This window comes from Pleurodeles waltl, chromosome 12 (assembly GCF_031143425.1).
Source record: "Pleurodeles waltl isolate 20211129_DDA chromosome 12, aPleWal1.hap1.20221129, whole genome shotgun sequence".
Taxonomy (NCBI): Eukaryota; Metazoa; Chordata; class Amphibia; order Caudata; family Salamandridae; genus Pleurodeles; species Pleurodeles waltl.
Window position 1 is genome coordinate 631,760,400 of NC_090451.1, and position 144,179 is coordinate 631,904,578.

The window sequence follows — 144,179 nt, forward strand, 5'->3', positions numbered from 1 at the left end:
AGAACCCATGTCTAGACCGCCTCACAGACCATTTTCCAAGCTCGGTCTTAGAAAGTTTGTGTGAACTCAACATGCACTATGCATTCACCCATAGTTAGCTCCTATTGCTAACCTTATGTGCCGTCATCAATCGCCCCTAAATGCGCAAGTCACAACTTTGTCTCTCAATTAACCGTGCACTCCAGAAATCTCCTGGTGTTTTTAATTTCTCTTGGTGCAGAGAGATATCCCTTGTTGCGTCTGCAAAAGCCTTGCCCTTGTGGATTGTAAGAGGCGGGGAAAAGGAGTCGCTAGGGAGGGGGAGGCGGCCACTTACTTCACCAAGTTCCAACGTTGCCTTTAGAACTACTCGTTACCCTCCGACGATATCGGAGATAACGACACAAAGGCTTTTTAAATCTTAAGGCACATAATTCTATTCATCACATGTTGGCATATGCGCGTCCCCTCAGCCCATCTGTTGCTAGCTTTGTCAGCCATCTTGGTTGTACTTAATATTGCTACAGATTGCCCTCCAACATGGTTGCTAAAATACTTTAAAACCAAAAATATCACTCCCTTTGTTTTTGTATTTTCACATTCTTGCCCATTACAACGTGAGTCTGAAATAAAATGTCTATTTGGTAAATGTATTTACATGTGCATATTTGTTGTGCTGTTATTCTAACAACCTGCATAAAGGCTCATTCGGAAACACTAGACCTTCAACTAAGGTCACACCAAGTCTTATTAAACTCTCCATTCTTAAGTTGTCACATTATTCCCCAGTGTGACATGATTCTAAGGCAATTTATCTGCCCCATCAACATTTTTACACAAACCTGCTTTTTGTTTATAATCATTCCAACAACCTGCTTAAAGGACAATACCAGAGCACTTATCCTTCAGCTGAGGTGCAACAACACCTTTTTCCTCCTTAATTTCTTAGGGAAGAGCTCAACAATATCTTATGTGTTTTGAATACTTATTCATTTTTAAAAAACAATTAAGTGATGTAGGTCCATGCATATTATCCATTCTCCTTAGGACTGGCTCACTAGTGAATGCAGTTAAGATAGTGCCAGGGCATTGCATCATTCAAATCTCTTTCACTGCTGTTTAATCTGTGTACCCATCTTTGTTCACGCTTGATCAAAGAAGTCTTCACATTCTTCACTGTATTACGAATAAATGAATTCTCTATAACCACCCATTTAAGATCCTTCTCTGAATGATTCATTTCAAGAAAGTGTGAAGTAATTTTCATTAGTGTCTTTTTGCATCTCTCATCGCTCACATGCTCTATTATTCTGATTTTAACTTGCCTTGTGGTTATGCACACATATAAATAATTACAGGTGTAATGATCAGATATATTAGGTTTTCCGAGTTGCAAGAAGTATGGCTAGTAAGTTGCTTTGGATACTTAAATCCTAGATCTACAGATTTCATATTACTGGTCAGCTGACAAGCCTTGCAAAACCCACAAGCATAATGGCCAGTCATTGGGGGTAAACCCCCATATATTTGGTTCTACTGTGGTCTTAATCATTCTTGGTCTTGTGTGTACCTGGAACACTCTAATACTTGTACTCTTTTTGAAAGAGAACAGTGGTGTTTGCAAGTTTAATATGTTTGAGTTCAGTATACACCAATTCTTAATTATTATTTTCTTCACACAATTAGAAGCGGTACTGAATGTTGTCACACAGATATTTCTGTCTATTTTAGGTCTGTCATGGCTCTCTAGGAAAGACTCCCTATTGTTATTTCTAGCTCTTTTCCAAGCTTTTCTGATAACATGTTCTGGGTACTTTTGCTCTTGTAGTCTATCACTCCATTTTTCAGCTTCCTTTTCAAAATTACTGACTTCTGAGCAATTCCTACATAAGTGCAGAAACTGTCCCTGTGGCAGATTCTCGCCAGGGACATAGAATGGAAACTTTGAAAAGAAAGCAAATAATTTTTGCCCATTGGTTTGTGATACAGTTCACTCACCAACCTCCCTTCTGATGGTTTAATGACCAGGTCCAGAAAAGGCAGTGCCGTTGAGGTAACTGTGGAAGTGAAAAAGAAGTATGCATTTCTACTATTTAGCCATCTGAGAAACTCATCCACTGATTCCGTCACCATGCCAAATCAAGAGCACGTCGTCTATATAAGAAAGCCAAATCTTGATAGATTCAGAAAAGGGGTTTGAGGCAGAGTAAACTCATTCTTTCTAAAAAAAATAATTCTAGACATACAAGCATGCCACGCTTGATGGAAAGGAACTCCCTATGAAAGTTCCATGTGATTGAAGATATAACGTGTCTTCAAACTAAAAAAAGTTCTTAGTGAGTGCCAATTCTGCTACGCTTAAGATAAAAGATCTGGGAGTTTGAAATTCCCATGCTTCAAATACTTTCTATAACCCTGAGAGGGTTTTTAGACACACTCGGGTGCTGACCCAGAGATCAGCTTTTTTCCCAGGCTCTCTGAGCAAAGTGAGCCTGGTGTCTATCAGGTGCTGCTACAGTTCTGTAAAACAATTACTTAGAATGTGCTCCGTCTTAACCAGATTGTACAGCCCATCATTATCATTTACTTGGCCACCCAGTGCCAAGAAGAATCCACAGATGACTGGTGTGGCTATTTCTGGGTATCTCTGAATGTCAGACAATACTTCTCTGGAGTCGGACCAGTTCTATGAGGATGTGGACTCTTTTATCTCTCCTAAGTACTTCACAGTCACCGACACTACTTCACCAAGTTCAGAGGTCCCCCTGGACTTCAAGTCCACCTCAATCTTGCCCATCTTCTAGAATTTCTTTCTTCCAAAGCCAGGATTAACTTCTCCTCCAGTCCCAATGTTTCTGATGCTGCTGCTTTCTTATCCTCTTCCTACAGGGCCACCCTTTTCTCCTCCAAGGACCAATTGGTAACCAATTGTAACATCAAGACCCTTTCTGTCTGTCTTCTAGCTTTGATGAGGAGAAACGGTGGGAGGACACACTGATCCTTGCCCTGGATAATCCATGTGAGGCTGCTTGCGGCTTCACATTCCCGACAAGGGAGCCTCCTCAGTTTCATTTTCAACTTCTTCCTCTATCCTCTCCTTATCGTCTGGTGCCTGTGGTATTCATTGCAACAGATATACATCCTCTGTTGGACTCTTTGTCCAGCCTTAGACCTCTTTCCTTCTACACCTTCTACATCTTCCTGAGTTATGCCCTGCTGAGGATGTTCATGTTGGTCAGGTCTACTTCCATGCCTGCAAAAATCAGGGGTACAAAAATCTGAAAACAGTAATGGATTTAGAAAAAATCAAACATGACCAAATAAAAAATTAAAAGCTAAGGGATTTTTAATACCAACTTCAGTTACCAAGTGGCATTGGAAAACACATGTCCTGGATCGCACCAATGCAAGAAATGATATTATTATTTGGGCTGTGTAGATACCAAACTCATAGAATAATCACATTCCCTGTCAGGGTGAACCACTAGAGTCAGTAAAAATACCTGAGCTCAACCCCCCAGTAGCAATGGCACAGAGGAGGCAGATTTATCCTATATGCAAAGTGTGAAGTATTTATGTAATATCAAAACAGTATTAAAGTCAAATTGCAAAACAATAAAAATCCCAAACTGAATTAGAAAAATAGAATATATTTAATAAACAAAATGACACACAAAATAAACAAAATCCTGCAAGGGGAACCGAAGATGTGAATTTTTAACATTTTAAGTTTAGTGCTGACCACAATGGAGCACAGGTCATATACATCAACCTGGTTCTTCCTGGTGAAAGATTTTACCTTCTGGCTTAAATACTTTAAGTCCCAGTCCACCAGAGGAGTACTCTTCTGAATCTTCCCCAGGACCTCAGAGAGGGCACTTAGAGATTCACAGTGTATCATGCAGAGGCCAACATCATGGTCTAGTTCAGGTCCATTTGTAACTTGAAAGGTCTCTTGTAGTTAGTTGTATCCCTGTAGGTTGAACAGTAGTTCAGCATAGGACCGTTGGAGACCATTTCTTTATCTTGAGGACAAGAATGAACAGGTCTAGTTATTCTCAGATCACAGGCAGCAGTTTCAGACCTCTCCTGATCCTCCTCGGGTATAAGAGTATTCTGAAGGAAGTAGATTCCAAATTTATGCCGGTCGCAGACTAATAGGTGGGAATAGCTCATGCATGAGCATGCCCTAACCAATATGGCATATGCTCCTTTGGCCAATTTGGTGGTTTTCAAGAAGGCAAAAGTCTTCAGCCACACTAAGCCACTTGTATTTGCCTACATCTAACATTAACCCCTTTGCTGCCAGGCCTTTTCCCTCTCAGGTGCCAGGCCTTTTTTTGGCTATTTGGCACTTAGGCCCTCATAATGTTTTGTCACATAGGCTACCCACGTCACATTTGTGTCCTTTTTTCCAACATCCTAGGGATTCTAGAGGTACTCAGAGTTTGTGGGTTCCCCTGAAGGAGACCAAGAAATTAGCCAAAGTACAGGAAAAAAAACGTTTTTTTAAAGCAAAATGGGGAAAAAGGGCTGCAGAAGAAGGCTGATGGTGTTTTCCCTGACAATGGCATCAACAAAGGGTTTGCGCTGCTAAAATCACCAGCATCCCAGCTTTCAGGAACAGGCAGACCTGAATCAGAAAACCCAATTTTTCAACACAATTTTGGCATTTTACTGGGACAGACTCCATTTTTACTATTTTTGTGCATTTTTGTAAATTTTCCAAAACACAAATGGACACATCACATTTTACCAAAGAAAACAGAGCTGTTTTTTTTTTGCAAAGTGCTTAGCTGTGGATTTTGGCCTCAAGCTCAGCCGGCACCTAGGGAATCCTACCAAACCTGTGCATTTTTCAAAACTAGACACCTAGGGGAATCCAGGATGGGGTGACTTGTGGGGCTCCCGCCAGGTTCTGTTGCCCAGAATCTTTTGCAAACCTCAAAATTTGGCTAAAAAAATATGTTTTCCTTACATTTCGCTGACAGAAAGTTCTGGAATCAGGGAGAAGCCACAAATTTCCTTCCAACCAGCGTTCCCCCAAGTCTCCTGATAAAAATGGTACCTCACTTCTGTGGGTAGGCCTAGTGCTCACAACAGTAAATTTCCCAAAACATAAATGGACACATCACATTTTCCCAAAGAAAACAGAGCTGTTTTTTTTTTTTTGCAAAGTGCCTAGCTGTGGATTTTGGCCTCTAGCTCAGCCGGCACCTAGGGAATCCTACCAAACCTGTGCATTTTACAAAACTAGACATCTAGGGGAATCCAGGATGGGGTGACTTGTGGGGCTCCCACCTGGTTCTGTTACACAGAATCCTTTGCAAACCTCAAAATTTGGCTAAAAGAACATGTTTTCCTTACATTTCGGTGACAGAAAGTTCTGGAATGTGAGAGGAGCCACAAATTTCCTCCCACCCAGCGTTCCCCCATGTCTCCCGATATAAATGGTACTTCACTTCTGTGGGTAGGCCTAGTGCTCGCGACAGGAAATGCTCCAAAACACAACATGGACACATCACATTTTCCCAAAGAAAACAGAGCTGTTTTTTGCAAAGTGCCTAGCTGTGGATTTTGGCCTCTAGCTCAGCCGGCACCTAGAGGAACCTACCAAACTTGTTCATTTTTGAAAAGTAGACACCTAGGGGAATCAAAGATGGGGTGACTTGTGGGGCTCTCACCAGGGCCTGTTACCCAGAATCCATTGCAAACCTCAAAATGTGGCTAAAAAAACACCTTTTCCTTACATTTCGGTAACAGAAAGTTCTGGAACCTGAGAGGAGCCACAAATTTCCTCCACCCAGCGTTCCCTCAGGTCTTCCGATAAAAAATGGTACCTCACTTGTGTGGGTAGGCCTAGTGCCTGCGAAAGGAAATTGCCCCAAAAGACTATGTGGACACATCAAAATGATCAAGTACAAAACAAACAATTTTTTTTGAGTGGGGGGGGGTGGCACCTGCATTTTTGGTCCTGGGCTCAGCAGCCATATAGGACAACCTACCAAACCCAAACATTTCCGAAAAGTAGACACCCAAGGGAGTCCAGTGAGGTGTGACTTGCGTTGATCCCTCAGTGTTTTCTGACCCAGAATCCATTGCAAACCAAAACATTTGGATAAAAAAACACTTTTTCCTCACATTTCAGTTCTGGAACCTAAGAGGAGCCACAGATTTCCTTCCACCCTGTATTCCCCTAAGTCTCCCGATAAAAATGATACCTCACTTGTGTGGGAGTGCAGGTGCGTGCAACAGAAAAAGGCCAAAAACCTGTAGAAATTGAGGGGATAGCACAGCGAGTTGATAAGCACATATTTTTCTTTTATACATCTTTAGGTTGACTCTGCTTTGGGGACCCACACAAGTGAGGTATCATTTTACTTATAAGACTGAGGGGAAACCTGGGGAGTAGGAAATTTGTGCTGAAGCGGTAATCCTACAAAGAAAAGTGAGGAAAATATGCTTTTTTTAAGCACATTTTTGCAGAGGATTCTGGGTAAGAAATGTTGGGGGATCCACGCAAGCCACAACTCCCTGGAATCCTTGGGGTGTCTAGTTTTTAAAATTGTCTGGGTTTGGTAGGTTTCCCTAGATGAAGGCCACACCCGGGACCGAAAACATAGGTGCCCCCTGCCCCGCAAACACAGGTAGTTTTGTAATAGATCATTTTGATGTGTCCACGTACTTCTGTGATGTTCCAAACACAAAAATTGTGAAAAGTAACACACTTAGGTTATGTTAAAAAGGCCCCTCACCCCCCAACCAAGTTGGTGGCATGCTTCATCATCTGGGTCTCACCAGAGACACCTAGCGTGTCACGGGTGTGCTGCGACGCCTGATTACAGCGGGGCAGGTTTTGTAATTTTTACCACACATACTGGTTAGATGTGGCACGAGGGTGAGTGATGTTTCAGTAGATCAAATTTTATTAACAAGAGATTTCACAAAAATTAAATGCACTGTTTATAACTGAAAGGCGAAAAAACTGAACCAATGACACAGCTCGTGAGCTGTAAAGCCACGTCAATGCACAAAACCAGGGGGAACCCTATAACTCTACCCTGCCACGTCAAGGCACCAACCGCTCTACAGTCCATTCACACACCTTTCATACATGACATGCACAAGACCATTCACGCTGCCAGCCAGGGGCCCAGCACATTACAACACTCGCATCAACAGACACGCCACTCAAGGGCCCTTCACTTACATACGCCCACATGCCTGATACAGCAATCACACTAGCTGATGGGAGTGTGTGGACTGACATTTGGCTGGCACCGCCAGCTAAGCGCCACTCCACAGACCGCCAGCCAAGCACCACCCAACGCACACCGCCAGCCAAGCGCCACCCCATGCACACCGCCAGCCAAGTACCACTCCACGGACACTGCCAGCCAAGCACCACTCCACATACACCCTGCCAGCCAAGCACCACTCCACGCACACTGCCAGCAGTTGTTTTTTGGTTTATAAACAACAAAGAAACCACTAACTAATTATAAAATAAGTACAAAACTACAAACACAAAAGCTCTAACTGAAAACATGACAGAAATGTGAAACTGAACATCTGAAAACATAAAACAAGAAGTTTATGCTCACGGTATTCCCCCCAAATATTTTTGGGTGTGGTAACCCCTGAAACAGCCGGCCACACACAGCCCAGGCCTTGAAGGGCAATCGGGGCAGTACATCCGGCTCTCCCCCCGGATACCTCTTCGGGCACAGACTCTACATTTCTTAGTGGGCAAGTCTTTTTTGGGAGTGGGAAGAATGTGATCAGGAAAATGGCGATCTTTCAATCTAGCCACATCCTCCACCACTGCTACTCTAGGAACTCTTGCCTGTTTCACCACAATAAGGTTCTCTGTCACTGACTCCTGAAATTTAACAAATTTCATCCTTGACTCAGGTGAGGAATCCTTGAACACAATAAAATCATTAAAAGTTGCCAAATGAAATAAAGGTATGGCCAACTTTTTATACCACACGTAAGACTTACGAAGAGCAGTGTAAGGTTCCAACCTCTGATCTACTCTATCAACACCACCCATGTGCTTATTGTAGTCCAAAATGCATGCAGGTTTGCGCACTTTGTCAACCTGACCCCAAAAAGTTACAGGGGAAGTACTCTCATCATGGATGGTAGTTAGCATGCACACATCCCTTCTGTCTGAAAATGTCAGAGCTAGCAGCTCATTATTCTGCAAGACACTGCACTGTCCCCTCTCACGTTTTTTACAGACAAGCTCCCTTAGATAGTCTTTCCGGTTAGAACGGATTGTGCCACAAGCAACATTGTCCACTCTGAACAACTCCTCAAACAACTGTACTCCAATGTAGAAATTATCTACGTACAAATGGTGACCTTTAGTAAACAGTCGTCAACCAAGTTCCCACACAATTTTCTCGCTAACTCCAAAAGTGGGCAGACAACCAGGGGAGGTCACTACTGGAATCCCTACCAGTGTAGACCCGGAAATTATACAAGTATCCTGTACTACTTTCTGACAGCATATACAATTTAATTCCGTACTGTGCCCTCATGCTAAGAATGTACTGGTTAAAAACCAGACACCCATTGAACTGGACCAAAGTCTCGTCCACACTTATCTCTTTGCCTGGAACATACACCTCTGAAAACCGATCTACAAAATGATCAAGGACAGGCCTAACCATAAAAAGACGGTCACAATCAGGGTGATCTCGTGGCAAGGCTAAAGCATTGTCAACAAAATGCAGCATCCGAAGAAGAAGCAAATAGTGATTACGAGCCAAGTTTGCAGGAAATATAGCCGTTGCCGTCAAGGGACTAGTAGACCAGTAAGAAGCCGGTGACTGCTTCCTTATCAACCCCATCAAAAAACTGCCACAGTTAGGGTACACAGTGTAGGCCGAAAGCTGTTTTTGCACTGCCAGTGAAGTAGATGGCACTGCAAGTGTAGCTGTCTACTGGTGACATCTAACGTCCAGACCCTCAGTGTATCTTGTACGGGGATGGCGCGCTGACCCCCTTGTTATTACATATACTAGGATTTATAAAGAATATGTAAATTCAACCATGTTTAAAGGGGAGCATAGGGACTTTACTACTGGTTAGCAGGGTTAAAGTGCACTGTGTTCTAACCCCATCAAAATGTAGGGGCCAGCAAGAGGTGGAAAATATGGGCTGACCATACAGAAGAGGTGTATTTCCTACACCCTGCAAAAGAAGATACACTTGGTTCTTCAGGGAAGATTCTTGGCATCTCTAGTCCTGAAAACTTCATATCTCTATGCCTTAATAATCCAGAGCACAAGGGGTTCCCCAATTCCCTTTCCAGTTACATGTGCATCTTTTGGATTAAAATTAGCTCCCATTGCATTGACCAAGATGATAATATTGCTGGTGGCCCATCTTCAAGATGATGGTGTACCCATGCCCAGTTGACTGGCTTTTCCTGTGGCAAGACAGAGGGGGCAACGAACATGGTGTTGAAAACTAGGACTTTGTTTTAGTTTCACAGAAATAGCAAGAAGTTGCATCATGCCCCTTGTTAGGATCTGCATTTTACAGAGACTTGTTTCAGGACTCACCTTAGCATGGTGATGCTACACAGCTGTTAGAAATGGGGTCTCTATTTGGCAGAGGTATTCACCTTTGGCCACCTCCCCGGTGCTACAGCAAATAAATATAAGGAGGGGGTGCATGGACCGCCCTGGGGACCACCACCTCCCTGGGTCCTGGGGACCTTCACTTCCCGGGGCAACATACTAAATCTTTTTGAGGGGGATCAGACTACACAGGTCCACCTCCCAGGGGCAGCAGAGGTAGAACAGTAGGGGAGCTGCATGTGCCCCAGGACAACGACCTCCCCTGGCCCATTTTAATGTTTTGAAATGGGAATGTGGCCACACGGCCCCATCCCTAGGCCGATTTCCGCCCTGGGGAGTCGATACCCTGGGGCTGGCCACATCATCCTGGATGCTGTGGCCCCACCCAGGGCACCCAGTAGTGTTTCATGGGGACCAGGGGAGCCTCATGGTCCCAGTGGTCTCACACACAATCATTGCTCCTGCACACAGGGAGTTGCTCCAGATAGCAGCTCCCTGCATGCAAGGGCAATAATTTCATCTCTTTCAGCAAGCTGGAGCATTTGTAAAGCTGCTTTCTGAAAGCGGACTGTTTGCTCTTGCCTGGCGTGAGCTGGTATAGTTCCTGGCAAGCAAGCAGCTACCTCCAGAGGGTGGGCACCTCGGAGTTAGCAGGAACTGGCTCCGGCTAGTTGCGGTCCCCAGGGCCATATATGGCTCCAGGAACGGGGCGCGCTGATCCCCCTCGTTATTTGATATTGTAGCCCCGTGGAGGTGGAGGTTTGCGGGGCTCAGGGGAGGTCTGTGCGGCCCACACCCCAACAAAGTTTTTGCATTTGGCCCTGGGGAGGTTAGCGCAGGCCCCCCACCCCAGTATACTACAATGTTATAGCCCCAGGGAGCTGAGGTCCCTGGGGAGTCCACGGCCCCCTTCCCTAGTCATTTTCTCTTTCTTGACTCAGGGATGTGGTGGTCCCCGGAGCCTGGGGTTCTTCAGGGCCCCTCTAATCGTTTTCTATTTCTTACACTTGTAGGTGGTGCTCCCCGGAGCCGGTTCTTATATCTTGACCTAATTATCGTTCACAAAAAAACTGTCACATTTGTGTAGAATATGTTATTCGCACCATAGATACTTGTATAGACAATATTGAGGACACAGTTTTTACGTTGGACAGTATTCAAACAGTATAATTCTGGTACCACACGTTTTACAGACTGAAATACAGTTTATAATACAGAACTTAAGGGTCTTTTTGTTGCCGCCTTTTAACTAAACCTTTCATAGTAGCTGGCGACCTTTTCTGACAAGACCTTCCACAATTCCATAACAGAACTTTTTTGCATCAATATGTACAATATTTACTTCCTTACATTAATAATTAAAAATTATAAAACTTTTCATCTTCCAAGCTTCATATTTCCTATGGCTTTGTTCAGTGCATCTGATTGATTGTGCACTCTATAGGTGGTTGCTGATTATGCAAAATTTCCATTTTAAATCAGCACCTCTTATGCCATTCAAGTCTAGCCACTCGTGCTGAATGTACCATGTGACTTCCCATGCCTCTTTCCTAATCACGGACAGGTTAATTCTCCTCTTAATATACTGCCCTCGATGCTCCTTGTCAAGAACATACTGAAGGATCGCCTCCTAATCCAGCATATATTTCTTGAAATATAATACTTTGGTATGACTATCTTCGCACTATACTTACTCGTCTCAGATGACCACTCTTAGAACCTTAGAGTTATAATCCTTTGTTCGTTCTGCTAGAAATATATATTTGTGCAGTCTTGTTTTTCTTATCACGCCATTATCAGAATTCGTTTCTCCTTATGCCTCTTTCGACATACTTTATATAACATGTTTAACTTTATGGTTTCTATTACTTTCTGCAAGAGGTTGTGTTTTATTTGTGATGCTTTATTTGTACAGCACATTAAGGTTGCAACATTTCCCAAAGAAAATATCCCCTTTTCATAGTTTAGATTGTGAAAAGTCCAACTACTGGTACTTAAATAAAAGCGTGTAAATACTTGACAGCCTTTCTATATATATAATAATAATAATTTATGAATGGTTTAGACACTTGGAGTGAATGCTCCATGTGCTTGATATTTTACGTTTACATTTAAAAACGAAAAGAATGGTGTTTGCTGATCTTCACATTTTATTTATTTTTACCTGTGGTAAAATGTTAATGGCAACAGCACTCTGCTCCTTTTCCTTGGGCCTTCTTCCTGCTTTTTAACTCAAGAATTAAATAATATTGAAAATAAATAAGGGCCTCGTGCATTAAGCATATTTGTGGTTGCAAAGATTATGATTCACCCTGAGGAAGAATTGGAATGGTCTGCCACGACTACATGCAGAGTGAGTGCTGAAGGGTGTGCTCGGATTTCAGTTTGGGATGACAATAATATGTTGAGCACTGGACACCAGTGGTAAACGACCTCAGTTTTCACAGCCTTGATGCTCATAATCACCTCAGTTTTCACAGCCTTGATGCTCATAATCAATCACTGGATGCCCGTTGGACAACGAAACTAATCTTCACCCGGCCCCGTCCCTTGATGTAACAAATGCGTCTTTAAAAATGCGAATGCGGGGAAACGCAAATATTAATGAGGTAGGAGTGTTTGTGATTGATCTCCTATGAATGAATATTTTGCACATTGATTGAGGCGTACATCAGACACAGCACAAAATGAAGGTTAGGTCGCAAATCAGTCTGGTACCTGTGTCAGAAACAGCAATTATATTGCAACCAATACAGAGACGTTTCATCTAGTTAGCCAATGATTTATAATTTTTACAATACCTGCTCTTGAAACCCTGCTGCAGGGGTGTCGTAAAGCCGCGCTATAGACATGCTTCAGTCAATCATTATTCGCAGAACACCTACGTGGACGTGCTGGATGGAAGCATGTCTTACAGGCTGGCTGCGAGCCCTTCTTTTCTTCTGGCCCAGTAGAATGGGGTGGGCTGTAGGTCCTGTCTTTGATGTCTCTCCAGCAGATAATTACAATGCTATTTGCTGAATATTCATCACCTGATAATTTCCATGTTTGTTCGTTGCTACTAAGAGCTTTTCACTTGGGTCTGATGAAAGGGAACATTTTGCTTCTTCTGGGCCGTCCTCAAATTTGCATGAATTACCGAAGATCCCTTTAAAGTGAATTCTATGTATTTTGGCTATTTGATTGTTTCCATCCACTTTCGTGTTGTGAGTTTGTGAAATATGTTTTTTCGTTTAAAACCCCAAATGCGTACCAAACTCATTACGGAATAATGTTTCTGAAAATGATGCTCAGTGAGAGCCCTGAACAAGTGTTATGATCTGAAAGACCCCAATTCGCTGTCACTGCATGCTTTTGACTTAAAAGATCTTGCATGGCTCCCCAGCTACTCTGCGTGTTGAATGGATATCAACTTACATCATCAGTGGCTTACACCCGCTGTTCTGTTGAACTCTCCAGGCAAACAGGTTCTTCACTAGGGCTTTATTTAAACCTCGAAGAAAGATGGGCAAACCCAGTTCCATTGACAGGGTGTCTTGGTGCAGGAGGGCCCACACCGCCCCATGCTATTTTTGTTGTGAAGAAGCCAGTTCTAAGCTAGCAATAAAAGTACTGGGCAAGGGACCGGGATTCAAGGTCTAGATCAAGATGGATTAGCGAGATGGAAGGACACGCTAGGAGATACACTTAAGATGAGAGTGGCCAACTTGATGACGGAACAGTAGAAGACAGTGCTGAGTAAGGATATCATTTTGGCTGTCCCTCTAAAAAAACATCAAAAGGTCATCCCCTGTCCCATAGGCAGTGGTGAGGCAAGATGGTATTTCAGAATGAATGGTTGGAAGACAGAGAGGGTGTAGCTGAAGGAGGGGACAGAAAAGGGAAAAAAAGAAAAAGACAATCATTGTCAAAGTCAATAGAATTAACCTTCTCTATTGGCTTTGGCAACGCTTTTTTGGCGATCAGCATAATTAAACAAACATAAATAAAATGAAAAACAAGCACAATGAGAAGTACCTGTGCAAAATAATGAGGTATGCATGTGCATGCCTCACCATTCATGCGTGTGTATATGGCATGACTGGGTTGCCATTTTTTTTATTTTATTTACTCATCCATTACAAGAAGATGAAAAATGTTTTTTTAAAGGATCATGAGGGAAAGGATGAGAGTGACAAATGAGTGGGTGGGAAAAAGTTAATGGGTATGTGGGCAAAGGCTAGTGGGCAGTGGAGCAACTGATACATTTGAAGCAAGGGCAAAACCAAAAAATCAAAAATAGAAAAAAAATCAAGGGATTGTGTGGGAAGCAAGAGACAAGCAGTGAGGGAGGAAGCAACGTGAAGCAAACCTTGGGACAGGGCTGTGTATTTGTGGTGGAAACAGTACACAAGGAAGCATGCAAAAAACACATGCACTACCAAGTAGTAATGAAATAAAAAGAAAAAAACTAGTTTCCTGATGAGAAGAGTGGAAGGATACAAGTCAGCCAGTTAAAGGATGGTAAAGAAGTTATGCTGCAGGGGACTAGCACAAGAAGAGGAACGAAAGCCAGTGAATAAGAAGTGAACAAATGAGAGTGACAAGAGAATTGTCCATTGATAAACAGATTGCTGGCCCAAGCCAACTGTAAGTTTTGGTATGTCAACAATATGACTTTTCGACAGATGGCAGCCAAATGTTGTCTGCAAGAGAGACTTGAAGAGATACTTTGTGTACTGTTGACAAAGTGGTGTATGAGAACTCAAACATGAAGATGATATTCTATCGGTGGTGACATACAGAAGGAAGTAGATGGGATCCAAAACTGAGATTTGGGTTCGCTCACTGCCACGGAGGTGATTAAGGATCTGGATGGGCACGAGGGCATTGCCAAGAAATGGTCAAAATTGTAGGAGGTAACGAACAAAACTGTAAGTACGATGCCCAGTTTTTAAGACTTAGATATGAGGGTACATCAGTTAAAAACCTGACGAACCTACACAGAGAGTGGACCATTGAAGCCTTGTTTGACCAAGGAGCATCATGTTTTAGGATGCATGTCCCACAAACGCCAATAGTGGTATGTTTCATCATTGAACAGGTAGTATGCCTGGATGAATGGACTCCTGATAGACGGGGCATTTGTGGAGATCTTTTCAATTAAAATCTGGGATCCAACAACTATGTACAGCTACAAGTATCTTGCAGTCTACTGAAGAAACTTTATTAGGGATGCCACAAATGAGGCTAAAATTTCAAGGATTGAGGGATGAGTCAGGGGGCCCGCTGTCACCCCTCTTTTTTTGCATTGATAGTAAAACTTCTAGCCATCCGAATCAGACAGGATCAGAAAATTACTGGCTCTCCCTTTGCTGGAAAAAAACACACAAGATGTATCTGTTTGCAGATGATGTTCTCCTCACCGTCACAAATCGTAATGACTCTCTCGTAGCTTTAACCACCTTCCTGCAGGAGTCTGAAAGAGTATTATGATTCAGGGTTGACCTGGCCAAATCCAGTATTCACGATCTCACTGTCACCTCTGCTGATCTCCCAACCCTCCAAGAAGTGACCCCCTATCAAGGGTCCCGGAAAACAATAAAATACTTGGGATTTACCATTACTCCATGATAGAAGGAATGGTTGAATGCAAACTGAAAGCACCTTTGCAAAAACATACTTAAAGATTTCCGATGATGGTGCCCACTGTTCCTGTCCTGGCTAAAATGAATATCCTCCCTAGAGTCATATATTTCTTTCAAACACTACCAACCCCTATCCAGACTATGGACATTCTGCAGCTCCAATACAAGATCCATACTTTTGTCCAGGCGTATCTCCAACAAAATCCTGATGCTCCAGAGGAACTTCGGGAGGATTGGCTTGCTCCAACCTGCTGGAATACTGCTGGGACGCCCACCCCCGATATGTCTTGAATTAGATGGTTGGGAAAGTGAGAAGCACTGGCTGCATATGGACTGGGCAGTGGTCTGTCGACCACTCTGGGATGTGGCATGGCTTCGGAAGATCGTGAAATTGAGATGCGCATACATTGCTACTCCCAAACCGACGATGCTTGACATTTGGGCCCTGATTGCAGACAGAAAAGTTCTAACGACCTTCTTGTCCCTAAATACGCCGATCGCTAGGAATCCTGACATCACCCGCCCTCCACCCTGCTACTTTCAAAGAATGGGATTGGAGAGACTGTCAACTCATAAACAACCTTTACACTGAGGACACAATCAAATTATTCAACAATGTAAGTGGAAATTCCAGTTGGCGTGGAGGTTCAGGCTCCAGTACTGCCAGCTTCGCAACTTGGTCTCCACCTATTAAGCAGAATAATGGCCACATGAGAATGGACCCCTTTTGAAACACCGGTCAGGGGGTTTATGGGCACCAAGGGACTCATATCCAAAACCTACCATACCCTTTAAGACTGTAAGCCATATAGTCCACATAACTACCAGATGAGGTTGATGATGGACCTTGGAAGGGACATACTTACTAAATACTGCTGTAGGCGACAATACCGAAATCCCTGTGCAATATCCCCTGTCAGGAGTTGTCATACAAGCCGACGATCCAATGGTACCTCACCCTTGCCAGGCCACAGCAGATGTACTCTGTGGCCTCCAACCTTTGATGGAGGTGCACCAGAGAAACTGGCTCATTTAAGCAAGAGTGGTGGAACTGTGCGCTCATTTAGACTTTCTGGAAGGAAATCCTAGGCTACATCAAAGGTACTCTGGGCTACCTCCTCCCCACAAACCCAGCCACCATACTTCTAGGGATTCAGTTAGCCGGGATGACGGGAACAGATTGAACACTAGTACAACATATGGCAGGGGCAGGCAAACAACTTTTCGCCTTATACTGGAAGCGCAAAGTACCACCACCCATGTCCCTGTGGTTCCATAGAAAGTGGCAAACACTTGCTATGGAGCATATCATTCACAGCTTACAGTACAGTGACAAGAAATTCATCCGATTAAGACAGCCTTTTATCAACTATATGTCCTGGCTAGATTTCTGCAGCCTCACTTTATGTCCAGGCTAGAATTCTGCAGCTTGACGCTGCCTTGAGGACTTTGATATAGGGTAACTTAAGGCTGTGCACTACTTCGTTGAGAGGAGGATCTTACAGTGGCTCACCCGTCCTCCATGCCCCTTGCTGCTCTCTCGCCCTCTTCTTCCCCCTTCTTCCCTTACTGGGTTATCTTCCCCCTCCTCCTCTTTATGGTTTTCTTCCCCAGTTATTGCACTTCTATTGTCATGGCTTAGTGCAACAAGTTGTGTTTTGTGTTATGGTACAAAACTAATAAAAATATTTATTATTTCCCACATCTTTTGTTCAACAAGTATCAGCAGAAGCCCAAACTTGTCAGTGGTATTCTTTAGCACCGTAGGATGCCCAGCAGTGTCCCTAACCTATGTGTAATGTTTATTATGTATGTAGGTGTAGGGTGTGAAAAATAGTGCACACACTGATGGGGTAATATTGGGGGTTCAGTTAGGGCAGTGTCAAAAAATTATGTAGTTTCAAAATAAAGTTAGAAGTTAGGAATATTGGGGGTCATTATGACCCTGGCGGTCACTAGACCGCCAGGGTCGCTGTCGGACCGCCACCCAAAGCGGAGCCGCCACAGTCCAACCGCCAACCACGCCAGGCTGCCGCCAGCCTTCAGCCTGGCGGTCCCAGTGTCGCGTGGGCTCTCATTATCCTAAATGAGACTACTGGATTTCTAGGCAGCAGGATCGATAACGGTGTGGGGGACTGAGTCTGACCCACGTGTAAGGAACTCTGTCACCCTAAATCCGGTTGTTGCTCCGGCTAACTAGCAGTGCCTCATTTCTCCCACGGGGAAGAAATGATTGGGCAGCCGAGCGCATGACATCTTTGGAACTTCTCAGGGAAGTCGTGGTCACTCAGATCCAATCCAACTCTCTCATTCACAATATGGTCTCATATACAAATGACAAAGACAGTATAAGTTTTATATAATGTTTTAATAAAACAACTGTATTTTAGATATTAAGGCGTGAGCCGCAATAACCAGAACAATACAACATAGTAGGATTGATATAGTAAACAGGAGAGTAAAACATAGAAATAAAGCTATCATAATTCCTAACCGTTTCTACTCTCCCTCTGCTTGTTCTATTTAGAGCACAGCATGTTAAGCTTTCAGCTTGCCTTTCTGTATCACTAGGGAGACGGACACACTCATACCTGAGCAAAGGCCTGTGATCTGGTTCAGCATCTGCAACGAGGCAGTCAGCGTCTAGTTGTGGTTCCCTGGTCGGAATCTCCCTCTTGCATGTATTGGGACAAGGAAGTGATTTTATAACTAACATGTCATCGTGATCACAAAATGTTCCTACGCAGGAATGGCAAGTCTAGACTCCTACCACGTCTATCGGCAATGTACCAGACTGTATCCTTGACTAAAGCACAGAGTGAATATGTTATGAAGAACTCCAGTGCTGAAGTAGGCAAAACAGTGTGATATGAATAAAAAACAACACCGTAGAACTGGCTATTCTGTAAAATAACAGTACGAAGCCTAATAGAAAGCATTTAGAGCAAAGTGCACAGAGGCTCTAAGCTGTTAGCAAATGAATAAAATATATTTAGGGCAAAGTGCACAGAGGCATAAGGCCTGAAGCTAATGTGCAAAATATACGTAAAACTGACCACACTACACCCTCCCCTTGTCGGTAGCAAGTGGTTCCAACAACATAAAAAAAAAACATGACCTAAATTTAAACCCAACATTTCGACAAGATGAGAAGACAACAAAGTCATAAATTTAGGAAACATGTGACGATAGAGCGAATTGCAATATAGTGTCAATTTAGTCGGGAGAGAGAGAAAAAAAAATCAAATTGTCAAACAGAAGCAATAGAACGTAGAAGCTCCTCCACTTCGAGATATGTCAATATCGGAAGATCCACGCCACAAAGTACCATGGAGCAGGTGTGTTCCAAAGCCCCAAAACCATTCCGGGCGGCACCCCGTGTAGTGCCACGGAAAGAGACAAAACCATCTTCCTCCAGGAAGGGAATCTCATAATCCGCTTCACGAAGCAAACGCAACCGTAGTGCACAAGTCTGGGAATGAGCCCTAATCGGGAACATCAACAGAACAAGATCAACCACTGGAGAGCGCTGCAGTGAGAGACAGAAAGCCAGTGCATGTTCAAACGAGCACCAAAGGCATCGAAACACGGGTTGCACACAATCCAAAACCGGTCGGAACGACAAAGACCAGTCACACTCCAAATGAGCCAGGAGTGTTGCTCCAAAACGCTGCATCATGCGTTCACGACACAGCTGCGCTGACGGGAGCAGCAATACAGGATCTCGTTGCGGCGGGACAGCCATTGCGAAAAAATAGCAACAATAGCAAAACTCCAGCCAATAAAGCCAAAGTAATTGGGAAACCCCCAAAAATGCTTCCGAAAATAGAGTGTATAGCCGAAGGTATCAAACCGAATACGGAAGAGAAGGTGTGAACGAAACCAACACCAATGGCTTTGAAAAAATGAGCAATACCAGCAGTGCTAGATGCATTAAATATACGTCCCACAAGTTCACCGAAGTGACTCGGAAAGTTAGTATTCAAAAGGGACTGTATCTCCGCCGATGACCTTGCCACTTGAAGTGCGTAGGTCTCGCTAGCAGATGTAAGGGCCACATGCTTTTGAAACAATAAAGCTTTCAGCCGACTCAACTTGTCGAAATCAACCTTGGAAGTAGCAATATGAGGCCAGATGTCCGCTACCTCCCTAAATTCAGTAGGGGGAAACAACACATTCCCGCAGCACGTAACGGCCTTGTTGACGACAACGACGTAAACTATTCTGGCACGCATGCCACAGCAGCGTTCGCTGTTAAGAACAATGTAACTGCCGTTAGAAAGCACCTGGAAAGTGTTTTTAATTACCGGGACTGGAACTCCCTTCAGATAACAAGCTAAGTTAGCAATCGAAGCATTACACGCTCCGTGCAAGGACAGCTGTTTACAAACCATGGAATGGCTAACAGAAGCTTCGCATTCGCTACCGCTAAGAAAAACTTCCCGCAAACCATTAACACATCTGTACTGAAAAGGAAGCTCCCACACCTCGTGTATGTAACTGTCACCCAATAGTTCATATCTACCCACCGGAATGTGCTTCAAACAAGAAGTAAATTGCAGAGTGGAGATAGGCAAATTAATAACCCCATGAATCAACCACTCAGCTGACGGAATCTCAGCCACCGTAAAAGGCAGTTTCTCCAACTTTTCAATATTTAACATAACATACGTTGCTTCCTTCTTAGCCATCAATTGTTGTTGACGAGTTAAATTAAAGGAGATAAAGATCTCTCTGGCACGAATGTGCTGCCATGGAACGCGACCCGCCTTCAAGGTCTGAAGAGTCCAACCCAGCTGCATGATAGATCGTGTCTGACTCTGCCCATGATATAAAGAAGACATGTCTGATTTTATAATGTCAATAGCAGAAGAGACAATGCTGTCAATCGTGTAAACACGGTCAGAAAGGGTATGCATGCCATTATCAACAACAGACAAAGTCTGCAGCAGATTTTCTTGATCAATCTGTCTTAACCGGGCTGCAGCCTCCTGCTGGGAAAGTTTCCAAAACTCATTATACACTTCGTATAAGAACCTTTTTCTCCGGGGCACCTTGGGACCTGACAAGAAATCTTGTAAATCAGTACCATTAGACATTGTTGACAAAGTTTCCCCACACTGTATGTAGTTATTATATCTGCATGTTCTGGTGAAATGTAACGAGGGTCTGCCCTACTAGTCCTGAACCCCCCAGAAGAGGTAACAAAACGTTGATGACACTGATTAGTGTCTACAGGCCACAATAACCACCCGCCCGGATGTAACGATGAAGCGTTAAGCGTACCATTCTGGACCCAATGCGTAAATTCACTAAAAGTAGCATTCACATAGTGCTGCCAGTTATTTAATTTAGAAGGGACAGGTATTCTAGGCAAAGTCAATTCTCTAATCGACGCCAAGCCCAAACAACTAGTCTGTTGTACTGTGTCATTGAGGAAAATCAGTTGCACAGGGATAATGCATGCTCGAAATAATGTATCTCTGCCTTGCATCTGCCAATTTTTCGTACCCCAAACACTTTTCAAGTCAACAGTCTTCAACCAGTATTCATATCCTTCGACCGAAAGTTTAGATACAAACGGATTAGAATACAGTAATTTAGTATCGGTCAACAAAATTTGCTTATTAGAATACGGTGTCACTTTAAAATAGTAAGACTTAGCGTTTCGCTGATCATGCCCAGAAAAATATGCAAATTTATCATTATACGTTTTCGAACTCCCTTGTGGAGGAGTCGAGCAATGTTCCCATTGTACATAATTAAAGATGGACTTAGGGCTACTCGATTTGTGAATAAAGTGGTGTCCATAATAGGTGTAGCAAAACATATCACCATGATTATCTTTAAATTGGCAAGCATCTTCATCGTCATAGACAGTATAATATTGCAAATCTTTTAGCATAGCATCTACTGTCTTCACATCCCAATCATCAGAAACAATGCCTGGAATAACAATATCATTCATTGATAACTTAAGAACATACGGTATTTGAATCAATTCAGTGGGACCATATATATCAAACATTACTTTATCCCACACAATTCCATCCGGAATTGGTATTGCAGAAATGTTCACATTGTATAAGTCTCTTCGAACCATATGAGACGAAAAATGTGGTCTCAACACAGTCTCCACGTGCTCAATGTCTGATCGATCAGGAAGAAAATGACCATGTATTACCAGAAAAAAGGTAACCACAAATCCCAACCATAAAAAAATAGTCAGTAAAGCCATAAAAAGCCACAAATAGTTCCAAGGAACAACAAAATATGTACGTTTAAGCCAATTTAGTAGCTTACGTGGACCTCGGATTGAAGACAGCGAAGACGAAGAGCTGGATACAGCCGCATCCGCGTCGTTGAAGCAGCCAGAGGCAGTTCTCGCAAAAGGTGCAACAGTGAACAAGGAAGCTGATGGAGGTTCTCTCCTAGGTACGCTATAAATCACATGTTCAGAAACATCAGTAGAACGTACAGCAACTTGAGAAAAAGAATCGATATCAATCGTCGACTGTGGAACAATCGCAAGATCATCTTCCACCCTCCCCAAGCTCGGAGAGGAAACATGGTCGGTGCTAATCACCTGCAGCGGGACTTCTTCCCCAGTAGTGAGAGGGATGCTGGAACTACTGGGTGTCCCTCTTGGTCTGCTGTGCAGAATCGGCCACATGTTGTAACTTGACATTATCAATGGAAACAAAACGATTTCCTTTGGCCCCTTGCAGCGGCGGCAAAATCACAGTTCTCATGCCGCTCACCCCCAACACCGGGACAGGTGCTCGATAAGAAGGACCAAATTCTTTCTTTACTGCGACCTTTTCACGCACTAGATCCCCAATCCTGGGTATCCAACCAGTAGGTGTTACTGGCTCATCCTTAATTCCAGAGGAGGCAGCACTTGCAGAAGAGTTATCTTCACGGAATTGTTGTAAATCCTGCAAAACAGTGACACGATCATTTATGTCAAAGGGCGTTTCTGCCGCCTCCACACCAGGACCATCTAGATCAGGAACATACATTTGTGTTCCGAACAGGCACTCATATGAAGTACGACCCCCCAGTGACCTTCTAGGCAAGTTATTAAGTGCTCTCTGTACTCCATACAGGTGGGCTAGCCAACTACGACCCGTACCTATAACCCTGGCTGTTAAGGATTGCTTTAAATCACGATTTAAACGCTCCACGACAGAATTTCCCTCGGGATGAAATGGAGACGAGAATTGGAGTTGGACCCCCAACGAAGCCATGGTGTCCCTGAATGCCTTAGAGGCAAAAGCAGGGCCCTGGTACGAATGAAAAGCCGCAACTGCAAATGTATCGACAAAGATACGCAAATCTTTAATAACAGTCCGAGCGTCAGCCGAGCGCTGTGGCCAGACCCACACAAATCTGGAGCACGAATCTACAGCAACCAATATGTATTTGTATGCACTATCTGGTGTCAGTGGACCACAATGGTCCAAGTACACACACTGTAATGGTCTATTTGATATCAGAAGAGGAGTCTGCTGCGGGCGTCTAGCCGACGATGCTTTAATTTGTTGACAGACGTCACAACAAAGGACATACTGCTTTGTCTCCTTATAGAGACCAGGCCACCAATAACGGGCCTGTAAAAGCGAAATCGTGGCAGCCACACCAGCATGCGCAGATGCCACCCCTTCATGCGCTGCAGAAATTAATCGAGGTCTCTCAATCTTATTCGGTAACTCACGTACACCAACGCCTGGAATATTAACAACAGCATTTAGTGCACCACTCAAGCAGTAACTATATTTAGAAGGGAATCCTTTAGGAAGTGGCGTGCCATCAGCCGTAGCTTTTATGGCAGCCGAAATCTCTATGTCTGGTTTTGAACTCGAACGAGTTACCGCGGCTACAGTGGCGATAGCCACTGCCGACTTTGCAGCCTCATCAGCCAAAGTATTCCCAGCAACGTGTATTCCAACGCGCTGGTGTCCAAGTGTATGTACAACATGGACTTCAGGAAGCGTCTCTTTCAGACCCGCAACCTTACCCCACAACAATTTATGTTTAATGGTGTTGCCTTTAGAATCTCTGAACCAATTCATTTTCCAATAATGCAGATATTCATTGAAGGATTGCACACAGTAGTAGGAGTCACAGACTAGCAAGGTCAATATCGCCGGCTCTGCATGCTCCAACGCTAACAAAAGAGCTTTGAGCTCAGCCAGCTGCGCCGTGCAATCTCCCAAGGTTTTAGTATAAGTATGTCGGGGGCAGAAGACTCCCCCCTCCATAGTCCCGCTCACCACCGCACATGCAGCAGAATACTGTTGTTTAGTCCCAACCGCCGGTTGCGCAGAGCCATCGGTATACATGACCACTTCATATTGGTCAATAGGCAATGTGCCAGCAGGAACCGGGTACTCTATTTCATATTGAAGAAATTCTTGAGTCTGCAGCTTAGGGTCAAATATGTAATCCACATCAGTGGCCGCCAAAGACGTAGCCCATTGTATCCACCGCGGGTGTAAAGCTTTCGAATTAGGAACACTCGTTTTTGTAACAGCCTCCAAGGCCGGAATTGGGGAAACGACAATAATGCGTTGGCCCTGGGCTAGCGGTCTTTCTTTGATCACAGCCATCTGTACTGCAGTGAGAATTTTCTCAGTCTGTGCAAAACGTTGTTCTGCAGCAGAATACAAGTGGGACTTGTATGCTATCGGGACTGTCTCCCCTTCATGAAAGGTGACATACGTAAATCCAACAGCCCCAGGAATCACCCTGATGACCAAATGAGTTTTATTGTCCCGTGTGTGTAAATGTTTAACCGCTAAGAGATCATTCTGCAGCTCTCGCAGTATGTGTGTATGCTCAATCGTCCAAAATCTACTTGAAAAATTCGGGCAAATCAGTTCATATAAGGGTTTTATACGTGTAGCATAATCAGGAATGTAAGTTCTGCCAAAATTCAGAAACCCCAACAAAGACTGGAGCTTCCGAACCGTATTAGGAGGCTGCAGTAAAGCACATTTCTCCAAAAAATGTGGCGCCAGGCTCTTGCCCTCACTCAATAACTCATATCCCAGGAAAATAACACTGAGGAAGGCAATCTTCGATTTCTTAAAATTAAACTTATAACCAATATCAGCAAAACCCACAACAATGCGCGATACGCGACTGAGATGTTGTAGAATCTCATCGTCCGTCAAATAAATGTCATCAACATATGATAACGCCTCAGGGTCCAACTCGTGCAGAAGTTCAGTCACACGAGCCGAAAACAGTCCTGGGCTATTCTTATACCCCTGAGGTAAACGACAAAACTTTTTCTAAGAGCCAAACGCACTGAAACTGGTATAGTCCCGACTTTCGGGTGCTATATTCTGGCAGAAAAATCCATTCGAGATATCCAAGGTTGTTTTGTATTTTTTACGCACTATATTATTCATAAGCGCAGCGCTATGTGAATTCTGTATTGCATATGTGCGTGTATGACTATTCAAATGTCTGTAATCCACCACTATCCTATAGTAATGGTCCGGTTTAGCAACCGGAAATAAGGGATTATTCATCGGCGAGACACAAGGCTCAATCACACCTTGGTACTCCAATTGTGTAAGAATTTTCCGAACCGATGCCCTTGCTTCAAATTTAATAGGATATTGCGGCTGTGGCTGAGGTTCTCCTTAAATGGGAATGACATGATAAGGTGATTGTTTATCCCACCCCACATTATTTCTATATAGGGCGGGGGCTTGTGCTAGAGCTCATGATTTACCATATGACTCCGCTAGTTCTCTCGGAACAAGTGGTGAAAAGGAAGGCGCAATAACTTCCTCCCCAACTGGAAAGTCGCGAACAAAGTCAGGTGGCCAATCTTGTTCGGCCAACAGGACATCATATGATTTCACCATATGGTCCCAAAAGATGGCGTGTACAACGCGGTCAATGTCCCCTTCTAATCGTAGAGTCACAAGATATACTTGATCAGGATCAGAGACTCTCATATCCGCCGTCTCGACTTGTATGAAGTCATCAGTTGCTTTCGCCTCCAGATGCTCTAGAAGACTCCGGCGAACTATTGTGACCTCTGCCGCGCTGTCTAACAGCGCTAACGTCCATGTCTTGTTCGTCAAGAGAACTCTCATCTTGAGCGGCATGTCTAACTGAGACTGCTGCCACTTTCTTCTTTTTAAACTGCTGTTTTTGTTGCAGCGGTTTCTCTTCTTGTTTAATAGAAACCTCCACTGAGCGTTGTGAATCCTGTCTCGGTTTCACGTACTCCGTCCTCCGCTCTGACCGCCCACCTCTCTCACTTCTTTTCTCCGAGGAGTCCTGAAAGGAACGAGATTGGCGCGTATCAGTATATTGATATCTATCAGGCGTCTTCAAAGTATCCCTATTCCTGAGATTATACTTATTTTGTGGGGTCTCCGGTTGCGGAGACTGCCCACCATCTTTCTTAGGTGTTTGCTGCTTCTTATCCCAGCGCTTTTTCGCACCCTCAGGTTGCTGTTGCTTAGAATTATCCTTATTATTTTTACCCTGCAATTGTGGCTTCTGCGGTCGAGCCCCTAGGCTATCACGACCAATACTAGAAAATGTTTCAGCTATTATTCTCGGAAGTTCCCGCTCCTGATTAATCTGCGGAACGTCCCGAAGACGCATTCGCACTGCTAGTGCTACAGCCTCCCCCTTGAGATTACTCAAAATAATAGAAGAAACCGCGTCAAAATTACCCATCAATTGCATGCCTAAATCCAAGGCAGGGGCAGCCCCATATTCATCCTGAATTTGTTTAAGCACCTCCGGCAAATTAGCCAAAGTCGGTGTACCGTGTGCTGTAGTATAGAGAGCGGCAAACACCGTGCCCCAAGTATTACAAAGATCCACCGTAGGAACCATCCCATACGGCAAACACATCGTCAAAATTCTATGCTTATCCTGAGGTCCCGTATGGGGAAATACTGCTTCCAGCGTATTAATTTTTTGCGCCAGCCAAAATGGAGTCTCCTCACGTTTAGCCGGTACTTTGCCCATTACAGAGTGTACAGTGGCCGGATTTATTCCCGGCACCACCGCATGTGGGTGAGCTGGAGCAGCACGCGCTGCATTAGTATTTAATGTCTGCATCACAAACTGAACTAATCGTCTGTACGTTGCAGTTAATTCCACATATAAACGACGCACTTCAGCCACTGCCACATTTGCCACTCCAGGATATGGTGTATATGTAGCCAATAAAGGCCAGGTCGGACCATCATTACTCAACGGACCTAACCTTACTGGTGTTACTGAATGTGGGAGGGCGCCATCAAGCCAATTATGGTGTTCTTGATAAGATAAAGGTATTTCTAAGTATGCATAAGCCCTGTATTGTCCAGGGACATTCGCAACAGTATATTCGTGAAAAGTATTTGTACCCCCATCAGCTGCTGGAAATATGACCCAAGAATAAAAAAGTTCTGTTCTATAGGCTGCATGGGCGTCCACCACAAAAGTGACCGGACCCCCCTGGACCGTCAGTCCATGTGCTATCAGATGACCCGTGAGCGGCAATCGCATATTAAGCGGTATATTTATTACAACTGGATTCGCCATTAGTATAACAATAATGGCTCTAGGACAGAGAAGGCACACCAATATCGGGGTATCTCCTTTCAAAGTTCAAGCTTGAACAACCAACAACTCAGTAATAGGATGTACCCAACCTGTGGTGGCGGAAACCCTCAGCCCCACGGACGTCTCCGCATACGGAACCGAGGAGTCAAAATATATACGAGACCGAGAGAGTCAGTCGGACCCAAACATTAGAGCCAGACCAAACGTTGGCGGCGCCATGTCGCGTGGGCTCTCATTATCCTAAATGAGACTACTGGATTTCTAGGCAGCAGGATCGATAACGGTGTGGGGGACTGAGTCTGACCCACGTGTAAGGAACTCTGTCACCCTAAATCCGGTTGTTGCTCCGGCTAACTAGCAGTGCCTCATTTCTCCCACGGGGAAGAAATGATTGGGCAGCCGAGCGCATGACATCTTTGGAACTTCTCAGGGAAGTCGTGGTCACTCAGATCCAATCCAACTCTCTCATTCACAATATGGTCTCATATACAAATGACAAAGACAGTATAAGTTTTATATAATGTTTTAATAAAACGACTGTATTTTAGATATTAAGGCGTGAGCCGCAATAACCAGAACAATACAACATAGTAGGATTGAAATAGTAACCAGGAGAGTAAAACATAGAAATAAAGCTATCATAATTCCTAACCGTTTCTACTCTCCCTCTGCTTGTTCTATTTAGAGCACAGCATGTTAAGCTTTCAGCTTGCCTTTCTGTATCACTAGGGAGACGGACACACTCTTACCTGAGCAAAGGCCTGTGATCTGGTTCAGCATCTGCAACGAGGCAGTCAGCGTCTAGTTGTGGTTCCCTGGTCGGAATCTCCCTCTTGCATGTATTGGGACAAGGAAGTGATTTTATAACTAACATGTCATCGTGATCACAAAATGTTCCTACGCAGGAATGGCAAGTCTAGACTCCTACCACGTCTATCGGCAATGTACCAGACTGTATCCTTGACTAAAGCACAGAGTGAATATGTTATGAAGAACTCCAGTGCTGAAGTAGGCAAAACAGTGTGATATGAATAAAAAACAACACCGTAGAACTGGCTATTCTGTAAAATAACAGTACGAAGCCTAATAGAAAGCATTTAGAGCAAAGTGCACAGAGGCTCTAAGCTGTTAGCAAATGAATAAAATATATTTAGGGCAAAGTGCACAGAGGCCTAAGGCTAATGCGCAAAATATACGTAAAACTGACCACACTACACCAGCAGTTGTAATCCGCCAAGGCAGCGCTGCAAGCAGCGCTTCCCTGGGGATTACGAGTCCCCATCTGCCAGCATGTCCATGGTGGTAAACACTGCCATGGAAAGGCTGGCAGAATGGGAGACTCAGGGTCACCTGGGGGGCCCTGCACCGCCCATTGTAGGAGGCTGGCCTGGTTTGTAGTGGCTACCTTAGGTACTTACACCTTGTACCAGGTCCAGTTATCCCTTATTAGTGAAATGCAGTAGTGTTCTAGCAGCTTAGGCTGATAGAAGTAGCTGTAGCAGAGCAGCTTAGGCTGAACTAGGAGACATGCAAAGCTCCTGCAAAACCACTATAGTTACACAGTACTTATACAAAATAAAATACAATACTCAGTGTTAGTAAAAATAAAGGTAATTTATTTTAGTGACACACGGCCAAAAATATCTTAGAGGTAATACTCCTTCTGGAGGTAAGTATTATACACAATATATACACTAGAGACCAAAATCAGGCAAGTAAATAGTCACAGAATAGTGCAAACAGTAGAAAATACCATAGAATGCAATAGGAAGAAATAGGTCCTAGGGGCAACACAAACCATATACTAAGAAAGTGGAATGTGAATCACAAATTCCCCCTTAGGCAAGTATAGTGTGTAGAGGGGCGCTGGGAGTGTAAGAAAACCACAAAGGTGAGTTAAATACCCCACCCCAGAGCCCAGGAATGTAGGAGTAAAGTACTGCAAGTTTCCTCAGGACACACTACAAATTGTGATAAGAGTTATTACAAGAACCAGGCAAGACTGCAAGCATCAAATGTTGGATTCGTGGACCTGAAGACCGGTCAAGGGAGGAGCCCAAGTCCAGAAGTCGCAGAAGATTTTAGGAAAGACAGGAGCCCCTGCTAACCTAGAAGATGGTGCAAAAGAGGATTTTCCTGTTGGAAGAAGTCTGCAGAAGAGCACCAAAGAAGATGGCTGCGGGTTCTTGCATGATGCAAAGGATGTCCCACGTCAAGATGTTGGATGCAGGCGAGTTGCAGTGCTGGATTCGTCCAACAAGCCTTGGTTCAAGCAATGTCGCGGATTGCATCAAAATGGCACTGCCTGGACCCAGGAGGGACCTGGGTGCCTCAACTCGGACTGAGGAGGCAGAGGGGGCTCCCAAAACTGGAGGGAACCCACAGATGACCAGGCAGCACCCACAGAGGTCCCAGGACACAGGGACAAAGAAGGTGCAAATTGCGGTTGCTGCAGCACTACAAAAGACGGTCCCACGCCGCCGGAGAGCAATTCAGCGAGTTGAGCTTCGCAGGATAGAGTGCTGGGGACCTGGGCCAGGCTGTGCACGAATGATTCTTGCAAATAGTGCACAGAGGCCTCAGGAGGTAGAGATGATGTGGTGCACAGGGGTACTGTCGCAAACGGGGAAGGCAAGTTCTTACCTCTGCCAAATTTGGACAGCTGGACCTTAGGACAGTCTGTGTCAAAGGGGTCCTCCACCTGTGTTCCAGGGAGCACGCTCGTCGCCAGGAGATGAGTCCCAGAGAACCGGTCGTGGTCTTAGAAGGTGCCTGCTGGAGCAGAGAAGTGACTCCGTGCAGGGTGAAGACAGGGAGTCCTCAGAACGTGCACACCTTGGAAACTGTTTGAGTTGCTGGCTGGAGCTGAAGTTGCAGAGTCACATTAGCCTTCTTGGATACTTTGTTGCAGTTACAGCGGTTCCTGGAGCAGTCTCCGGTTGATCTGACGGTCAAAGGATGAAGCAGGAGTTGCAGAGGATTCCTGGTGGAAACTTGCAAGCTGAATCTGAAGAGGAACCCACAAGAGAGACCCTAAATAGACCTGCGAGGGGGATTGGCTACCTAACCAGGCATGCACCTATCAGGAGGGGTCTCTGACGTCACCTGCTGGCACTGGCCACTCATAAATCTCCTGAGTGTCCCCACACCTTGGAAAACAAGATGGCTAACGCCAGGGACACACTGGGGGAGCTCTGGGCACCACCCCTGGGGTGGTGATGGACAGGGAAGTGGTCACTCCCCTTTCCTATGTTCAGTTTCGCACCAGAGCAGGAACTGGGGGTCCCTGAACCGGTGTAGACTGACATATGCAAGGAGGGCACCATTTGTGCCCTTCAAAGTATTTCCAGAGGCTCCGGGAGGCTACCCCTCCCAAGCCTGTAACACCTATTTCCAAAGGGAGAGGGTGTAACACCCTCCTCCCAAAGGAAATGCTTTGTTGTGCCTCCCTGGAACTGAGCTGCTCAGACCCCAGGAGGGCAGAATCCTGTCTGTGAGGTGGCAGCAGCTGTTGTCGCGGTTCTCAACGGTCTTACCCTCGCAGCGGAGAGGCGTAGGGGAACGGTCCTTGTTCCGACGGGTTCTGCTCTGGCCGAGGTAGGGGCGACCCCTTCCGGTAGCCACGGTGCTGTTTGGTATGAGCGAACCACTACAGTCCGTGCCCTCCAGAAGGAGTCCCAGAGGAAAAACCCCAGTAGGGTAAAAAACCTCCACAGGAACTCCCTGAAACGAAAAGGAGGACACCAGGGTATTAGGACCGCAGTTCAGGAAGGCAGGAAAACAAAGCAATCAGGAACAGACAGGATTCGCAGAAGGATATCAAATAGGAGCGTGACTATCACCAAGGAGTGTTGCAACGCAATGAACAGGCAGTTGGAATCCCCTTAAATACCCCTGGACAGGAAACAGGAAACAGGAAGTAGAACACCGCCATCTTGGATTGTGGAAAAGAAAACAGTAATGAATTAGGTATGTGTGTTAAACAATGCATGCTGGGTAGAGAGGAAGTGGTAAGCATGCTGGGAAGAGAAAAAAGGCAAGTATAAAGAACCCCCAGTGTAAGGGTTCGGTTTGTCCTAGGAACATCGGTAAGTGGTGGTGGGCAGGTGAATACATGCAAGAAAAATAAATGTTAAGCGCATAATGCGCTGTGTGCGGCCATGCCTGAAACCCCCTCGGGGTTTCAGGCTCTGCCGCGTCTGCCTTTAAGGCAGAACTTGAAAAAGGGGGAGCGGCGAGCGCCGTGACCCCCAGACCGGCTCCCTGGAGCCTTCATGGCCCTCGCCGGAGCCGCGGCGACCCCCGCGACCTGGGTGTCTGCCTCGGCGTCTACCGCGGCCCGGGCGTCGGCCGCGGCAAAATTAACGTGCCGCGCCGCGGCAACCTGAGCCCGTGGCCGCGGCGAGCGCCGCGGTGTAACATTATGCCCCCTCCCCGAGGCCCCGGGTTTGTGAGGGAAGAGCCGAAAAAAGCGGCGGATTAAAAGAGGAGCATGGACTGAAGAGGCATCCTCCCAGGAACACTCACTCAAAGGGTATCCCTTCCAATGAATAAGGTATTGGAGGCGCCCATGGAAAAATCGAGAGTCACAGACCTCCTGCACTTCGTATTCAGGCACATTGTCAACCAACAAAGGAGGGGGACAGGGCAACTGCCTATGAAAGAGATCAGGACGGTAAGGTTTCAGTTGCGAGACATGGAATACTGGGTGGATCTTCCATGTCCGAGGTAGGCGAAGACGCATGGACACTGGGTTGATCTTCTTGAGAATGAGAAAGGGACCATAAAAGCGGGGCTTGAATTTGTTTTGGGTGAGTCGGAGAGGTAGGAATCTAGAGGAGAGCCAGACCTTATCATGGACTTGATATAGAGGAGCCGCACAGCGTCTCCTATCTGCTATTGTCTTCATGCGGGACTTGGCGGACACAAGGTTAGAATGGATAATTCGCTGTATACCCCGTAGCTGTCGAACGAAAGAGGAGATGGCGGGAAGGTTGGAGTTGTCTCTCAGGGGAGTTGGGAAGGCCCTGGGATGGAAACCATAGGAGCCATAGAAAGGAGAGACTTTAGAGGCACTGTGTAGAGAGTTATTATAGGAGAATTCGGCAAGCGGTAAGTAGGGAGCCCAATTACTTTGTGTAGCGTTACAGAAGCTACGTAAGTACTGCTCGAGACCCTGATTGAGTCGTTCTGTTTGTCCATTGGTTTGAGGGTGGAACCCGGATGACAAGGCCACCTGGATCCCCAAGATCTTGCAGAATTGGTTCCAGAAACGGGAGATATATTGGGGACCTCTGTCTGATATAATAACTTGGGGTAGCCCATGTAGCCTGAAAATTTCTTGAGTAAAGACCTGACTTAACTCCTTTGCCGTGGGTAACTTTCTCAAGGCCGTGAAGTGGGCCATCTTGGTGAAGGAGTCCACAGTTACCATTATGACGTGGTTTCCCATTGAGGAAGGTAAGGCGCACATAAAATCGGTGGATATGGTAAGCCATGGGCCTGGGGGAACAGGTAATGGGCGGAGTAAGCCCACAGGTCTGGTTCGGGGTGTCTTGGCTTGAGCACATGTAGGACAGGATAACACATATGCCTCAGTGTCAGCCTTGAGAGTTGGCCACCAGAAAGAGCGAAGCAAAAGATCTTGAGTCGCTTTCACTCCTCGATGACCCGCAATAGGAGAATCATGGCACATGTGTAAGGCTTCGATTTGCACTGTTTTAGTGGGTAAAAACAGGGCCTTATCATGATAATAGTAGTCATGATCTATGTGCAGCTGTGGACGTAACCTCTTTAGTTCTGTTTCGTGTAGACGGGCATATTCAGACTTAACTTGATCTAAAAAGGTCTGTGCTACCCCTATGATTTTATTGTTGTCGAATAAGTTTTGAACCGCGGAATCACCGCACCCAGGATAACGTCGGGACAGGGCATCCGCCAGGATGTTCTGAGAACCAGGGATGTAGGTGATATAGAAATCATACTGGCTGAAGAAGAAGGCCCATCGAGCTTGCCGGCTATTTTGGCACTGGAAATTTCTTAAACACTGTAGATTTCTATGATCGGTCCGGGCTTCGAAGGGCTCCTTTGATCCCATCAAAAAGTGTCTCCATTCAGTGCACGCGACCTTTAAGGCGAGTAATTCGCGTTCTAGCACGGAATAGTTTCGCTCAGAATCAGATAGAATGTGGGATAGATAGAATACAGGGTGTTCTAGGTCATCATCGTCTTGTCTTTGTAACAAGGCAGCCCCAATGGCTCTTTCTGAGGCGTCTGTGACAACAATGAATTGTTTGCTAGTGTCTGGGTGTCGAAGAATAGGGGCTTGACTAAAGGCTTTCTTTAAGTCCTGAAAAGCTGACTCAGCGCCTGGTGTCCAACAAAAACCTTTCTTTAGGTGTTCCTTTTTGAGGGTTTGAGTAATGAAGCTGGTTCTCTGGGCAAAGTCTGCTATGAACTGCCGGTAGAAGTTGGCTAGTCCCAGAAAACATTGAGTCTCCTTGATGGAAGAAGGAGATGGCCAGTTCAATATAGCCTGTACTTTGTCTGAGTCCATGGCAATTCCGGTTTGGTCTATACAGTATCCCAAATATTTCACTTCTATCTGATCAAATTCGCATTTTTCAGGCTTACAGAACAAATGATGTTGTCGGAGTCTTTCTAAGACTTGGCGGACGTGTTTGGAATGTTCCTCTGGATGAACCGAATAAATTAGGATATCGTCAAGATACACTACCACTGTTTGTTGCAAAAGATCAGAAAAGATAGAATCCATGAATCTTTGAAAGATGGACGGGGCATTAGTGAGTCCGAAGGGCATTACTCTATATTCGTAGTGACCAAAAGGTGTTCTAAAGGCGGTCTTCCACTCATCACCTTCTCTGAGTCTTAGCAGATGATAGGCTCCTCGGAGATCCAGCTTAGTGAACCTCTTGGCTCCTCTGACTGCTTCTAAGATGTCTTTGATGAGGGGTAGCGGATACCGGTCTTTGATAGTGATCCTGTTTAACCCTCTGAAGTCGATACAGGGACGCAGGTCTTTGGTTTTCTTTGGTACAAAGAAAAGAGGAGCCCCGGCGGGTGAAGAGGAGGGAGTTATTAACCCACTTTGTAGATTCTCATCTAAGTACTCCTTCAGAATTTGTTTCTCTGGTTCGGTGAGGGAGTACATCCGCCCAAAAGGAACTACAGTGTCTGGCTCTAAAGAAATGGCACAGTCGTATTCTCTGTGGGGTGGCAATTCAGGTCTTTCTGGCTTCTGGAATACATCGATATAGTCCTGATACTGTCTGGGAACTCCCTGTAGAACATTAATGGATCCTCCCACCTGGGCAGGTGCTGTTGAGAGACTTTTTGGGGACCAATAATCCCCGGCCGGATAGCAATGGTGTTGACAAAAATGGGAGGATAACGAAATGGTTTTTGTTTCCCAGTTGATGTAAGGATTGTGCCGTGTAAGCCATGGAATTCCCAGGATCATGACATGGTGTGGTGATGAGATTAAGTCAAACGAGAGAATTTCCTGATGTTTACCGAACTGTAAACAGAAAGTAGGGGTGGTGTATTGTACCGGTCCAGAGGCCAAGCGTGACCCATCAACAGTATGTACCTGTTCTGGTATTTCTTTGGGTATTTGTGTTATTTGTTGTTCTTTGGCCCAGGTTTCATCTAAATATAGGCCACTGGCTCCGCAATCCAATAAAGCCAAAGTTCTTGCTTCACGGCCATCAGTTAAATGGAGGGTAACTGGTAAGAGAAAAAGAGCAGTTCCTTCCTCCCTGGAAGAGCAAATAGAAGGTATATCACGATATCCCGTCCTCACCCTTCTTACTGGGGACGGGAGTTGGCGTTTCCCAAGGGCTTGGTTGGACGAATGGGGCAGGCGCGAATTAGGTGACCAGCTGCACCACAATATAGGCAAAGCCCCTTCCTTCGTCTATGTTCCCTTTCGCTGGCGGATAGAGGTCCGCGAGCTGTGTCAATCTGCATGGGCTCTTCCTCGGTATTCCCTTTGGATTCAGGGCGGGCTTCCTCGGAACGATGGGCGAAGGGACGAGATGGTACTGAGTGAAAAGGCAAACGACTCTTCTTTTTCTCCATTCGTCGTTCATTTAACCGATACTCTATAGTTAGTGCTTGGTCCATCAACCCTTTGAGGTTTTCTATCCTGGCAGAATGTACTAGTTCATCTTTGATGTCCTCTCTTAGACCTCTACGGAAGAGTGTCACCAAGGTACGTTCCACCCAGGTTGTTTCTGCAGCTAATTGTCTGAAACGGGTGATGTATTGTAATACATCCTGACTCCCTTGTTGGACTTCGCAAAGAGCCTCTTCTGCTGACGCCTCGAGTCCAGGGCGTTCAAACATCTGTTTAAAAGTAGTGATAAAGGTGGAATAATTAGATAGACAGGGATCGTTTCTGGTTACTAGAGGTGTGGCCCAGGCCAAGGCTGGTCCTGATAAGGCACTAATCAAATACCCCACCTTGGTCTTATCTTGTACAAATTGCGAGGGGCGAAAGGCAAAGTACACCGTTAAGGCATCCAGGAATTCTTTTAATGTGGTGGGATCCCCGGAAAATCGAGGTGTAGAGGCGGCTACTGCAGGGACATCTGTGGTCCTGGAGGCAAAGGCTTGTCGATAAACAGTATTCTCAGTACGTAATTGCTGGAGTTCTTGAGCCTGTTGTTGTATCGTCGCCAGTAGGTCCTGGTTAGTAGGTTCCGTGTTTACCACTGGGTTATCCATAGTTCCGGACTGCAACAGGAATTGTGGGCGTTGCAATCTGTCGCGGTTCTCAACGGTCTTACCCTCGCAGCGGAGAGGCGTAGGGGAACGGTCCTTGTTCCGACGGGTTCTGCTCTGGCCGAGGTAGGGGCGACCCCTTCCGGTAGCCACGGTGCTGTTTGGTATGAGCGAACCACTACAGTCCGTGCCCTCCAGAAGGAGTCCCAGAGGAAAAACCCCAGTAGGGTAAAAAACCTCCACAGGAACTCCCTGAAACGAAAAGGAGGACACCAGGGTATTAGGACCGCAGTTCAGGAAGGCAGGAAAACAAAGCAATCAGGAACAGACAGGATTCGCAGAAGGATATCAAATAGGAGCGTGACTATCACCAAGGAGTGTTGCAACGCAATGAACAGGCAGTTGGAATCCCCTTAAATACCCCTGGACAGGAAACAGGAAACAGGAAGTAGAACACCGCCATCTTGGATTGGGGAAAAGAAAACAGTAATGAATTAGGTATGTGTGTTAAACAATGCATGCTGGGTAGAGAGGAAGTGGTAAGCATGCTGGGAAGAGAAAAAAGGCAAGTATAAAGAACCCCCAGTGTAAGGGTTCGGTTTGTCCTAGGAACATCGGTAAGTGGTGGTGGGCAGGTGAATACATGCAAGAAAAATAAATGTTAAGCGCATAATGCGCTGTGTGCGGCCATGCCTGAAACCCCCTCGGGGTTTCAGGCTCTGCCGCGTCTGCCTTTAAGGCAGAACTTGAAAAAGGGGGAGCGGCGAGCGCCGTGACCCCCAGACCGGCTCCCTGGAGCCTTCATGGCCCTCGCCGGAGCCGCGGCGACCCCCGCGACCTGGGTGTCTGCCTCGGCGTCTACCGCGACCCGGGCGTCGGCCGCGGCAAAATTAACGTGCCGCGCCGCGGCAACCTGAGCCCGCGGCCGCGGCGAGCGCCGCGGTGTAACAGCTGTAGCTGCAGTGCAAGCCTCAAGAGAGGTGGTTTGGCAGTACTGGGGGTCAATGGTGGAGCCCCCAGGATGCATGGGATTGGACCCTCAATACCAGATTTGGAATGGGGGGACAGTTCCATGATCTTAGACACCTTACATGGCCATATTCTGAGTTAACATTGTGAAGCTACATATAGGTATTGACCTATATGTAGTGCACGCATGTAATGGTATCCCCGCACTCATGAAGTAAGGGGAATTGGCCCTGGACAACATGGGGGCACCTTTGCTAGTGCAAGGGTGCCCTCACACTTAGTAACTTTGCACCTATCCTTCAGTAAATGAAGGTTAGACATATAAGTGACTTATAAGTATAAGTTACTTAAGTGCAGTGAAAATGGCTGTGAAATAGTGTGTGCGCTATTTCATGTAGGCTGCAGTGGCAGTCCTGTGAAAGGGGTTGTCCGAGCACACACATTAGGCCACAAACTATTAGCACTGGGGTCCTGACCAGCAGGATCCCAGTGAGACAGGCAAAACATACTGACAAACAGTTTTGAAATTGGGGGTAACATGCCAAGAAAGATGGTACTTTCCTACACCCATGCACTTGACATGGGCAGTACAGGGGCCCACATTCACAGCTCCATTATGAACAGGCTGCAATGTTAAGGCTCTGTAGCCCGCTGGGCCGGCAGGGAGAAACACTGTTTCCACCCAACAGCCCAGCGGGAAGCCATAATAGGGTCGGCAAGGTTGAGGCTGCACAGGCTGCCTGATGGTGGTATGGCATTGGTGAGGTCCATTGTGTCAAATGCTTCCATGAAGGAAACGTATTAATCGTGATAGAACACATATCTGTTTTTTCTCTTCGTCTGCATAGTAGGTGATCTGCCCCTGGAAACATTATAAAAAGTTGTCATCTTTTCATCACTTTTTGCCGTAGATGTTGAAGAAATAAATGCAGAGCAGTAAGTTTTGTAAAAAAATTTATAGTCACTAAGCCTGCATTGGTTTTGGCCTTTGATGTCATATGGGTGACACTGTCGTTCAAATACAGAGGGGTGGCCTTGTGTAGATAATCTCTTTATAGGACAATGTAAGGAAAGCAGATTAAAAATATGGTTGCAATGCCCAAAAGTAAACATGAAATATACTTTTCTGTTGAGGATCACTATATTTGATTAAATCTAAGGATGTGCTGTGTTCCGCTGAATTTATTGAGGCGGGGGGAGGGGGGTGTTATGGGTAGTGGAAATACTAGACTGCTAGGATAATGATAACCAGATGTAGTATTTTTTTCATATGTCTACCCATTAGTCATTAGCAGGAAATAATCTACTGACCCGGTTAGTCTGGGAACAAATGCTGTTTATGAGTAAAAAAGTAGGGACCTTTTAACAAATATATATAACATTTTCACATACAGTTAAGTGAAACGCTGCATGTGTGAAATGCACATGGGTAGATGTGATGAAGTGTGAGTAAGGTTCAACAATACATGGTTGTAAAACCAGATATAGTTATTAAATCATCTGTGGTTAGTCATCAAATAATGTGTGGTGCTGAGGTATGTACAATGACTATACAATGACTAAGATCTGGACACATATTAAACAAAAATTTCAGAGTTCCAGCAGGGAAAGAGAGTCACATCTACCTTCTCCATAGTTAAATTATCAGGAGCAGGGCGGCACATAACGAGAGTTACAAAGCTCAAGCTAAAAAGTTGAAGTGTGAAATGCAGAACCCCAGACCTAAATGTGCATCATGGGCTAGCTACTGTGTTCAAATATGGGCAGTATCATGTGGTTTCGAGTTGTCACCATGCTATATCATCATTCAGTACATTGATATAAGTTTGAAGTTGATAAACCCACCTCTGTTAGTTTTCCAATAGCCTCTTATTAGGATTGATATGCCTGTCCTCTAGTCCATGTTTGTCGAGGGTGGCCCATTCACTGTCATGTTCATTATGTCTTTTTTCCTAAAAAAATGGTTTGTTGTATGTGTAGAATTGTGCTTGCATCTTATGTTGGTTCTTTGCTCACTGAGCCTTATGCAAATTATTCAGATTTTCATGTCATGCCTAAGGCCACGAGGACAAGGGATCAAGTATATGAAATTGACTGAATAGCATTTGATATGCTTAATGAGTCCCCATTTAGTATTAGTCCATATTATGTGACTTTCATGGCCTTCGTAAGTGGAAGAACACTGCATTTCAAAAATGACAAGTGAACACTGAAGTTATTGGTTGTTAGCTGTTTGAATGGGGGTAAGTTTGCAGCAGGGCCTTGCGGTTGCGTTCTTTTTTCATTTTTGCTCTTTGTGTAATCTTTTTGGGTTATTGTCAGTTTTTGTGTTTCTTTGAAAGGTGGTTATTCTGTTTTTCAAAATCTGATTTCAGTACAGCTGGGTCTTAGTCTGAGAAACTGACGAAAAGCAGATTTTCTTTGAGAGCCCATGGATTGAAACTGTCAAAATGCAGAAGAGTGTTTTTGTCAGATGGTTTATAGAAGACATGTTTAGTGTTTAGTTGTGCATCTTTTGGAGTGACTCTGAGATCCAGGAAGGGTAGTTAACTGTTGCTGATAGTATTAGTGAATTTTAGTTAACAGCCTGATGGTTTAACAACTCCACATGCTCAATGACCTGATCTCTACTCCCATTCCAGATGATAACAATATCATCTATGTATCTATGCAACATGTGTAGGTGTATCCTGAGGCGATTGTCACTGGTGTGGATATTTTCTTTCTATCATTGGTGGGCATGGGGACATTCTAAACTGGAAGTGTATGTACTACCCATGGAAATGCTGTGGATTTAGTGGTATATTGCATCTTCAAATTCAAAGTCATTCACTTTGAGCGCCAAACATAGGTGCTAGTAGTAGGGGTGCAGGGTGCTGCAGCATACTCGTTATAAACATGCTGGATTTCAGAAGCTGAGTGAGCAATGAAGATGCCTTTAAATTTTGTTTTAATCTTGTCACATTTGCTACGGGTCAAAGACAGAGGTCCAATGTCAGGCATGTTCCTTTAACTTCTAGAATGCTCTTCCCATCCTTTAGAGTTAGAGGATTTTGTAAAGTGAACTATCTGGCTGACGATCTTTCTTGGGTACAGGGGTGTGAGAGGAAAGGATGTAGGATGTACGTTTTATTTCTAACACATGTAAATGAAATGAACAAATATTTCAAAACATAGCAATGAAGAAAGCACACACAAAGCACAGTTTTTGTAATTCTGTAACAAATATTATAATAGTATTAAAACAAATAAAGACACTTTACTTGGTGAGGAGCAAATGATAAGTATTTGCTAAAACTTAATTTCCACACATTAATGTGTGTGCATTATATAGTTTTATCTGTAAATGTACATGTCATTACGAATTTTGTGGCCACTTCAATGGACAATGTGTGTTGTCTGAAATTGACTTCACGCTACTACCCCATGGTTTAGTAATATGTTTGCAGCAGTGTGTTCTAAAATGCACAACTAGCTACATTCCACAACCTTACCACTCTCTCTTCTGCTGAATTGACATGGCTCATTTGCTGTCTATACTTGTTTTTTGTGTGACACTAGGATTTGTTACAGTCGACATGAGTTCGGTGATTTAACATTGATGGTAGCACCACACCTGGAAAATTGTTCTAGCACCAATGGTGCCAAATTCATACAGTCCATAGCAAATCGTTTTGGTGTGATATACTTCCACTAGGTATTCATGAAGACATTTTCAGCAACCCTTAAGGTTTAGTCCTAAGGAATTCCGGCATACAGCCATTCAATGCCTAAACACAGCATCCATTTTTGTGAGTCAGATGGTAGATTCTCCAGTATGTTCAGTATGTCTTTTGCCCCCTTTAGGTAGGAGGATACTTTGAAAACCAAGGTTTTGGGGGACCAGTAACAGAATTTTGACGGTTATTTAAGGACAGATCCAATACCAGCTACTGTGGAGCATTGAGGTGGGGAGCAAACATGCTTATGAATTTTAGACACTAGATAGAAATAGGACATTCTAGGATATTTTGCTACCAGAAGAGCTCCCTCATTTTTAGTGATGCAGTCGTCCGTCTCTGCCTTTTCGACTATAATCTTGATTTCAATTAGTATGTTATTTATAGGATTAAAACTACTCATCCACTAATTAGAAATGTCCTCAATTAGCCTGAGGCATTTTTGCCAGTAAGAGGATACTGAGCAACAAAAGAGACATACTTGGGCTCGTTTAAATGTATTACAGTTTCCCCAGATTGGTATATGTTACTACAAATATTTTACATAAATAGACAAGGGGCACACCTCTATAGTTTACTTTTCTAGTTGATTCATGTGTTTCGTGAAGTTTTCGCTCCCTGAGGGCAACATAATGTTATATTGCATACACTAAAACAAAAATATAAAACAGACCAGTAAATAAACTCCTGTAAGTGAAATTCTTTCTGCTTGTGGAAAACATGACACAGTACCTTGATTTGCATTCCATTGTCATGCATTCGGAACCATAAAGGTTAACCACGTACGCAAACATTTAGGAATCATATATTTATAAAATGCATTTCATGTACACATAAATTTGACTATTTCATAATAGTTAGGTAAGATAAGTATTTCTTCAGCTTTCAGTGGCTCCTAATTTGGAAATTATTGCTTAGTTGATAATTCATTTTGTTATAAACACTGAAGCACACAATTTCCTATTGCTTTTACATCTTTCTTAAGTTTAGCGATGAAAATCGTATAAAAAAATCCCCCAAACCACTATACCATTAGGTGCATCTTCATATCCCCTTTACTATTATTTGCGGTTTTCCATATTCCAAATGTCTGCTTGTCCAAATTCATTAATTTGTATCTAATCCAACCGTTCAGTTGAATCGCTCACGTTTTAAGCTTTAACTCACAATTAAGCTATATCTCCCTGAAACAAAATCATAATTCCTATATTCTCTGAATCTCATTCAAATCTTTCAGTAAGTCTGACATTTAATCACACTCATAAACTTATCATTTAGTCCTAGTGATCCTTGATGGCTTGGGATTAGATACAGATAAAGGTTAAGCCAATGTAGTGATGTTGAATGTCTTAACTGCATTTGTTTTCTCATGGCTCCTTTTAGACCAACAGAAAGTAGCAAGAATAACAAGCTTAGCCTGGAATTGGTTTTCCTTTTTTTCTCAAGGATCTCTCTCTTTGCTGTCAACCCTTCCCCTTTCACAACCTCAATAATCCCTCTAAAATGTGAGGTCCACTGTGGATCTGCTTTATCTCCTCACCTCTTTAATATCTATATCGGCCCTTTGGTTAATTATCTTCTGGCTAGGATTAATAATATACACATGTATGCTGGTGACACACAATTATTAGTGCATCTGGATAATAAATAGGACTTTTGAACCCACTTCCAAGAGACTGATATTCATCTGAGAATCTCTTACTGTACTTATCATTTTAAACTGCTTAGGAATGTTACTCCATTTCTTAATGCTGATGCAAAAAATAGGCTGTTGCTGCCATTGTTGGCTCTAGACTGAATTGTGCAAATTCACTTTACCTAGGACTCATTGACCACTTAATACAATGTTACAATGTACACAAAAGATCCAGAACGATGCTCCATGCCTGGCAAATGGTATGGCAGTAGTGCATACTTTCTTCATTCACTTCTATACAGACTCTAACAACAAATCTGATTCACCATTAATTGTTATTCTTATTTGACATTTGTATACTGCACTGCTGAGGTCGAGCTACTCGCCAAGTGGACAAAGAACAGGTGTTCTGTACAGTCAGAAACTGAATTAGCAATTAAGATGCCTTTAAATCTTATTCTTGTCACATTTGCTCAGTGTTCAGAGACAGAGGTCAAAAGTCAGTTTGTCTTCTTGCAATGCAAATACTTTTCCTTGTGACTGCAGAGTTCTAGGATTTTCTAAGGTGAACTGTCTGCACTATGTGAAATGAAAGGCTGTTGGTATCAGGTTTTTCCTAACACATTTATATAACTAAGTCAACTTTATAAACATTTCAGTATATATTTCAGTAGCTGTGAAAGACCATTTTTTGTATTTCTGTGTGATGAAAAAAATATTTTATTAGGATGAAAAAAAAAGTCAGTTTACTTGGTGATGTGCAAATGATACATTTTTTCTGAAACCCAATTTTCCCAGATTATTGTTAATACACTATATCGTTTTATCAGTAAAGCTGCAAGTTAATGGGAAACTTTTTGGACATTTCTTGGAAATGTACTGTCCGTAAATGACAGTGCACTACCACATCATGCGTTAGTAGAATATTTATTAAAAGTGAGTGTTTAAACATAAACTGAGAAACAGTCCTGCCCTGACGGCAAAGCTATTAGTAAACTAAGAGGCAAGTCATGCATGGATCATGTGTTCCCTATATGTGGGCTAGATTTATTCTACACGGAACAAATGTTTAGTGTATTTAATCAAACAAATGTGGATTTTTTTTTACAGCAGAAATGCTGAACTCACATATTTGAAGGTGCAATCATATGTGAGAATGAAGAAAAAGGCGACTGTAAAATACAATATTTGCCTAGGAGCACACAATTTGAGACCTGTTTTCCGGTCAAGTACATTACAGTTAGGTCGAGTAGATTATTCAAGCTGCTCGTCCTGCAGGTCTAGTAACATTCTTGTGATTTTTTTAAGGCCTGCTCATAAATATTGAAGAACATGCTTTTAACACTGGACCGAAAGGGTTGACCTGTACATTCTTAAAGAGTCATAATATGTGCACACATACGCCACTGTCCTGGGGCATGGCATCAAAATGTATTTAAACTGTTTTGTGTCTTGAAGAATATTCCCTTTTGCTAGACATCTTTGCGGGGATCCTCTGCCATGTGCTAGTGCTGCTGAGTTGGCGAAGCCGTCTTGCTAAGTGGCACTCAACTAGCAGTGCTTTCCTAGGAAATGAAGAATTCAAGGGGAACCTCTTAAATGAAGTAAAAAAAAGCTGCCCCTGGTTGTTAAATGAAATGTGACAGTGTGGAAGGGTTCTGTCTGTCAGTGCATGTGAAGTGAATGGTGACTCACGCCTGGGTTCCCCGAGCGCTCATGCACTTGGCCGGATGTTTTCCTTGCAAACATCAATACTGTTGAGGGATGGCAGTTTGTGACTGCAGATTATACTAGGTCCCAGCACAAACAGTGTACTAATTGTCATTTGAAACATAGTCTGCACTCTTGTGTCATGGTACCACTACCTCTATTCTGTGCCATGCTCAGAGAAGGAAAAATCCCTACCTAATGTGGTGGAAAGCAGCTGTTATCCATTCAAATAAAGGAGGAATGTGACACCCCCAGTAACCAATAGTACAGCGCTGAGAAAGCCTCATCATTTAAGGGGACATGTGCTTTAATGAAGGGAGGGGATATCTCAGATCGACCTCGGGAGACGCCATAATGAAACAAGCAGAAAGTACAAAAGAACAATTACATGACTGCAAAGAAATGCTCTTGTGAGAAACAAAATCTTAAAAACAAACCATAAAGCAACTATAAATAAAAAATGAACGGTTTCATGAGCTGGGTTTGAGTCTCAGCGTCTGCTCACAAGCATGCTTGAAATGCGAAGTAACAGAAAAAAATTAAATCAAAGGGTGAAACAAAAAAACATGCCGACGACAAGCATGCTTCAAATGCGTGCTGGCAGTGAGGGAATAGGTAACAGTACAAACAAAGATGTTCCACACCATACTGGATGAAAACAGTACTTAAGACACAGGATACTGATAAGAGTAAACACACGAGGAACAAGCATTGGCAAATGCAGCAAATAGTGCTGCAGCCAATCAAAACAGAAGAAAAGTAAGTGGCAAGCACGGAAACCATTAAAAAGCAAGGAAAGTAAGGGTGTGGGATGTAAGTCCCTTTTAAGATTTATATTAAATACAATAGATTTCAAAAGACCAGCGCAGGCTCTGTGCAGGTGAAACCTAAAAAAGGGTAAGATACTAGGTGAAGATGCTATTCTAGCTTTTGCTGCAGTATGTGCTGTATCTCTAGGTAAGAACCTAGTCCGTTTTTGGAGTCCAGTTTTCACACACATATGGTGATATAAGCAATGAGGTGAAACACACAAGCTGCGAACGAAAAGCAGCATAATCATTTAGTTTTACCTTTCCTGACCTCTGACCTCCGACTTTTACAAAATTGAGGAATTATTGGATACAGGCAAGCAATGTAGACTCTTGTTTGGGCAATAGCTGTTTACATTGCAGAGCAGGGTGAATGTAGTCCTCAGAAACGCATTTAGAATAGAATTCTGATTTTTTTTTGAAAATATTTACTCTGTTGAACGGGTGGGAGGAATGAAGAGGAGAACCAAGGGCCAGATGTATGAAAACTGGGGTCAGTGAAATCAAAATGCGATTATTAAGAAATCGCTATTTCCGAGTTGCAAATGGCCATGTAACAAAATTGCGATTCAGAATTAGTGATTTCTTAAAAATCGCAATTTGTGGTTTGCGAGGCCCATATGCCGACTCGCAATTTGCATTCTCGCAATTTGTGATTTTTTTGCGATTCAGTAAAAAATCGCAAAATGCGAGAAAGTTCGAGAATGCACACCTGGAGGAGCCTGATGACATTACCAGCAGGAAATGAGTCATCCCAGGCAGTTTCAGGTGCCACACCCAAACCAGCATCCTGACTGAGAGCAGCCCAGCCACATTGAGCAGCACTCTGAAGGAGCAGCATCACCTGAGCCACAATGGAGCCCCAAGGTACATCACAGGAGAAGCAGGAGAGGAAGCGCAAACTCAAGTTCAGTGAACAGGAGCTGGAGGTACTAACAGAAGAGGTTGTGAGGAGCCATGACCGCCTCTTTGGTAAATCATCACTCCAGGTGCCTGAGAGCGAGAAGAGAATGTTATGGCTTGAGATCCAAGGTAAAATCTGCACCATTGGAGTGGCACAGTGCTCCATTGAGGAGATCAAGAAATGCTGGTACGACCTGCGGTCCCGAGCAAAGGAGAGGGTGGCAAGGAGACTTGCAGAGGCCAGGGGCACAGGAGGAGGACCACCAACCGAGCCACCTGCCACACCACTGGAGGACCTGGTGGAATCGACACTCCTCCCGGAAACAGTGACAGGGTTCACAGATATAGACACCTCCGCTCAACCGAGTACCAGCCAAGGTAAGTGCAATGTTGTCGTGTGAACCCAATATGTGCATGCATAAAAGCCCCTTAGGAATTAGCATGTAATGTGAAGTAGTGTGTGAAGTAGTCCAGTCCACATCTTAGAAGCATCACAACAATGCATTATGGGAGTTGTGGTTCACAAACTAGTACAGACAGTAGCATGACAATGTAAGGAAGCATAGTGGCACCAAAGGTAACACAACACACACTACACCATGTAGAGCATTTCCTGTAGCTTTATTGCCATTTCTGGACAGAGAATGTAACATACAGAACTGACATGCTGCATATTGTTGTTGTAAGTGGGCCTGGCCCAGCAGCCACAGAAATTCCGTGTGTAGGGGAGACGGACACACAGCAGCCCTCTGACTCCAACACCAGTGGGTCCGTCAACGTCTCCACTTTGCGCCGCAGGCCCAGGCCATTGCCACTGCCAGACCTCAGTGGTGACTCTGATGTGCAGCAGGAGGGGCCAAGCACACCATCTGCACCAGATAGGCGCAGCCAGATACCGGAGGACAGGGGTCATGCAGCACATCGCAGAAGTTCCACAGTGTCCCAGCAGCAACCGCAGGAGGCAGCTGAGGGTTCATCCTTGTTCGGGGGACTTGAGGCTGCTATGTTGCAGCAACAGCGCCTGCAAAACAGGAGAATTTTGAGTCTGGACAGGAACCTGAGAGTCCACAACAGACATATGATTTGCCTGCATCGGCGAATTGACACCCTGAACGACAATATCACCCAGCTGCGTGAGGGACAGGTGCAGGCCTTTCAGGAAACTAGGGAGCTTACCAGTGCAGTGCGTGACCTGTGTGAGGAGCTGCGCCACGAAAGGGTGAATCGACGCAGACATGAACACCGCTTCCGAACCATGTTTGCTAACTACTGCAGGTCATCAAACAGGATGGCAAACTCAACCGCACTCATCGCCCATCGTGCTGTGGCGGCCCAAGTGGAGGCTGCACACACCAGCAGGGATGTGGTCCAGGGCCTTGTCCAAATCACTAATGTGATTGAACTAGTCATGGGACAGAGATCGGCCACTCCCAGTGAGGTAGCCTTGGGGGACACTGAGGACAGTTCGTGCCTTAGTAGTCTGGCAGTACCTGCATCAGACACCAGATGGCGCAGTGCCAGGCGCACCACTGCCACTGAGGGTGACATTCAGGGTGCCAGTGAGTCAACTGGGCACCCCAGTGGTGTGCGTGGGAGGAGGAAGTGACTGTTGCCGCATTGACATTGGTGTTCCCACTATGATGTAATAGTGTGGGACTCAGTTCTTTTGTTTTTTTTCGTTTTTCTTATTCACCTGTTTACTTCATTTTTCACCATTCATTACCTGACGTAAGGTAATAAATTTCTATCACTACAGGTACAGTTGTCAGTGGATTTTTTTCATTCATACTCACGTCTGAAATGGTTGTGTGTGATGTCAGCACGCCTTTGCCTTCCCTCTGCTGCACTGGTCCTGTCTGCTGGCTGTAGAGGTGGTATGGGATCGTCATCCTCATCTGATTCAGTGTCACTGATTTCTATAGGTATGCCCCTGGTTGTACCTATATTGTGCAAGATTGCACAAGTAGCCACTATTCTACATGTGGTCTCTGGACTGTACTGTAGTGCCCCTCCACTTTTGTGGAGGCACCAGAAGCGACTCTTCAGCAGTCCAAATGTGCGCTCTACCACGTTGCGGGTTGCCCTGTGTGCTGCATTGTATCTCCGTTCTGCTGGTGATGTAGGTGTGCACTGCGTAGGCACTGTCTCCTGGAAGGGACAGAAGTTGTGATGAGTAACTGAGCCATCTGACATGTGTTCGCCATCTATGCACCAGTGTACAGAGTGACATTACCTAGTAGATATCCTTCTCCAAACTCCCCAGCTAGCAGTCTTGTGTGAATGCCGCTGTGGCGAAAGATGTACGAATCATGTGTGCTCCCTGGGTACCTCGCCACGAGATCAGTTATGATATAGGAGGCATTGCATATCACCTGAATATTCATTGAATGTTGGTATTTACGGTTTCGGTAAACATACTCTGTGGCTGATGGTGGACAGATTGCCACATGTGTGCCATCTATGGCACCTAGGACTTGGGGGAACTGTGCTATCTGGTAAAACTCTATTTTTGTCTGCTGTATTTCCTGTGGGGTGTGGGGGAATCTGATGTACTGTTGGAGTTTGCTTAGCATGGCGTAGATAAATGCATTGAAATATCTGGAGAGGGTACTCTGTGAAACCCCTCCAGCTGCTGCTATGACCCCTTGATAGCTCCCTGAGGCAAGTAGGTGTAGGGAGCATAATACCTGCACATGGGTGGGTATGCTGTGAGACCTTAGTGTTCTGCGCTGCAGTATGGGTTGTAGCTCAGCTATCAGATCAAGTATCATGGCTGAGTTCAACCTATACCTCTCAAATATTTCCTCCTCTGTCTGGTCAAATAGTGTAATGTGCACTCTGAAAATGTGCTCCTGTCTCCTCCTCCCTCTCCTCAAACCTGCCAAGATCCTCATCCTCCTTGCCATGACGTAGAGTGCAGCATTTGTGGAAAGGAGTTTGAGGCATTCTGGGCCTCTTTATATAGGTTGCACCTGGTTACCACCTGGTTTCACTTAGTGGTATTTTGCATGTGCAAAATGCCATTCTGCGAAAAACCGCAAATTGCGAATTTTTGATGCATCTATTTGCGACTTGGAATTTGCGAATCGCATTTTGCGCCTTGCAATTTCCTACTGGAAATACCGAATCGCAAAATGTGACTCGCAAAACCAGGTCGCAACGCAGAAAATCGCAGTTTTTGCGATTTCTTATTTTTGGTCTGTGAATGCCTTTCATGCATCGCAGACCACGTTTTTGCACTCGCAAACGGCCGATTTTTGCGATTCGCACCGTTTGCGAGTGAAAAAACTTTTCATACATCTGGCCCCAAGTCTTTTGATTAATTAGGCTCCCTAAAGCAAAAATTGTTTTTTGCCTATCAGCTAGTAAACTAAAGCATGGTTTGTCATGTTCTCATGGTAATCCATAAGGTAAGTATGTTGCTTGAGATCTGCTTGAGAAGCCAAAGCTTTTTAATTAATTTGATTGAGGCCAGATATTCAGACTCGTTCTGCAGTATTGAGCCCAGTGAATGCGGCATTTGAATTTGATGCCAGTGCCTAGAACCAGATAGAATACAAAGAATTGTATTAGTACTTATGACACAGTGGCAACTAGAGTCAATGTAGCTTTGTTTTCAATGCCTGACAATAGTAGATCTGTAGTTTTCCCCCAAAGGCCAGATAGTCAGTAATTTTCCAGTTCCACAGAGGTACTAAGGTCCATAGTTTGTACCTAAAATCAGAACCTACTAAATGGGGTTTGCAATAGTTAGTATTAGCAATTTGGTGCATAGCTGTTGGCTTGAGGCTCCATCTGGCTCGACACTTACAAAATGTGTTCAGGAGAAAGAAATCCTTAGTGCTAATGATGATCCTGTATGTGATGTACGGCGGCCTATTATAAAAGTCTTCCAGCCACTGTGAACCTGTAAAGTGGTTCTAAAGCTGGCGTGGCGTTGCTTCATAGCATTATAGGCAGCAGCAGTCTTGGTGCAGTGTCTGCATCCAGTGGGGCCTTTGCAAGTAGGTAATCAGATGGCCCCAGATAAACCTAGTTAGTTAAGTGTAGATAACACAAGTGGCATGGTTGCCTCTACTAGTTGCAATCCAAGAAAAGGGATCTTTCAAAGGAGTCTATGCATGTGGATAGAGGATTGAACTATTGAAATGACCTTAGGTTCCAAGGTGAGGTTGGGGTTGAGAGGAATTCTGACACTGCTGGCATGTATGGGTGGTTTTCCTAATTGCATCTGGATGGCTGATTTGAAGACTAAGGCCCTCATTATGAACTTTTCGGGAAATCCCGCCGAGTTCAGTGCTGGCGGTCGAAATAACGACCGCCGGCATGTTGAAGACCCCGCCGGCCAAATAAACAACATTCCGCTGTGCTGGCGGGCGGAAATAGTGTTTCCGCCTGTACATTGCCTTGTCGGCAGTGCAGCGGATGCAGCAGCACCCGTTGCGCATATCACTGCCTGTAAATCGGACAGTGACATGCGCGACGGGGCTGTGCACAGGGGCCCCCATTCCCCCAGCCTTTCCGCCAGGCATGGCTGTCCGGACCGCTATGTTCATAATGAGGGCCTAATTCCTGAAAGTGAGTTTCAGCTTTTGTGGCAATAAGTTTAAATTAATTCAAATTTCAGTTGCCTGCAGACATAAACCCCAGGCTCAGTGATTCATGTCAGGGGCTTATGGTGACTTGTGCCTTGTTGACCTAGCTGAAGCACATAACACCCTACTAATGAATTCATTTAGGTTTATGCTTCCAATGAGCTTATCCATTAGAATTACGTTGGTTCTGTAAAATACCCCTGGCTGAGAAGTCTCTCAAAAATCAAAATAAAACAGGTAATGGCATCACACCTTACAGAGAATAATGCTGTCAGAAGCCCTGTTGTCCCAGAGGCATCACAGAATCTGGTAGTTATGTTTTTCTGTTTTGTTGGAAAGGATCATCTGATACTATATATGGCCTACTTTACAATTTGAATGTCATAATGAGGTGGATTTGTTGGCTAAATTTAAAATGTAGTACATCCACTTTATAATTAACACTTTTCTGGAGATAAGGAATGCATTTTAAATTATTGACAAGCAGGTTCTCTAGTCAATTGTTGCCCTCCCAACCAGTAGGCCAGCTGATTTTAATAAGTGTACTTCCTATGCCAGTAAGAAGACTTAGAAAGACAAGTCACAGTTTGGGCCTTATTGCGACCTTGAAGGAGGGGTTTCCTCCATCACAAATGTGGCGGATAGCCTGCCATATTATGATCCCATTATATTCAATGGAGATCGTAATACGGCGGACAGAATATCCGCCACATTTGTGATGGAAGAAACCCCTCTGTCAATGCCGTAATAAGACCCCTTGTGTCTATTTGTGCTTCAGACTCATACATTAATGAGAAGTTGTGCATGTTTCAAGAGATGCCATGTAAGAGTGAAGGACGTTGATAGGACTTGTTCGATGATGATGTTGGGGACTTATGAAGGCAAAATTGATCCTTCAATCTCCATGGCCATCCCAGCTAAAGGACCAGGTAAATATTACTCATCAGCTTAGGATCATGGTGGAAACAACTTGGACATTCTGATATGTCCTTGAGAGAAACATCACCAATGTCATTGCTCTCACTCCTATTTGACATCAAGGTGTTTGATATTGAGAGTCTCATTTGTGACCTGTTTGACGCTGAAGCACCATCAGGTGTCCCTTGATGTGAATGTGTTCTTCACCGTCAGTGTTGAGGTATCTCTCCACCTTAAGAACTGTTTCCCTTTTGAAATCTAGCCCAATGATGTCAGGGAGGGCAAATAAAAGTAAAAAGGAAACAACGTTCCCGTCATTTGCAGGAAAGGAACCACCTTCCGAGTTACCAGATTCCCTACAATGTCCTCAACATCACTATGACTTTTCACGACATCTTAGAACCCGCAGCCAGCAGTGGTGCTCCTACTACAAATGCAGTGTCTTCAGTACAATAACGACCTGTGGTACAGGTTCCACATTGCTAAGAAAGAGGACCTCTTAGTTTTATGTAGCCAAATCCCATCATCATTAAAAGCATCACATTTAGTCAAGAAAAAGATGGTTCTACAAGTATGTGGTGCCAAATCAGAATTCAAAAAGAGAGCAACAAAACCCTGGCCAATTTTGAGGACAGCGCAGAAAATGTACCACTGGCTTATGGTGAGGGACCTCCAGATAACTGCAGTTCACCTACCTGGCCATAACAAATAAAGATTTTGCATCTATTTCCCAAGGACTAAACTCCAGTAGACTGTTCAGGGGCATACCTGTAAGATTTTCTGGCACATTTACTACTAAGTATTCATGCCAGTGGCAGTACCAAAACCTTCTTACCTTTAATCAAGAGACACTCAGCAGACTTGCATGCAGCAAGAACTTCTTTCCAGGGTGTTAGACAATATATTTCACCCTATCATCTTCAGGGATTATCATCATAACCCTCTGACAACTCTATCTCCATGTCTTGGGACTCCAGTCTATCCCTGCTGACCTCTTTAGTGTTGGGTCCGACGGTTCAGTCTTAGGCACACTCCTGTTCCCTCTCAATACTGTCTCAGTGATATTATCTACACTTTTTGGCTTTTACTGCTATCTGTATGCTGATGACAAACCAATCTGCTTTTTCACCTACCTTACCGCATCCTGTCGTGCACCTGTTTTTGCATTACTATCAATCAACACTAGAAGCCAGATGTATCTCTTATGCTGACCGATTCAAAAACAGAAGCCCTTTACTTACCTGTTGCTCATGCACCCATCTCCACACCCAGTTCCACTTAGCCCTTGTCCCCAACACCTTTACATTCTTTCTGATAGCTAGAATCTTGAAGTGCTCTTCAGCTCTTTGATGTGTATGGAATTGTAGTTACTGCTACATCATATTGGTATCAAGTGATTTACTTACTGAAAATATGCACATCTCTTCCATTTCCTATTGCCAAAACATGAATTAATTCACTAGTGCTCTGTATACTGGACTATTGTAACAACCTGTTTGTGGGTCTCCATCAGTACTCCTACCTCGAGTTAAGAAGCTTCTTGATGTTACTATTCGAACTGTATTCAATCTTCTAAACAGTTGCCCACTACGTCCTTTTGACACAAAACTGGATGACTGTCAAGAAAAAGGACAGTAGACATTGTATTGCCACTTGTATTTAAAGTAATGTCCAGAACCACGCCTTGCAACCTGGCTGACTTTTTGACTTGGTATGCCCCCACCAAAAATCTTTGATCTTCCAGTTTGTTTCTCCTAACTACACCCCAAAGCTCCTTGTGTAACAATCCCGCCTCTTAACATTTAGGCATGCCCCTCACTGACAGAGTTTAAAATGGGCCCTAACATGTACCTCGTGAGTTCTGAAAACAACAATTACATATTAAACTCTTGTACTGATATTTTTAAATGTCATTTTACATTTCCGTCTAATGTTTTGTCATTTCGATCTCCTCCTCACAATACATCTCCTTTGTAGAACATATCTATGATCCATTCCGATTTATGTTACCCATTTTATTGAGTGCCATCCTACCTACCGAATTTGATCTTTTGTACAATGTTTCTGATAAAAATTAAATAAATAATAAATAAAATCCTTCCATTGTTAACTTGAAAGCATGAATCATAAGCACCTCAATATAAACAATCAGATTTTTACTTCTACTGCATAAACATTCTGATGGAGTGAATACGCCATCCACGATTATACACACCAGTTTAGCATCCCCAAAAATAATCCACAGATTAATTGCTAGTATTCTGCGCAACCACTTTATAAAGTCATCAGACAGTTTGCAAGTGGAATACAGGCTCTTTTCACAGGAGTCAAAGTAGCCACTGGAGCTGCAGGGGAAATGCCCTCATATCTGATGTCTACAAAGCAGCAGCATGGAATAACACATTGCCTTTTACTGCAAAGTTGACACCTTAGTAAGCCAGGCCTATTTGCACAACTGGTTTCATGACTCTAGTCATATCTTTGTCTTTATTTTTTGGGGCTTTTGTCGCCGGTGGCGTGGTAGCATTAGCCTGCTGCTGTATTTGAAAATGTATAAATATGAAGATCCTATGAAGGACTTACTTGTAATTCTTTGAATTACTAAGCAACCCTCCTTGGTCACTAACAAACTAGGAATATAGTTGGACATCATTTTGATGTAATGCTTACTCTGACATTCTTGTCAAAATGTCCGTCCCAAAAGATATTGGAGTGCATTCTGGGACTGTGAAGTACGTGAATTCCTTAAAGGAGTAGTGACACCATTTTTGTACTCCATGGGTAATTTCTGTGTGCTTTTGGTGCCAAAAAGTTGTTTAATTGCTCCTACGTTAAAAAAGACAATAAATTAAAGTGTAGTCATTTAAATTTGTTTTGGGATTTTGCATGTAGGCAGAGCTATTCTATTGTTGATGACTCCGGCAACATTTCCTATGATGGAGAACAGGAGTACAAGTATGTTTTCCTGAACACTTTTCAAAACCCTATTTAGATGTCAACTTCAGTATATTTATTTTCTAGGATATTGGTAAGGTAATTTCACAATTCAAGTTTAGTTTAGTCATGTATACTTTTATTTACAAAATAAATTCATATAATTTACAAAACGTTACAAGACGAATTGATCTTAATCTCAAGACAACAGAGAAAACAGTTGTGAATTCTACTTTAACTTATCAATGCTCCCCCCTCGCCAGTTCTCTAGCACGAACTCTAGCCACACCCTGCCCATTCCAAACGAAAAGAACATGGTGAAAGGAAACAGCTATCTTCTGAAATAGAAAAGTGGCGCTGAACATGTTTTAAACTTTGTATTGCTTTATATTGTGTAGTTGTATTTTGGTTACGGATTGTATACACGTTCCTGTTCACAGTTGATTAATAGCAGCATGGAAAAGTACTGACCCAATGAAGTATCAGAACAAACACTCTGCATTAGTGGGCAGTTTTGGTATGAACACATACCCCACTGTTGTGGGAGTGAGTGTATATGTTTCGCTATATAGCTGACATGCTTACTTCTAGGTGCTTGGCAAGACCAGTGGACATGTTAAATTACTGCTCCCAGAGCGGAGTCTTACGGGCATCTCTGATGTAGTGTCAATATCATTAACGACACAGAGCAGTGGCAAACCAGAAGCAAAAAGTGACCATGGATGCTGTTGTGGGTTTCAGTTTATATTCAGTAAATTAGAAATATTTAATATACTCCTAGACCTATACCTGCTGCATTGTCACGCCTGAAAATTGATCTCCAGCTTTCAACTTCACTTCCTACTTCATAGCCCTGAGTGAAGCTGGCTTGTCAGTTTATGAATGGGATGTGAAATGGCATTTCTAGTTTTGGCTGTATAGTCTCCAGGGAGCCTTCTTATCAGTTGAGCAACCTATGTCATATTAAAAATTTACTTTTCTCCATCTGCCTTACTTCCACTTGTCTGCCAAAACTAGATGTAATTAGGGCCAGAAGGACACACAGTTGGAAACAAAAGAAATTTGCTCCTGTGGGATTACTTCTGTATTTGAAGTAAAATTTGTAGTGGTAAAGGAAATCTATGATATCCATAGATTTCCATATATTCTGAAATGTGTTAGCATTATGTACAAGAGTAATTGTAGCGTGTTCCAATAGCATGCGTAACTTGAACCCAAATTCACATTTAAACATTTTATTTTGAGTAGATGTTTCCTCAGCATCCCATCCTGCAAATGCACTTAGTCCTGCCTTTCCGAATAGGAAACCTGCAGTTGTTTCTACATCCTCCTACCATCTAGCCTCATTACCTCCTTCCCACTCTTGAGAAGAACTTGGGCTTGATTCTGGGTTATGGATAGAAGGACAAAGGACATTTCTAATTTGTCATTCTTAGCGAATCAAAACATACCCACATTAGTAATCATCATGACATTCAGCACCTTTATGAGATCATTCTCTGTCTCACTATAGTTGAAGGAAAATATTACTTGTTACATGGTTAAAAGTACTCCACTTACATATATGAAATTGACATTCAGTAATTCAAACCATCTATTACATTCATATAGAATGTAAATACAAAGAGCATTTCCTATTTACAAAAAAACACTAGTTAAAAATCTGACAGAAATGTAACAGATGTATTATTGTAAATAGGGAATGATCTTAGTATTTTATCCGCTGAAGAATGTTTCCTTAATCAAAATAAGCACAAAAGAGAAATGTATTGTTTCTTGTTATCATGAATAACCCTGTCTCTTTTTGGCAGATAAGGATGACTCTCCTTTTGTTGGTGTGACCAATATGGTTTTAAACCTCAGATTAAGGAGCCTCCCGTGTGCATGGTAGTGACATATTTGGGCCCACTAACTATGCACTCTACCTTGGCTGGCCTACAGTTAGGTATCCCCAATGGGCATTTTTGCTCATGTTGCAATATTTTATTAACCCACTATCAAATTGTGCTTCCTCATTTAGATGGTGTTGAGACATAGCTGAACCAAGTAAAAATAAAGTTATCTAACATATTTCGTCTCCTAATCAGTTTAAGAAGTGCAGCACATTATTCTTTTTTAGGTTGAGTTTACCTATCAGATAACAAATAGCAATTGAAATACATTTAATCACAGTTTTAGATTTTTTGTGACAATCTTTAAAATATTCTCAGCGTTTTAATATTTTTTTTTTTTACCACAAACATAGTATAGATATGCCTATGCAAGTACAGGGAACATGGAAGTAAGACGGACATAAACGTTCATTTACAAGATACGGGATTAGATTTTTCATGAAGTGTTTCAGCATTTTAGCGTGTACCACGATAGTGCTCAACAATGAAACGCCAAAAATCCTCTAATGGTTTGTGATGAGCATCTGCTTGAAGGTATGAGCAGTTCAAAATGTGACAGAATACCACTTGATCATGTACCATGATATGGCTGCTCCATGATGGATCATGAACACTTCCATGAAGTGCATGAACAAATAAAGATGAGACACAGTGTTACCGAATGAAGACACAAAGGGGCTGCTTGATAAGGAGTCATGATGCAACTACAGGTTTGTCTTTGCTATGTTGTGGTTAGGCTCAGGGGCCATTGTCCTAGGGTGGTAGAATAGAACTGAGCATGAGTTCACAGTCACCTAGCACAATATCTCGCCGCAGATTAGCCCCCTTGTTAATCACTTTGACTTTGATGCTCCGAGAGTTCAACTCCTCCTCAAAGACACCTTCAAAGAAAAAGTCCTCATTAAAAATAGGGTTCTTGCTGTTTTTAATGATTGTGCTTCTCTGTTTCTGCACTTTGCCTGGCAGAAGATGAAGACTCACACAGCAGTTCACGTTCTTTGGTTCGTAGTGCGACTGGTAAAGGTCTTCTATGCTGATGAGTCGGATCCGCAGCCGGGCAATCTCTTTCATGTACTCAGCAGATAGCCGCAGACAGCCCCCTTTGCTTAGGTTGACAGTGTTTTCTTTGGTCACCCTTTCATGGCAGCAGATAAAATCCAGGTGAAAAATTGGTGGAGGAGCCAGAGATGTGAGGGTGGGTCTCAACCCACTACCCTCACTATCCTTTCTTGTGTTGTTAGGGCTGTCATCTGTGGAACTTGTCTCCTCTGTAGAGATGGAGCTGGCACGAGCTAAATTTTTTGCGTTCAGTGTTCTGCAGAAGAGCCTCTGCTTTGAGTATGCCTGACAAACCAGGGTGCCAGCCAAGGACCGGCTTAATAATGGTGAACTGAACGGTGAAGACTCTGTAGAGGATGTGGTGTCACTGTCAAAATTGGCTGAAAAGTATGGAGGAGAGTTAGGGTGGCAAGGAGGCCTCAAGTCCGGTGAGGAGATTCTCAAATTTGAAGATGAGCTGAGATCCATAGAAGAAACATTATTTTTCATTTCCTGCCACGATGTCTCACAGGGGCCAGAAGCAGGGCATTTCACATGAAACAAGGACTCTCTCCTGCGTGTATGCGGACTCTCTGGTAGGCAGCCAAAGTTCACTGACCCGGCAAGGTGTGGCATTGAGCAAGCACCATTAAGCCTTTGACCACTGTCCTCTTCGCACAGCATGCCCTCATCCATATTTTCAATCTGAATGATGTGTCGATTTGCTGACTTGATTAAAGCCATGTAACTGGACGTAATCCCTGTTGTGCTCTTGCCCAGTAGCCCACTGTTTTGCAAAGTTGGAAACCTGCTTGAGGCCCCTCCATGCTTTGCTGCAAGTTTAGGTGGGATGAAAAACTTAGGTATACGATCTGGAGTGAGTACATTGGGACATGGAGATGGTGGCTTGTGTTGGCTGCTGCACATCTTCCAATTAGGGCAGAACATCTTTGACAATAGTCCTCCGTCAGTGTAACTGGAGTTCTCTGTGACAAGGCTTCGAAAAGATTGTCCTGTTTTCTCTAGAAACCACATACAGGTCCCTTTCTCAGTACTAAGGCCTTCCTAAAACATACAAAGAAAGAGATTGTGAGCTTTGATGATCTGGATCACAAGCATACATGATTTATGGAATAAAACAGAAATTCATTCTGGGACCTCAACCCACAAAATGATGGCTTTAGAGGTGATATTTTAACTAATAAACAATATCTCTTTTTACTGCACCATGAGCACAAACCGCAGGCATTAAGAAAGAAAATGAAAATTAAGTGAAAATGCGAGTGATCCATTACCTAACCTGGTTACTGCTTGAAGCTATACAGTGAACTATGAATTTTCCTTAGGGCTTGAGTTCAGCCCTCATTTAACCGAGTTTTTCCAGAAATATCTAATACCTGGAGTGATGCTATTACGACCTAACCTACCTTATTACCCACCTCAGTACTTGACACATCATGGCCTATCCTAGAGCAACTGTTCTGGAGCAAGATATAGACATTTTTGAGGAAGGCAGCAGCCTGCTGGGTGTTGTTTTTTTAATTTTGGAGATTTTTACGTATATATTCAGAAAACAAATTGTGTTTTTTGCCGACTTGTTCGAGTGGGGTGGGCACTTAATGAAGTGTGATGAAAGAGACTGAACCATTGGGCCACATTCTGTGACTGACCCGTGTATACTTTGAACCCAGTCATCCCTATTGTTCTACAGCTGAATGCAATTGTTAATAGTTGCTTTATTTTCTACACCAAAGTACAGGTCTCCTGACCGTGAGTACAGCCATGATAGAGAAAGTTCTACATTGCTCCATATGCGAGGCCCATGAACAGCAGGTAAAGGAGCCAGCAGCTTCACTATTGATGTGTGTGGGAACGAGAGAGCATATCTCACCACCGGAAATGATCCTCTGAATAACTCAAACCAAATGTGTGCTTTTAGACCCAATACCTTCTTTACAAAGGTATTGAATGTATAGCTCCTTAATGTCCATGAGACATGCAGAAACTCCCTCACCATGGAGACATGCCCACACTTAGCACCGACAACCTTATTATCTAGAGGGAGAATCAGTAAAGGTTGTTCCACCTCTATTTTTCCCAATGCTTTCTTAGTTGTTTCTTGCAATGGAGGATGAGGTGCCGGCTTCAGTGTTCGAATATGTGGATGGAGTCTAATCTGCGCCCTGATGAAGCCACAGTGGCATGCTGCAGGTCACGTTAAATATGGCACACTTCTCATCTCATCAATATTCTGTGTCCTGGTGGCGAAACCCTGAGTTACAAAGAGGATGTTGCTTTACTTCTTGACAGTAAAAGGTGGATAGTTCCTAATGGTGGGACTGTCACACGGAAGGATGAAAAGTCTGTAAATAGAATGAAGGGTGCGTGTGCCAGGAACAGATATGACTCACGGATTGGTTGAATGTATATTGCGGCAAGGATGTATGCAAGTGGAACTAGATGTGGCATAACTTACATGAAAGGCAGGCTTTCACAGGGCAGGAACAGGACACGTCAAACACTGAAGAATGGCTTATTCACAGACGATGCCCCAGGATAAATCTCCACAAACGTTGTCACAGCTGAGATTTCCTGCTCCACACGCCAGTAAATGTTCAGGGGTTGCACAAAACATATGCCTGATGCAGTGCATTATGCGAAATGTCATTTTGCCACACTCGCCTCTATTAATAAATCCAGATTTTATGTTTTAAAGGGTAATGTGGTGCCTCTCTGATGGTATCCACACGTGACCTCCCCGCAAGGAAACCCCTGATGCTCAGACCGATCCTCTAATACTTCTATGTTTAGCTGTAGGATCGGGTCAGCTCAGCCTGTGCTTGTTCTTAAGCTGTAGCATTAAAACACAAACCAACGGGCCAGACTGCCCAAATAGTCAAGTAAGTTACCCGTGAAAGTTTCTAAAATCACACCACATGAACTGCAGTCACTGTCTCCTGTCTTGCACCTTTGAGGTTATATAATGTGTTCTCGTCTGAAAATCTAATGACATTCCTCATGTCTTAGAAGAACAGAGTGTCATCCCATTTCAGATGTATTTCTTCAGACCCTAGCTATTTTATTTCCCGTCCAGGGGCGTAGATACGGGGGGTATTTGGGATGTTACTGCCCCCCTAATAAATTTATTTTATTTTCAATAGTTGGTTACAGCTGCTCTCAGTCGGGTATGGTGAGTTATCTACATTTCACAAGGCATTCGTCCATACACAGACAAAAAAAGTACACACAGACTCCCTCTCTCTGTGCTTTGAAAGTATTTACAAATGTCGGTTATTTTATCAAATATTGTATTTTCTCTCACTTAGTATCCCCACCAATTCGTAATCTTCTCCTTTCCACTGTCCCTAAAGCCCTCCCATTCGCCCTTCTTAACAAGATATGCCAGAGTGATTGTTGGGAAATATGAAGCTCACACCCCCCCCAATCTTAGTGACCAAGCTACGCCCTTGTTCCCCTTCCTAGTATTTCACGTTCTATTTCATTTCTATCAGGACACCGTCGCCCACATACCACACTTTCCCGATGCCATCCACATTAATTCCAGCCACATCATTACCACTGACAGCTGCACTATTTCCTGTCTCCCACCCATATCACTGTCCACTAAGGACACAACAATCCCTTTTTTAAGGGTTTCCTGCACACACACTTGCACGCGGCTTAGGACCAGCCCCTTAGTTATCTAAAGGTAACCATTGGCTTAGTCCAATATCCAGTGCTTAATTTGTAAATAAAAAGGTGCCAGTACCCATATCCCTCCTCTTAAACATGCGGCTGCTGCAATTAAATGTGTGAACACGGAATATTGAGGCAGTGTAATCCTGAACCCATCTCAGGCCTCTTCAATCCATATAAAGGCACACCCTGCCCCTTCAGCTCACTCTTGCAACTTTCTGTTTTCTCCCTTTGTGACACTTTCTCGTTTTTCCCTTCCTCCGTCTTTCCCATATGTATCTTTTGCTGGCAGCAAATGCTTGAGGCAGAAGAGCAAGCCCCAGCCCTAAAAAATAAGTGCTGGTGCTCAGCACCGGAAACAGCAAGCACAAATTAAGCACTGCCAGTGTCGCTCTAATTTACGTGCTTCTGATTGGCCAGCACACCTTATCCATGCCATCCTGCTTCATTTCCTGTTGTCTTCGTGTTCTTTGCCGTCAGGTAGGCTGTGGACCAAGTACTCCTTCCAGTCATTTCTCATTGGACACTAGCCAGTGTCCTTCCTTGGTGGCACCAGGCTGAAGGTACTTTTTTGTTTTTTTGCTTCGTGCTCCATGGCGGTATGTTGTTTGGGCATGTGGTTTCTCTTGACTGTTTTTCTTTGCTTTGTGTGTGCCCATCGACTTTAACATATTGGAGCGCTTTACATAAGCGCTGGTTTATTTATTCACTGATTAAATCGGTTTTGCATTATTATTTTTTTTAGATGTTTTTCATCTGCTCTGGGCTTGCCCCTTGTGTACGAGTGGAGCTCAGTGCATTCTACACTCAAGTGTAGCATGTAAATTTTAATACAGTTGTAGCTTGTCCTTGGTGACTAGGTTGTCGCCTGTAGACAGCACCCATGCTGAAGTATGTAAATGTTTCTCGAGTTTAGCACACCCGTGGTGCCCTGGTTGTGCCATGTAAAGTGTATACAAGGCAAAGAGAGCTCATAAACAAGGTGTTTCAGCTGCAAGGATTTGATGGGAGCTCATCCGGTAATTGGTTTATTAACGCCATCAATACGGTCTCACTTTTGTATTAATTTGCCTATTGATGGTTAAACTTCTAACATATCTCTACAGGGGGTCCTATTGAAATCTAGAGGGTCAGGTCGTTTGTGGGCTGATACATGCTGCCCCGAGGCCCTTATAGGCACAGTAATTCGTCCCATGTGCAGGCACTTCAGACAAGTGATGCATTAGAGAGGCAGGACATTGATGAGCTCAGACGGGCCAATCAAAAGCTCCACTTGGAGGGAATTGAGCTCCCGTGGTTTATCATAGTCGGCCTTTCTAAGAGCCAGGCTCCTACCCAGTTTTACACCATTACAATATCCTTCACTCCCTCCATCCTGCAGAAGCAGAAAGGACATCATGGGGGTCATTCTGACCCTGGCGGTCATGGACCGCCAGGGCCAACGACCGCGGAAGCACCGCCAACAGGCTGGCGGTGCTTCCGGGGGCATTCTGACCGCCGTGGTCAGAAAAGGGAAGCCGGCGGTTTCCCGCCGGCTTCCCGCTGCCCCAGGGAATCCTCCACGGCGGCGCTGCGGATTCCGACCCCCTTCCCGCCAGCCTGGTTCTGGCGGTTTTCACTGCCAGAACCTGGCTGGCGGGAATGGGTGTCGTGGGGCCCCCTAACAGGGCCCCACATACATTTTCAGTGTCTGCGTGGCAGACACTGAAAATCGCGACGGGTGCAACTGCACCCGTCGCACCCCTTCCACTCCGCCGGCTCCATTCGGAGCCGGCATCCTCGTGGAAGGGGGTTTCCCGCTGGGCGGGCGGGCGGCCTTCTGGCGGTCGCCCGCCAGCCCAGCGGGAAACTCAGAATGACCGCTGCGGTCTTTTGACCGCGGTACGGTCTTCTGGCGGTTCCCGCCAGGCCAGCGGCATCCTCCGCCGGCGGGGGTCAGAATGACCCCCCATGTGTCTTCCCTTCGTCCCTGCCAGTGATCTGCTCCTAATGGTGATCAGCGCCATCTTTAGGACTGTGCAACTGGTGTGGCTGAACTGGCTGCTGATCTGGGGAGGGGGCGCTATATTTAGCACTAACTTACAATTTAAAAACACCTGCTGCAGAGTTCCTAGTGCGTCCAGCTTTCAGGGAGCAATAAAAATATCAAGATTGCTCTTGTGATTAATGTTCCTTCAGGAGAGAGCGATGGAGTTTTGTCTAGTGGCAGTTTTGACTCGCCATAAAGGAGCACAGAGGGTTAATATGCTTGCTGCAAAGAAACTCGTACCCTGCAGGTCACAGATCTTTATTTTATGTGGATAGCGGAGTGGATTACTTGTTTTGTCACTGAGATTCTTTTGTTACTGTAATGAGACATTCCTAATATAGAATAGTGACTGTTACAAACTCACATCAAAGAGCAGCAGGCAAACTGCATAAATAGGTTAGGACGTTATGTTTTTCCCCCTAGTCTTTCATTATCTATTCCTAATATGCTAAAAAGGGTTCCTTTGGTGAGAATCCAACATATGCACCCACACCCGTTTGTCTGCCGAGACCCTGGCCTGATCTGTTTTAGGATAGATATTCATTCTCTCTCATTCTCTATATCTCATCTCTTTCTCCTCTCTCCTCTATACCGCATCTGTGAAATCTTTCTGAACGAAACAAAGTCGAAACCTATGGGCTTTGCGAATGCTTGTTTAGGAGGATACCAAATAACATAAATCATAGGAATACCAGAAGAATAATTTACAATTACATAAATACAAGATAGATGTCATCTAACAGTCATATACATGTGTGCCATACACTGTCCAGTATAATCAAGACTCCAAAAGAGAGAAAGTCCCATTTTTTCGGCAGAAGAAATCTGGGGTAATACCCGGATTAAGGGAGACCATCCTATCAGTAGTAGGGTCCCACATTATCCTGAGTTTTTCCCGACGAGGACTACTTTGGATAATAGAAATTTCCAGGCCATATAAATACACAGATTCCCGCCGCCATGGCCTATAATTCGGCGGGTCCTTACAATGCCACGCACTTGCAATTCCAAGCCGAGCTACTATGACTGCAAAGAATGCAACCCCCTCCAAAGGACAGGGAACCGGACTTGAATAGCACAGTATTATAGTTTTACTATCACAGCAAACCCGAGCGTCCAATAACTGGCCAATTGGTAGAATATCCGAGACCAGTGATATACAGTGCTGGGATATTAGGCAGCAATATGGATGGAATCTATTATAGAGTTATTACAACGCAGGTACTTAGATGAGTCTGTAAGACCCACTTAAACAGTCCATAAGGACTGTAATAAAGATCGTTAAATGTTTTAAAATAAGGAACTTTAGGTCAAGACACATTACGATTTAATTGTGGGGGCTCAACGCAATGGCTTGATTTCATTCTGCGAGATAGCTAAACCCATATTGCTAGTCCATTTAGCAGCCGAATTATCCAAATTTGTTATTTTTGATTAATAAAGAACTGATAGGGCATGCCAATAGCCTTCTGTCTAGAAGCTCCACTAACAAAAAACAAAAAATGAATTGCTTATCAAATGAATCTCTTTCTGTGCAAAGTGCTGTAAAAAGTCCCGCAGTTGCAAATATCTAAAAAACACCCTTCACGCGAGATTGCATAAACACTTTCAGTGCTCGAACGATTATTAGACACTTTCTCTAGCTAGCTGTTCCAGCATTTTAAGTCTAAATCACGCCAACTCCTTAAATAGCTCTCATGTACAGATGTGGGGACATTTGGGTTCTAACCAAGACGGGTAAGGTGGTAGGGAACTTAAATATTGTACATACACCTTTGTTGTCTGTCATACCTTATATATAACCCCAGTCTTTTAAACTTGGTATGTACAAAATAGCCTGTACTGACCAAACCTTTCAACAGCGGGATAACTAGCTCATACATTTTATAAACATGAAACAGGCCCAACATGGGCAGTTGAGACAGACCCTTAACTGCTGTTAAGCAATGAATAAAAGAGAACAGAAAAAATAGCCAGAGATTTAGAAGAGGCGCACTGCCCAAAGAATTAAGTAATTGTTCACCATGAATGGCATATCATTCCCAATTCCAGATACATCACTCCCAGTTTCAGACAATTGATTTCCTACTCCACACATATTGCTCCTTATTGAGGGCATATCGCTTCCAGTCCCAGACACTTCACTTCCAACAAAATACACTTTACTACAAGTTTCATCCATTTCACTCCGTCTCACAGACAAGTATCCCAATTCCAGGCACATCACTCCATACCCATTACCTCACTCCAAATCTCAGACATGTTACTCCCAGTCTGAGACACTTCACTGCCATTCACAGACACTTCAATGACTGTCAATTTCAGCAATTCCTGACATATGGTTCCAAACACCAGGGTTGAGGAAAGAGGAGACAGGTTTTCCTTATAAGTGCCAAGAACACTTCTGATACATTGGGCTGTAAATGACTGACTGCAGCTGCTATTAAGTAGTTGGCAGAGGCGTTTTAAGGTATGGACAAAGTAAGCTCTGGCCCAGGGCCCCAGCATTTTAGGGGGGTTCCCTGATTGGTCCAGCTCTGTTCTTCACACAGCAGTCCTCATGACCTAGAGTGATTCATAAAAATATATTGCTTTAAGTAGTATTTACCTTTAATTTATTTTTAAGGTGATGTGTGGGAGTCTCTAACATACACTTTGCCTAGAAATGTTGTGTTTAAGGCTTTCAACACCATGCAATATCCATTTAAAAAAAAGTTAATTCTAGATCGAAACAGGACTTCGACTATGAAAAATGGCAGTGGGCGTCAGATATTATTTCCAATAATATTTGTGAACTGCTGCTATATCACAATACTGAAAAAACACATCACTACCCCTGAGTATTAGATGGAAAAAGGTTTAGAATATAGACCAGTGGGCTTGTGCAGTGTCAGCTACCTGGCCAAATCAAATCATTAACATTTATAAAGAGGGCATGAAAAAGCTAAGTTTGGATCATAAATTCAAAGCTGTTCTGAACATTGGCCCTTAAAACATGTTTGGCCCAGGGCCCCCAAAATCCTTAAGATGTCCTTGTGGCAGGGGAATGTGTGGTTGAGGCCTGAAGTATTTGTTTTTCAGGAAAGGAGTCAGTTGAAGGGACGCAGATTCTTTGGACACAGATTCTGTCTCTATTCCTGATCTCTTTGAGGAGGGGGTGAAATAGCTAGATTCATCCTGCTCTCACCTCTTTGTACTTCAGTGGTGGGCACTCCACCTGGAGACTGTCCTGCTGGACAGAACATCCTTACAGATGTAGGCCAAGCCTTGAGGGTTGCCTGGCCAGGACACATAAAAGGAAATCAACGCAAACCAGCTCCAAGAAACCGGACCTGGAATACACATCCTCCATCTGTAAATACAGTTTAAAGATGAGAGCTGAAGACCCATTGTTGTTCTCTTTCATGGTCTCCTTTAAGGAGGGGTTGGGGGGTACTCTGCAGAGTACTCAGGGACTACTACGGAGCCATGTGTTGGTGTTGCACTGACAGCCAACTCCCCAAACGTGAGGGAACATTGCCTGGAGTCTGTCCTGAAGGAGGAATAACTGAACTGTTCTAGGTATCAATGTGACTTGCCTTTCAGTGAGGGAAGGAAGGAAACCACAACCCTGCATTAAGAGTGGACCTTGGAAGGGACTACAGTAATTGACCCTGTCATAGGCTCTGTCAGACAGAGATCAGCCAAACCCAATGCACCAAAGGACTTGCGGTACTGCTGTATCCAGCAGTGAGACCATCATCATTTATCTCTGTGGTAGCAGCCAAGCGTCTGGAGCTGTGTTCCATTGTGTAGGCCCAACTGAAGCCGGGATGTGCACCTCCTGGTCGTCCATGTGCTTCAGAAGTAGGCAGTGTGACCAAGCTAAAGTATTGTCATCTACGCGATTGTGGCAGTCACTTCCAAGAAGTGCAAACTATTCACCAGAGTATCAGAGTAAGCCACACTGTAATACTAGTACACCCCCAGAGTTCAGGAGTGAGCTGCAATCTGCAGCCTACTGCCTGGAAGAGCGCCCCTCCCAGAAGCCTCCGCTCCTGCTGCACCCCATCAAGTGACATACTGCATGGCCGGCTGCTGTGCAGTACCTGAGAACGCTGCTACATGCCACTTGGAGGCCTCCTTATGCCAGTGCAGAACTGCTGTCACATGAAGGCCGATGCTGCAGGGCTCTGCTGCTATGAACTTGGTGAAACACTGAATGGGCCTGGGCCCATGAGACTGAATGCTAATGCTAGATCAAAAGGGGGGGGGGATGAGCTGCACCCACAGATCTATCCTAAATCCTGAACCTGAGGGTGGTAGTCCAGAGCCAGGGTGACCCAGCAGGGGAGATGGAGGAATAGTTGGCAGAAGCTCCTAGTTCACAAAAGCTCACACCTGTGAACCAGGTGTTGGTGCATTATTCATTGTATAGGAGAATTCTGCATTTTCTGTGTAATAAAAATTCCTGGGCTGGATACTGATCTTAGTGTGCTGCTAGTGGTGGGGGGTGACTCTTGAGGCTGAGTAACCCCCACAGTAACCTCCTGGAGAAAGCCAGTGACTGCTCACCCTCGTTACTATTGAGAGTGATGTGCTTAAAGTGTTGTTCTTCTCCCATATAGAGAAGGCCCCAGGACAGCAGTGGTAAAAGTCCTAAGCCCCCACAGTAGTGGTTTAGTAATCCCTGCTGTCCTCCAGGGTCTCCTGAATGGCGTCTGAACACCCTTTCCCTACAGACTGTTTTTAAGAACCTAAGCCCTCATTAGAGTTTGTCAGTCTGAGTATTCAACCACAAATGTGGCAGAGTACCCAGCCCACCAAACTGACCGTTGTTGTGCTCTGTTTGGTGTCGTATGGACCATCATGTTTTTGCCAGGGGTGGCCCTGCCGGCTTAACCAATGGAAATCTTAGACCGATGAGCCCTCGGTATAAGTACCTCAGACATAATGCCCTGTTTAGAGTGGATAGCTGATATTTTTTTCTGTTCGGGAGTGCCTGGGAAAGGTTGGCGATCCTAAACAGAAAAACTAAACAATGACTTCACACCCTAAGGATAAACTCTCAGGGTCATTATTTTTTGTTTTACAAAAGAACATTCCCACTTTAAGAGTTTGTTTCTGTAAAGCAAAAAAAGTTTGCTGAACAGCTGCATAAAACATTACTGCTGCTCAGCAAACCTTTAGTGCCTTTAGAGGAGCTGGCATGGCTGTGGCTCTTCTGAATGCATAGACCCCTCCTTAAAGCAGGCATTAGTCTGTGATGGCAACATAGATTTTTACCTCAGCCTCCATCGCCTAGCGTGGGCTGCCCACCAATCCCTAAATGAAACAATATGTGGTCAGTAGTTTCTTTACCTTATAAACCAGAGGGTGTAGATTGACCCATTGGTGACATAGTCAATAAATATAACATATCAAAGCAGGAATTTCATGCTGACTAAAAGTGTTGTTTGAGTCAAAGCATGCTTGTCTCTTGCTCAGTTTGCCAATCAGTACAATAAAGCAAAAGCTGTTTTGACCTAAATAATTGATATCTGCAATTTAGAACTATAAACAGACATATTTAATTCTGATTTCACACAGTATTTCTACAGAAAACACAGACTTTCCCATGAATCTAGAATATATAGCATTCTAAGTTTAGAATTATAGTTGTGTTGATCAGGCTCTTAATGCCCTCTAATGAGGCTAATACAGACTTCAGAGCCAATAGCAATGTTAAACAATTGGCCTCAGTGCTGTGGCGAGTTGCCATATATTCCAAACAGGACTTATCCAGACCCAACAACAAACTGAAAGGCCTAATTCTAAAAGAATTTGACATTGAGGTGTTGATTGTTAAAAGTCCAGTAGCTTGTAAGACAAGTGATTACTTATGTTTCCTATATGGTGATAATGAGTAAATTGTCTCAGTTAAACATTTGCATGCACTTTAAAGCTCTTTGATGGTCAATGGAATTGAAGCAATCAACGTGTGATCATCTGCATAAGACGAACCAATTATTTTCAGTACCCCCAGTTTTGTAGAAATGGGCTGTATATATATGCAGACGGGCTTGTAATGGTATATATTCCAATAAAGAGCAGGAGAAAACAAAGTAATGGAACGTACAAAAAAAAAGACACATTTAGGCAACACAAACCAGTGCAGACAAGGATGGAAACAGTAACTTGACAAATACACTGAGTTACCACTAGGGTTGTACACAGGCAAAGATTATTAGATCAAAGCCTACCTTCTCTGTCTGGTATGCAAAGACTTTGTGGAGACATTACTAAAATTTCCTTGGGAATGCATTCCAGCCATACATTACCTTTGGCTTAGTATTTAGTAACTCACAGTTGTTTGCTTTCTATTTTCTGGATTATTTGTTTTAGGCTGTCCTGAATGTCTTTGTAACTTCTCTGGAGCATGGCCTGTTCACCATGGCTCCTTGTATTCTCCTACACATGCTCACTTTCTGTAAACAGGCCTTTACATTTTGTACTTATCTTGTCACATTTGCTGTGCATTCAAAGACAAAGATCAAATGTCGGGCTCTGTGTCCTGAAGAAACGTGCTATTTATTTTTCTTTCTCTGACTTCAAAGAAAGAGGATTTATGTGACAACCATGCTGGATATTGAGGGTGTGCTGTAGGAAGGTAGTTCGATATTATTGTTTACTTGCACACAACAAAATGTCAATGTCTAAATGAACTGTGTAAATATTTCAGAATATATCAGAATTAAGAAATCACTAATGAAACCCTTTTTTATAATTCTGAAGTGTGGTGGAAACAAATATTTTATTACTATCAACACAAATCAATTCACTAAGTCATGACATATTTGCACATTATTGTTTGTGAACTGTATAGTTTTATCAGTAAAACTTAATGTCTGTGCAAATATAATCAACATTTCAGTTGAAACAATGCACTGCGCTACCACACTCTCTACCCCATGCCGCTCTACTCCCCTCTACACTGTGCCACTCCAGTCTACGACATTACACCTCTGCACAACCCTCTACTTCACTCTGCACCACTGTACTCCATGCCAGTCTATCACTCTACTCCACTCTGCACCAAACCACTGCATTCTGGGCCTTTCCACTCTATGCCACTCCACTCTACAACATTCTACTCACCTCTATGCCACTGTACCCCACTGTGCGCCACTCTGTGGTACTTCACCTTAGGCCACTCCACTCTACTCCACGATACTCCACTCTGACACTTTACTCCATTTCACTCTATTCTGCTCTACATCACTCAATGCTATGACCCTCTACTCCAATCTGCACTACTCTACACCCATCCACTCCATGCCAATTCACTCTAGGCCACTCTACTCCACTCTACGCCACTCCATCCTATGACACTGTACTCTGTCCCACTGTACGCCACTCTGCCACTCTACACCCCTCTGCTGTATGACACTTTACTCCACTTCACTCTATCACACTTTACCCCACTCCCCTCTACACTAAGCCACTCCACTCTGTGGCATCCACTTCCACTCTTTGGCACTCCAGTCTGAGACACTTTACTCCACTCTATGGCACTTTACTGTGTGCTACGCCATCCACTCTATGGCATGACACTCCACTCCGTTCCACTTTACTCCACTCCACTCTGTGGCACTCAGCTCCACTCTATGCCATTCCACAACACTGCACCCTATGACCCTCCACAACATTACCCTCCATCTATGCTACTCCACTCTATTCCACTCCACGGCACTCTACTACACTCTGCGACACTCCACTCTGTGACACTGCACGACTCTCCATGATACTCCATTGTGACACTCTAGTCCATTTCGCTTTGTGACACTACTCCACTCTACGCCACTCCACTGTAAGACACTACTACACTCACCATCACTCTACACCACTCCATTTGACACCACTCTACGCCACTTCACTCTGGACAACTCTACTCCTCTCCATACTTCAACACTCCACCCTACACCACTCTACAACACTCTGCCACTCTAAGCAGCTCCACTGTACGACTCTCTACACCACTTTAATGCAATCTAAGCTACTCCATGTTACGGCACGCTACTCTACTCTATGACACTTTACTCCACGCTAACCAACTCCACTCTACGACACTGCACTCCAATGTACAGCACTTCACTTTACTCCACTCTCCGACACTTTATTTCACTCTTCGCTATGCCACTCCACTCCACTGACTCCCCTGTACGACACTTTACTCCACTTTGTGCCACCCTACATCACTTCACTCTATGGATCTCTGCTCCACTCCACAGAGACTATACACTCTACTCCCCTCCATTCTAAGACCCTCCTATCTATGCCGTCCACTCTTTGCCGCCCAATTCTAGGCCTCTTCACTCTACTCCAATTGATAACACTCTACTCCACTCCATGACGCTCTACTTCTCAGTATGCCACTCAAGTCTACACTTGTGTATTTCACCTTACGCCACTCTACTATACTTTACGACCCTCCATGACAGTCTACAACACCCCACAACACTTCACTCTATGCCGATTCACTCTGTGAAACTCCACTCGACAACACTCAACTACACTCTGACACTGCTCCACTCTACCACACTCTACTCTACAACCCTCCCCGGAATGACACTTTGCTCTATGACACTCCACTCTACGATACCCTACTCTATTCTATGCCACTCCATGCTACTCCACTCTACGCCATTACACTCTGACACACTATTCCACTCCATTCCAAAGCCATTCTGCTCTATGCCATTCTCCTCTACTCTACAACCCTCCACTATACCACACTTTATGACACTCCACTCAATGCCACTACACTTTATGCCACTCATTTCTAAATCACTCCATGCTGCGCCACTTCTCTCTGCTCTGTGACACTCTACAATACTCTACGCCACTCTGTGCCACTACTCTCGATTCTAACCTGTCTCTTCACTATACGCCTCGCCACTCCACTCAACCCCACTCTACTCCATTACCCAACAGTCTATAACACTCTGCGACACTCCACTGTACAATACTCTACCCACTCTATGACACTCCATTCTACTGCACTACTCCACTACCCTTCATGCCACTCTCCTCTACACCACAAACTTTTAGCTATGCTGAACAGCAGCCACGCTGGTGTAAAAATTGGCTAAAACACATTGACAAAGCCAATAGTTCTTGCATAGACGAGGCCTAATGGCTTTGCCATGCTTGCGCTTAAAGATCATAGCTTTGCCTAAAACCTGGAAGTGTGCCAGCAGAAGTGAATCTACAACTGTACCCTAGGGAGCAAACAAGGATTGTACTTACATGCACAAAACAACCCCATATATGTCCAGCAGGAAACAGTGGAGATTGCTTAGGAAATAGAAACATCATACTTAAATCACCTAAGACCACATGTATTGAAAGACAGAGAATGATGAAGCGGTTACGTTGTGTAATACAGAAGCAAATGACTATTGAAAAGGAATATGGTTAGACACAGGCGAGGACAAAATAGTACATTTACCAAAGATTGAGGGGCATATTTATGGAAAAGACACACAGTGCAGTGCAGCAAGTCACCTTGCTGTGCTGCAGTGTGTGACAAGGAAAGGGCAAGAATGCGCCATATTTAAGCCAATACGGTACATTCCCGCCTTTTTCCCTGCACTTGCACCCTTTTGGCTGCCTAGTACCAACGCAGTCACCCTTGCTCCATTATATGGAGGATTGTTTCTTAATGCAGGAAGGAGCACATTCCTGCACAAAAGCAATGCCTTAAGTGAAGCATATTCCTCTAGCTATGTGTGCTGCAGAATGCAGCACACATAGAAAGAGGGAGTATTGAGGAAAAATAAAGATATTTCTCCGTGTTACACCTCCCCTGGGAAGGTTTAGCATTTTGGCACATTCTCAGGTTTACCAGTTCTGGTAAATTTGGGAATGTGTAAAATTCCATGGAAGGTGCGTTGGAACACCCATGCACCACCTATGGAACGCCTTACCAGGGCACAGTACGGCAAGGCAGCGATTTGCGCTGCCTTGCTTCAACCCAGATTTATGAAGCCGCATAGGACCATGCAAAGTGGCCTTGCGCGGCATCATAAATCACATTTGGGGCTTTCTTCACTCATGTACCAGGTTGTGTGGTGCAGGCGTGACATAAACCCCCTCATAAATATGTCCCTGAGAGTCCAATGAGAATACCAGGAGTGCAAATCGGAGAGGATTGCTCAAAGTTACGAAGCACATGAAAGACAAAAGACACAGGAATGCAAACATGTCTTGCGTGACAGAATTCAAAGTAGGAGGCTGAAAAGAGCAGTGGAGGCTTTAGGAATCTATAATTGTAGCAAACAAGCAGGAATAAGTAGTTGAGGAAAACCCAGAGTTCAAGCTCGGTAGCACAAGCACAAGACTACTAGGCTCTCTACAAGGAGGGCAGAGCAAACCTGGAGCCTAAATACAGCAGGACAACCTTAAGGAGTCTATAAACTGTACCATTCAAGAGACATGGACAACAGGGTAAACTAGAGACTGCCAAAGGGGGCACACAAGTAATAGGCAGAAACAACAAGGTGTGAAATTAGAAGACGGGCAGATACTGAATCCAAAGTTGGGAATACAGTGAGTAAGCAGAACTCACAAAATGATGGGAGACCCAGGTAAGAGGAGAAGCAACTGGCAATGGAAACAGGCAAATAGAGAACAAACTAGGAATCAAAAGGCAGAGGGAGCTGCTAAGGACCTGCAACTTAACTGCAGGTAAATACAGAAAATAGACGCACATGCAATATCCAACTGCAAGAAATCTGTACCCGGCTGCACTGGAACAACAGACAGTTATTGGTAGCAGCAAAGCAAACCAACACCAGTGTCAGGAGCTCAGGAGGTTATCAAGCAATGTATGAATGAGTGGCTTCAGCGTCTGGCATCATACAAGCAGTTCTGTTCTGTAGCAACCCCGGGAAGAATCTGGGGTGCTCAAGGTTAGTCACAGATGTATGTTATTCCATTCTCTCACAGGTCCTGGAAGACAGACTCTGATGCTGAGGTACAGCATGTTTAGTACTACTCAAGGCATTGCAAAGAGGTTGCTGGTTTTTTGTGAATACTTTCCAGTGCATTATGGGAAACAAGTGTAGGTTGTCAACTGTATCCATGATAAAAGTGACAAAGAGGTTGAAGTCAAACAAGGATTTAGGATGGGTTCTGGAGATGATTCCCAGGCTACAGCTTGCCCATGCACACCACCTTCAAGAGACAGAGTGATGAATTTGTAACAGATCTGAAATATCTTGACCTTACAGAGCTTCTTGGATGTGTTATGGCCAAGTGGGCTGCAAGCAGACACACTAATGGGTGTTATTAGGGTGAAAGGGCTTCAGCCCCCCACTATCATGTTTCATAGCCCAGGCTGAAGCTGTGCTTGTGTCTGTCCCAAGAAGCCTGGGGGAAGTAGGGCTGTAGGAGAGAGTGTCAAAATAAACATTTCTCCAGTATTGGGGTATCTTTCATAGATTCACATGCTTGAATCATTCCCCGTCGTCGAAGTGGGAGTCCCACGGTACAGAGAAAGCAGTAAAAAAGAAATTCTTGTTTCTCTCTCTTTTTTTTTACATTGTAGTCAATGGCAAAAATACATCCACTTTCCTAGCTTATTAGCTTCATTAGGAAAGGCCCAAAGTTCAGCCAATCAGGCGAGACCACCCCTTTAGAACCCTCAGCACAGAGGCTAAGTCTCTCAGATTTTCTACCGCACATCGTGTGTAAGGGAGTCTCCCTGAGCTCTGCTCAGTTTATTTTCTCTTCAGGAGATATTATTCAGCTTTTCATTCGTAGCTTGGCTGTAGTTTTTTCTCCATCGTGTCTGCAGCTAAAAAACGTTTATTTAGACCTGGTGGTCCCCGTGGGAAATTAAGGCTTCATTGTGAAGACCCTCACAAGGACTGTATCTACTGTCTCCATCCTGAACATAAAGTGAAGGATTGCAAGATTTGCAGAACATTTCCCAGTAAGACTCTCAGAGATAGAGAAGCTGGGCTCCTGCTTTGGCTACAAAAGCGGAAGTCAAGAGAGTCTTTGTCTGAGGAGGAGGACAGTGATGCTTCAGTGGCCTCAAGAAAAAGGAAGAGGTCTGTGGAGAGCTCCTCCCTCAAAACCAGTAAGTCAGCCAAGAGGCTGCATGTGTTCATGGAGAGAGCTGAGGAACATCGCTCAACTTCCAGGGAACATGGTGGTAAGGTTCGTTCTGAGCCATCTACTCTGGCTACCACATCAAAGAAGTTGAAAAAATCTTCAAGTTCCATACCAACATCGACATCCAAGATTTCCACACCGTTGACGGCACCGTCGACGGCTGCATCGTCGACTACAGGCTTTGCTTCATCGACGAATACAGCGACGGCCACATTTACAGCTCTGTTGTCGCCAATGATTATGACTTCTTCGCCGTTGTCAGCTTCTACCATAACGTCAGTGAGTTTAAAGTACAGTCCCTCACCTGCTCAGACCATCAAGATTTCAAAGAGACTGCCGACAGGGAAGAAGGTGAAGTCTCTATTGTCGACGCCCACACCGTCGACATCAACGAATAAGCTGCAGAGTTAATCGTCGATGATTCCACTGACAGCTGCATCGACGACGGCACGAAGATCTACTTTGCCGTCGACGGCATCTCTGATGACGCCAGCTCCGTCAGTGGCCGCACCATTGACGACAACACCATTGATGACCTCAAATTTCTGAGTCTTCAACCAAGCAATATGGAGGATCTCCTTTCTTGCCTCTAAGGACTTTGCCAATAAAAAGTAAATCTACTCACCTTTTGCATTCTCATACATCACCTAGTAAGGTGTCGCCAGCACCTCCACAACATCTGTTTGCTGATGATGAGGAAGTGGACGATATATATTCAGATGACGGGCTTTTCCCGGTGGCACATAGCCCTTCAGACTTGCGCATTAAATGTCAGGAGGAAGATGATGAGGAGGAGAGTGAACAATTGTACTTAGGACAACAGAGGCAGAGTCACACAGAACCTCAGGAGTTACAACAGGAACAAACTATTCAGATGCCTGTCTCCTTGATTGCCAACCTTCAGCACATGATGCAAGATTATTACGTTAGATTTCCTCCACCTGGCTCGACTACTCCGGTGCAACCTCTGCCCACACCGATGAGCACTCCCAATCAGCCATCGGATTCTATGGGACCCATCCCAGTCCTGTCATCACGCCAGGATATTGATCCACCTTCGTCGGATGACGAACAAGAGGAAGGTGAAATACAAGACTCGGAGTGGCTGATCCAGGAATGGGATGAATATCAGATTCAGACGCCATCCCCTTCTACGCCACCAATGGTCGACTCTCCACCGCAAGACATTGGTGGTTTCCACAGTGTAATGGAGAGAGCAGCAAAAAGATTTCAACTGCCAATAACATCTAAGCAGTCAGACTGTTTCCTCTATGATTTCAAGGAGGGCACTAGAAAGTCAGTGAGAGCAATACCTATTGTTGACTTTATTTGGGAAGAAGGGCTTAAGGTCATGCAGACCCCGTCTTCAATACCAGCAGTGCTACCAAGGCTGGAAAAGAAATACAAGGCACCAGATAACTCACCAGCCTGATTGGTTAGTCACCCTAAGCTGGACTCGGTATTATCCCAGGTAGCTCAGCGAAGGTCCAGGAATCTGTCTTCACCTTTTACTGCGCCCCCAGATAGGGAGGGACAGCGGTTAGATTCAATTGGGAAGACATTTTCAACTATGGCGGCCACCACGGTCAGAGCAGCGAATTCCGTAGCAATCCTGGGAAGATACAACCATCAAATGTGGTCAGAGATATCACAGTTTATAGACCTACTGCCTGAGGATATTAGAGCGGAGGTGTGCAAGATATTACAGGAGGGTGAGAAGATCTCGGCTGAGATTATAGATTGTGCCATCGATGTCTCGTCTACGGGTTTCTGCCAGTTAGCCGGGGCTGCTGTACTCAGACATCAGGGGTGGCTGAAGGCTACATCGCTTCACCCACAGGTGCAGTTAAAGATCTTAGACATGCCTTATGATGGTGAACTATTATTCGGTAAGCATGTTGATGATGCTTTGCTGTCCATTAAAACAGACACCGAAACAGCCAGATCCCTGGGAACATTACAGTTTAGAAGACAGCCCTTTCGAGGAGCGAGAGAAAGATGGCTCTATTCTTACAGTCGGCTCACACCAGTACTGTCAATATTCATCCTACCAAGGCCAATTTAGTTCCACCATTGGTTAACAGGAGCCGCATACTTATCGACAACCACCATCTACGCACTTCCGGCAAACCTCAAGAGGAAAATCTTCTTACAAGGCCAATGAAGCAGCAAGAAAACACTGACCTTCATCAGTTGCCTGCACCCAAACCCTAGCCCAACACTCTGATAGGGGGCAGAATTTCCAATTTCCTTCACCAGTGGTCCCAGATTACATCAGACAAATGGGTCCTCGATATTGTCAGCAAGGGACACACACTAGAATTCAATCAACCTCCCCCACAAGTACCACCAAAAGGACCCCCACCTGCCCATCTAAAGGAACTCATAGCGCAGATTGCCATCTTGATAGACAAAGGATCAATAGAGATCGTACCAAGGAATCAGAGGGGAGCAGGTTTCTACTCTCGCTTCTTCCTTATACAGAAAAAGACTGGAGACCTATTTTAGACCTTCGCTCTCTGGACAAATTCCTGAAAAAGCAATCATTTCACATGATCTCCGTTCAAGAAGTCCTACGCTTACTCAACCAAGGAGATCTCCAGGACGCATATTTCCACATCCCCATTCACCCCAGTCACAGGAAATTCTTACGGTTCAAGGTTGCAGGCACCCATTATCAGTTCAGAGTGTTACCCTTTGGTCTCAGATCGGCCCCAAGAGTTTTCGCCAAGGTCTTGGCACCAGTTGCAGCCTACCTCAGGCAGCGAGGGATTCAGGTGTTCCCCTACTTAGACGAATGGTTAATAAAAGCGGGATCAGCGTTAAAAACGGCCAGGAACACAAGGACATGCTTATCTCTATTCAAGACATTGGGTTTAACAGTCAATTACCCAAAGTCTCGCCTAGACTCTTAGCAGAAGACCCTCACAAGGAAGTGGACGATATATATTCAGATGACGGGCTTTTCCCGGTGGCACATAGCCCTTCAGACTTGCGCATTAAATGTCAGGAGGAAGATGATGAGGAGGAGAGTGAACAATTGTACTTAGGACAACAGAGGCAGAGTCACACAGAACCTCAGGAGTTACAACAGGAACAAACTATTCAGATGCCTGTCTCCTTGATTGCCAACCTTCAGCACATGATGCAAGATTATTACGTTAGATTTCCTCCACCTGGCTCGACTACTCCGGTGCAACCTCCGCCCACACCGATGAGCACTCCCAATCAGCCATCGGATTCTATGGGACCCATCCCAGTCCTGTCATCACGCCAGGATATTGATCCACCTTCGTCGGATGACGAACAAGAGGAAGGTGAAATACAAGACTCGGAGTGGCTGATCCAGGAATGGGATGAATATCAGATTCAGACGCCATCCCCTTCTACGCCACCAATGGTCGACTCTCCACCGCAAGACATTGGTGGTTTCCACAGTGTAATGGAGAGAGCAGCAAAAAGATTTCAACTGCCAATAACATCTAAGCAGTCAGACTGTTTCCTCTATGATTTCAAGGAGGGCACTAGAAAGTCAGTGAGAGCAATACCTATTGTTGACTTTATTTGGGAAGAAGGGCTTAAGGTCATGCAGACCCCGTCTTCAATACCAGCAGTGCTACCAAGGCTGGAAAAGAAATACAAGGCACCAGATAACTCACCAGCCTGATTGGTTAGTCACCCTAAGCTGGACTCGGTATTATCCCAGGTAGCTCAGCGAAGGTCCAGGAATCTGTCTTCACCTTTTACTGCGCCCCCAGATAGGGAGGGACAGCGGTTAGATTCAATTGGGAAGACATTTTCAACTATGGCGGCCACCACGGTCAGAGCAGCGAATTCCGTAGCAATCCTGGGAAGATACAACCATCAAATGTGGTCAGAGATATCACAGTTTATAGACCTACTGCCTGAGGATAGTAGAGCGGAGGTGTGCAAGATATTACAGGAGGGTGAGAAGATCTCGGCTGAGATTATAGATTGTGCCATCGATGTCTCGTCTACGGGTTTCTGCCAGTTAGCCGGGGCTGCTGTACTCAGACATCAGGGGTGGCTGAAGGCTACATCGCTTCACCCACAGGTGCAGTTAAAGATCTTAGACATGCCTTATGATGGTGAACTATTATTCGGTAAGCATGTTGATGATGCTTTGCTGTCCATTAAAACAGACACCGAAACAGCCAGATCCCTGGGAACATTACAGTTTAGAAGACAGCCCTTTCGAGGAGCGAGAGAAAGATGGCTCTATTCTTACAGTCGGCTCACACCAGTACTGTCAATATTCATCCTACCAAGGCCAATTTAGTTCCACCATTGGTTAACAGGAGCCGCATACTTATCGACAACCACCATCTACGCACTTCCGGCAAACCTCAAGAGGAAAATCTTCTTACAAGGCCAATGAAGCAGCAAGAAAACACTGACCTTCATCAGTTGCCTGCACCCAACCCCTAGCCCAACACTCTGATAGGGGGCAGAATTTCCAATTTCCTTCACCAGTGGTCCCAGATTACATCAGACAAATGGGTCCTCGATATTGTCAGCAAGGGACACACACTAGAATTCAATCAACCTCCCCCACAAGTACCACCAAAAGGACCCCCACCTGCCCATCTAAAGGAACTCATAGCGCAGATTGCCATCTTGATAGACAAAGGATCAATAGAGATCGTACCAAGGAATCAGAGGGGAGCAGGTTTCTACTCTCGCTTCTTCCTTATACGGAAAAAGACTGGAGACCTATTTTAGACCTTCGCTCTCTGGACAAATTCCTGAAAAAGCAATCATTTCACATGATCTCCGTTCAAGAAGTCCTACGCTTACTCAACCAAGGAGATCTCCAGGACGCATATTTCCACATCCCCATTCACCCCAGTCACAGGAAATTTTTACGGTTCAAGGTTGCAGGCACCCATTATCAGTTCAGAGTGTTACCCTTTGGTCTCAGATCGGCCCCAAGAGTTTTCGCCAAGGTCTTGGCACCAGTTGCAGCCTACCTCAGGCAGCGAGGGATTCAGGTGTTCCCCTACTTAGACGAATGGTTAATAAAAGCGGGATCAGCGTTAAAAACGGCCAGGAACACAAGGACATGCTTATCTCTATTCAAGACATTGGGTTTAACAGTCAATTACCCAAAGTCTCGCCTAGACTCTTAGCAGAACATCACCTTTCTAGGAGCTGTCTTGGACACAGAGCAAGCGAGAGCTTTTGCTTCGCACGACAGACGAAAAAGACTTCAAGATCTAGCGACCCGTCTCAGCAGAAGAAAGTCCGCTTCTGTCCGGACTTACAAGTCTTTTCTGGGGATGCTTTCTTCATGCATTCTGTTGATAGCAAATTGTCGCCTCCACATGAGAACACTTCAGCAACTATGGGACATTCAATGGAAGCAAATAGACGAATCTTTCAACGATGTAATTCAAATAACTCCACCAGCGAGGCGAGCCCTAAAGTGGTGGAAGGACACCCCTCTCATCTCGGAGGGTCTCTCCTTCCTGAAAGACAAACCAGTACATATTATAACAACGGATGAGTCTTTGGCTGGATGGGGCGCACATTTACAGGACCTATCAGTGAGAGGAAGATGGTCCAAACTGGAATCAGCTCTCCACATAAACATATTCGAATTAAAAGCAGTTTCCTTGGCGCTCAAGGCCTTCCTCACCAAGATCAAAGGTTCCTCAGTGTTGATAAAAACCGACAACACCACAGTCATGCTTTACCTCAACAAGTAGGGGGGGAGTTCAAGATCACGGGCACTGTCTCTGCAGGCACCGGAACTGTGGCGTTGGGTTCTTCGGCATCAGATATCAATCAGAGAGGAGCATCTTCCAGGCGTTTCCAATACTTGGGTGGATGCCTTAAACAGAACTCGAACCACCTGTCATGAATGGGAACTCAACCAGACAATTCTTGACCACCTCTTTCGTCGTTGGGGCAAACCCAGTGTAGATCTATTTGCGACAAGAGAGAACAAAAAATGCCAACACTTCGCACGCTGGCAACCGCAGAGAGGGTCAAAGGGTAATGCGTTTTTGATCAAATGGTCAGAGATCTATGCCTACACTTTACCCTCGCTCCCGCTCATCCCGAGACTTCTGCAGAAGATGAAGAGAGAACCATGACGACTTCTATTGATCGCTCCCAAATGGCCACGCCAGTTTTGGTTCACTGAGCTTCTACTACTCTCGGAACAGCCTCACATGTGGCTGAGACCAACACCAGACTTGCTAATGATGAATCGGGGGCTGGTCTTTCATCCCAACCCAACTTCACTTCAATTATCGGCCTGGCTCCTGAATTCTATGAGTTTGATGGCTTAGATATCCCTTCAGACTGTCGAGAAGTGCTTGCCTGTGCCAGAGCCCAGTCTATAAATAAGATGTACAAACTCAGGTGGAAGAGATTCTGCATATGGTGCAAAACTTTTAATGTTCATCCTCTGAAGTCTTCTCCAGAACAGATTCTTCCATACCGTTTACACTTAGCCAATTCAGGTCTCTCCCATTCGTCTATCAAGGTCCACCTAGCTGCCATAGCTCGTTTCCGCCGGACGGCAGTATTACCATCTTTATGGTCATCCAGGATAATAAAACAATTTCTAAAAGGCTTGTTCAGGATGTTACCTCCGATTCAGTGTCCACCACCTTCCTGAAATCTGAATATTTTGCTATCCCAATTGATGAAGCATCCATTTGAGCCTATTCACAAAGCAGACCTGAAATACATCTCTTGGAAGACGGCTCTTCTTCTGGCCCTCACTTCCGCAAAGAGGGTTAGCGACATTCAAGCATTCACAGTCTCACCACCCTTTCTGCAATTTAAATCAGATATGGTAATTCTGAGAACTAACCCAAAATTAATTCCCAAGGTTCGTTCGAACTTTCATTTGAATGAGCCAGTGGTTTTGAAAAAGTTTTTTCCGAATCCTCGAACTCCAGCAGCAGAGCAAGCATTACATTCCCTAGACATTTAAGGATGTCTGAAATTCTACATACAGAGGACTAGCAGCTTTCGTAAAGCTGATCAGCTGTTTATTAGCTATGGCCAAGTCACTAACGACAATGCTGTTTCCAAACAAACCATAGCACGATGGATCTGCTCTGCCATACAATTCTGTCATCAGCTAGCGGGAACACCGCTATCAACCAATGTCAAGGCACACTCCACTAGAGCGGCGTCTACGTCAGCAGCTCTCTTCGCAGGAGTGCCTCTGAACCAGATCTGCAGAGCGGCAACGTGGACTCGCACCCACACCTTTCCTCAACACTACTGCCTGGATGCTGCTGACAGGATGGATGCTGTGGTAGGACAAGCAGTGTTGTGTAATTTATTTGCATAAGGTGAGACAATAATCTTTACCCACCATCCTCGAATGTTATTTCCACACTGATATTTATCTTATAAATAGATAAAGTATATGTATGTATATGTTTTTAGATATTGATAAGGATATCTAACTACTATATAAGTTACTATATAAAGAAATGTGAAGAAAGATGTTTTCTGATAGTTGCAGAACTTAACATCTTCTTGTACTGCTGACTATTCTGATTCAAGCATGTGAATCTATGAAAGATACCCCAATACTGGAGAAGAAAATAAGTTACTTACCTGTAACTGCGGTTCTGCAGTATTGGTATCTTTCATAAATTCACATGCGACCCACCCTGCTCCCCATAGAGGCTCACCTATTTTGTCTCTCTCTTGAAGTCACTAGTGCAGAAAAATCTGAGAGACTGAGCCTCTGTGCTGAGGGTTCTAAAGGGGTGGTCTCTCCTGATTGGCTGAACTTTGGGCCTTTCCTAATGAAACTAATAAGCTAGGAAAGTGGATGTATTTTTGCCATTGACTACAATGAACAAAAAAAGAGAGAAAAAAGACAATTTCTTTTTTACTGCTTTCTATATCCCACTTCGACGACGGGGAATAATTCAAGCATGTCAATCTATGAAAGATACCAATACTGGAGAACCACAATTACAGGTAAGAAACTTATTTTCTTTCTCCAGAAACCTTTAGCTTATCTTGCTGCTGCATTGTCGTTAAAGGAGGCGATAGGGGTCTCCAGTGACCTAGGACAAAAATCCCACAGTGGTGTTCTCAGTGTGCAAGGCAGTGATCACCTTTTAAAGGGAGACAGTGCTTGCTCATTGTGCTGGTATATGTTGTCGCACCTGCACCTTTCTCTGCACCCAAGCAAATAAGGTAGAAATCAAAAATTGTCTTGAGATCCACTTGTATTTGTATAGCGGTTACTACTTCTGAGGGGTAATGAGCACTAAATAAATGCTCAAAAGAGAATATTTTTTTTGTTTTTTAAATGCAGTGACTATTGGACAATCCAGACATTTCTGCCAATTGCATCTTTCAGTGAGGGAGGAGGGCCGGGAATGGGTTGTGGTTTTGGTTGTAAAAAGGCTAAGTACTGATTAAAACATAAGAACATGCAAAGTGATGTTGGCAAAATAGGATTGAAATGGGGTTGGTGTATAGCAAAAATGTTCAGTGGGTAGAACTCCCAATCCTCTGGATAAAATATTCCTGGCTGCCTGTCACTTTTAATTTGCAGGTTTAGCTTTAGGTGGGGTGTTTGTGGGGTCCCCCCCAACAAATGTATTTTCTGTTCATTAGTTGGGTACAGCTGCTCTCAGTCGGGTATGCTGAGGTATCTGCATTTCACAAGGCATTCAATGCAGACTAAAAAAACACACACACACTCCCTCGCTCTGCTTTGAAGGTCTCAAAAATGTTGGTTACTTTACCAATTATTGTATTTTCTCTCACTTAGTACCCCCACCTATTTGTAATATTCTCCCTTTCCACTGCACCTAAAGCCCTCTCACTTGCCCTTCTTCTCTATAATGTATGTTAACAAGATACCCCAGAGTGATTGTTGGGAAATATATAGCTCACCGCGCCCCACTCCCCCCAATCTTAGGGACCAAGCTACCTTCTTGTTCATTTGTGCAGTTTTATACTGATCAAATCCTGCACAAAGGCTTCAGGGTGCTTTACATGAACATCAGATTGCATTACACAAAACCAGATTTATTTAGACACATGGAGATTAAGTGATTTGGTCAGGATCACAGGAAGTTGGGTTGACACTGGGATTCAAATCTCGCTCCCCAGTCCTAAAGTTGCTAGCTCAGGTTGTTAGGCCATATCTCTTCAGCTAGTATTGGCGTCAGTCACGGCTGGTGATCTTTGAAAGTGGTGGGAGGTAGCACCGCCCAGAAGTTCGCCCAGTTGTTTTTTTTTTTAAATGGCCTCAATCATATTCATTCCATCTCATATTTAGACCCAGATTAACAAATACGTAGCATGGGTTTGCATTACAAAAGTGAAACAAACATTTTCTAGCGCAAAACCCGTTTTGCACAGGTAAATTGTCTGAAAGTAATGCAAAGCAGTGTAAAGCCCTGCTTTGGGTTACTCTGTGTCAAGGGGGCGTTACTTGATTGGTACATGGGTGTTCCCATGCAAAGACCCATGGTTTTTCCACGGAAACCCCTATCTACTAACAATAGTAGCCAGTGCTTTGGGACAAAAAATAAATAAATGCCACTTGAAAAGCAGGTGCTAAAAAGGTGAAATGATTTTGTTTCTCATAACTTTTCCCATTTTGCATGTGTACTGCAATGTGTTGCACACATCTGAAGTAGGAAAAGTTTAAAGGTTAGTTAAAGCATAGTATTTTGTACTGGAAGGGCACCCTTCCAGTATAAAACCTATGGTAGACTCACACAGACACTGCTGCACTAAAGTGCAAAGGTATGTGTGTGGCACTCTTCAGCCCAATTGTGAACCACTGCTAGGGAGAGAGCAGGATTGCATTGTATCTCTCTATATATAGCACCTTCTTGCTCTCTTCCTCTCACGAAACACAGTAATTTTAGGGTGCTGTATTGTGTTGTGTGAAAGTTTGAATAATATGGACCTTATTCTCTTCTTCATACTCACTGTAACTCACGTTCTCTCACTTGCTCATTCTCACTCATACTCACTGTTACTCACATGCAAACATACTCATACTGACTGGTTCTCATTCTCACTAACACAATTACACACACTCACTAACTCTGGGCCCTAGTGCAATTGCACCTGCTGCACCGTCAATAGCTACAACCATGACTCACTCCCTCTCACAACCCCTAATCAATCACTCACACACTTATAATCCTTCACTTATTTTCTCGTACTCACTTTCACCAATTTATAAACACTCCCAAACTCTGAATCCCACTTTCGCTATCATTGGCACTCTGAAACACACACACACGCACACACAGGCACATACTTTCACTCAATCCCATTCATGTTCAATCACTCACAAACACACTGACAAACACATACACACATGCATAAAGACATAACATTTTTGTTTTACTTACCTTGTTTACTTATCTGGCAACTCAGAGGCTCTGTGGCAGCAGCAAAGCATAAATGTGGTGCTGGGTATTGGAACCAGCACATCATGATTCCCTACGAGGAGCCAGGCAGAGCAGTAAGGGCAGGATTGACAACAGGAAGACCCAGGTCAAAAGCTCTCTCAGCTTCTTGATAGGACTGGAAGCGTGGGCCTAAAAGAACCTGGGTTAGTGATGGGGCTCTTACCGCGCTGTGTGACTTTTTGTTGGCTTCAGGGATGCAGTGATGCAAACACTGACAGCTCCATTTTAGCAGATATACTGCCTGAGGCATGCACAGCATGTCTCCTTAATAAAATGGATTGTGCCCGTGTGAGGGGACTATAGTTGAACTACACCCCTCACATGTGCAATCCTGACATTCATCTACAGCAGGCTTCTTCAATGTGTAGCTTGTGAGCTACAGATAGCTCTAAGTAGCTCACCTCTGTACAGCCCAGCATATTAAATTAGAAACATTTGATTGGCTGAATCAATGTGTATACCAAACTTGAGATGTTGTATTTGAGTTGAAAATGTGTATTAAGAATTAATAATGGGAGTGTGTGTGTGTAAATATGCAATGCTAATATTAGTGTGATAAATCATGTGGCATTGAGGAGAATTTTTACAAATGTTATTACCTTGATACCAGATGCATTCCAAATATGGCAGTTAGGTATTACCCACATAGAGGCATTCCATATGGACAAAGCCTTTATCCATTACATTACTGCTGGCAACCCTGCCTGATGCACTGAAATGATCACGAGTAGTAACCTTGCATATGGTGGCCACTTATGTAATCTTCACTGATGTGGACAATATCACAACACTAATTTTAACTAACATTAGTAGCTCTCAATGTGTTTCATTGAATATAAGTAGCTCCCAATACAGAAAAGGTTGGAGACCCCTGATCTACAGAGTGTTTTATTTTGAAACAACACTTAGTAGCTAAATCATGCCTCTTCCTACTACGGTCCCTCCACCTTTTTTTGTCATCTGGACCCTGGAAGAGATAGAGAGGGCTGATGTGCGCACCGGTAGTGTTCATGAAAACACAAAGCTTATATTTTCATGAACACTGCTAAATTAATAAATACACAGGGGCTACATGAGGTAGGGTGTGGTGCCCAGAAGCCCCTGATAACAAGCTGCTGCTGATAGGCATCAAGGTGGTGGCTACAGTTATGTAATTTCACACAGTTACTCTTAAAGGCCATATGCATGCAGCAGTGCAGCACAGCACCTTACTGTTCTCATCTGTCTCAAACTTGCTATTTTGCTCAGTTTTGTAAGGCCAGACATGCGCACAACAGTAGGGACACACATGCAATGCATTTTTCTCATAAGCACAGTCGAGGGCTGCTGTGTTCTGACTTGTCACAGTCCACCTCCCGCAGGGTCCATGCGTGCCTTTTGCCCTTTGTGTTTGGTGGACAAAAATATACCAGACTGAAGAGGCAGATCAGAATGACACTGTGGGTAGACTGCACATGGATGGAAGCTCTCATTTGTTCTTCCTCTTGATCATCCTTACCATCTCTGCAAGTGGCAGTTGATGGTTAGACAGAATTAAACCAAAGGGAGAACAGTGCCTGATCCAAATCCAAGACACATTCACATTTCAAAGAATCAAAGCTGGTAAGTGTAGTCCCGTGGATTGACACACCTACTTTAGAGATATGGTCCACCTCACTCCCCTTTTTTCCAGAGTCCCCTTGTTTTAAATCTCAAACTTGGTGCTCAGAGGCAAGAGTTTAACTGTTATGTTTTTTCTTTAACCTTTCTCTTCTGCTCAGGCCTACTCTTTCGCATGTGCTACAGTGCATTTTAACTTCTTTTGCATTGCCCATAGGTAGTCACCAGGACCACTGTTCATCCTGCCCTATGCCCCTCGTCACTCTCTCCATATGTCGCTACCTTCTCTCCTGATCCCTGTCATCCTCCCTTTTAGTTTTTCTCAACCTGCCCCTTCCCATCCTGTAAATTCCACCTTCGTCTTGTATTATATTTAAGATTATTTCCTTGTCTCAGCCTGATCTTTCCTTCTCTTTCTAAATTTCCTTACTACAAATAAAGATCAAAAGATCATACCAAAATGTCATAAAAGCAATGAACCTCAAGAAGACGTTCACAACAAAGTATACTCTGGGAAGAAAGAGGGCGTGCCATTGAGAGGGGATAGGAAGACAAAGTAAATAGAGAAAAGCAGTGCAGATGTGGAACAAAGCAACTTGTGTCCAAATTCTTGCATCACAAACTCTTCCATTCAAAACGGTGACGTCTGCTCGGTATCAGGAAGTTGGATGTACCTCTGGAGATAGGCTAAAAACTTAGAAGACATAAACAAGTTCTTGCACAGAGAAAATTAGCTCCTTGTGCAAACAGAGACAGTGGAGCTCTGCCACAAACAACAGACCGCCTCATCTTGTATAGTTAAACTAACAGATGTGCTGAGCTCCAGTACAGGTCCAGCCAAGTCCCTGTACACATAGTGCAGCAACCAGGGATTGTCGGCTGCAACTGTTTTCAGTTTCTTGTGGAGCTCAGGTATCGAGGAGACAGCTCTAATGTATAGGGGTAGTTCATTCCAGGCTTTGAGCACAAGGTAGCAGAAAGCACAGTAGCTGACTTTAGCTCTTTGTATGTGGGGGATGTCTGCGAGCAGGCGTCAGGCTAAGAAGAGGTACGTGGTGGGTGCGTTGGACTAGATGCAGCTATTGAGGTAGGTGGGGTAGAGGTTGTTTAGGACTTTGCATCTGTGTGTGAACTAGGTAAAGAGTGTGGGTTAGTGAATGGGGAGCCAGCTGGGGTCTTTGAGGGGTGGATTGATGTGAATGCTGGGAAAAGCTTGAGTGTGAGTCTTGCCACAGGCTTCGGTATGGTCTGAATTCTGCTAGCAGTTAGACACTGATTCCAACAGAGTATGTTGTTGTAGTTCAGCTTGCTGGTGAAGAGGGTTTGGCTGACCATTCTGCATGTGTGGACTGGGATCCATTTAAATATTTCATTTAGCATTTCGAGGGTGTGGAAGCTGTAGGTGGTGACTACATTGAATAAAGCAAACTTTACAGCACATTCCTCCTGTTCTTTTGCTCCCTTCATCAGAAGTACCTTTAACTGTGTAAATAGGCAGTACCGGTGCTAGCTGTGGATGGTGTGGATACCAATCTCCAAAGACGCCTCCTTGTCACCAGCACACTTTTTTATTAGCAAGTTAGGCACTGGGTTGAAGGGAAGGTGTTTTACATGTGACAGATTCATTTGGCAGCTATGTTTTAGAATTGTGAAAGGGGGTCTAGTCCATTTCGATATTGTGTTTCACGTGAAACATTAAACATAAACCTTTCACATAGTGCAGGTGCCTGACTTTTTATATGTTCAATTCCCTGGCTTGGTTGAAGCAGGCAACCCCCAAAGTGAGTGAATGGTGGAGTAAAGCATAAAGCTTGTTGAGGGAAGTTCAACTTCTAGGGTGCAATAGGAGGGATTTCTTGCAGGAGCTTATTTTAGTGCACGTGTGCTAATCTTTAATGTATGGCTTGGTGGCACCACAAACGGGAGGACTCTGACAAATGTGCCCTTAAATCATGGACTCCTCAGTGGTTAAAAGCTCTCCATACCGTATCTTGCATCGTCCTGCTAGAGAGCACCAGGCATCTGCCCAGGTGAAAAAACAGGTGCTACACATTGGCTGAGAGTGCAAATATTGTGCAGTGGCTGCAGCTTCAGGAGCTCTTTGAGAGGTACGGCAGGTTGTGGGCATGCAAACACTTTCCCACACACATGCGCCTACTCACAGGTCTCCTTCTTGCTATCTCAATGTGCATTCCCAAAAGTGTCTTATGCTGCTGATGCTCACCATAACATGAAAAAAATAATTTTTACATGGCTTGCGCTCCTTCGCTAATATGGCTGCCAACACTCCTTCCCATGAAGAATTTCTGTTGCAGCATTCTCACATTTAAATCTATGCACCTTTGTCCAACCTTCTTTCATTTGAAGAGAAAGAAACAGTGACTGAGTGCACGTTTGGCTTAGGTGTAATTGTGCATTTTTATAAGACAATTAACCTAAAGCTAACAAAATAGGAAATGGCTGTATAGTTGTAATTTACAATATTGTCCCATTTCCTCACAGCAGTACTTAGCCATTTTAAAGAAGTATTGCTGAGCCAAAAACTGAATAACAATTCCTCAGCCGTTTGAACACTACCTTAGAGGACAGAAAATACCACATTAGCATAGGCCAGGCTGCCCATGGCCTCTCTATTGACTCGATATGCAGGTTTCTCAATATCTGCAAAAACCCACTCATTATGTACGGCCTGTTGTGCCGCCCAGTAGTAGAGTTGTACATCAGTAACTTCCAACCCTCTGTGTATGTACTTAACTTTAAACCATTATGCATATGCAAATAGATAAACCTTCAACAAGAGACAACTCAATTACATGCTACCTATGTATAGAGTATAAATACCAAAATAATTTACATTTGTCTACACATTAGACAACTTGAGGGATGTGACCTAATGGCTACGTTAAAACATCAAACATGAGTGTTCACAAAGAGTGGGGGAATCAAATGTTTGGATTTGTTTTGAAGTTCTATTACGTCAACTAAGGATGGAGATGTGTCTAGTGGCTCAGCCGTCGATCTGAGGACCTTGGTTTGAGTCCAGCTTGGCATTGACTGCAAATTGTGCAGGTTTGGAAAATCACTTGGGGACACATGTAGTAAAGTCCGATTCACAAAATCAGATGCAGTACGGTGTCTCAGACACCGACTGCGAGTCGCTATGGGGTCGCAAAGACCCACCTCATTAATATTAATGAGGGGGGCCGCATTTTGCGACCCCATAGCGTGTCCCTGCACTCACAGGGATGGTGGCCTGCTGAAGTCAGCAGACCTCCATGTCTGTGACTGCTTTTTCAATAAAGCATTTTTTTTTATTTATTTTGCAGCCCATTTTCCTTAAAGGAAAACGAGTTGCAAAATAAAAAAAATAACGAAACCATTTGGTTTCGTTTTTTCAGTGTAGGCAGTGGTCCATTGGACCACTGCCTGCTCTGAAAAAAACTTTTTTCCCACATTCACAAAGGGGACGGGGTCCCATGGGGACCCCTTCTCTTTTGCGAATGAGTTACCAGCAGTGTGGCACTGGTGGTAACTGCGAATTACTTTGCGACCACGTTTGCGGTCACAAAGCAATTCTGAATTGCGATGCGAGTCGCAAATAGGAAGGGAACACCCCTTCCTATTTGCGAGTTGCATTCACAATTTGCGAGTCTGTACCGACTCGCAAATTGTGAATGTGCATCGCAGAAGGCTGTTTGCATGGCGCAAACTGCGATTTTCGCAGTTTGTACCATGCAAACGGCTTCCTACATCTGGCCCTTAATCCCAATCTGCCTAAAATTTAAATGTGTGACATACTAATGTAAGTGTGTGTAATAAAAAGATTTAGGCCACCACTTGTGAATACAATCCTGCATCATTTTCCATTGTCAGACATGCACAGGACCCCCTTGCTACCACCCATTTTGCAGACATTCAAAGCTTGCAGGTCTGGTGGACACTGAGTTCCAGCAGTGCTCGATGTCTCAGTGGAATGCTTTGGAGAAGACAAGAGATGTGGCTTTCATGTGCTAAGGCATGGAAGAACAGGCAAGCACATGTGCCTTTTCCTTGCGCTAGCACATTAAACCCAGACCTAATGGCCTTCTAAATGTGAATTCTAATACTATATCGGCCCTGGGTGTGCAAAATGGTAGCCCCACCACCACTGTTTAGTACTAGACCCCCCCAACCCCACCTCCCAATTTCAGGTCTAGTTGTGCCCCTGGCTGCAAGTTCATCTTGGCTTCTGTGTGGCTCGCTTCTGTGAGACGACATTAAAGCAAGCATCAGTCTACTCATCCTTACGTCTTTCTATTGATGATGATCCTGGTATCTCTTTCAACATTTTGCAGTTCAGCTTCCTCTTCAGCCATCCGTGCTGATTGGAGACATCCCGCAAAAACCTTCAACTTGACATACAGCACCCTGGCTATTGATAAACAAGGCTTACAGATTTCTGTTTTTGTTGTTTTTACTCATGAATACAAAGGGGAAAACCTGTGTCTATTGATTTTTTTTTTTTAAAGCAGGAACATGTTGAATGGAGGGTTACAACTGCGAGTTCTTAAGAAGTCTAAACAGCTAAAGATTTACATGTACTAATACTACAGTGTTAATGTTTTGTGTAGGGCATTTTATTTAAATATATATGTGAACAGTGCACTGAAATCCTACAGACATTGTAGTTGGTGTACAAATGTATAAAGTAAATACTTTTGGATATATACACCTTAAAACTTGATTCCTTCGCTGACCAAAGAGATTATATATATATATATATATATATATATATATATATATATATATATATATATATATAAGAGAGAGATGTACTGAACAAAAGCACACTCACAGCTGATCAATATGGAATGTAGCAAAGTCAAACTTAACAGCCTGTCCAGCCATGAAGGCAGCACCACTGCATATAAGAGCAGTTATATGTGTGACTGTATGGATGGTCACTTTCAGAGCAGCAGGTTGGAACATTGGCAGTAAAAACGATTTACTTACTTTGAATTTGCCCACTGGGGTAATGAGCTGTGTAAGTATTTTGTTTGGCTTCAGCAACCCACTTGGGATATAATTTTAAAATGTGCAGGACTACCTTTACCGGGATGCACTTTGCAGCTCACCTGAGGTCCACTGGAACAAAACTGGTATTCAACTGATATCAGGTGCCTGCAATTAAATCTGCTGAGTAGCCAGGCAGTTGGCTTTTGAAAAAGGAATGAAATGTTTGTTTTCTGCTGATGAAGGGATTAACCCAGAAACACGTGTCCAGAGATGTTTGTAAATACAAGGCCTGAAAAATGAAAATGCCAAAGAATTCTCTGTAAGTTGCTGACTTTGTTACATTCCATAATGACCAGTTGCGAGTGCGCTTTTGTTCAGGACAACTTTATATATATATATATATATATATATATATATATATATATAAATACTAGTAACAAAATAAAAAAATAATATAGATAAATACAGAAAGGATTGTACACAATAATTACCTTACATTTTGAGCCCTGGTCATGAACAAGGTTTGTTGATGTCCTTCTTGCAGCACTTACTGTTCCCTGTTCCATTGCTTGTTACAGAGCACGTCCTTATTTTTGCATTGTTACGTACTCTATGATTTCCCTTAAATCATTACATTTAGCACATCATTTGGTTGTCTCACTTGAGTAGTTTGTTGCACATTCATGAGCACTGCAAGCAGCATTCACTGTGTGACAGTGTGCAAAGCTACCACTGGGTCAGGCAGAAGGGCCATGTGAAAGGTTGCCTCTGGTTAGCAGTGTAACAAGCTTGCATTGATGGAAAGAGTAACAAGCTACCTCTAGGAATATGTGTAAGGCTCTTATTCCAGTGGACAGTATGAGTTTCTGGAAATAGCAAGAACTGTAAAAAGCTGGAAGAGAGAGAAGCTGGCCCTTGGAAGGAACAGAAGTGCAAACACCGGGAGCAGTGTGAGGAGCTGGTACTCAGTGGCAGGATAAGACGATAGCACCAGTGGGGAAACGAAAATGCTGGCTCTGGTGGAGACCATATAGGCACTGCTAGAACAGCTGATAACTTATCTATTCCAACACTTTCCCCAAGCACAGAGATACCAAAATGTTCAACTATCAACTTGTTGTATGGTTCCATCGATTGGTTGATCTCACAATACAGAAAGCATTATGAAAACTTTAAAAAGGTCCGTAGTTATACTAAAGGTATATACACACACTTACACCCCATACACAATTTGCAGGAAAGCACCCTACAAACCATGGCTGGAGCTAGGTGTGGGCAACTGCCCCGGGCTCTGCACTCACCCCACCAACATGGGGACCGGCCCACACCAGTATGGCACAACCAGACCGCGGCACACCGTCCTCTCATGACCCTTGCCCATCCAATTAAGGAAGAGGTGTCTCATTGCAATTGTGCCCCTGGGAGTCCCACCCTTTCCATGGACTTCGCAGACATTGTTAGTGTGGTGAGACGTATGAGAGGGAGGCCCGTCCTATGGGCCAGTTACAAGGAGACACATTCTGCAGATTTGTCCTGCCCATAAAGAGGCAGTGTAGGACACCCATTGTCTCACAGTTTAGTGCCCCAGCAGTCTAGCCTCTGAGAAGACAAGCATCACTTACACCTTCAGCCCCTTATGAGCTGTAAAAGAGGTGCTTGTAGGTGCATTAGAGGGAGGGGCTGGAGTCCAGGAGGGGTCTGCATAAAGAACCTTCATGGGCAGGGGAAGTTGGGGTTGGTAGGGCGTCATCTATTCAGATGCAAACAGCCCTAAATGTGCCATGTTGTATGCAAATTAGATGGGCCTCGCACATTCCCTTTGAGTCCTGTGCCCCAAAATCCTAGACATGCCCATGTTGCAAATGACTTTCATAGATGTCTGGTATTGATGACTGAAACTTTTGGACCATTGCCTATGAATATATCCTTGCACTACTTCACTCGCACTGTGTACACAACACAACAGTTATTATTATTGGCCATTTTATAGCGTCTTCAGAAACGTGAATAGTGTACTAGCATATGGGTAGGGTTGCTCTTCACTCTTAATGGCAGACACAGACTCACTATGGGGTTAGTCAAAGAAGAGGCAACGATGATACACGAGGGCCATGGGAGATATTGGCAGAAAGTGTTAGAGACACAGAAGGAGGGAGAGAGTACAGGGGTGTAATGCAGGCCCCTTGTGTAGTGGGAGGACCCTTAGCCTTTCAGAGGGCCTGCAGCCCATCAGACCTACCCATTCAGGCAGAGGCTAATGAATATCTGTGAGCTATGGGAAACTCATGGGCCCTTATCCCATTCTGCACTGGGGCACATCATTTTCCGTTATGGCTCTAGAGAGAGAACATGTTAGGATGTGTTTCAGCCGGAGGTGTGGTCTGCTTTATTGAAATTATAGGCCTGCCGGCTTCTAGCTAGGAGAGGATCAGATCTGATCCAGTAACAGCATAGGGAGGGTTTTCCCGTGAATTCTTACGGGTTTGTGTTCCCAGAAACAGCAAGTGGTAAGGCAAAAGAGGCTGTGTGGAGAGAGTATTTACTCTTTCCCAATCCCTTTTCTTTTATGAAAGCACTACAAGTTAATGTATCAGTTAGAGAGCAAGACCAGGCGTAGTTAAATGTCTGTCTGCAGCACAGGGGTACCTGTATTATATACGATGCAACATTATAATCAGAATGTATTTATATAGCACTAAAACCCTGGAGCAACTAATCACTTGGTGCAAACACATTATAGTAATATTGAGACACCGAGACACAAACAAAGTGGTATTAGGGGCTTGCCCTTACCAAAAAGACATACTAGCCTCAAGTCTGTCCTAAAAGGACCCAGTTGATCGTTTGTCATTCATTTTTTAGATCATTATAGATGGTTCTGCCTTTGTAGGGACATATATATTATTAATCTTGGAGGGAGTTATCAACTGCTTCCCTCTGGAAGGTTTGTTTCTAAAACTTTCACTGCATACCTTCATCTATTGCATGGGACTTTTCCATAAACCATCTCATCTCGTTTGGTAACCAGTAGGTCTCGCCTTTATAGTGTGAGTATCACACTACTAGCTCTGCCAGTGATTGCTTAGAAACCACATGCTTCTCAGAGGTAATTGAATAGAATTTAAAATAAAGAGGTGTCATAATTTAAAGGCAAATGCTTTCTAATTCCTAATTTATTTTCCACAGGACTCAAAACTGACACAAAAGCTCCTGTCATTTTGGGCCTCAATTACAGAGCCCATAGCGCAGGAGGGTGTAGCAGGTGCCTTGCTGCTCTGTCCTGCCCCGCCCCACCGGGAAAGGGCAGAAATGCACCTTATCTACAAGATACAGCGCATTTTTGTCCTCTCCCCCTGCACTGGCGCACACACTGCTGTCATGTGCAAACTCAGGCACACTTGCACCATGGTGCAAGGGTGTCTGCTTTGTAGGGATTATTGTTTTTGTGCCGGAAGGGACACCTTTCTGCACAAAAACAATTACAAGAGATGTTTTCCTCTTTCTGTGGGTGCTGCACAACGCAGCACACAGAGGGGGAAAAATGGGGAGAAATAAAGAAATTTCTCTGTGTTGTGTAACTCTTAAGCCACTCCTGAGGTGTCGTGGGAATCTGACTCATTCCCAGACTTGTAAATCAGGGAATGCGCCAGATTCCTTTTGGGTCCATGGGTGTTGTGTGAACGCCCCAAGCAACACCCATGGAACGCCCCTTTCATGCAGTGTTATGCGTGAAAGGGGTCCATATTTACAAGGCAGTTAAAAGCCATGCAAGATGCCATTACATGACCTTGTAAAAATGGGCTGTCACACTGTGCCACCATAGCATTAAAAAACATTATGTTCTGGTATAATGGGGCCCTTAGTGCTTTGCTGCAGCGCAAACAGCAGAGTTATGGGCCTCCAGTAGAGACATCTCAATTTCTGTCAATGAAAAGTACATGTTCTGCCTCAAATGAAAGATGAGTTTGTGTGCAAATGCCCGCCCTTCCCCCACGCCATAAATGCTGCCTTTGTGTGTCAAGGCTTGACTTACATGCAATATGTGGAAAGCAGGAGATAAAGCCACCCTGATCAAGTCTGCTGTTTAGACAAACCCAGCAAACATATACCTTTTGCTGTGCTTTTAAGGACGAGTTGAGAGGGGTTAGTAGCAACACTGTGAGGATGCAATGTGGAAGTAGCATAATGGTGAGAGAGAGCAAGAAAACATATGCACTTCCATGAAGTACTCAAGTTAAAAGAAAAAAAGTAGTTCCCTGGTGTGATGGAAGTATTACTAACACCCTGATACTTTTCTAACTCCTCCCACTCCATTCATATTAAACGCTGATACCAATACTACTCAGTGAGATCCTTTAATTTGTCACTCATTTACTACTTGTTCCTAATTCCTCTCAAGCAGTGGTTGAACTGTCTTTCAGCCTACCCATTGCACAAAGGGCATGTTACAATCCTTTTGAAGATGTTTCAAGAGGTATTTTGCTTTTAATGTATCACTTAATATAGCAGATAATTTGTTTCTAAGCACTTCAACTTTTTGCAGACCTTGGAATTAAACCCATCCTTCGGTACTTAGAATCCTGGATCCACTGGACGGAGGCAGCCCCTCCTATGGTGAGGAACGGCTGCCTCCCACTTATTTGATAACAACATGATGCCACACTCCTTTCGACCTTTTACAGACATTCTCCACAGCTAATCAATCAATCAGTGATTTCTAGAGCGCAGCTAATCACCTGTAGGGTCTCAAGGCACTGTTTGCGGGCGTGCTGCTCAATCAAGGACCCAGGTCTTGAGGTCCTTCCTGAACTGCTTCAGTGATGCAATCTGCCTGAGTTTGAGAGGTAGCGTGCCCCATGTCCAGACTGCGAGGTAGGAGAAGGATCTTCCTCCTGTTGTGCTTTTTAGGGGCGAGCCCAAAGCACTCTGTCCCCTGTAGTAATCTCTCTTTGGGCTTCCAACCACGCCCATGTCACGTCAGTCACTTTAATTGGTTCGTGGGCTTGCCTTTTAAAATCCGCTTGCTTTCATTTGTGAAAGGCATGCACACGTCATGCCTTTTCCAGTGTTTAGCCCACCTACACAGCACTGGTAAACTACTGAAAACATACGAGGCTTGATGTTTTCAGCATGGTTTCCGGACTACTTTATCTGTTTATTTTCCACGCATCGCGATCACGCTGGGGTTTACATAGCGCAATCGCGCTTGGTTTTTCTGTTTTCAATCCAGCAGCATTTTACATAGTGCGATCTCTCTACGTTTTTTTTCTTTTAATTTGTGTGGCAAGAAAAGCCCGGTTAGCAGTTTACAATACTAATAGCTCTAACTTGAGCAAATGCGAGACCCGTTGCATTGAAAATGCTTGCTATATCTTAGGAACGGCCGTGAGGGTGAGCTGGGAAGAACGGAGATGTCTTTTCAGTACGTAGAAGGCAAGGCAGTGGTTGAGGTATGCCTGTCCTATGTTGTGTAGTGCCTTGTAGGTGTGGATCAGGAGTTTGTATGTGATGCGCTTGTTCACTGGGAGCCAGTGTAGGTATCTGAGGATGAAGGAGATGTGGCTGTTTCGGGTGATGTCCAGGATGAGTCTGGCTGCTACATTCTGGATTCTTTGTAATCTTGATTGTAGTTTCTTGGTGATGCCGGCATAGAGTGTGTTGTCATTGTCCAATTTGCTAGTGATGATTGCGTGGATGACTGTCTTCCTTGTGTTGGAGGGGACCCACTAGAAAATCTTTTGAAGGAGTCGGCGGGTGGAAGCATGATGTGACGGCTTTGACTTGGCGGGTCATGGATAGAGGAGTCCAGGATGATGCCTAGATTGCATGCATGGTCCATGGAAGTTTCCCAGTGCGGTGGGACACCAGGAGTTCTTCCAAGCGGAAGGGGTGAAGCAGAATATGAGGATCTCAGTCCTGTCCGAGTTGAGTGTGAGGCAGCTGGCTTCATCCAGGCGGTGACTGCTCTCAACCCGTTATGGAAATTACTCTTGGCTTTTGCAGGGTCATCTGACAGGGAGAGGATCAGTTGGGTATTGTCGGCATAGGAAACTATGTTTAGCCCATGTTGTTTGTTGATCTTGGCTAGCGGGCCATGTACATGTTGAAAAGCGTTGGGCTGAGTGATGATTCTTGGGGTAATCCGCAGCATGTGTCTTTGGGTTCTGACGTGAACAGCGGTAGTCTGACACTGTGTTCTTCCAGTGAGGAAGGACCTGATCCATTCAAGTGCTTTATCTCAGATGCCGGCGTCATGTAGTCTGGCACAGAGGGTGGAGTGGGAGACAATGTCAAACTCAGTGAAGAGGTCGAGGAGAATGAGTGCAGCCGTGCCTCTGTGGTCTAGTATGGTGTGTATGTCGTGGCTGCTAGGAGTGCTGTTTCGGGTTCTGTGGTTGCTTCTGAATTTGGCCTGGGATTGGTCTAGGATTTAGTGTGTCTCAAGGAATTCCATTACTTTGGCTGGGAAAGGGAGCAGGGAGATGGGTATGTAGTTTTCAACTCCCTTGGGTCGGCAGTGGGTTTCTTAGGCAGCTGGTTGATCTCAGCGTGCTTCCAGTCTGATGGGAAGGTGGTGGTCACAAAGGATCGGTTGATAGTAGCCGGACTTTCACTGTTACAGTGTATGCTTTATGGATATGGGCCCTGGGACCTCAAGGCAACAAGTTGCATTCACCAAAACACCCAATACATACATATAAAAGAATACAGTGTTGTTACCCATCTCATTGGTGTGCTATTCATTAAACGATGGAAGGACGAAAGGGGATTTCAGACCTACCAGGACTGTAATCAGTGATCTGCAAGTTGCTCACACCTCAGTGCTGTCTGGAATTAACCCACTGAGCTAAATTACGACTACAGAATCTGGCAAGCAGAATAAATTATGTTATTTCACAAGTCTTCTAAATATGTCTGTGTTTTTCAATAGCATGCCGCATTCTTGCTGATTAGTTACAGAGCATTCTGCAGTTTAGGAGTATGTTTAGCTTTTATGAAAAAAAAAAAAAACATGCCAAGGCAAAGGTGAAATATTTTGTACATAGAAAAAAGAATGTTACTAAACATTCGAGAGCAGATATGCTTTCCAGTAGATGCACTGCAGTAGTTTGAATTTAAAAAATCGGACACAGCAGCGCTCTTTTAATTTTATATCTTTTCTAAACAAACCCACTGTGTAGTACCTATGCCGTTGATTGAAAAGGTCATATGTAGTGATAAGATGGTAAACACTAGCAGGGAGGTCGTAGCCTTTCAAGGCGAAGTTGCGGTAAACATGTACATTTTCTTGTGGGGACGTGCACTCAACTCTGGCCAAAATAAGAGTTAATTTATCTTGCAACTAAAACAACAAAATGATGAGTGTGGATAGCACAATATCATCATAACCCAATGGGCGGATACATAAATGTAGTGGGGAACTCGCCCAATAGGTACCAGCCGTCCCACCTCTTTCCGTTATCTGCTCTCGCGCATTTTACTTCCTTCCCCTTCTAATTCAAGCTGCTTTGTCCTGTTTCATTCTTCTTACAATTTGTGTTTGTAGTAGTGACCGAGTCCCCTCGTGTCTTTATGTTCCTTTTACCTACAACCCAAATAGTTGCGCCGAATTAAAACAAATCATGTTCGTATTGTTTTCGCGATTTCAATTAGATTAAATGCAACTGGCAATAGAATACTTAGCCCAAAAAACAGGTTTGTACATTCACGCAGTCTTTTGTTTTGATGGGCACCCTTTATTAAATCTCATATAATCCCCTCCATAAATACAGCATTTCCTACTTTCCGTCCTTATTAAACTCGTCTCATCTAACATAAGGTTTGCTTCCAGCTAAAAGAAGCAATTCAAAAACAAATCAATGCATTATTTCATTCAAGCATGCATACATTGAGCTGCATCATACCGGAGCTGGCTGTCAGGAGTACTGACGCAGCCACGTCGAAAGGCGAGGTTCTCATTTCAGTTCAATCAGCCAGTACTAATAGCGGAAAACAAACCATAAACACATTATGGTGTTTAAAACAAACTAGACGATCTCACTCTGAGAAAAAAAATCCTTGCGCGTTTCATAAGTAGATCTGAGATATTCTGCTGCAGATCTTGCGAGCACTTTGCGTACAGTGCTGCGAGAGTTTGGAGTAGGTTCCCAAATGTTTTCTCCACAGATCAGTGTTAAGCTTATGGCGTAGATGGACAAGTACTGCACGGCTTGGCTGTGTGCACAAACTCTCGGCAATAATCCAATGGGAGACTCACTGCACTTCTGAAGGATTTGTAGGATGGCCGGTGCCTGCACTTCTCCCCATCCAATTCGAGCACAGGTTTAACCCAGTTTACGAGCTATCGATATTTTATTACCTTTTTGTTGTGTTCACTATAGAATTATTCCTATTATGCCTCAGCGTTTCCAAGGACGGGACTTAAAACGCACAGCCCCGTCATTTCTGCGCCACTTATAAACCACATCTGCATCCGTTGGTCTGTCGCGACTGGGGAATGGAAGAATACACGCAGAGCTCTGCTTCAAGTTTCCACGGTGCTTGGCCGTGGCATTCACTGCAGGTTGCTAGGCACCTACGGACATCCTCGTTTGCACGGACTCGCAGCCTACTTAAATGCACATTATTATGTTTACCCTTCTGAGCCAGGCACTCGAAACCCCCCTGCCGCTATCATCTATACGCGTTTACACGTCCCCTCTTGAGTTTGGTGGAAGTCCCGGAGTAGTCGCGTGCCTCTCTAAGCCATGCATCTTACCTCAGCAGAGTTCCGCGCGCCACCCCTCAGCCTGAGGCAAATAATCGCGCCTTTTTTTGGGGGTCGCGAGCTGCCGCGCTGCCATTCCGGGCGGTTGTGCTCCCCGTCACCCCACTGCCAGTGTTTATAGACTCGGAGTTCATACGGTCTCCGACGTCACAGGCCATGAGTCACCGCTCCTCATTACTAAAAATAATGGAGGGAAATTACCGGCGGCGCTCGAGTTAACAGCTCCCGAGCTCTGTGGCACAGGTATTCTTCAAGGGCCTTCATGGAGCACAAAGGAGGTATTTATAGTCGAAGTAATCTCCGCCAGGTCGCATCAAGCCAAACGACGCTTGCCCCTCCTTCCCTTTTGCCCGTCTTCATATCTTTATTTTACCTTTCTCTTTTTCTAATTATTTAGCTTTCGCTCCTTTATTATTTTTCCCTTTTTATCTCTTGGCTTTTACTTATCTACTTTGCTTTAACCCTATTCCCTCCGCTTACCAGTAAACATTAGTAATTGTTCCCATTTATTTACATATTTAGCTTTTCGTATACAAAAAACACTTTAATATAGCCCCAGACTCTCATGTTTAAAGGACAGTATGGTGAAAAACAAAACTTTACTCGGAAGATATTTCCATTTACTACTGGTGCGCCAAACAGCCGTAGACTGTAACTTTAAAAGAGACCTTCAGATTCGTCATGTCCAGAGCGAGCAGTCCATCCAATGCGGTCTGTCTGTTTACTTCCTATAGTAGTATTTTTCGTGTAAAATATAATATATACGTATCAGGACACAAAATATATGCGAGATACTCGCGTGAAATAGCGCAATCTAAACAATGTGACAACTCACTTTTCTTACACTGGAAAGTCTCAGCTATATTTTAAACGGCAATTAACAATGGCAATGCATCTAGCCTATAAGTAAAAAAAAAAAATGAAAGCTAAACCTATGGGCTTCGCAGTATGTCTCTAGTTTTTGTGGGGGGGACTACTGCCTGAGGGTGAACTAGTCTGCTAAAGCTGTGAGTGCTTCAGCTGGTGTACGGCTGGTAGTTTATGTGGAGCTCCTTCCTACCTATTTGTCAAAGAGTTATGCCATGCAGTGCCCTTTAGTACTGTATTTGACCCATAGTCTCTTTTAACAATGTTTCTATAAGTTGAGACTAATCGAATAACTAATAAAACTTCTGTCCATTCAGATGCCATGCATGAAGATAAACAAAGGCGTTAAGCCAAAGTCCTGGGGTCACATTATTATTGAACCCAAACTGAGCTCCATGTACATACCTCTCTTGGCTTGGCTCCAATGGTAATGAGGCTTTGCCCTGATTGTTGCAGGGAGAAGCCTGGAGGAATTAGTCTTACCTAGTTGCAAGTATGAGTACACCACATGTAACAGACAGTAGGAAACTAGATTGACTTCTGCCCTGACTAATGCCACAAGACTTACTTGATAAAAGACTTTTCCAAGCAAGTACTTGTAAAGAGTTGGCATTTGCATAAGGTAGCGATTAGGGTGTACTGATTTATCGAGATCATTGTTACACCATTGACTTAACTCTACTCCGTGCCATTACCAATAAAGTATTATCTTTAGACAGGCACAAAGGTATCTTTAATTATCTTCTATATCCATGGTTCTCACTGACCAGAACAAGACTTAGGCCCTCATTCTGACCTAAGACAACTTAGCCTCAGTTGTCCCTCATTCTGACATTGGTGGTAAATCCCACTTACTGCCATGCCTACTCCCGCCAACATAACGCGGCAGCGGTAGATCAACACCAAGCATATTATGACCCACACACACCAATCCGTCACTATACAGCCACACACACAAGTCCGCCAGCTCAAAGGTCAGTGTTAAACTGGCGGTAGCAAAACCCACACCGTTACGCCAACAGAACTACACCCACAACATTATGACCCACGAATCACTGTGGCGGACATTCAAAGGCGGTAAACCATTGGCGGGACATACCACTGCGCTCAAAATACACACACTGAAACAAAACTACACCACATTGGACAATTCAAACTACACACACCTGAGACACTTACACACACCACACCACTATAAAACACACCCCCACAATACCCACATCCCTTTATGACTAGAAATAATTGCTACCAAAGAGAGATACAGCAAGAGCACCACACAACCAGGGCCACATAACACCATCACCTATACACCATCCACGCACCTTGCATCACACACCCCAACACATCACCCCACACACCTTCACCCACACCACTCACACTACACCCATTGCACCACAGCAACACCCCAGGTTCTCAGAGGAGGAGCTAAGGGTCATGGTGAAATAAATCATCCGGGTAGAGCCACAGCTATTTGGATCACAGGTGCAGCAGACATCCATTGCTCGGAAGATGGAGCTATGGCAGAGAATCGTGGACAGTATTAAAGCTGTGGGACAGCACCCCAGAACAAGGGATGACATCATGAAGAGGTGGAACGACCTACGGGGGAAGGTGCTTTCCACAGCAGCAAGACACCAACTAGCTGTACAGAGGACTGGCGGCGGACCCCCACCTCCTCCCCCACAACTAACAACATGGGAAGAGCAAGTCTTGGCAATCATGCATCTTGAGGGCCTGGCAGGAGTAGGAGGAGGACTGGACTCGGGTAAGTCAAATCTCCATTACTATCACCCCCCTACCTGCGTGCCATCCCAAACCCCCACCCTTACCCTCACTCCCATCACTTCACCAACTCCCACATACCCCGCCATCACAACTCACTCATCCCAATACCAAGCCCTGCATGCAGCACCAATGCATGGACACCCCTCACAGACCTGCATGGACACCTATCACCACTGCATGCACACTGGAGAGAATCACCTAGTCCACCAAATAGCAACTCACTCAAAGGCAAATCTGCAAGGGCAACACACCTATGCACAATATGTCACAAGCAGAAACAATAACACTGCATTCACATCCCCACAGGTACCCCATCCAATGTTACCGGAGAAGAGGTGCCAGCAACATCCAGTCCCCCCCAGAAGAGGCCCACAGTGATGACAGCAGCTCTGCTCGCCTGGATCTGGATGACCAACCTAGCCCATCAGGGACCTCCGGACAGTCAGTTACCCAGGCACACTCTGACACCACCACAGAGCCTCCCCCCTCAGGAAACACCACCACAGCACCCACCCAGCGGGCCCATACCTCTGTCCCCAGGACACGTCACTCAGCAGTGTGTCCTCCACTACAGGGACCCCAGGCCACCCCACAAACACAGGACAATCAGGGACCTGGGGTCAGTGGGCACATGGTTCAGGGGACAGAGGCACAGGACAACAGGGAAGCCAGGAGGACTGCTGTGCGACAGGGGGAGGACAGGCCCAGGGAACTGACTCTCCAGGAGGCACTCACCACGATCCTGGGTGCATACCAACATTCCCAGGATACGCGGGGCCGGATAATGGACAGGTTGTAGGAGAACATGCGGCTGCAGGAGGGACAGTACCTGGGGATCAGGGAGGACTTGAAGCACATCAACACCACCCTGGTGTCCATTGCAGGGGTTCTGGCAGACATGGCCAACACTATGAGGGAGGCAGTGGCACACCACCGGGCCCCTGACACTAGCCAAACCGATGAACAGCCCTCCTCCTCCACTGCCGCTAGTGGACAGGAGGCCCCACCACAGGACCAACAGGCCACCAGCACCCTTCCCCCTGCAGAAGGAGAGTAACCCCGCAATCGTTACCTGCGATCCAGGCAGAAGCCAGAGATTATTGCCAAGACCCCGCCAGGAAACAAGACTCTCCTGATTGTCACCCTTGTGTCCCACTCTTTCACCCTGTCCACCTTGAACTGCCATTGCTTCCCTTCGTATGCCCCCTTGGACAATGTACCTGTGATACAAATAGACTGGACTCTAGCCTGGACTTTCCTCCATCATCAACCCAGCCCATTCCACTAACCCATCTACTTCTTAGCACTTAAATAAACACCCTGTGAAAAAATACAAGTATGGAGTATGTCAAATGATTTAATTATGTATTCGTTAAACAAGTTTTAAACATTGCAATTCAACTGTACAGTAATGTATACATAGGAAAGAACTGTAGTTGGCTGCAGTCAACACACCAGGAGCGATAGTGGGGCACAAATATCTGCAAATAGAGATGCCAAAGGGTACAGTGAGTGGGCACAGAAGTGGGAAAAACAGCCTGCCAGTGACAATGCCAAACACAAAACTATCAATTAAATGTGAATTTACACTGTCTTACCTGTGTGTCATTGAAAGTATTGACGAATGATTGCACTTCTGCTATCCTCATCCTCTGCCTCCTCATCTTCACTGTCCACAGGGTCCACTGCTGCCACACGGCCATCTCCAGCCTCCTCCTCCTGCAGAAAAGTCACCTGGCGACGCAAGGCAAGGTTGTGCAACATACAGCATGCCATGATAGTAGGAGGCTGGCCTGGTTTGTAGTGGGTACCTTGGGTACTTACACCTTATACCAGGTCCAGTTATCCCTTATTAGTGAAGTAGTAGTGTTCTAGCAGCTTAGGATGATAGAGGTAGCTAGAGCAGAGCAGCTTAGGCCAAACTAGGAGACATGCAAAGCTCATGCAATACCACTTATAGTTACACAATACTTATACATAAGTAAAGACAATACTCAGTGCTACCAAAAATAAAGGTAGTTTATTTGGGTGACACTACCAAAAATATCTGAGAGGCAATACTCCTTCTGGTGATAAGTATTATACACAATAGATATACTAGACACCAAAATAAGGTAAGTAATTAGACATAGGATAGTGCAAACAATAGGAAATGCTATAGAATGCAATGGAAGAAAATAGGTCTAGGGGTAACAAAAACCACATACTAAGAAAGTGAAATGCAAATCACGAATGCCCCCTTAGACAAGTGTAGTGTGTGTGCAGAATCGCTAGGAGAGTAAGAATACAGTAAAGGTAAGTAAATTACCCCACCCCAGAGACCAGAAAAGCAGTAGTAAAGTACTACAAGTTTCCTTGTGACACACTACATCTCGTGATTGGGATTTTGCAGGAACCAACCAAGTCTGCAAACAACAACTGCTGGATTCCTGGACAGAGAGACCTGCAAAAGAAGGGGACCAAGTCCAGAAGACGAAAGAAGTTCCAGGAAGGGCAAGAGCCCCTGCCAACCCAAAAGATGGTGCAAAAGAAGAGTCCCCGGTTGGGCAAAAACTGCAGGAATGCACCCTAGGAAGATGCCCGTGGGTTCCTGCGTGATGCAGAGGATGTCCCACAACGTGAAGATGGATGCAGACGTGATTTCGTGTCCGTCAAATATGCTTGTGTCAAAACGTACTGGCTGGACCCAGGAGGGACCTGGGGGCCTCAACTCTGTGTGAGGAGTAAGAGGGGGCTCTCAGCACATTAGAGAGCCCTCATGGTGGCAGGCAGCACCCACTGGAGTCCCAGGACACGGGGACAAAGCAGATGCAAAACACGGTTGGTGCAGCACAACAAAGGAAGGTCCCACGCCGCCGGAGAACAACTCAGCGAGTTGAGCGTCGCAGGATGGAGTGCTGGGAACCTAGGCCAGGCTGTGCACTAAGGAATTTTGCAAATAGTTCACAGAGGCCTCAGGCGGTGAAGAAGACGCAGTACACAGGGGTACCGTCGCTCTCAGGGAAGGCAAGGTCTTACCTCCCCCAAATTGCGTCAGCAGGACCCCATGACAGTCCATGTCGATGGGGTCCACCCTCTGTATCCTTAGGAGCATGCTCGTCGCTGTGAGAGGAGTCCAAGGGTACCGGTCGTCGTCTTGGAAGGTGCCTGCGTGAGCAAGGGAGCGACTCCGTCACCCCATGGGAGATTTCTTCAGTCCTTCTGGTGTAGGATGAAGACAGGGAGTCCTCAGAGCGTGCACACTGTGGAAACTGTTGCAGTTGCTGGCTGGAGCTGATGTTGCAGAAGAAAAGTATCCCTTGTGGATACTTTGTTGCTGAAACAGTGGTTCCTGGAGCAGGCTGCGGTTGATCTGAGGTCAGAGGATGAAGTAGTAGTTGGAGAGGATTCCTGCTGGAAACTTGCAAGTAGAAGCTGAGGAGAACCCACAGGAGAGACCCTAAATAGCCCTGAGAGGGGGTGGCTACCTGATCAGGTAAGGGCCTATCAGGAGGGGTCTCTGACGTCACCTGCTGGCACTGGCCGCTTGGAGCCCTACAGCGTGTCCCCACATCTTCCAATGTAGGATGCCTGAAGTCTGGGACACACTGGAGGAGCTCTGGGCACCACCCCTAGGGCGGCGATGGACAGGGGAGTGGTCACCTCCCTTTCTTTTGTCTAGTTTCGCGCCAGAGCAGGGGACAAGGGGTCCCTCAACCGGTGTAGACTGGCTTATGCAAGCTCGGGCACCATCTGTGCCCTTCAAAGCATTTCCAGAGGCTGGGGAAGGCTACACCTCCCCAGCCTGTAACACCTATTTTAAAAGGGAGAGGGTGTAACACCCCCTTCTTAGAGGGAATGCTTTGTTCTGCCTTCCTGGGACTGAGCTGCTCAGACCCCAGGAAGGCAGAACCCTCTCTGTGAAGTGGCTGCAGTGCAAGCCTCAGAGAGCTGGTTTGGCAGTACTGGGGATCTTTAGTGGAGCCCCCAGGATAAATGGAATTGCCGCTCCAATACCAGATTTGGAATGGGGGGACAAGTCCATGATCTTAGACATGTTACATGGCCATATTCGGAGTTACCATTGTGAAGCTACATGTAGGTATTGATCTATATGTAGTGCACGCGTATAATGGCGTTCCTGAACTCACAAAGTCCCGGGAAATGGCCCTGAACTATGTGGGGGCACCTAGTGCAAAGGTGCCCTCACACTTAGTAACTTTGCACCTAAGCTTCAGCAAGTGAAGGTTAGACATATAGGCGACTTATAAGTTACTTAAGTGCAGTGAAAATGGCTGTGAAATAGTGTGTGCACTATTTCTATGCAGGCTGCAATGGCAGGCCTGTGTAAGGGTTTGTCTGAGCTCCCTATGGGTGGCAGAAGAAATGCTGCAGAAGGTATGGATCTCCTGGAACCCCAATGACCTGGGTACCTAGGTACCATATACCAGGGACTTATAAGGTGGTTCCAGTGTGCCAATTGAAATTGGTAAGTGAAGTCACTAGCCTACAGTGACACATTTTAAAGCAGAGAGAGCATAGGCACTGAGGTTCTGGTTAGCAGAGCCTCAGTGACACAGACAAGCACTATACAGACACACATTAGGCCGTAAGCTATGAGCACTGGGGTCCTGACCAGCAGGATCCCAGTGAGACAGGCAAAAACATACTGACATGCAGGTAAAAATGGGGGTAACATGCCAAGGAAGATGGTACTTTCCTACAATGATGATCTGGCAGACCTTTTTGGTCCAAAGGTCCTCTCTATAATTCTTCTTGTTCGCCCATGTGCCTCGTTGTAATGTTCCTCTGCCCTTGTCCTGGGATTCCTCACAGGGGTCAGTAGCCATGAGAGGTTGGGGTAACCTGAGTCATCTGCAAATCTCGAGGGACAACATTTAGCCTTGCACTAACCCTTAGGGCCCACACCATACCCATACACCAACATATACTGGGTGGGAACCAGGGCTCACCAATTAGCCACACCCTGTGCCTCTGGAGTTGAGCCATCACATTTGGGATGCTGCTACTACTCAGGCTAAAGGCATCATGCACAGAACAAGGATATTTAGCATTGACGTGGGAGATGTAGTGGTCCGCCAGGCACACCCTCTGAACATTCATGGAGTGAAAGCTCATTTGATTTCTGATCACCTGTTCATTTAGCCGGGGGTGGGGGGAGGGGCGACAAATGCAATATGTGTTCCATCAGTTGCCCCAATAATGTTGGGGATATGTCCCATTGCATAGAAATCAGCTTTCACTATGGCCATCTGGGGGAAAACGATGTAGCTGCTCATGTGTTTAATCAGGGCAGATAACACTCTGGTCAGCACTATTGAGAACATTGGCTCAGACATCCCTGCTGCAAGCCCACTGTCACTTGGAAGGAGCCAGTTGCCAGGAAATGGAGCACTGACAGCACTGGCAGAAGAGGGGGGATTCCGGTGGGGTGACGGATAGCAGAGATTAGGTCAGGCTTCAATTGGGCACACAGCTCTGTGATTGTGGCCCTGTCCAGTCTATAGGTGAGGATAATGGGCCTGTCCTCCATTGTTGCCAAGTCCACCAGGGGTCTGTACACAGAGGGAAGTCTCCATCTTCCATTCATCCAGAGCGGTTGCAATCTATGGGGCAAAATGGTGAGCATCTGGTCATTATCTCTTAATTCCAAACACTGCAGTTCAATGCATGTTGTTATTGTAACAGTATTTTGTTGGAGTTATCCAAATAATGCATTTGTGTATTGTGATGCAGTTAGGATCCATGGCCTGCCCCCCTCCCCCCCCCCACTCCTGTCCTGTAAGGAGGGACAGGTGGAAATGGGGTAATTCCGCTGACGTTGTGCGAGGCGGTCGAAAACCGCCGTGCAACTCCTCATTGGTTAACATTGAGTCCTATGGGGTACAGTGGCCAAAGGTGATTTACACCGGCGGTGACGGTATGCATCGCCGCGGACATCACTGCAATTTTCTATCTGTTCACTCATTTGCTACCTGACCTTCAACAAGAGAGGATCTACACTGCATGTGCTGCTGTGACCTGTGTCTGGAGCCTACCATGGCGCGTGTGCCTGGAGAAAGAGCCCCTTCCTTCACCTCAGCGGAGTTGGAGAGACTGGTGGATGGGATCCTACCCCAGTAACGAATGCTGTATGGGCCTCCTAACCAACAGGTGAGTACACCGTGTGTACGATGCATGGTGCGTGAATGCATGGAGTGCTGTGTGTGAAGGCCTCATGTATGGGGTGGGTGCTGGATGGGCCCTGGGCAGCGTGCAGCATGTATGGTGGGCCTGGTCTGTGCTAATGAGGATGGGAAGGGGCATGGTGGGCCATGAGTGTAACAGGCAAGACGGTCAGACTAATACCTGTCCCTGTGTCCATTTCCCTGCAGGTCAGCGCCCATCAAAAGAAGGGTATTTGGCGAGCCATCGCCAAGGAGCACCCACTGCGGCAGGCGGAGCACCCACTGTCGGGAACAGTGGGAGGACCTGAGACGCTGGGTACGGAAGACCGCAGAGGCCCAGCTGGGGGTGGTCTCCCAATGAGGAAGGGGTGCCCGTTGAACCCTGACCCCCCTGATGGCCCACATACTGGCGGGGGTCTCTGCGGAGCTGGACGGGCGCTTGGGGGCATCACAGCAGCCACAAGGGTGTGAGTAGAGTGCCCCAATATACAACTTGCACCTGGTGGGGTTGTGTCCAGGTGGGGGTTGTGGGCCCTGTGGGTGCCCCTAGGCCAGGCCTGGTATTGCAGGGGTGGTACCATGTTGGCCAGGGTTTTGATGTGAAAGTACTCCAAACAAGCTAGTAGGCATCCACTACTGGGCAGGGGTCTGTGAGTTTCAGGTATGCTGCAATTGGCATTAGGTGTCCCTATCCATGGGCTGGTGACTAGCATTGTGACTGGTAGTGCATTGCCTAGTGCATAGGGCTGTTTACTGTGTGTGAGTGTGTGGTGTATGCCAATGGTGGTATTCTTGGCGCCATTGACCACGTGTATCCTTTGTCTCCCTTCCCCCTTTTTGTTTTGTCACCCTGTCCTTATGTGCATTAGCATTTTCTCTGGCGGAGAAGCAGAGGCACCGGCGACGGAGGGAGCTGCATCCCACAAGACCCAGGAGGCTGAATCCACCGACGGTGAGGGCACCAGTTGGACGGAGGGTGAGGGGAGCACCACGGCAGAGATAGGAGGGGACAGTTTAGACACAGATTCCTCCTGCGATGGAAGCTTCCTGGTGGTGGCGGACACCTCTGTGCCCACCCCAGCTACAGGTGCAGCCGCCACCCTTGTACCAGCACCGCCCTCCCAGCAGCCCCTAAGCAAGTTTCCCATGCCTGCTCACCCAGGAGGGTGGGCATCGCCTTCGCTCCAGGCACCTCAGACCCTGCCCCAGTCAGCCCTGCTGCCCTGAGTGAGGAGGCTATTGACCTCCTGCGATCCATCTCTGTTGGGCAGTCAACCATTGTGAATGCCACCCAGGGGCTGGCAGCCCAAATGCAACAGACAAATGCGGTCCTGGAGGGCATTTACACTGGCATGGCGGCCCAACATAGATCAATCCAGGTTCTGGCCTCCTCTCTAATGGCAGCCGTTGTCCCTGTTTCTAGCCTCTCCCCTCCAACTTCCTCTACCCAGTCCCATACCTCTCAACCCCAACCTATCCCAAGCACACAGTCAGACGAGCATGCACCCAGGAAAACACACAAGAGTGGACATGGCAAACACAAGCACCACCCTTATCCCACAGGCACTCACACAAACACCATCCAGAAGCAGACATTCCAACATCCACTGCCTCCACTGTGCCCCCCCTCCTCCTCCACCTCCCTCCCAGTTTCGTCTCCACTCACACCTGCATGCACTACATCCTCATCCACTACCCCCATCACCAGCACACCTAACAGCACATGCCCCTCACTGGCAGTCACCACGCACACATCCCCTGTGTCCTCTCCCACTGTGTCTGTGCCCCGCCTCCCAAAGTACACAAACGCAAGCACTCAGACACCCAACAGCCATCCACTTCACAATAGCATCCAGCCCATGCACCTGCACCCAAACACAGCAGACAGACACCTCGTACCAGCTCCCCCTCTTCCTCCACTCCCAAACCATCTCTTCCCATCCCAATGTCCCTAAGAAGCTTTTCCTCTCCACCGTTGACCTCTTCCCTACCCTACCCCTCCCCCGTCCCTCATGTCAGACCAGGGTGGTCAGAACCCAGGCAAGGACCTCAGCCACCCAGTCCACGGGCACAGTAGTGTCCCGAGCTACTCCAGGTGGGAGAGGATCCCGGGCACCAGGCAGCCACACTGAAAGGGTGCCTGCACCCAAGTGCTGCAAGGAAGGGCAAGCAGGCACACCCAGCTGCTGCAAGGAAGGCCAAGGAGGCACCCCCAGCTGCTAAAAAGAAGGGCAAGGAGCAATCCCCGGCTGCTGAAAGGAAGGGCAAGAAGCGATCCCCAGCTGCTGCCAAAAGGAGCAAGGAGCCATCCACAGCTGCTGACAGGAAGGGCAAGGGGCCTGCATTAGCAGGCAGAAAGGACAAGAGGCCTGGTGCTGGGACTCAGTCGGAGCCCCCACCACCAACCATGGTGTTCAGCCGTCCGAGGTTGCAGCGGATGGTCTGGAGCCTCTCCCCACCACTGCCAGCATCACCACCAGCACCACTGCCAGCAGCAGCAGCCCCAGTGGGCAGACGTCCGAGGCTGCAAGGGAAGGGCTGGAGCCTCCGCCCACCGCCACCAGCAACCCCACCAGCACCGCCACCAGCGCCACCACTAGCACCACTGCCAGAAGCAGCAGCCCTAGTGGGCAGCCGTCCGAGGCTGCAGAGGAAGGGCTGGAGCCTCCCCCCACCACTGCCAGCACGTCCACCAGCACCACTGCCAGAAGCAGCAGCTCCAGTGGGCAGCCGTCAGAGGCTGCAGAGGTTGGGGTGGAGCCTACCACTGCCAGCACAGCCAGCAGCACCACCACTGCCACTACTGAGCAGCCGTCACCACTGGCGGACAATGTGTAGTCCTGCGTCCATGAGCTGTTCTGCAGTCTGGCCCCAGCAAATCCTGTGGGTGTTACACCTAGGTGAGAGACTGTGACCTTGCACTCCCCAAGATCTGCATCACAAGGCATCACAGGGTGAAGCTCACTGGGCACAATGCCCCCTCCAGAACCAGAGGAAGAAGCCATGCACTCAACCCATCCTCCGCAGGATGAAGCTCACTGGGCACAATACCCCCTCCAGAACCAGTGGAAGAACCCATCCTCCACAGGGTGAAGCTCACTGATCACAATGCCCCCTCCAGAACCAGTGGGAGAAGCCACCCACTCACCCCATTCTCCACAGGATGAAGCTCACTGGGCACAATGCCCCCTCCAGAACCAGTGGGAGAAGCCATCCACTCACCCCATCCTCCACAGGATGAAGCTTACTGGGCACAATGCCCCCTCCAGAACCAGTGGAAGAAGCCACCCACTCACCCCATCCTCCTCAGGATGAAGCTCACTGGGCACAAAGCCCCCTCCAGAAACAGTTGTAGAGGTCACCCACTTGAGAGACTGTGGCCTTGCACTCCACAGGACCAAGCAGTGTGCAAATCACCCACTTGTCAGACTGTGGCCTTGCACTCCACAGGACCAAGCAGTGGGAAAATCACCCACTTGTCAGACTGTGGCCTTGCACTCCCCAGGACCAAGCACAGGGCATGTTGCTCCCTCCAGGACCAGTGGCGTTGTACCATCTTTCGGCTGAGGGCCCCCCCCCCCCCCATTACTTGTCCCCCTGAGGTACCTGTCTATTTTTGACCTGATGCCCCTGCAGTGTTCTCTCTCTGTTGTTGCAGGAGTAAGGTGGGGCCTTGGACGTTGTAATGTGGCTCTGTGGCCCATGGACATTGAGGACTGGGCTGTGTCCCTACATTTGTAAATATGTATATACTTTTTGATTTTGAAGCACGTATTTATACTATTTTATCTTATTATACTCACTTTAATTAATTCCTTTTGTCCTTGCAGTATTCCTGAGTGGTACAAGGTGTATATGTAATGTTACAGCATCTCCTTGTGTGTATGGTGTTGGGGGTGTTGCATGTGTGTGTCACTCTCTTCCTCCCCCTGTGTGCTAGGAGGCAATACTTGGTTGTCTTCGCCGGCGTTGGTGTTCATAATGGAGTAGAAGGTAGAAGAGCATGGGGAACACATGCAACTCAGGCTCCATGGTGGTGTGGTTCTTCCTTGAGTCTCCAGAGGTGAGTCCATTCCCTTCTGTGCAGTGTTTCTGCCAGGCTGTTGATGTCGTTGTTACCGCCCCGGAAAAAGTGGCGGGTTGGTGTCTCATAATACAGTGGGCGGAACATTATCTTCCGCCTGGCTGTAGGCAGTTACCGCTGTGGTGCCTGTTGGTTTCGACCTGGCGGTCGGTGTGTTAAAGTGTCTGTCTGAGCGGTTTCTGCGGTGGTCATAATTTCATATTTATTACCGCCGGCCTGTTGACAGTATTACCGCCACTTTATCACCGACCGCCAGGGTCGTAATGAGGCCCTTAATTCGGATCTCTCTGTCCCAATAGGAGCAGCCTCTCTTGTGGGGCTACACTTTAGACCGCCAAGTCAATGTCATCCTGGCTTGGTGGGTCTGGACTGGCCAATGACGAAACATGCCATTATGAGGTGGGTGAGGCCTTTCCATCCATAAAATAATATACTTTGATGAGGACTGATAAACGCAAGGGTGATCAACTAGCAGCAACTTTAACCTTAGAAATGTAAACACACTCCGCTGTGTGATATATTAAGCATTGTTTGGAAGTTAGTGGAATTGTGGGAATACTCCTTTCTCTCTATAGTGTATGTAGTGCAAAAGAGGAGCCATGTTCAGTTTCCAGAGCTGGACTTATTCTATAAAGTGCCTGCAGCCACCTCTTCACAGGAAACATCTGCAGTTCCTCAGCAAAACATTTCAACAGGGAAGAGCACATATCTGCTCATAGATCTGTGTGAAAAGTTGACTACTATGATGGATCGTCATCTCTTTTTCAGAAAAGGCCTTCTTCATTGACTGAAATTCCATCTTTGACGACAGCTGTCAAAAGATCATTGTCTACATTGATCCTATCAACAATAACAATGTGAAAACATTGGCCACAGCACACAGAGAGTAATGTCCAACAGTAAGGCAGAAAAAGATATTCCTGGTGTGGTTCCGAGAGTTGAGGGAAGTATAAAGTTGAAACGAGTCTCAAATCCTGTTTGCAGATGGTGTCTTTATTCGTAGGTGCTTAGAAAGCATTAAGTCATCATGGAGATACAGCCAACACTGTTGGACATTACTCTCTGTGTGCTGTGGCCAATGTTTTCCCATTTTTGCTCTAGGGTACTCCTAGTACCCGTTTTGGTGCCTACCGGGCAGTAAGGCACCGGGCCATTCTGCACCGGACTTTACTCTCACTTATCTATTCTGTTTAAACCACATGTCTACTGTCTAGAAGAGCGGCACCTCTCACCCTTACTGCCCCAACAATAACAATGTAGTCAACGTCACCTCCATCAGCAACAACACCATCATCAACGTTGACGATAATGACACTACTGACAACCACTCCCAGGATGTCACTCTTACCACCGTTGGCATCCACACCATTAATTTCAACATCAGTGAAGACATTGACACCATTAATGCCGACAGGTACACCGTCACCCAGGACACTATTGTGAGAGTGTGAATTTTCTAATATGTTTATTAATGATTTTTATACTAAAATGTGTCATGAATTAACGTGCAAAACGAGTGAGTTTTGGAAACGTTCGCTTTTCAGTTCTTAGCTGAGGGAAATTCTTATTAAAAGCTATGGTTATTTTCCATGATTCAACAGCTTACATAAAAGTGTTTTCGAAGTTTATGTAGATGTATTCATAGGTACCACTAGCGGGTTGCTGCTTTATGTCTTACAAGGTCATGTTTTAACCAAGAATTGCATAAGTTGAAATGTCCTATTGTTTGAGAATGTTACTAATATCTGGTCTTTCCTCGAGGATGGAAGTGAATCGAAACAGTTAACGTTTCTTCCTGAGGCAAGAGATTTGAGAGGCGGTGGAACAATGAAGCTACAGTCGAGACAGGAAAGGAAATGTTATTTTTGAAGAAAATGTTATAGTTAGCGTAGGTTTGCTGTGTTTTAGGTCATCACTTTAGTTGTTGATTGGCTGAAGTGAAACCACCCCATAGACTGACCAATCATAAGCTTATTAGGATTTGGTATAGCAACGTGGGTAGTCTTTAGAGGGGAAGTTTTTTTGGAGTTGGAGTTGTAGAGTTTGGAGAGCAGACTTGAGCAGATGAAATTCGTACTGGCTGTATGGGTTAGCTGTCTTTAGACCATAACTGATGGTGTCCCCTGGATGAAGCAATCTACTTGCTGTTTCTACTGTTATCATTGGTAATGTATGTCATTGTAATGTGAAATGTGTCTCTTTGCATTCTAGGTACCAGCTGCAACTTATGACTTAATAATATTTTTTATTATTAACTGAGTTAAAGAGTTTTTCTAAATTTGTGTTACTAACTTCTTTTCACATGAAGACCAACATGTTGATGCTAATTTGAGGTTAGTGGGGGAACTAATTTTGAAATGCTCATGACATATTTTGAAATCATTTGATGCTGAACTAATGTGTATTGTGCCTTTATTACCGTTCTTTGTATTATTAATAAGTGTGATTCTTTTGGAGATAATTTGTTTAATTGTCTTGATCAAATTGAGATATATTGGACGCTTTAACCAACCACTATTGATCTTCTATGCTTATCATTTGTGTTTGAGACTTATATTTGTGGCATTAGCATTGTTAATATAGGGAAATAAATCTATGAATTCTTCTTAAACTGGTGTGGTTATTGATTGAAGTTTGATATATTGATTGTTATTAACCTTTGTTGATACTCATGACGTTCATTGATGACATCCCTTCAAACCTATGTCGCTTTGATCCATCGTCTTCTGGCGCAGAATCAGCTATTCACTGTAGACAATAGCTAGGATTCCGAGGCGCGATAGCACTACCTACATCGTTGACAAATGCTTTTCCTCCATCTACTATTTCACCCATCAAGGTGACTGCAAACGAATCCAACCAAATACTAGATTCTAAAGTAGAGGCAGATCTCTTTGAGTAGGATACATACGAAACTGCCTACAGTCCTACGCAGCTCAATGTGCATTACATCCCTGAGTATCAGTCTCAGACCGACATAGCTGACAATCCAGGCTCTTATATACCCTCTTGGAAGATATTAGAGAGCCACAAGTTTTGCAGGTACCTGTGACACTTTTATTCACTCTGCAGCAGATGATGCTTACTTTTCAGAAGTTGATGCCTGAGCATCCTGCAGGGCATCCTACATCTGCCCACCCTTGATGCCATCTTTACCTATTCCGTCTCCTCCACAGCCTCCTGCTCTGCCACCAAAGCTTTTTCCATTTCCTAGGGAAGTATCTCCCAGAGTTGTCCACCAGCCACTTGTACTGCCCACTCCTAAAGACATATGCGAGAAAGATTCTTCTGATTCTATGTATTCAGATATGGAAGTAGAAGAGGGTGAATGTCCGCAGGGAGATGATAGGAGTATTAGAGAGTGGGATGACTACATAATACCTAAAGAGGGTGACAATTCACCCAACCCCTCAGATTCCTGTCCACGTGAAACAACATAGACCACTTTCATGCCCTCACGGAGAAGGCCACCAAGAAACTCAATACATCAGTGGCTTCGGCAAAACAATGTTTCCTTTATGACTTTTAAGAACTGCCACTCAAGACCATTACATCCATACGGATACATGATTTTGTCTGGTCAGAATGTCTAAAACTGAGGAAACACCAGCCACAGTTCCAGCAGTAATGCCAAGGCTAAAGAAAAAGTATAGGGCCCCAGATTTGGCCCCGGATTGCCTTACTGGTCATCTCAAACAAGACTCTGTCATAACTTTAATGGCCCAGAGCATGTCAAAGAACCTGATTACAGCATCTTCTGCTTCTGCCAATAGAGATGTTGCGGAATAGATAGTTTAGGCTGGTGGGTAAGTTCAATGGCAGCGACATTGATTAAAGCTGCTAATGCATTAACAATGGCGTTTTGATTGCCAAATATGGCACAAAAGTTTGCTATTAATTGACCTCATCCCAAGAACAAAGTAACAGCTATAAAGGTGATTGTCAAGGAAGGAGCTCTAATTTATGCAGCCTTCATTGATGCTGCAATAAATGTATCCATCGCAGGTTTCTGTCAGCTGGCAGGTGCAGTAGTGTTAAGAAGACCAGGATGGCTTAGGTCTGCTGCTTTTCGTCCAGAGATTCAAACCAAGATCCTGGATATGCCTGTTGGATTTTTACCAAATGCCTATCGCCCATGGCTGCCTTCCTCAGATAACAGCAGTGCTCAATTTGAGCCTCTGTTTCTGGTAGTGGATTAAAGAGGCATGAGGTGGATTTAAAACTGTTCAGCATGCAGATGTTTAATTGCTCCTGCTGGTGGCGTCTGAGCAGGACTTTGGGCACCAGCACTCCTTCCTTTTCAAATTAGGCACTAGATAACAGGGTCACAAGTGTACACATACTTTGATGACTGGCTTGTCAGGACTTGGTGAAGGGAAGGGCCCTTTACTACTGCTAACCAGGGCTAAAGTTATTTTGCTCTCTGTCTATAATGTATTGGTGATTGGTTTCTCCATTATTGGCCATTTTGATTTACTAATAAGTTCCCAATACAGCACACAGTGTGTGCCCAAGGCTCTATAAATCAAATGCTACTGGTGGGCCTGGACCACTAATTATGCCATCCACATGAGTAGCCCTGCAAACATGTCTCAGGCCTGCCCTTGCAGTGCCCGTGTGTGCAGTTTTAAACTGCCTTTTCAACCTGACAAGTGCATCTACTTTCCAGGCCCAAACCTTCCCTTTTATTATCTGTAAGTTACCCCAAAGGTATGCCCAAGGTAGCCCCATGGGCAGGGTACAGGGTATTTAAAAGGTAGGGCATGTAATGGTGTGTTTTACATGTCCTGATAGTGAAAAACTGCTGAACTCGTTTTTACTATTGAAAGACCTATCTCTCCCATGAGGGAACATGGGGATTGCCTTGAAATATTTTTCAAGTGTAATTTCCCATTGGGAGTAGATAATATATGGAGTTTGGGGTCTCTAAACTCAATTTAAAAATGCATCTTTTGATAAAGTTGGTTTTTGAATTGTAAGTTTAAAAATGCCACTTTTAAAAAGTGGGCATTTTATTTCTTAACCATTTTGTGCCTCTGCCTCTCTGCTGAATACACGTATGGGTCAGGATGACAGTTAGGCTGTTTTTGCACTCATTCTAGTCAGTCACATGAAGGGAGCCGAGTTGTGTACTGCATATCATGATCGCCCATCACCGGGCTGATGGGTCTTCCTGAGCTAGAGTGGTGGGAGGAGATGACATTTGCACAGGGATAGGGCTGTGTCTGTCCTCACACAAAGCAGTCTCCAACCCCCCGGGATGTGTCTGGGGTCAGGGCAGGGCTGGGCAAGCCAAGGCAGGGTCCTGTGCATGTGCACTACAAAGACTTCTCTTTGAAGTTTGCCTATTAGAAAGAAAGAAATGGGTATAAGTACCTGACCTCTGGCACCACATAGCTAGAATCCTTCTGGACTGAAGAAATTCTCTCCAGGAGAAGAGCTGGATGCTGTAGGAGGATCCTCCACTCTGCCTGTTGCTTTTTTGTTCTGACCTGCTGCTTGCCACTTCTGTCCTGGGAGTGAAAGGACTAGACTTGGCTTTCTATATCCTGCTTCCAAAGGTTCTCCGAGGGCTTTGACTGAACTTGCCTCCTGTTAAAAAGTCTCAGGGACATCAAATACTTCACCTGCTAATGCCTGGGCTCTTCTGTTAAGGTTTCTAACTTTCCAAGTGGTGCCAACTCCAGTCTCTGGGCCCTTGAAAGTGCAAGCTGGTGATCTGAAGGAGAAAATCCACACAACAATGCGCCACGCTGGAAGAATCGACACAGGGCCAGTCCTGCGACTGAAGAAATCGATGGAGTGCTTGTCTTGCTACTGCAGAATTGATGCAGCCCCTGTTTCACCGCAGTCCCATCAATAGAGCACATCTGGATTTTCCATGCATTGCCCCTAGACACAAATTTTTTATCGACCCCTGCACCGCAGTAAGGAACCAAGGCTGCTTCTCTAGAAATCAACACATCACCTTTCCTGCGAAGATAGAATTGACGCATCACATCACTGCCAGTAAGGGACTGACACATTGTCTCACCTGCGAAGAAAGAATGGATGCATCACCTCCCTGCGCAGTAAGGAACCAACGTATCCCTTTGCTTTTTTGGCGCCTCACCTTCCTTTGCAGCACGCATCGTTTTGGTTTTTGACGCATCCAAGGTACTTTGTGCTAAAGAATTACAACCATTGATTCTTATGGATTAATACTTACTTAAACTTTCAAATAGAGATATTTTGACTTGTGTATGTTGGATTTTTGTCATTTTGGTCTCGTCTTACTCAGATAAATATTGACTATTTTTCTAAACTGGTGTGGACTCCTTTTGTGGTGTTTTCACTGTGTTACTATGTGTGTGTGTGTGTGTGTGTGTGTGTCTGTGCAAATACTCTACACATTGCTTCAGAGATAAGCCTAACTGCCTGACCAAAGCTACCAAGGGGGTGAGCAAGGGTTATCGTAGCTGTCCTTTCTTGGATAGAGTGCAAACCAGTGCCAACTAGAGACTCCATTTCTAACATTGGTGGTCAGCGGTAAGGATAGAACTTGTATTTATACTTTATATACAGTGAGTGGTGTACACTACTTCCCTATCGTGGACCATTACATACCAATTTACCGTTTCTCTTTTTTCTCTCAATTGGTCATTTTTCTATAGTTACTCCTGCTTCCTCTTGATCAACTTGGAAATCTGTGTAGTTGTTGCTCCTGCAAAGCCTTGACAGAATGAAAATTAATTTCAGGCACCTAAACACCTATACTATGAAGAGCTGATAGTTTTCTGCAAGGATAGGGGATTGGCTGTGAAGAGGAGATCCACAAGGTGGGATCTTGAGACAGCCCTTTATTGTTTTAAGGAAACACTCTGGGTAGCAACACTATCAGATGACTTGAGAGGAGCCTTCTGGGAGTGTAAAAGATATAAAACCTTGGTATCTCCTAGAGGATCCCAAACCAGAAACCGAAAAGGGAGAGGGAAAATGACTTTGTAGAGGCATGGGAGAAGATAGGGGAGTCCCCTGCTGGGTCTACTGCTGGGAGCATTGTCTCCTCCCCCACCCTGTCCCATGAGTATTGAAGGGCAGACAGGCTGAAGGGGATCTGCAACTGGCTAATCCCGATGTAGGTGAGAGAGGAGCTGAGGCCGACACAGCCCTAACGTAGGAGAGGAGGGCTGAGATAGAGAGAGCCTTAGCCCAGGGAAATTACATTATTTTAGCTCATGAGCTGAAGTTGAGAGCTGGACTTGGAAGCCAGGAGGGCTCAATTCAGCTCAGATGGTGGCAGCAAATGCACCATGTCCAGTGCTGAAGAAAAGGTCCACGTACCCAGACACTTGGTTTCTGAGGAGGGGGGGTGACTAGAAGGGAGTGACATGGAATGTTGTACCCCCATGGAGGAAGCCCTAGTGTTAAACACCTGATATCCTGAAGATTGCTTTTAATCCTAAATTATGGAGGGGTACACCACTCTAATCCCAATTTCAAGTTGTGTTCTCTCTCTTTTATCAGTTTGAGGGCGACAGATGCTTCTCGGGTGGAAGTATGGCGAGTGCACGCTGTGGGTGGACGAGCAGGCATATGTTATGTTTTTGATGAGTTCTTGTTTGTTTTTGTATTTTCTTTTGACCTACACCACACTCAGGGATCCACCTAAATGGTACATCCCACACCTAACCATTGGTACATTATCACTCTCCACCTACGATGAAGGAATGCCAGACATCTGATACAAGGTTGGGAGCCCCTTGGTTCATTTGCCAGTATGACCTCCACATTCCCTGATACTGAGTACATGCAGGTGCTCTCCTGGAATATTAACGTGCTGCTGGACCAGGTGAAGCACACAGCGGTCGTGAAATACACACACCGATTTCTCCCTGCTGCCCTGTTGACGCAGGAGGCACATTTGCTAGGGAACCATTTGCCGTTTCTGACACGCCAATGATAAGATAAGAGTTTTCCACTCTGGCTATGCTCACCGCTCCGTGGAGTGGCAATCCTGTTTCATCGCTCCTTCTCTATGACCATTACTCAAGAGATGAGGGACCCCCAGGGCCACTTCCTTGCCCTTACTGGGACGGTTGGAGGGTACATTGTTAACCTTATTTGTGCCTGTGCACCCCCTGTCACCATGGACACTCTCCTTACTGGCCTTTCTGAAGGATTGACAGTGATTGGAGGCGATTTCAATGCAGTTCTGGCCCCAGCTCTAGATGTTTAGGGTGCTCCTTTCACCTCCCGATAGTCTGGTGCGCGGCACCTCTCGGACTGGACCTCCACTCTCGGTCTCTGTGACGGGTGGAGGATATTTAATCCTTGACGGCATCAGTACACTGAAACCCCCACTGCACACAAAATGTATTCTGGCCTCGGAAGACTGTTGAGACGAGTTCCAGGTCCAATTCCTCCCATGTGGTAAATCTGATCATGCTCCTCTTCTCCTCTGCCTTAGTTCCTATAGGAGTGATCCTTGCCCCATGTGGCGCCTCAATGCCTGGTATCTCCAAGATGAGACCAATACACAGGCACTGGACGATGAACTCGGGAATGGTCTATGTGGAACATTATGGGCCACTAGCAAAGCCACTAGTAGATGTTATGCCAAGGGGTGCGTTAAAAAAAGGCATGGGCTCACTCCCATCTAGAAACAAAGTTACCCTCAAACTCCCAAAATGATATCTCCCGGCAACTGTTTCTTGTGTGTGAGGAGATCCGCCTTTTGTCGCCTGAGGCTGCAAAGCAGATGTGAAGGACCTCGACGGCCATGGTCTACTGTTGGGGTAACAAGCACTGCAAGTTGTGGTCCCACCCATTGGCAAACTGAATAATACTGGAAATTGTCAACACTCAGGGGCACAACCACTGCACTCTTTGAGGTATTGCACAGACGTTTGCTAACTACTGTTGCCCTGTATACACAGCAACCTCTATTGCAGAAGACCCTCACTTCCTACAAGAAGGGCCTCTTCCACGTTTGTCCCACTCCGAGATCCATATGTTGGACCAATCGCTATCAGTTCAGGAGTTGGGAGTTTCCATCTAGGCGCTGGCCTCTGGAAAGACCCCCGGATCTGACAGGTTTCCCACAGAATACTAAACTACATTCAGGTACACCTTAACACCCCGGCGTCTCTCTCTCTATGAGAAAGTGGTGAGGACCAGCTTTTTACCACCTGAGATAGACATGGCCACAATTGTGGTCATACCGAAAATTCAACCCCAGTTTAACTCTTGCGATAACTACTGCCCTATCTCTCTCATTAACAGTGAGGTCAAGATCTGCACCACAATGCTTGCCACCTGAGTCAGGCAAGCACTCTGCAATCTCATACAGCCCAACCAACGCAACTTTATGCCAAATAGGAGCACATGACATTGCCTTCGGCGTCTTCATGTCATCCTAGCCCACCATCACCTGCTTCCTCCCCATCTGACCTTGCTTCTTATTGACTTTGAAAAGGGTTTTGACACGATGGGCTGTATTTACTTAGATCGTGTGCTTTTGATGGCTGGCTTTGGACCCTGCTTTCAGAGACTTGTCCATGTATTCTATGCCAACTCCACTGCACGGGTTCGGTTCAGTGGAGTGCTTTCTAATGCCTTCCCCATTAGGCAGGGGACTCAGCAAGGCCGTCCTCTATCCCACCGCCTCTTAGCCTTGGTGTTTAAACTGCTTGCTCACATCATTCTTTGTGACGCTCAGATACAGGGATGGTGATGAAATGGAGGCCATGAGGACCGCATCGAGATTTACGCTGATGACGTCCTGCTTGTCCTAACTGACAGCGCAACGTTTGGACCCTTCGGCTCTTCGGAGAAGCTTCCACTCTACGTGTCAACCTGGCTAAATCGGTCTTGGTGCCCCTGGCCCCATCTCATTGCTGCGTAGCATGGCAAAACGATATCCCTGTGCGCTATCTCAGCTTCCATTATCTAGGCATATGGAAATCACTTGGTCTCTCAGTCTTGGACCCTTGATGCGGAAGACCAAAGACGACCTGCATAAATGGAAATTCCTTCAATTGAATGAGATGGGCATCATTGCCCTCTACAAAATGATGATAGTTCCTTTGTTTTTCAGAACCTCTAAATTTTCCTACCCTGTCGATGGTTCTTTGAAATGGATTGGCTGGCGACATTATTCCTCCATTACAACTCTAGACCTCGCTTAGCCCGTCACTACTGCCAACAGGCCCTTATGATGGAGGACTTGGAATAACCAACCATTACATCTACTGTCTTGCATCCCAACCCCTGGTGATCAATGACGGGTTTGACAGAGGCTGGTCTGGCTTGGCTTTCCAGCTGGAACTAACCACTGGGGGTGTCCTCTGGCTATGGCTATGCTATATGGGTCCCTGGTCCTTACCACCATTCGTGTGGTGACACAAATGGTTTTTCTTGACTGGAGGGCAGCACTTGCACACACCCACTGGGATACTAAACTCACACTCCAGACCCTCTTGTGGAACAGCACATGGCTGCGACAGGTGGCCGCGCTGGGGAAATGGGGCCTCATTGCTATAATGCAGGTAGGCAACACATAGTCCAGGGTTCATATACACTACTTCCAGGAGCTTCAAGGCACCTATGGATTCACCTCTACAGTTCTACAAATACCTACAACTGAGAAATGCATTTCATGCCCATATAACCCGGGACACTTCCTTCCTGGAATTCCACCATCTGGAGGCGAAACTCCTTATGGGCACACTGCGTACAGGAAGTTTATCACAGATTAACAGTACTCCAATCATCCATTCCCTCTGTACGCTAGACCACCTTAGAAGAGGCTGGGAGGGATGGCTGGATCCCTTAGAGGATGATGCCTGGCCAGATACTATGATGATCCCCGAATCATAACCATCACCTCCTGGTTACGTCTGATTCAGACCTTTTATCTATACTGTGCTTATCTCACCCCAGCCCGACTACACCGGGCAGGCTTCTTCCTGACCCTGCCTGTCCCACTGCTCTGATGCCTCTGCTGACTTCTATCACATGGTGTGGTTGTGCTCCGTGATTCAAAGATATTGGATGGCCATGAATAGAGAACTCTCAGAGGTTCTGGGCTGAGAGGTAGAACTCTCCCCTCTGATGCTGCTGCTGGAGGGTTTAGGGCGCCCTAGGGCAGATAGGGCACTCCTGGGCATGGCCACCTCGTTGGCTAAGTCTGACATTGCAACTGAATAGAAGGACCTGGCTCCTCTGGGGTTAGTGCAGTGGCGTAGAGAAGTGGACTGGTGCGCACAATAGGAAAAACCTGTATTCGAAGCCAGAGGCTGTCCTTCAAAGCGTGAACGCATATGGGTAAAATGGTTAGGTCATATGGGATGAACCGTTGACCGCACTGTCTTATGTTTCTGCGTCCCTGTTTCCTTTTGTTCATTCTCCTTCTGCTGATGTATACTGCTGCATGTCTACATTGTGCTTTCTATGCTATGTACCCTTCTGTGCCATCTGAGTGGTTATAAAAAAACAAACTAATAGTGTATCTCAGGAATGGGACCAGTTAAAAGAAATAATTAAGGAACTATTCCGTAGTCAAAAGAAATCAAATTCAGTTGTTGAGTCTGATATTTGATAAATATGAAGAAAAGTAACTTTTACAAACTTAACATTTCCCTGTCTGAAGTTTCTGGAGGCTTATTTGCATTGGCTCGCCAGCTTCTCCTAGGCATAACTGGTTTGGTGCATGAAAACCAGAGTGGGTCGGCTGCACGCATAGCAACTCTTCAAGTTGCCCCAGTGACATTACGAAGAGTACGTGCGACGGAAGCAAGGAGAAGTGCTTCTGGGGGATGGAAGGCAGAAAAGAGGAAGAGATGAATGATGGCGGTGAGAGCAGAGTAGAAGCAGACGCAGGAGACAAGGACGGAAGAAAAGGAGCTGACGAAGATGACATGGGACCTGTGACGCTGGAAGGTGATATTACCAACAAGGAAGACTTGGACGCTGAGAGATGGAAGGCAGCGAGACTCAGTGAGAAAGACCCTGGAGCAAAGGAAACACAAGGTACGGTCATATCTAAAGAGGGGCACATGCATAGAGGACAAAAGAGAGGGTGGTGAGTGAGGGACAGAGAAGGGGAAGGGGGGAAGGTTAACAGCACATTAAAAAAGTCACAGTGGTGGAGACTAGACCTATGACGGTGATGATGGCAATGCATGCTGAACACATTCAATAACCAATCCCCCCGAGGTGGTAGGCCCCTCTTTTCCCTCACAAGCACCCCCTGTTTCCCCCTCCCCCCGAGATTCCGCGAAATAAACTACTTGATTCAGAATATTTCCCCTTTTCATTCGAGGTGGGTTGACGGCAGAACAGCAGATCTAGGGAGGAGAAGCCAAAACCTGTGGGGAAAGAAAACACTGCAGAAGGAAAGAAATTACTCGAGAGGAACACCAAGAGAAGAAAAGCCAACCTCATACAGACGGTGAAGTGACAAGAGAAAAAAACACAAGACAGAAATAAAGAGATTGAGAACAACCCTAAACAGTCTGCTAACTCTTCTTTTACATGCTAACCCACCACAAGGTGTGGAAATAGTTTCAAATACCTCCCTGGAGGAAACAATAGGCTTTCGTGAAAGGACAGAGATGACTCATTGGAACACCACAGAATATGCAGGGTAGGGTCTGTGGACATCTTTATTGACACTAAAATGTCAGGTCTTGCTTGAATGTCAAATCCTGCTTGACAGGTGTGCTCGCTTCACCTATAACACTTGGGGTACACTGAAAGGGCGATAACAGGATACCAAGACAACTGCTATGTATTCACTGTCTGGTTGCTGAAGGCCCTGCTTTTCTCCTCCCAGACGTCTAGCTCCGGATTTGTTGTGGTTCCAGTACCTACCCCAAACTGGATTCTAGTGTTAGATGTAGGAGGATACTAGGATTCTCTTCCAGGGGATCCTCATCAAAGTTATAAATATTGAATATTCCCGCCCTCGTGCGGGGACCTCGGAGCATATATAAAATACACACATATAAGTATGAAATATGTACGAAAAATATATACATAGCATTTTTAGTAGACAAATTTTCATACTAAACTTATATATACGTGTGCAAAACAGCAATGCAGACTATAATCCTAAACAGGCTAAAATGCTTTATTTCTATGGAGTTATTTTTTTTTTTAAACAGTCCTTTTCAAAATTACAATAAGAGAAAAAAATATTTTCCAAAGCCCCCTAACTGGGCCTAGGGAAATAAGCAGTAGCAACATCAGAGAAAAAAGAGAAAAACTACATTGAAAACAATGGAGCATTCTTAGCCAATAGGCTGCATGCAGGTTAACACAGGAGAACCAAAAAAACTCTGGCACCGTGCCTTTAAGACCCTGAGCACCTCCAGTATCCCACCATGCCTCGGGGGTGAAGGAGAGGTGACAGTTGGTTCACAGTTAGGTCAGTTCTTTTTTCCGGCTTCTTCTGAGAGGATCCTGGAGCATTGAGCTCTCAGTTTTTTCTGCTTTTACTCGACATCTAACACCTTTGTCTGAGTCTAGAAGTTTTTTCCTGACTGAAAAATGCCTTCTCTTTTTGTAAAGTGCCCTCCCTGTGAGAAGAAGAAGGCCGAGTCAGATCCACACACTCTCTGCATTGTGTGCTTGCCTCAGAGTCACTGCCCTGACACTTGCAGACACTGCAAGAACATGTCAAAAAGAACTCTGAAGGACAGGGAGAAGTTCAGGCTTCATGGTCTTCATGAGAGGCAGAAAACATCGTCCTCTTCGCTTCCCAGGCAGCCAACAAGCCATTCTCAGGAGAGACAGGCTAGATCAACGTCAGCAGGTAGGAAGATACCTGTTTGTTCCCCGTCGACGTCATCGCTGCCACCATCACACCGACATAGATCGCCGTCGACGGCAACCCGACCGACGTCGAAGGATACAACGTCGAGAGAACATGGCCACCGCAGAGGCAGATCTCCGTCAACGGCAACCCACCGATCGACGTAGAGCCATCACCGGCGTGACGATTCGCCGCCGAAGGCCTCGCACCCCTCGACGTCAAGGAAGACGACGTCGACATCGCCTCAGCGGCGAGAGCGAGGACATCCGCCGTCGGCGGCCCACCATCCGACGGCGAGGCACACGACGTTGAGCAGGTCGCGGTCAAGGGATCGCCGGTCACCGTCGAGGCACTCGACGTCGAGACCAGAGCAACCTACGGCGCTCCCTTCGACGTCGTTGCAGCTGTCGACGTCGACACAGGTTTTACCTGTCTTGCAGAGAACAGAGCATCGGCTTCCGCTGGCGGATAAGACCACTCCAACATCTCCGGTGGTCTCCATAAGAAGTGGTTCATCTCGGTCGAGAGCTGCATCGTCTGGGCATGTCTCGCCCATCAATTTGTCACCAAGGTGGTTGGAGAGCCTTAATAGACCGACTGCCTCCCCAGACTCGCAGTATTCGAGGATGTACTCTCCTTCTGCCTCTCTCCCGAGAACACCATCGCCAATAGCGAGGGCAGGCCGGGCTCGTTCTGCTTCTCACCAGTCGCCCACGAGGCCTCGGCGCTCTGCTACAGCATCTCGGAGCAGGTCACGCTCCCAGAAACGATCTAGGTCACGGTCACGCCATCGCAGAAGGTCTCCCTCTTGGTCATCATCGGGGTCCTCTGTCAGACAATACTCCCCGACCTTAACGGATTCTCCACCAGCTAGAGTTTCCCCGGTGGACAACATCACAACCTTTAACGAGGCGCTTCTCAGGGGAGCACAAAAACGAAATATAGAGGTTCCGGAACCTTCAACCTCTTCATCCGTCATCTTTGAAACCCTGCAACATAGGGCGGTTTCAAAAAAGCTGCTGCCGCTAGTGCCTGGTCTGTTACAACCAACCATGGACACCTTTTTAGCACCAGCCACCCTCAGATCAGCTCCTGCTAGGATCTTGAAGAAATATAAAGCACCTGAGCAAGATCCTTTGTTTCTCAGAACAGATCCGCCGCCGGATTCAGTCATATTGGCCGCAGCCCGAAAAACACACTCAGTGGCATCATCCTCCACGGTTCCACCTGACAAGGAGAGTAGACACCTAGACTCTCTGGAGAGGAAAATGTGTGGCATGGCGGCTTCCATGATGAAGGTCTCCAGCGCTTCCGCACTCCTAGGCAGATAGGACAGTTCACTCTGGGACTCACTGAGCAGGTTCGCAGACAAATTGTCTAGGGAGGACAGGCAGGATTTCTAGGAGATACTTCAAGAGGGATGTCTGGTCTCCAATCAGGTCATCAGCGCAGCAGCAGATGGGGCAGACTTAGCTGCACATGGGTACGCACATGGGGGTTTGTGCAAGAAGGTCTTCCTGGTTGAGACTGACAGGATTGAAGCAGGAAGCGCAGCAGCATATCTTAAATCTTCCGTTCAACGGGAACTCGCTTTTCGGTACCCATACAGACGAGGAGATGGCGCGAATGAAGACAGAAGTGGATACCATGAGAGCAGTAGGCCTGGAGAGAAAAAAGGACTTCAGGCGAAGGTATAGGCCTTACGACAGGCGCCCTTTTCAGCAGAGGGTTCAAGAGGCCCAGAGGCCACAGCAGAGGCAAGGACGCCCACTTTTCCAACCTCGTAAGGCCCCGAGGGTCAAGCAGACCACAGCAGTCCACACCCAAAACTCCAGCAAAACAATGAGGACTCGCTTCCCTTAGCACCGTGCACCACTCCGGTGGGGGGAAGTATCACAGTTCATTCACGAGTGGCGTGGTATAACAAAAGACAAATGGGTGCTCAACATTGTCGAGAATGGGTACTCTCTTCTTTTCCGACAACCTCCTCCTCATTTGCCACCAACCAAATGCAATCCGTCTCACCTAAGCCTATTACGCAAAGAGGCTCAAGCCCTTTTACGGAAAGAAGCAATAGAAAAGGTTCCAGTCGCGCACAGAGGGAAGGGGGTATACTCCCGTTATTTTCTGGTAGCAAAAAAAGGTTGAGAGGGAGTTTTCACACCGATTCTGGACTTATGACTACTGAACAAGTACATAAAAAAGCAAAAGTTCAGGATGCTGGCTCTCCACCAGATTTTCCCTCAGCTACATCGAGGAGACTGGATGTGCTCCATCGACCTGCAAGACGCGTATTTTCATATTCCGATCATTCCCAAGCACTGGAAATTCCTACGCTTCCGGATAGCCTCCCAGCATTATCAGTTCAAGGTGCTGCCATTTGGCCTGAAATCTGCCCCTCGCGTTTTCTCAAAATGCGTAGCAACGGTAGCAGCACATCTAAGGAAACAAAAAATCTTAATTTACCCATACCTAGACGACTGGCTGCTGAAAGCCTCCTCTCCGGAGCAGACGAGAAGCCATCGGGACATTGTTCTCAGTGTTTTCAGGTCTCTAGGTCTACAAGTCAACTACCAGAAGTCCACCTTGACTCCAACGCAAAATCTACATTACCTGGGAGCAATACTGGATACAGAGCTCGAAAGAGTGTATCCTTCGGAGGAACAACTGTTATCAATAAAGAGAAAGTGTCAAGACCTGCTAAAGTGCGACGAACCTACGGCCCGTCAGGTGACATCTCTACTGGGCTCCATGGCCTCGTGCATTTTCATTGTCCCGAACGCCAGGCTGCATATGAGGCCTCTCCAAGAGGCGCTAGAAAACAACTGGAACCAGAGCACAGGCCGCTGGTAGGACAGAGTGCGGCTTCCGATAGGAGCGCGACAGTCGTTGCAATGGTGGATGCACAGACCTCACCTGTCAGTGGGAGCTCCTTTTCACCAGGTAATCCCATCCAACACTCTGGTAACGGACGCGTCCCTTCAGGGATGGGGGGCTCATCTAGGTTCCCTTCAAGCTCAGGGCCTGTGGTCCGACAATGAAAGAGAGTACCACATCGACCTGCTGGAGCTCAGAGCAGTCCATCTGGCTCTCAAGTCTTTTGCTCCATCGATTCAGGGGAAATCTCTCCTAGTACAAACGGGCAACACAACCACAATGTATTATTTGAACAGACAAGAGGGAACGAGATCTTAGAAGGCTTGAAAAAAGTCTTTCCACCCATTCGGAAACCCTCCCCTCCATGGGAGCTGAACATAGTGCTATCAAAACTTATGGGTCCTCCTTTCGAACCTATACACAAAGCCTCTTTGCAACACCTTACGTGGAAGACGGCTTTTCTGGTAGCCATTACTTTCGCGAGGAGGGTCAGTGAAATTCAGGCTTTGTCCTCCAAAGAACCATACACAGTCTTCCACGAGAATAGAATGGTTCTACGAACTCAGCCATCCTTCTTACCGAAGGTGGTGTCAGATTTCCACATCAATCAGACTATTTCATTACCAACTTTTTTCCCCAATCCGGATACTCCGGCGGAAAAAGCTTTGCACTCCCTAGATTTGGAGAGGGTGCGGAAATTTTACTTGGACAAAACCAAACTAATTAGACAATCTAACCACTTATTTGTAAATTATGGTCATTTGAGAACAGGCGAAGCAGCCTCGAGACGAACCATATCTAGATGGATAGTTTTGTGTATTGTTACTGCATATCAATTGGCTAATAAACAACTACTTGCTAGGCCTAAGGCGCATTCGACAAGAGGGAAGGCGGCTACGGCTGGCCTCCTTAATAATGTTCCAATCTCTGAAATTTGTAAGGCTGCTACATGGAAGTCTGTACATACATTTACTAGACATTACTGTTTGGACTCAGTTGCCAGAGCAGACGCCCAAGTTGGGCATGCATCTCTGAGGAATTTGTTTGCATGATACATATCTATTCCTGCACTTCTTTTAGACAGTCCGCAGAGTTATGGGATGGGCTTGCTAATCTATTCAATGTTTATGACTATTGAGGATCCCCTGGAAGAGAAGGATAAGTTACTTACCTGTAAATCTTAGTTCTCTTCCAGGGGTATCCTCATCAAAGTCATAAACAACCAACCCTCCTCCCCGGACGCACGTCTCCTAGAAGTGCAGGACTTACCATCTTTCGAATCGGCTACACAGCTTGTCACCGTAAAAAAGTACTGACCTAACTGTGAACCAACTGTCACCTCTCCTTCACCCCTGAGGCATGGTGGGATACTGGAGGTGCTCAGGGTCTTAAAGGCACGGTGCCAGAATTTTTATGGTTCTCCTGTGTTAACCTGCATGCAGCCTATTGGTTAAGATTGCTCCATTGTTTTCAATGTAGTTTTTCTCTTTTTTCTCTGATGTTGCTACTGCTTATTTCCATAGACCCAGTTAGGGGGCTTTGGAAAATATTTTTTTCTCTTATTGTAATTTTGAAAAGGACTGTTTAAAAAAAAAAAAAAAAAAACTCCATAGAAATAAAGCATTTTAGCCTGTTTAAGATTATAGTCTGCATTGCTGTTTTACACACGTATATGTAAGTTTAGTATGAAAATGTGTCTACTAAAAATGCTATGTATATATTTTTCGTACATATTTCATACTTATATGTGTGTATTTTATATATGCTCCGGGGTCCCCGCACGAGGGCGGGAATATTCAATGTTTATGACTTTGATGAGGATACCCCTGGAAGAGAACTAGGATTTACAGGTAATTAACTTATCCTTACCATACCACACACTCCCTGTTCAAACCACAGCCTCCAGAGCCCACGTTTAGTGTGGCCAAAGACTTTTGACATCTTGACACCTGGCATTTTGGGCCTGTCTGCAGTAATTTAAACAGGAACTACTGCAAAAGTGGGTAAGTTAGGGGCTGAGAGCGTTTATCCTATTGGTTATGGAGATGCCAGGAGATCCCACCACCCCCCTCCCCTCCTTTTGAAAGACTTGTGCCGGGCACATATGTGGCATCTCCAGGGACCCACTTCTGAATGTCGGAAGATGTCTGGTCCTGCTCTCTGTGACATGAGAGGAACCCTTAGAGACTGGATCTGCTCCCTCGTGTACACAGAACAAAGATGTAGACTCCAAGGTTCAGCTGACTGACCTTGTGCGTGGCCATGGGGAGGCAACAAGCTGCAATAGGTATTTTCCTGTATGTACCATGCTGACTAGTGGCAACTGGACCTTTACTGGGCCCTGCTGTTGACTTCTACCTGACACTCTGTGGAGGCCTTAGAGCATATTCCAGTGGTGGATTTATACTTAAAAGATTTAGGGCCTGATTTAAATCCTGGCGTACCATCAGTGGGTCCGCCAGGGTAACAGAGTAAATGACTCCAAAATTATAAATGACGGCCCGGCAGGCTGTCATTCATAAAGGCATTGCTACGAACCACTGCGACAGCTGTTCGTGTCAATGCATTTTACTCTCCGCAGGATGCAGCATTGTAGCACAGAGTATTTCATTTTTCTTTTCATAAAAAACTTTGTAAGACTTCTCCCATGATGGGGAGGAAGCATGACGATTTTACTTTTCTTTACCCCCAGGTTTTACTTGGTGATGCCTACATGTCCTTTTATCCAAATTGGTGAGGGGTGGACATGTAGCCATTTCTCTGACAACATTTAATCACGGCTGAGACAGAGTAGTTAACCCTAAGGGTCGCCTGTATGTAAATATAGCGGGCAGACCAACTTTATTAGCGGGAAGGGAATTCCGTCGCCATTGCAACAGAGTACCCTCTCTGCCTTTATATAAATCAGGCCCTAAGCGAGAAGGTAAAATCTCTGTCCAGGACGAATCTTGTTGATGTATCTGACCTGCACTACATTGGAGTCAGCCTCAAATTGTGGGTCCACCCTGACCACTGAAAAGCATTGATACTTTGTGCTTTTTGACACTATTTCTACATAAATATTTAAAAATTATTATTCCTGGTTCCACATATTGGATTTTAGTCTTTTTGTTTATTACGTTTTATTCTATCGTTTTATTCTATCTTTCTAATTCGGGTTGGGATTTTTATTGTTTTGCATTTTTACTTTATTTCTGTTTTACACATTGCCCTATTTTAAGCTTGTCCACCCTGTACCATAGATACTAGGAGGTTGAGCTCATAGTAATTTCCTGACTTTTAATTGTTCAACTTGACAAATAATGTACTTATTTCTTCAGGTGGTTTGTCGCCACCCCAAATAATAATCTACACATGGGCACCAGTAACCATGAAGAAATATAATGCCAAGTAGAACCCTTTTTGTGTCTGGTGCAAAAGCAAAGGGTTTTACCCACTCTGTCTTCAGCCTCACTAAATATCTCTATACTTGTTGGACCTGGCCAAGGATGGCGTTAAATGCTTATTAGTACGAGCCAGTCTAATGGCAAAGAATAGATTTAGAAGAACATGTCACCTCACCCACTCTGTTCTCACAAAGAATCATATCATCAAACAGTTTATGAAAGGCCTCCTTTTTAGGGAATTTCCACCCATACGCCGCTGTCCAGAAAACAGGGGAATCAAATTCTGCCCTGAACCAGCTCATGCTATCCCCATCTGAGCCGATCCACAAGGCTCAACTAAATATCATCTCTGGAAGACAGCATTTCCCCTAGTACTTGCATCAGGACAGAGAATAGGGGAGATGCAGGAATCCACAGGCAAAACATTCTTCCCCAGATTTACAAGCAATGAAGTAATCTTACGAACAAACCCTACGTTTATATCTAAAGTCTCTTCTGATGTCCATCTGAGTGAACTTGTTATACTAAAGAGGACTTACCCTCTTCAGACCAACTGTTTGTATCATTCGCCCAGCTACAAGGGGGTTGAACCTTTTCCAATCGGAATAAAATATAGCCTGCATCCTGAAACTACTATGTGTGAATGCAGAAGCTGAATCAGCAGTAGGACAGGCAATCCTCTGAAATCTGTTTCATAAAGGTGAGCCTGGTTCTCACTTTCTATTATTTATTATAGCTGTTATGTATTGCGTACTGTACTGATTCAAGCAGGTAAATATATGAAATATGTATTGCTGGAGAAGAAATTGGGTACTTACCTGTAGCTCCAGGTGTTCAACGTTGGTATCTTTCATATATTCACATGCAACCCTCCCTCGTTATTGATCAGAGGCTCATATATTATATACTCTTCTGACACTTTATACTATGAAAGCAGAGTTATGTGGACCTCTGTGGGGTTAGAAGAGCTAACACTTGCATCTTAGTGCCTGAAGTTCAGATTGTTTCAAATGTGATGGATGTGCAACTACATTCACACTGTTTTTGAGGTTCATGGCCATTGTAAAACAGTTTACTGCTACTTAAAATGTCTGGGGATTCCCAGCCTGATGACAATCAGGTGTAATCACCCACAAACATTGGTTGTTTCTGCCCCACACTTAAACCTAGTGTGCAAACATAAAGCCTGATTTAGAGTTTGGCAGATGGGTTAGTCCATCACAGATGTGATGAGTATCCTGTCAGCAGTATTAAAAGTGCATTAGATCTTTGGCACTTGTAAAACGGTGGTTGGGATATCTGTCACATTTGTGAGTATCCCATCTGGTCGGGATATCGGTCACATGTGTGAGTATCCCATCTGCTAAAATCTAAATCAAAACCATAGTTATTTTGTTCCAGCATAGCCCTGGAACTAGTTTCAGGCTGTTTTGGGATTTTGTGTATTATCCCAGACTGGTCAAGTCACAGCCTTTGTCCTTCAGTGTGAACAGGGTGGTGGCTCAGGTGAATCCCTTATTAGGTGAGTCCACAACAAAGACACAAAAGGGGAAGAGGATTTCTAACACCTCTGGGGAAGAATGACTCAGGAAGGGAGAATGGTTGCCTTTACTCTACAAAAGTACCTTGGTGTCCTATCTGTCACAGTCTAAACTCTTGTCCTGTACAAAATACCTGAGGAATGCTTTGGAGAAGCCCTGAAAATCACAATGCTGTCCGTTACGCTCTCTCCAGGCTCCATTTTAGGTACTAATAATGTGCAGGAGATAAAAGTGCATTTCTGGCTGCTACATTAATGCACTGCACATACACTCCATCCACCATACAGAGAGTAATTGCATCTGTTCCATCTGGGTTGGACACAGATGGAGCTAGGGACCTGGGTGCAATGGACCAACAGACAAAATTAAAATAGAAGAGCCCCTTGCGCGACGGGTAAAAAGACCTGTTCTGCCAGTACAATATACACTTTTACTACTGTTAGTCTCCCACAACCTGGTGAGCTGAGGGTAATCACACGCTCCTTTAGTCCAGAAGGCCCTGCTGTTGGTTACAATCCATATCACAGTTAATTTTAGGGCACACACAAATGATTGTGGATGTGCAGAGGCCAACAAATCCAAAATCATCACAATATCATGGTGGGAAAATCTGGAAAGAGGTGCATTTGCTGCCAAGATATGAAGGGGTCCTTTCCCATCCCAACAGACCTTTCTGTTCCATTTGTCAGAGATTTCACAATGTATAACTCCTTTTTACTGTATTTTGCATGTGGTCTCTATATTCCCAAAGCCCATCAGTTATGCAGGCTAGCACAGCTGCTATCAAATAAACATCCTGCAAAGAAGTAGAGATACCGATGGGTGATCATTGGACTCTGCCTGTCTGGCCTTAAGGCTCCTCTCATGGGCCAACTGCTCTAAAGTAATTCTTTCCGCAATGGTGATTTTTTCCTTGCTAAGGCCCTCTCAGCCTTCTTTTGCTCTGCATACATGGCCAGTTTCTTTTCCTCCATGGCTAGTTCCTTTTCCTCCATTTTTAACTGAACCATCTGCAGCCTAAACTCCCTTTCGGCCTTAGTGGCCGCCAGTACCTTTCTACTGTCTCCCAATTGAAAGTTATTACTTATTAAATGTAATAAGGAAACCTAATGTTATCCAATGACAGAGGTAGGCCTTGCAGTAATGAAAACTGAATTTATGAGTTTTTCAACTACCAGGAAATGAGGAAATGCAAAACTTAAAAGTACACGTCCTACTTTCAAACAAACCGCACCCTGCCCTTTGGGCTGTTTGTGAGCTACCCTAGGGCTCATATATATATATATATATATATATATATATAAACAAGTTACTTACCTTCTGTAACACTTTAGATAGTTTAGACTATATCTAGCCACAGATTCCTTATCTTGGAATTATCCCCAGGCATCAGACTGGCTCCGGAAGATTTTTCATGAGCAGTAACCCTGTGTGTCGGTAGGTGTCCCCGTTCTGCTCAGCGAAGTGACATGCGCGGTGCCTATATAGATGCCACCCAGGCATGCTGAAGTAAGTTTCTTTTAGCAACTGTCCATGCCAGGAGTGCAGAGCCACAAAGAAAACTGACCACTAGGAGGTTGGGGGTGGGGAGAGGGGCCCTGAAAGGTTAAAAACTCTGCTCTTAGAAATCCATTTGCAGTGCGGGGAGGATGAGGAGGGTCGGTAACGGAATCTTGATATAGACTCTACCAGAAAAGATATTACCGAAGGTAAGTAATCTGACACACCGGGAATTTACTCAAAATCAATTATATATTTTTTATATTGTGCACTTCATGCTGCACAACTCCAGTTTCAACACACAAACATATGAGTAATAATAATAACAGTCACAGCACAAATTAAGACAATTAGGTTGCATAAAACCCTATCCATTTGGTAAACCTAATATTCACATCAACCAGAAGTCAAAACAGTCACTAAAATCCGAATCTGTAAACTGCAGTTCAAGACGCATTATACAAAAAATTATTTATTTCTATTTAATTTTAAAGATCAGCAGCTCACTGAGATGGTGCAAATAGAAGGGAAAGAACATCCACAGATTGGCACCTGCCATATTGAGAAGTGTGCCACCGGCTGTTTAATACTTCCATTTTGGAATCAGTGATTTGGGGTCTGAGGCAGAGTGTAACATCCTGGCTTGGACCTGACAACTGGATGAGCATGGGCAATCCAGTCACAACAATCCTCCTCCCCTCACACTGTCCCTCCACCCTTCCCCAAACCTCCATGTACATTGGAATGTACCACAGTCACATCTCAAAATCTAAAACCACACTTCCCTTCCAAGACAAAAGATAGCACCACCCCTAGGGAAATATAAAAAAGGGGGAAAGGGTAGCACATTACCTGCCCGTCGCAATTCTTTCAATGCATTCTGGTTGATGCAGTCCTCATCAGTGTTCATACAATCGTTTGCAACTCACTGTTACCACAACAAGGGCCAGTTATCCTTGTACACATGCTTTGTGTTAATTGGCACTCATCGGAAAGAAGCAGTTCTGTCTGTTGGGGGTGCTTGTCAAACCACTTTCATTATATCAGGTTCTCAATCAATCCAAAGTTCCAGGAGCATCCCCAGGGTTCATGTTATTGTATATATATTTATATAGCGCATGGCTACCCGGAGGCCTCCCAGCGTTAGGAGCTAGAACACTTTGAGTCGAGAATGGAAAAGGGAGGAATTATATTTTGAATAACCAAGACTTTAAAGCCTTGCGGAAGGTTAATTTGTGGCTGGTCGTCCGTAGACTTAGTGGTCGGGAGTTCCATAACTTTGCCCCCTGATAAGCTAGGGATCTTCCACCCCATCTGACCCTCTTCACTTTAGGGGGTCACTACTAAGAATGCTGTAGAGGATCTAAGTGGCCTGTTAGGTGAGTAGAAGGAAGCTAAAGTCCTCAGCAGTTCCGGACCTCTATTGTGCAGTGCTCTATGCATATGGCACAGTTTCTTAAATTGTATCTGCTTAGCCACAGAAAGCCAGTGGAGAGAGGAAATTCCTGCTTTTATAGATTCATGTTTAGGTATGTTCAGAAGCATTCTGGACTATCTGCATCTTTTTGATAACATATCCAGGCGCTCAAATATACAATGCATTTCCATAGTCCAAACGTGAACCAATCAATGCCTGTATAATAATTCTTTTGGCTATCAAAGGTAAGATTGTAAAGACCTTCCTTAGAAGCCTGAGGAAGCCGTAAGAGGTGTAGCAATTTGATTAGCTTGATGCGCCATGGACAATTGTAGATCAAGCCAAACAGCCTTTAGAACATTTGATCAGTGGGGAGTGGAGCACACAGCTTGCCTGTACGTGTTCCCACAATGGATTCTGGTAACTGTATTCCCAATAGAGTTCATGCACACAATCAATTAAGTATTTGCAGCCCAATAATGGCACAGCAAGTGCAAGTATTTGATGTTAATAGGCAGTGAAAAAAAAGAAGCAATTCCGTGCATTTGGGTTGCTTGGCAAACCACTTTCATTATATCAGGCTGGTTATACTTGGCACATGTTTTGTGCTGACTAGCTAAATAGCACGTTTACCCCACTCACCCTTCCCTTTTGTCAACATCTTTGTCTTATTTTTCTATCTGCTGTCTGGAGAAAAGGTATGACCTCTCACTTGCTCTTTTCGTCCGAGCTATAATGAGATGTGCATTGTTGTGGAAAAATTGAGTGGAACTGTGACAATTGTTGAAAACCTCAGCATTGCCATGAGAGTAAGCAAAGCATTGGTCCTTTCGCAATCTGCCACCTTTGGTATATGTATTAAATGTTGATATTATACAATAGTTTCAAGGCTAGAAGTTTGTGTATGTGCAATCCAGAATCACATAAGCAAGCTTGTTTGGACAAAAGATTATCTACATCCTAGTGCATGGGTCTTTAGATTTCTCACCAGATTTGCAGTGAAATACACTTTCCCAAAAATGCTCACACTGACCTTAAATTGATTGTTGCAGAACTGCTCACGTGGATGACCTCGCAATGATGAAGGGATATTGAAGGAATCTGTCCATTTGAAGACACACTGAAGGAAGGAAGTTCATTCCACCTCATCCCTAAATCCCCTCCATCCACCATTGACACTGGAATATATTATGTTTTCATTATGTCAGTGTCTTAAAAATTCCACATATTGCCCCTCTACCGGTTGCCGACCCTATCACATGCTTTAAATTCTGCTCACTGTCTACAGAGAAGGTATAAATTCCTATGACTCCTGTCTCCCTTCTACTCTGTTATGATGGGATGTGTATAACAGTTGAGGGATGAGTGAGACTGTGATACCAGTTACAAACCTTAGCATTGGAGTTAGAGTTAGCAAAGAAATATCCAGTGGGAGATTAAACTCATCAGGAGCAAAGCGAGCAGCGTCACCCATTGCATCCTATACTCTATTAGCCCCAAACGTAAGATCACCAGACAAATATCTTACATAACCACAATACTCAACAGGCAATGGACTGCATATCCCTGAGTATGTAAACATTTAGAATTTATTTTATCTTAAAATCTATACATATTCTTTGGCACTCTTCAAGACTGCGGGCTGCGATACTCCGGTGGCTGGAACACTGTGCTCTATATACACCACGGTGTTGCTCCACACAACCAAAAAACAAGCATTTGCAATGCAGTGGGTCTCACGTTTGCTCGAGTTAAGCTATTAGCGTTGTAAACTCCTAGCCGGACTTTTCTTGCCACATAAACTGAAAATGAAAAGTAAAACAGTTTCACATAAGCAAGCTGACGGCTGCCATGAGCGTGAAGGAGACACACAAAAGGAAACAGAAGTTTTCTCATAGTGAAATGTATCGGCAAAAGTGCAATTATTTATGTAACAGGGTCGATGTCATGCAAAGCGCTCGACGACTACCCAGTGAGATCACACTGCCTACGAAATAAAGAGAAAAAGTAGTCCAGAAACCATGTGGAAAACTTGGAGTCTCTTATGTTTTCAGTAGTTGGCCGGTGCCCTCAAGAAGGGCTAAACACTAGAAAAGGCATGACGTATGCATGCCTTTCACTAATGAAATCAAGCGAATTTTAAAAGGCAAGCCCACAAACCAACCAAACTGATGGGGGTGGTTAAAAGTCCACAGAGGGATTACAACAGGGACAGAACGCTTTGTGCGCTTGACCCTAAAAAGGAGTCGGCCATTTACTTGGCTGTTGTCCTTATTTTTATTGACTGAAAGTGTGAAGTTCACAGAATCCAACACGTTTCGGTCCCTCCCGGACCTTGGTCGTGAATAGTTATTCAATTCTCTTTCCATGTTTAAACAACAGTACCGACATGATGTGTTTCCGTTTCTTTTTCCCAAACAATGTTGTGTGTGTATTGGGCATCAAAATTCATTGTCTCCATACATATTTATACCTTTCACTGTTAAAAGTGTAATTATTCAGTGTAATTGTTGCTTTAACCCACTATTGAAAACACTCAAGCTGATTTGCGAAGTGCACATAGATAACATTAAGCCCACAGTCTGTTCATGTTGTCTGATACATTTCGCAATACATTCTGGTTGTTGTGGTCATCTTCACGCTTTCCATCACGGTGTCAAGTCACCCCACGCTCTTCACATTTTAACTTTTTGAAGCCATGAATATGTCTCATTCAATAGATACACATTATCGGTTGCCATGTTACACTCACACGCACAATAGAAAGCGGTCTTAATTTCACTGAATCTCTGTCACCATCATTGACTGGCATAATTGCCAGCAATTGCAATTTAACACATTAGAAAATGAAATCTATGAAATGAAAATCTAATTCTCTATGTACATATTATTAATTTGCATGTCCTACTAGCCTATAAAACGAAGGAGGACTGCAGTTATTTGCTCCTGCTGCCCCATCTGCTCCTGCTCCCCACTTTGAGGTTCCTGCTTCGTTTCCAGCCTCTTCCTCTTCACTTTGGTGTGTTCTTCTTACATACACGGGCTTGTCTTTTCCTCCCTGTTGTTTTGCTTCTCTCAAAAGCCGATATTCCTCCTGAAAAGGGTTTCCTCAGGGGGTTTCCTCTCCAGGTTGTTCCGTGTCCTTTCCTACATCAGATTCTGATGTTTCTTTTTGTTCTTCTGTTGCTAGGGCCTTACTAATTTTCAGTTTTCTTCGAGGTGCGTCAAAAGTGGTGGTGATAGAACCTTAAAACTAGTAAGGCTAGAGTCAAGCTACATGATAGATCTGCAGACCAAGGCATGGAAGGGTCTTTAGCAGTGCATTTGGGATAAGAGCATGTAACCCAGTTACAAAGAACTGAGAATATTAGCTAAGAGGTTAAAAAGATTTGCAAGTGCCCATACAAGGCTAAATAATGAATGGTATGTGAAATATAAGAGCCCATCCAGGACTTTAATCAGTGGATGTGAGGATAATGATCAATGAAGTGTGAGTTTAATCCAATGTATTTATTTATTATATTGATTTCAATCTGATGAAAGAAATATAAAGTGGACAAATCAGTTGTCTCAAGTTGGATAGGTCGGCAATAATGCTAGGCAAAAATGGAGACTAAATAACTAATGAGAGTGCAGTACTTTCTTTTTATAACTTGTGCCCTAAGGCAACTATAACTCACGCCCTCGCCATGCACTGCTAATTACCCCACAAATGATGGCATTCATGACATCTTTGGTAACATCACTGATAATATCAATGTAATTTGCAGTAACATTTTTAACTAAAAAACTGTGCATGGCGGGTGCACCAGTTATAGTTACCTTAGGGCACAAGTTATGGTTACTTCAGATATCTTTAACCATAAAAGGTGAATTTCTATGGTTTTGTACGTTTAAAATGTAAGCCTAACTATAAAGCTTTGTTGATTTTTTTTTTTATGAAAAAAATAATTATATATATATATATATATATATAAATATATATATATATATATACAATGCATATGGGTATGCACATATGTGTATATACTTAACATGTTCATAGGTCATTGTATAGTTTCTATTTAAGTTGTTTGATTAGATGCTTATGAGTCTTTGTTGTTATTTCATTTATCAGCATAGGTAAATATTATCTTAACTGTTTATCTACAAGCTTTTTTCTGTTGAAATACTGAGGAAAGATAAAATAATGTTATAAAAGTACACAAATAAATTAACTTCAAATACTGCAACTCTTGAAAGTCTGTGTTTCATACAATTCAACTTTAAATCTCAAAATATTATATTCTTTCCCAGGTATTCCCTTACTATGTAATCCTGTATCTATATATTTATTACTTTAGTCCTACTGTACAAGAGAAAAAAATACTCTCTTGAAAGCTTTACTCTGTCTCCCATCGCCATATCAATCTATCCTCTGTCTCCACTCTCTGACTCATGCCAGGCCCATTCTAATACTATGCTCTCCAAAATAACCCTTCTTAGACTCTTCCCCCTTGCTCACACCAAACTTCAGTTTAATTCTCTGATCTCCCAAACAATCCTACTAAATGTTCCCTCATTTATCTCTCCTTTGACTCATCCCCAACCCATTTTACTACTATGATCTCCCTAATCCTCTTCTACAGACTTTTCCCTCCTCCATCTCCCCTTTACTCATCCCAAACCTCATCTTACTATTATGATCTCCCAATTAACACTTCTGGATTCTCCCCTCCTCTATCCCACCATTATTCTATTCAATCCAACTAACAGACTCACATGTCCCCTGCTCAAATTATCTCACACCTCCCTATACTAATATTAATGCTGTACTCATATTTAACTATATTAATACACCACTAATCCTTTTGAGTTACGGAGTAGTGTGCTGTTCACCGAAAAGCACTTCGATGCCACGTCAGGGGTAGTGAGCTCTATATTAACACTATTTCAATAAGGTGCAATATGTATATCCCAGATGAATTATCCATCTCTCTGCAATTTAGTAATTTCTACATTCTGGCTTATTTATTTAATCATCAACAGGTAACATTCTCGAAGTATGGGAATGACACATAGGAAAGCAGAGTACTGAATAGAGAATAGAGAACTGTACATGAAACATCAGCAGTGATGAACGTCTGGATCATGCCCACTTCGAAAAAGCAGTCTTTGCTTCAATGTGTCAATGACCGGAGTCATGGGGGCATGATGGCTGACAGGATGGAGTTCCCTGTAGATCCCGGCCGGGTCACCTATAATTCTGTACCATCATGCCTCCTGCACAGCCTGCAACTGGAAAAACAGCTAGCACACTGTTGTGGCATCTGTCAATGCGCAAGGCCCCAGGCTGCATTCCTGCCACCTAGCTGGATCTGGGATGTGGCGGTGGTGGTGGAGTCCACCCCTCGAAGTGGCCTGACCGGTGCATTGTGAACAGCCTTGGGGGTGAGGCCGGGCAGACGAGTGGGGGTCTGTTGAGGTCTGACCATAGGCAGTGGATGTCCCTTGCAATTGACAAGAAGCCTGTTGGGTCTCTTTCTCGGTCTGGCTGGAGCAGGGGCGACTGAGGGAGAGTCGAGTCAGTCCTTGGCGTTCTGGGCAAAGCCTGGCTGACTGGCAGTGCGATCGGGGGCTCCTCTTGCTGGCAGAGGTAGAGCAGGGGGCCTGGCCTGGACTCCCGCACATGGCTGCTAGCTTTACGAAGCCGGCGGACCACGGGCATCGTGCTGCGCTGCGCATTAGATGACCTTAATGTTCCCGGGAGCCCTAGGAATTGGACTTGAGACAGCTGTCAGCATCCTGGTGTGGGCAGCATTGGAAGCCGTTCCTGGGGTTGACAACGGCAGCACTAGTGCCTGAGCTCCGGATTTGAGCATGGAAGCACCTGTGGAATATATTGCATGCAAGCAGCACATTGAGGATCCTGCTGTGGTCTAGTGGCCAGGGACTGCCTGGCAGAGTGGGGGCTACCCTGCATGTAGGTGACTGCGAGGCCAGCAGTAGAGTGGTGTGAGACCTGGTTCAGCCTGTCATCTTGCTGGGGGCAAGCCTCTGCAGGAGCGGCAGCACAGGGGGACTCTGCGCTAAGACTGTGGTGACTACAGTACACCATTGTGGCCTGTGACCACTATGCTCCTGGACTTTGGAATTGGATTGGAGATCCTGTCTCGCCTTTCGATCCTGAGGGAGTGCGGGGCCTGACCTGCACCCTGGTGTGGCTGGACGCCATCGCTGGCTCCCATATTCCAAGAAGGTGGAATAAAACAGCAGCAAGGAGAGAGTTGCGATATCTCCGGGCCTTGTTGTGGCAGAGGTGTGGTAGCAGGCTAGAAACAATGCAAGTAAATTTGGGGGTACCACCGAGAGGCGTATGGTGCTGGAACTGGCTGCTAGCTACATCATATTGCTCTGCTGCTTGGCTGGGCTGTTTAT

General features: G+C 45.0%; 1 protein-coding gene across 1 annotated transcript; it reads right to left on the bottom strand.

Annotated features, from left to right (window-relative positions):
* Positions 1-53,859: 53,859 nt before the first annotated feature.
* C2CD4D (C2 calcium dependent domain containing 4D) lies at positions 53,860-100,418 on the bottom strand. Its single transcript, XM_069218048.1, has 2 exons — positions 100,332-100,418; positions 53,860-57,727 (listed from the first exon to the last, which is right to left on the bottom strand). The coding sequence occupies exon 2, from the start codon at positions 57,695-57,697 to the stop codon at positions 56,378-56,380; it is 1,320 nt and encodes a 439-aa protein (XP_069074149.1). The 5' UTR covers positions 57,698-57,727; positions 100,332-100,418; the 3' UTR covers positions 53,860-56,377.
* Between the last annotated feature and the right edge of the window lie 43,761 nt (positions 100,419-144,179).

What these genes read in the sequence shown, in the direction of transcription:
- C2CD4D (XM_069218048.1), bottom strand. Translation starts at nt 57,697, where the DNA reads ATGTGGTTTCTAGAGAAAACAGGACAATCTTTTCGAAGCCTTGTCACA.